The sequence below is a fragment of the Strix uralensis genome, chromosome 13, assembly GCF_047716275.1.
Source record: "Strix uralensis isolate ZFMK-TIS-50842 chromosome 13, bStrUra1, whole genome shotgun sequence".
In the NCBI taxonomy this organism is placed as follows: Eukaryota; Metazoa; Chordata; class Aves; order Strigiformes; family Strigidae; genus Strix; species Strix uralensis.
The window spans coordinates 2,346,044-2,490,222 of NC_133984.1; the positions used below are offsets into that span (position 1 = coordinate 2,346,044).

The window sequence follows — 144,179 nt, forward strand, 5'->3', positions numbered from 1 at the left end:
ATTTCTGCATGTTTTAAGGAATATAAGAGTATCCAAACTTTTTTATAGTTGGGGTAACACGCAACATTTAAAAAAAGAAAGCCCTACACTCGCCATACACATAGTTGTCTGTGCTGAGGGGGAAATAAAATGAATACAGTAGATTTTCACTCCAGGGAAATAACAGCGAACCAGAGCTGTCCCCGGGGAACACTGCCCAAAAACCTCCCATCTGTATGTGCAGCTCATGGCTGCACAAAGCAGAGAGCAGAGGAATTGCCTATATTGGAGGGAACTTGCCCTTTGATATTATTATAAGTCCAGCTAGTTGCCTTTTCATGATAACCTCATTTTTCTTTTTTATATTCTATATAAAATTAAATGTGCATAAACATGGTGCAACGTATGCACAAGCATCAAGCACGCATGCACGTGTTCTGTTTTTTTGTAGGTGTTATTCGGACCCAGGTGCTTGTGAGAAACTCCACTCACAGGGTGTCAGTCATCCAGGAATAGCTCAGATCCATCACATTTCTGCCATTGCCAAAGCAGGAAAATGAAGAGGAGACAGCCACCCGTCCATTAATGAATCACAACCAAATATCTGTAACAGCCAGAGTGTTTCCAAAATCCTGGCTATTTTTGCCAGAAGTAATTTCCTGATATATTGGACCTACTCAGAGCAGCTGCATCTCTGCAGGCAGCAGCCCCATGGATCGCGTCCCTGGAATCAGGAGCTGCCAAAGGGGACGTGACAGCCCTGGGTGCCACCTCTGCAAACCAGGGATAGTTTGGGGGCTGTTTTGTCACTCAGGGGGATATTTGCTGTTTCCCCAATGCCCCAGAGCCCCCATGGTTTAGCTCCCCCACTGCTGCTCTCCAAAGAAGTTTCCTTGCCCAAGTTTTCCAAGCCCCAGCCCACCATCTGTCTTACACCCAGCAGGTAACTAGAGGCAGTTGTTAAGCATAGCCAGGTCTTTCAAGGTATCAAAGCTTTTTCCTGATTTCTTGGGGTTTTTTTCCAGGAAGATAGAAACACCAGAGGATGTTTAGATCTGCTCAAATAAGAGAATCCCAGAGGAAAAAGAAAAGACATCTGGCTGCAGTACCAGCCAGGAGACAACACTGCACCCAAGACACAAACAGGAAAGCACTCATGAAATATATATGATTTTCTTAAAATTGAAGACAAAGAGCTACCCCCAGAGCCCATTACCTAGCAGCTACACCCAGCTGTCCCTCCCGCTCTCCCTCCTCTCCCCCCAGCTCTCTCAAGGCAAACACCAGCCCAGCCTCTCCTTTTATTTACCCAGCACACCTGGTAGCAATTTCTTGCAGAACATAATCAGCTTTTAATTAACAGTCAGGTCATTTGTCACCTGCACTTGTTGAACAACATACTGGGTGCTCAGCTACAGTTCTGGGCATCTTGCCCTCTCTCCTACTCGTACTAGTCAAGGGGCCTTTGCTTGCAGGAGCTGAGGTGATGTTTGATGTAATACCTGGCACTAAAGATTTCTTATAATGATTCTGTAGCATTGGTTGGGTTGTTGCATTTAATTATCTGCCGGTAATGAGATGTGCTGAGGTGAGACCTCTTTCCCCTGACTGTGGGGACTCTCTGTGGAGGCTGTGAGTAGTAAAGTAGGGCTGGCTCTGCTCCGGGTTGTAAAGGAGCAGGTGGGTGAATCTCAGTGACATGAAGAGTGTAGGCAGGAGAGGAAATGTTTGGAGAACTGTGCAGCAACACCGACACCTGCTCTGCTGGTTTGTCTGCTTATTCCAGGTGTGCCCGTGCTGTTTGAGCCGTGCCTTGGTCCATCAAACAATAATTAAAGCAACTTCTCCTGCTCTGACACAGCGTTCAGCCAAGGGGGGGAGTGGAGGACACTCACCTTTAGCTGTTTGTTGGAGGGTTGCCTGGTGCCCGGCAGGATGAGACCAGGGTGCTGAGTGTGTCCTGGGTGTGCAAGTGGTTCTGGGGGCTCTTTTTACCTACCAGCTCCGCTGCCCTGCTTAATTGGGGGCTTAGATGCAAACAGCAGCACGGAGAGGAGCTCAGAGGAAGAATGCTATTTTAAATAAAGCCATTTGTTAATCAGGGTGGAAATTCACTGAGGGGACCTGGGCACAAGCAGCAGTGTTTTCCCAGATTATCTAAATAATGTGGGTTTAAAATACTGCTGAGGAACACACCTGCTCATCTGTCAGGTTCACCCAAAAGCTTTAAAGCTTTTCTCTTGAGTTTCTGTGAGGGGAAAAAAGCTGGCCAAGTGCTTCACTCACTGGTTAAGAAGAGTAAATTTTAGCAGGGAAGGGTTGTATCGCTTTCCTCTGCAATATGCTGCTCTTTTCTGGAGCTCCTGTGGCTGCTGCTAGAGGATGTGTGGGTTCCTTCAACACATGCAGTCTGTCTAGAAGTCAAAAAAACCCCACTAAACTTAGAGGAATACCCCGAAGAACTTTCTGTGTTGATAGCTCTGGGCTACAAAATACTTTCTGACATGTATTGATTCAGCAAAAAGTCTATAATATATAATAATACTACTTTGTCATTTTATATCCAATTATTTCTGCTCCACATCCTTGGGATTTCCCAGCTGAGCGTTATGAAATGGGCAGAGAGCAACATTTACTTTTTTTTGCTTGCTCAAAAAAACCCCCAAACATGCAGCTGACGCTGGAGTAGCTCTGAAATTCTTCAGCGTAGGCTGGGCAAGAAGTTAGCTGCCATGGCCAAAATGTTCTCTGCTCAGATCTGGGGTTCTCCTAAATGTGTCTGCTCCCCTGATTTTTCTGCTCTTTGCTTCTTTCTCCTTATGAGCTAAGCTGGAATGTACCCCAAATTAATCTCCTAAACCCAGTGCTGTAATGTCTGTGGTGAAGATGCACACAGCCCCTTCCAACAGCAAAATGGTAGGGCTGAGGGTACAGTCCTGGCTCAGTAAGGTCAGGAGGGGTCTATCTCACTGGAGATACCATCACAGCCCTGAAATTTAGCTGCTCTAACCCAGAATAGCTGTGGTGACTCCAAAACACTGCCTGTTCCACAAATAATAAGTTTTATAAATGAATCGTTATTGATCCTCGAAACTGCTGCAGAAAGACCTTCCGCTTGTGACCATAGTTCCAATTAAAAAACTTTCTGCTCTTCAAGTCTGAAGTCAGACCAAAAAAAGCCCCAGTGCAGAAGAGAAGACTCGTGCGTGCCACCCGCAGCGCCCGGCGAAGCATCGCTCATGCAGCTGGACTCCACAAACAACATCGAGAGAAGGACCGAGCGTAAAGAACATCTGGAGCCGCTGGGGAAATAGCGTGCGCAGTCCAGTGTCTGCTTTGTACCACCCTTCAAAGAAAAGTCATTTCACGTACCAGCCGCCAAATATCCCGAACGATAATACTTGCAAGCGACAGGTCATCTGCACCTCCATGTTTCCCCTGTCATCCCGCCTTTAGTCATATCACATGCAAAGACAAAAAGCAAAACTATGCCGTGCAAACGAAGTGAACTTTCACATTAGCTTATCTATTTATTTTCCCTTAAATATCGCAATTATTATTTCTATTGCACAATCACTCCTCACTGCTTCGGGTGCGTTATTAATATGCAGGAGCACAGGTTCTTTTACGAGCTGTTAACATTCATTAGCCCTTCGGGTGCGAGCGTGGAGCGAACCTTTCCTCTACTCACTGTCATTCGCCGCGTGACACCGATAGCACCGGGGACGCGGCCAGAAGCCAGCAGCCACGTCGCTGATGGCGAATTCCTATGGTGGGTTCGCTGGGGCTCTGAGCTGACATCAGAGCATGCGTCACCGTGGGCCTTCGCAGTTGTCCCTGGAGACAGAAGGAGTCCGGGGTGATAATTATTTAGATTCCTCTTGAGCTCCAGAGGTTTCTGAAGGATTTTTCTTTTGCTGTCCTGTGCAATCATGTTGTCATGGTGACTGGTGCGGGATGCTGGACACCAGCCTGGCTCCCCTTCTCAGAGGACGGGCTGGACGAATGATGAAGCTGATGGTTTCCAATGGGGTTTTTCCATACCTGAGAAGAGAGAAATTTTTTTTAAAAAAAGGGGAAATAATTTCTAAAACAGACTTGGAATTTTTTGCTTAACCATGATGATGAGAGATTCAGGATTCTGCTTATTATTTTGTAGAGTAAACATAAATGGTAAGAAGCCTAATCATAGGACTGGACTAAAAACTTCCCATGGTCTGGGCGGAGCTGGAGCAAAACTGGTTTGAGCGGTTCTGGAGCAGGCACTGACCAAACCGGAGCTGTGGCTCCTCTGCACTGTTCCCTTGCACAGACTGACCTCCCTACACAGGCAATCATTTACTCCTGTGACTAAAGGTTGTCTCAGCAGGAGGAAGGCTCTACAACATGATCCATAAATTACTGGATGGACTACCTCTAACCAACTATTTGATTACTAATATGTTTCTGTATTGCATTGTGAATTACCGGCCAACAAACTTCCCATAGTCTCCAAGCACAACGCTGACAAACCTGTTGCAATTTAGCAGGGCTTCATTACTGAAAGAGCCACACCAGATACGCACCCTCCCTCCTGCCATCCCTTGGCCGGCGATAGGCGTTCTGTAACCGGAGCAGCTCCAAACAGATTTCAAGATGTCTAGCCAGTTTTGCCGATGGGAATACACGCGGGAAGAGATATTTGCTGTTCTGCCAGAAACTGGCCAAAGTTTTGCTCTGAGGAATGAAAGAAACAATAAAAGGGAACTAGAATTGCTTCAAAGGAAGGCGTGTGCTGCCTGTGCAAGGACATGGCGTTTCGGCACCTCCTGAAAGCCCTGGTACTCCTGAACTGTGTCAGTGGATAGTCAATGCAGGCTGGAAACCATCCAGGCAAACAAAGCCAACTCTGAAATGGTCATTTCCTCAGCACTTGAGCAGAAGCTCTCGGGAGCATCAGTGCTGCGGGTAGGACGCGGCGCTGAGTCAGCAGCATCTGGCGGGGAGCCCGTGGGCAGCGCTGCCACCAGCTCCACTGCCTGGGGCTTGATGTTCATTTTCTTGGCTGCCATTGAGAGGGTGAGGCTTTGTGCTGACTGGGATACAATAGTCTAATGTTTAGTTTTACAGCTAGGGTAATAACATTTTCCAGCTCCTCCACTGGCAAAACAACACAGCTTTCACACCCCTGCAGGTTAATTAGACAAATGCATGGAGATAATTTCTCAACCATGTATGAAACACTGGGAAAGGAGCTGGCACTTGTCACTGAGAAATGTGTTTCCTTCACCTCCATCCCCGCGTGCCTCACTAGCCCACCCATCTCCCCTTGGTGTGGTTTTTTGTGGCCAACTCAAGGTTTTGCACTTGGGTCTGTGCCCAGCAGAGCAGGGGTGGTGATGCTCTGGTCCCCACACAACCATCAGCCACCCACACCAGGGCCACCTCAGCTCTGCTCGCTGCTGGCTTCAGCCCAGTAATGCAGAGCAGGATGACACACCTCCGCTTTGGGGCTTCTCGGCTAATGCCAAAGGCTGTGTTGGTTCACAGAGAGACAAAGGAGCTGTGCAAGGGCAAGAGGGGTTCACCATGGGTGCATGGAAGAGTCCAAAAGGAGGGTATAGCTCGCTCTGTCTGGCTTTGCCATGCAGATCACTTGCCATTTCAGTGTGAAAATATAATTTACCTTCCAAAAAACCGCAGCAAGTTTGTCACATCATAAAAAAAATATTGAAGACCAAACCAAAAAGAAGGGACAGGAATGGGGAGGCAGAGATGGGTGCAAATCCGTGGTTGAGCAGGATGTTAGCATGTGCCAGACAACAGATGGAGATTGTTCCCCTGACCCTCCTGCTTACTCCAACAGCCTCACTATGAAACTGAAACTCTTTTCCCCAAATATTTGAAATACTGTAAACTTACATCAATAATACGGGGCACAGTTTCTTGATGGTATTAACCAGAGTGTGGCTTTTCATGACTCCTTCGTTTTGCCACTGTAACTGCATTAAAATGAAGAACTTTCTGTTGTAATGCAAAGTGTCTTATGGAAGGCAGGTGTCCTGCTGGTCCTTGCTGTCCTGCAAAGAAGGAGAAGTGCTTTCACAGTCACGAAGCAGGTCACGTTTTGCAAACTATTTTTTTCAAAGCAGCTCAGCTGACGTCTTTTGCTGAACACAGTGACCAAAACAACCTGTTTGTGAAGTCCAGTCACTATATCCATTAAATATGAAGAAACTGAAGGAACACAAATTTTACGTTATCTATTTACTCACATCTCCTTGGATGATTGTTTATTTTGGTGGGCTTCCAATGCCCTGGGCAGACAGATCATTTGAGCCACTAATAATATTTCTTTCTCCTCTGCTCAGTCTACAATGACTACCTCCCCCTCCCTCTTTATCTCTCCTTATTTTACCCTCTCTGTAGTAATAAAGATCTTATTCTTCAGTTGTACCTGAGGGTGTCCATCCTACAAGAGATACGCCCAAGGGGGTGAGCTGCCACCAAAGCACTTGACCTAAGCAGGATACATCTCCAGCTGAATTTTAATGGGATGTTGGCAAGTCAACAAGAAACCTGCTTTTTCTTGCTACTCAGATGGAAACTTCCAGGCACAAGGAGATCTTGCACAGTGAAATGGGAAAGCAGGAGTGCTGCTGCATGGGGAAATCCTCTGTGGGCACCAGTCGCTCGTGGGCTTTATGAAGTGAGAGGAGATGGACCACACTGTCAAAGTCTCCCTGGCTCACACTTGCCACAGGGCTGACATTGTCCACATGCAAAGTGTATAGTGTGGCGATCACTGAAAATACCTTTATATTGTCACGTTTTACTGTATTTAGCTGTGTAGTGTGGAACGCATTGAGAATACTTCCCTACTGGCTTGTTTTATCCCACTTTAACTGTGTCACCTTGTCATCAGATACCACTATTCAACCAGCTGTACACTACAATTCTTCAAGAAGCACTTTTTCCTCTCATCCAAAAGTCTCTCCAGCTCTCAGATCTCTGTGTTTGTGCAGGAACATCCTTGGAAAAGCCATCACTTCAGCTCAGCTCCCGTTTTACTCAGCATCCAGTTCTGCGTTTTTTGGGAACTTGCCTTGTTTTGAGGCTGCCAGGTTTGGCTTTTGGTTATCCTGTGCTTTCTGAAATATGTTAAAAGCACCCGCCAAAATGATGATCAGGCCAGAGACACCCTGCGAAGAGGGCACCTTCCTTTTCTGGATCCTGGAGTACCACAGGCTGGCAATTTCAGTAGTGCCAGAGAGCTGAGGGCTTGTGCTTCATCACATTTCAACCCCTGGTGCTCCATAAAAACCCAGGTCTTGTTTGACCTTAAAACTTTGCAGTCAATACTTGATATCTCCTTGGATCTGTATTACACAGACAATAGATAAAATATTACAAAACTCAGAAGGATGTTTATCCTGAAGAAATTAGTGAAGGCCAAGTAGCTACTTTCATCTTTTTCTACTACTAGACAGATGTTAATCCTTAATGAATTACGTTTGCGTGAATCCAGTAGCACCATTTATATTATCTGACCTTTGTTGAGTTGACTTATGAAGTGTTATAAATAACTACTCTTAATATGCAGTCAGTGTACAAGTGGTTTGTATAATGATTCAGGAACAATCACAAACTAATTTCCCACAGATAATTCCTAAGATATTTGAATAAAAAGAAGACTGTATTTGCATATCTCCCCAGAAGGAAGTAATCTCCCTGAAAAATATTCTGGTTTGCAAACTGCATTAGTCAGTGACTTTAGAACAGTCACTTTCGCAAGACATTATGCTAATATATGTGGAAGATTTCACTTTCCTTAAAAAAATGTAAGCGCAGTAAGACACAGAACAGTCTGAACGACTGCAGAGAGATACACTGCCCTGAGTAATTCAAATTATTATCCATTCAAATATATCATGCTTTGTTAGGGAAAAAATTAGACCAGTTAAAATCAGATATAGTTATAGCTTAATCTTCAATAAACAAATAGCATTCAGGATTTAATTAGAATATGCATGCCTTGTGTAACACACAACGTGCACGCATTTAGGACTCGCTGCACCTAGCTACTGTAAAAATAAGCACTTTTGAAATACCCGAGATAGCTGGAATACAACTCAAAATCTCATGTACCATTAAAAATAGCAGCAGAGGAAACAGGCAGTGCTGCTACGCGTGGCTGAGCGGCCAAGGCACACGCCCTGGCTTCAGCTGCGGGGGTGGAGAAGGTACCCACCCCATAGCAGCGCGGGGCCAAGCCATCCCACGTACCCACACAAGCAACGGGGCATGAAAATAATGTGATAACCTCCAGGTCACCCATATCAAAGCACTGTTGGTTTTTTTTTTTTCCTTTATGTGTAAGCATTTCTAGACTACTTAATTTTGTATTCAATGAGGGAGATGTGGAAAAAAGCTGTCCCCTGGGTGGCCGGTGCTGATGACCCATGAGCTGTGCATGGCCCCATCGCAAGGCATCTGGGGTGAGCTGCAGCACTTACATACAGTGTTTACTCCTTAGCAAGCGAGACAAACCCCAGTGCGAGCACAAAGTGTTGAATATTTCAGTAGTGGGCATGTGACGCCTTTGCCAAAATCCCAAGTTCTTAATTGCTTGTTTTGAAAGTCCTATCTGTTTGAATAACACCATCAAGCCATGCTTTAAACCAGCTTTTTAGTCAAAGGAAGATGCAAATATTCTCATGTCCACGAAGCATACCATTAACTAAAAAAAATCATGAGAAAGACTCTTGAATGAAGCCGATGGTCTGGTTTGTGAATCTTTAATATGCATTTCTGCAACTCGGTTCAACACTCAGCAAATTCATATTCCCTTTGACAGAGCAGACATTTTCATGAAGTATTTATAGCAGCCAAGCAAAATAACCATATATCTGGAGATCCTAATTCACAAGCATTTTTTCTAAAGTAATGGCTTTTCAACGGAGGTTTTTGGGTGTCTGTTCCAAAATCCCAATCTTCCTTATTTACACTATAAACAGTAAAGAGATCAAATAATAAAATGGAAGTGCAATTAAACTGTTTTTTCCGGTGGAGAATACCTGAATCTGTAAGAATATGTGTGTAAATTCTGACTGTTCTGTACAACTCAATTATTCATGAGCAAGGAGGATAACTGAGGACCGGGAAGGGCTAAGGCTGCCCAACCCTGCTGAGGCAGGAGGAAAGAGCAAACCCGAACACGCTCTTCGGTCGTTGAAATGCAGCCAATCCTCTGGGCACATCCCCAATGTGGTGAGAATAGCTTGTTCTTCAGAGAAAATGCCTTTAATCCATCAATTGATAAAAATCACTACACGCCACAACTGACAGCCTTCTACTACACAGACATTTTTTCTACAGCTACATTTCTTTCGATAAGCCAGTAATACTTAAGTGAAAGAAAGCACTACAATAAAACACTATTAATCTATATTTTTTTGTTATCATACATTGTTTTCATTTGCTCATAACTCTCTTCACGTTTCCAAATGCAGGTTTCAGAGTGGAAATGGCAACTGAAAATAATGTTCAAAATCCTCTTTGCTGCTATGGTTTCTCTGCCTTGCCTCCACAGACCTTTGCAAGGCAGGTTGATGCTTCATTTCAGCCAAGCACCAGTTCCAGATGCTGGTTCCAAGTGGTCACTTCCCTCCTCATCTTCCACCAAACCCACTTCACCCTGACACAAAAGGCAGGATCAAATATTATTAATTGTCTCTGCACAAACTTCTGCAAATGCCAACACAGAATGGTTTGGGTCATTTGGTTTTTTGTTTTGCGTTGGTTTGTTGGGATTTTTTTCCTCTTTCCTGACCCAAAGGTCTTTTCTAAAAATTTTTTTTTTTGGCCATTTTTGGCTTTATCAGTGATAAAGTCATGGGTGTCACCAGAGTTCCTTGTTTGATAGTCTTTGAACAGGGATGGAGAGATGCTTTTGAAAGAAGATGTTTTGCAATGAGTTATATTCCCTCTTTCCTCTAAAAGGAAAAGACTCCTGTGAAGTTAATGATAGGGCTTATATTCAAGGAAACATTATTTCACAGACTCTAACTTTCAAAAGTCCTTAGAAGGCTTGTTGTAGCACACTGGATGACGCCCCTTCTCCAGCTCTCAAAGGAAAGTCTTTGTCTCCCTGGTAAAGGTGAAATATTTCTCTTTTCTCCAGGATTGGGTGGCAGTGCCAGCCAGGGACACAGCTTCATGAGTCTTCTTTGGAGCCACCCTGCAAAAACAAGTGCTGAGAGCTTCTTCTCTGAGAGACTAACTCACATGCTAATGACTCATTAACACAGGGGGGGCATTTCAGAGCTAGTCCTGTAGCCATGGTGAACATTTTTCATCAGGTCTATGTTACTTTCCACCTCTCGCCGATTGCATTAAGGAAAGTTTAATTGAATACATGCCGATTCAGGTCAGACTTTGCGTTTCAAGCTAGCTGCTGTGCAGCATCCTCAAACGCAATGCCCCTTTGACATTTAGAAGTCAATAACCTCAGCATATATTTTTCTGCTACTCAAAGACTGTTATTCCCACCCCTCAAAAGGATGTCCCAATATAGACAACATAGATCTGTTTTTGTTTCAGATGAGAATTACCATAATGGAGTACTTAAGGTCTGGTCCAGACTGCAGAGGCCACAAGTGAGATACTACAACTGATTTTGGTGGTGTGAATTTTTGCTCTCTTCCTCCCAGCTTAAGCTCCAGGTGAAGACCAGGGTGCAGCTGGTTTGTCTCCAGCACCGATTTCCAACAGCTCCCAAACCCTTCTTTTCTTCCATGGGGGTCTCAAGTTTCAGCTGATCTTCCAGACCAGGGTGTGTTCAGTAATCCTTAAATAATCTGTTTTCATTAGTGGTTTGCTCTTCAACGTCTTTTATCTGAGCATTTCAAAGACCTTTAATTAAGCCTCACAACTCTCTCAAGCTGGTGGCAGTATCCCTGTTTTACACAGGCTTCATTGAGTCACAGGAGATTAAAAGGCTCAAAAAAATAAATAAAAAGACCTGTGAACACATATTGGTTTCTCTATTTACTCTTCCACCAAGGGCATGGAATAGCATCAAGGGAGCAACTGCAAGCTGGGACCAGAGGTACAATTTGGTTTTGTTCAGTTTTCACTGGGATGCCTCATGAAACACCCAGCCCTGAAGCTGCCCCACCTTGGTCTGCTCTCTTGGTGCCCCAATATTGGGAATAATTAGCTTTCTTGTTAGCAGACTCAGAAAAGCAGGGGAGAGACAAGATTCTCCATCTTACAGATGATTTTATTTCCTTTTACTTGATGGAAAAAGTCCTGTTGGTTGGAGGATGAGACCCTTGGAGACGTGTGAAGGAGCAGGGCTGCTCCTCAACCCTTCCTTCTCCAGGGGCTCGGTGGTGACCGAGTCCTATTTTTGTCCTTCATAATACCACAGATATTTCAGGCTTCTGACCGATCGGCTCTGTGTGCTCTAAGCTCATAAGCTGCAGGGATATGATTTTCTGCCATTAAAGTTGTTGGTTTTAACTTTGATTTCAGTGGCAAGAAGATTAAAATCTAACAAATGCAAAAGGCTCTGCCTGAGCATGTGCATTTTATAAGTCACTTGATATTTTTCATTTTAAATTACTCCAATAAATGCGGCTTGCTGGTCAATTTAGCAATATAAGTGCTTCTGATGAGCTCTCAGTGCAAGACAAATAAGCAGGTTTCAGCAATACGACTCTTAATGTTTCATAGAAATTATTAAAAAATCATAAGTGAGTGTTGCTTCCCACTAATTGCCAGTTCACAGTCATGTTCCCATTGCTTCCTTAAGGAGTTTCACCATTCAGACCTTTGAAAAATACACAAGGAACTGAAAGGAGACATTTGTTATGATTGATTGGATGCAGACATCTATTTAAAAAAAATATAGGAAAATACAAGCAATATCTCTGAGTTTCTGTAAGTTTTATGGGCAGCAGAAGACTTGGCTGCTGTTGTTTCTGAAATACACTGCCTGTAGGCGAAGATTTCCATTACCAGCGTATCAGTCACATGGGCAGAGAATGAGATAAAAAATTGGTCCTTTGTACAATGTTCAGCAGAGGTAATTAATTGGGGATCGATTCAGAAGTAATCTAACTCCTTTTAAGTTTACCATGATAAAGTCTTGACGGATGGGATGGAGCAGGAGAAATTCCAGCCTGGCTGGACACAAAATGAGCTCTGTGTGCGGGAGCAGCCAGCCTGCCCAGAGACTTTCCCAAGTATTTCCAAACAGGGGTATTGGCGGTTATAGTAAGTTGTAGTAAGTTGTAGCAGCCAAAATAAACGAGTCAGTGTTCTTCTTTCTTTCTGCAGGGCAGGGGCCATTTATTTTCTTTAAACTCTCTTTTTCTTCTTACAATAATACATACTTATGCTCTCATCCAAGCTCTCACTTCATAATAAGCAAACCAACAACTAGACAGTCATCAAACCTCTCTCCCATCAGACAGTTCCATCAACCTTAGCACAGCCTGGCAGCTTTTTATCTCTCTTCCAAGGCCTGTTTCTCCTCAAAGCCTTTCTCCTTCTCCGGGCCTGCCCAGAGCAGAGCTGGCGCTTCTCCGAGCCAGCGCAGGACAGAGCTGACCTGAGCAGAGCTCTCCGGCCGCTGTCGACTTGGCTCTTAAACTATTGAATCCCCCACAGCTGCGCAGGGCTGACCCTCCCACACCTCCCCCTGCTTTGTTTTACAACTGCACCTGCAAAGGCTTTAGCAATTAAGGTTTAGACCAACTTCAGATAACACAATATATATAAAATAATTACAAAATAAAGAAGATAACTCCTTGAGGGGCTCCTCACTCCAGTCACACAAGCAGTCTCTCAGCAGGTTACACACTTTATTAACATCCATGCATTTGCCACTTCTGCACTTGAATTTGCCAGGTCCAGAGCACTGAACGACACTGTGACAACTGGCTTCATCAGAGCCATCCAGCCAGTCTCTCACACCGCCATCACTGCCAGCACCACTGATGGGGATACACTCACGTGAGCTGCGTGACACCTCCATCACACTGCGGCTACCAGAGTCACCACATGTATTCACCGCCCAGGCCCTCCCCCAGGGGGCGCCGCCATTTTCTGCACCGCCCAGGCAGTCTCATTTACCACAGATCCACAACTGCACGCTCCGCAGCTGGGCTGCGTCTCACACACACAAAACAATCACACAAGCACACAAAGAGACCCCTTACGCTTATTACCCACACAACATAAAATGACAAATACTACAGTCTGCATTATAGACAAACTTCCTTAAGTTTCAGGACTTTTAAACATCAAAACACCATTAAGAATTACAGCAGCAACTTCTGGGGGGTGTCTCAACCACAACTATAGGATCCGTCTGAGACTCGAATCCACTAGGTGAGCTGGCATCGGCTGCGGCTGCCGCAGCAGTCCAATCACTTTTTAACTGTTTCAGGGAATCATTTACCAGTCGCCATGTAGTTAAAGATGATGCAGCAGGGACCCCATTCCTTTTGCACCAAATAAGCAAAGTACATATCACCTTTTCCTCATATCTGAGTCCCATCTTCTCCAGAGTTCTTATCAAAATATATAAAATGGACTTTTTCTCTGCAGAAACTTTCGCCCCCATCTTTAGTCCCCAGCTGCTCACCTTCTCTCCAGGTGCCTTCAGCTACTTGTCCGGACTAGTCGTCTCACCTCCGCTGATTGTAAAGTTCAGCTGGGCTCCGCTACCACCGCTCGGCTTCTGCGGTCCTTGCTCTGTCCCAAATCGAGTTGGGATTCGCATGTCGGGGTCACCAGTTATAGTAAGTTGTAGTGGCCAAAATAAACGAGTCACAGTATTCTTCTTTCTTTCTGCAGGGCAGGGGCCATTTATTTTCTTTAAACTCTCTTTTTCTTCTTACAATAATACATACTTATGCTCTCATCCAAGCTCTCACTTCATAATAAGCAAATCAACAACTAGACAGTCATCAAACCTCTCTCCCATCAGACAGTTCCATCAACCTTAGCACAGCCTGGCAGTGTTTTAATCTCTCTTCCAAGGCCTGCTTCTCCTCAAAGCATTTCTCCTTCTCCAGGCCTGCCCAGAGCAGAGCTGACCTGAGCAGAGCTCTCCAGCTGATGTTGACTTGGCTCTTAAACTATTGAATCTCCCACAGCTGCACAGGACTGACACTTCCACAGGTGGTAATTTTTTGTTTAACTCTCAGTGGGGGCACTTCTCTCTCCATTTCAGCTGTGGAGCCCACTGATGCTCTCACAGCATCGCAGTGAGCAGCGGTGGAGGGCTGAGGCTGCAGCCTCGTGCCTTGTTCTTTTGAGACAAGACTATTTAAAGCATGTAAATCGTAATTATTTATAAACTACCTTTATAAGCCACATCTGGTTTTCCATCTTCACATTTTCCCTGCCTCTGAAAGACAATCCAATTAATGCTGTTATATCACTAGACGGTCCCGTCCCTTCCCATAATACCTATGGAAAAATTGATGCCGTCTACTACTACTTTTTCAGCACAGCATCCCTGACTGCTGTCAACATAAGAATTACTTCAAAGGATTATTGCTGAGTGTCTGCTCTGCAATTTTAGCCTACTCCCTCTCTTTCCTCTTTGCCACACAGCTTTGCCAACCTTGAGATTCCCTTAATTGGGAATTCCCCAATTAACAGTGTCCTCATTTCTTGTCCCAAGCTTCCCAGGGCCATGATTTCACCACCCTGAAATGTTCCCTTTGATATCCACTTTTGATCCAATTATACATCAAGAAACTCATCCAGCAGTGAAGCATCCCCGCGGCTGGTGATAGTCAGAGCAGGCACCAGTGTGGATCTGCACATGCGTTTGAAACCTGGGGATTGAAAGTAGATTAAAACCAGTCAATAAAGTCCCGCTGCAGAATTTAATATTCCCATTGCCAATTTTTGAGGTGTTGCTACAAAACAATAATTTTAAGTTCTGTTATTCCATAACGAAGAAGGCTCAAGCCTGAACAGGGACACGGTGAAGAACCAGACCGGAGTGACAGCCCAGGATCTGAAAGCAGAGCTTGGTTTTTGCATTAGCATGTCCCAGCTTGGCTGCTGAAAGCAGCATATTTCTTATGAGTTCAATAAAAAATAATAATGAAGTTTCTTGACGGCTCCTGGGGGAAATAGTGTTGGAAATAATGCATTCATGTATATTGGTTGTGTGCTGTAAAATAGTAAAGCAGTACTGAAGCAAATGAGATTTTTCAGCACAATAACTCTGCAGCAAACCTTTCCCAAACTTTCCTGTGCAAATTTCTCATTCCTTGAGCCCTCTGGATATCTGTGACAATACTAGCAAAAGTAATCCCGACTCTTGTGTTTTGTCTAACTGATGTTTCTTCTTTATATTCAGATGTTGGTTATAACTTGGTGCATCATCAACTCCCAAAGCCTAGTGGCTCAGAGCACGTACCTTAGGTTTTACCAGGATGCAGGACTGTGATGTATGGATAAAGGAAAATCTTTTAATTTTTTTTTTTTTTCAAGTCTTAAGAAAAACACATTAAGATAAGAGTTCAGCCCCTGCATGACTGTTACAGTGTTGGTGGTGAGGGAGGCGGCTTCTATGCTATGTAAGCAAAAAGAGTCTTTTTCAGTTTTTATGTGTATTTCTGCATTTTGAATTGTACATGAAAATATAGAATATCAACCTATCTTTCAAATAATTACAATACTCCACTGTATGCTACCAAACTAAAATGTAGCCATTTTTGCAAGTGTTTTGCAGCTATAGGTAATAAAAATGCGTCAGAGCTAACTGCCTCTCTCCAGAGACAACGGAGTCATTACAACCCTCTAACTTTATAGATTCTTATTTTCATTATTTTTTTTTATTTAAAGAAAGAATAAAAACCACACACTTCAGTTGTACAGCATGCTCACACATAGTGCAGAAGCAAAGCCCCAGGAAAGTCTATTTTAAATAAGAAATCAATTTAATATTGTGGCACAACTCCCCTCCCCAGTCTTCCCAAAAATCTGCTCAGAATTATGAATTTCAGGCGGGACACTGCAGCTGTGAGCAATGCTGGGCAGAAGATACTATAAGTATAATGCATTATAATCCATATTATAATTATAATGCATTATAATTGATGCCTTATAATCTACAACTGGAGATAGACAGATGGATTACCCACCTAGCAGGTAATCCTTCACCTTCTCCCTGCTGAAGGGATTGGAAGCATCAGTGGTTTCTGTGTTTCCTTTGGGGAGGGTTTGAGCCCTTTTGATGGGGTGGAGTCGTGCCACTGATTTCCTTGACTCTCCTGTGCCGTTCGAGCTCTCCTGGATGCATCCCTGGATGCACTACAGCCCTGCATCCCTCCTGGCAGCCCCCGCTGCTGCCTGGCTTAGTTAATGCCTTTTCTCCTTCCCTGACAGGCATAATACTAATTTTTATTTTTGTTTTCAGGTGGTGCTAGAATATGGGCTTTGCCTTGACACCCTGGCAGTTGTCCATGTGATAATGTCAGCGTAGTGTAAGGGACTTCCCAAACCTTTGCCTGACATAGGCGACCTTAGGACCTGGATTGCTTGGTAAAGGCATGAACAAAATTATTTTCCACTAATATCAAGGCTATTAGTAGCAAGAGGAAACATTTGTGCACTTTGAGTCAGCCTCTAATCTCATTTAATGGGCTGCGATGGGCTCCTTAAGTGGGAAGTAAATAGGAGAGCAGGGTCGAGTCTCTTCTCCTCCTCCTGATGCTCACAATGGGAGATCAGCACTGACTATGTTTCCACACCTATTAGTACTCTCTCAAATAGGAAATAATTACAAATATAACAGGTTGCAGGGAGCTCCTTCCTCTCTGATACCACAGAAGAAAGACAAAAGGTAGTTTTGAAGAAAAAATAAGCTTCATTTGTCCTAATAGTATAAAATTAATGAGAAAGCTTTCACCTATTGATTCAAGGCATGGCATAATGTGTTGCAATGATCCGTTTCCATGCTCTGAGGCTGTATGTTGAATTAAAGAAGCATTCAGCATGCTCACACTGAGTCTCTGAAACTCTCTTTTCTTTCAAACACGTGTTTTCTTTGGCTATTTGTATGAATTGTGTGCATTGTTTCCTTGCTAGCAGACTGTTGGAGCAAAATGCTTTTTAACATGGAAATTGTTTGCCGTTTTATGAATAAAATTATTCTATTGTACCCAGTGACGGATTTCAGAAAAAGGGCATTTACTGCAGTTTTCATCATTCTCAGTTTTGCCTCTCTGAGTGCAGTTTCATGGCTTCTTTCCAGCATTAAGATAAAGGGAAACATTGCATGTGGTGTAAATACCAGCTCAACCTCTGCCCTTCTGCAGAAACAGAAGCACAAGCCCCCATGCTCAGGCTGCCCAGAAACAAACCTACCACAAAAATGCACATTTTTGCCCCTGTTATAAAGCTCCTGTTATGCTCCTGTTATAAAGCTATTTTCCAAAGAACGTGTGTTTAGCTGGGAGGAGCTTGAGCAGTTTTGCTCCTACCATCCTATGCTGAGGTCACACTGCCCACCCCGGCAGCCGCGTTTGGCTGCCCCCAGTTTCTGCTATTAAATGCACCCTGAAAAAACACATGCAGCGAGGACATCGCTGATGCTGAGGTTTGCATTCGCTCACCACCGGCTGCCAAACCGACCACGAGCTTCCCAGGGTGAAGGGGGGGTCAGCAAGCAAGAGATTAGGAAAGACAAGCCCATGGCATCTGCGATTACCAGCCACGATGCTTCTGAAGGGTGTAAAAAAGCACCTACCATCAGCAATATCAAACTTTTTATTTTCCTTTTGCCTTCCTAAAACTTAATGGTTCCTGCATCACTTTAAAGTTTCGAGGGAAAAAATTTCTTCCTAAGCAAAGACTTGGACCATCACAATTCTGAGTAAATCTTTATGACTGAGCTATAAAGTGGTGGTAATGGAAATGCTGATAATCCTTTAGCCACAGTGGTCCCAGCTGGCCCCTCTGATAATAAATGACATGAAATGAGGGGTAAACAGGACTTTCTGATTCACCAGGGCTATGTGCAACAGAGTGGTAAAAACAAGTTGGATTTTCAGCACTGCCACGTGGGGTTTTTTTTCCTCAGCTTCTATTTTGACCCAATGGCTGGAATGCTTTAAATTAATGTTGGGTGTGTGTTAAGATCTTATATTGTGAATATTTCAACATGTATGAATCTTTAATACACCGCTGCTCAGCTTAGCTCAGGAAATTTGAAAATTATCGTGTAGCAACGATACAGTTTTCATAAAAACATTGTTATATGATGTACCAGCAAAATAACAAGCTTAGATTTGTCATAGTACTGGCTGCATGCTTGCAATCAATTTAGCTTTGTACAAATGCAAAAATGTTCCCCTTGGGAATGTACTAGATATCACATTTTTCCAGTGCCTATGGAACACTATAAAAGGATCAAAAGTGACCCAAACCAGCATGCATATGGATGTTTCGCTGCACAGTCTATTAAAATGTTGCCTGTTTAAAATACTTCTGGCCAAACAAGTAAAAACACTGTCATACATTCAGCACAAAATGGAAAAAGATGGGGATCATCCAGCTTCAGAGCAGTGAATTTGCAGGTTACCTGGTAGAGTCCGCCACAGCCAGGCACCGGCGCTCAGCCACAAGCATCTCAGCTGCACAACATATGCTAATGAGTTTCATTACTTAATAATGAACAGCAATGTTTAATTAGTGCAACCATTAGTATGCATAAAATACTTTAATTACACTAAAGAGTGGTGGAAATAAGCCTGTTTGGGGTGAAGTTGAGTGGGAGGCTCAGCTCTCATCTGTGCACGGAAGCGTGGCTGTCAGCAAAGACAGGGACGGGTTTTGCCTTTGGTGCCTTCACTCACAGGTTAATTATACACTGAAATTGCATCAGTTTGGGTTTTAATTGGTAGGGGGGCATTCTCAACATTCTCTTGCTTGCTGTTGGGTGAGAAAGGGCGGCATTGGTGGCTGGATCCAGCCGTGCTCGTGCAAGTGTGCGAGTGCGCAAGCGTGCAAGGTGACGACAGAGGGCCCCTCTCTGTGTGACCACGGGCCCTCTTGGGTGGTGCAGAGAAAACAGAGTTCAAAGATTTTTAGCTCATGAAATGTCGAGACTGACGTTTCACCTATATTTTCAGGATATCACCACACTTTCCAACTATCTCCTGCCTTACTTGAGATTAAACCGCTCAGACAATTAGCAAAAGTGCATGCAAAAAAAGCAAAAGTAGTTGCAGTCGCAGCCATCGTTTTAAAACATGTTGGGTGAAGACAATCCACCACTCCCCATCCTTCAGCTCAGGAGGGGTCTAAGTGAGGGATTTGTAGCTTTCCGGAGCGGTCCGTCTGCCAGGGCTGTTCCAGGAGGAGCACATGTGAATCCACACATAAATAATACCTTGTGTCATCACTGGTGGAGACATTAGTCCCCGGTACCCACGCAGCAGATGGGCTGGAGGAGTCTCATCAGCATCCTCCGTGTTGCCAAGAGGCTAAGTGGCTGCATGTGTTGTCACTACACAGGAGAGTAATTTTGGGACGCTGCATGTTGCCGGCTGAAAAAGCGATGAAGCGGTCAAACTGGAGTGAAATTACAGCTCAGGGTTTATCCTCGGCCAGATAAATTGAGGCAGGATGAGAACCCCAGGATGGAGCCCACCAGAAACCACCACTCAGGTTTTCCTTCATGCCGAAGCCTGTGCTTGTACATCCACCTGCCACAAAATTGGCTGCCCCCAGACCCAGAGGATGTTTTAGTGCACAAGAGTGAATCGTACCCTCCAGCTTTGCTAATGGTACACTTGCTCAGGGATATTTCAAAATTTTTTTATCAGTTAATTGAATATTTTATGGTTAATTTTATTTGTTATATTGCTTTTCTCAAGACAGTATTTTGAAATTGCTGAAAACTTTTATTTTAGCCTTTTCTAAATGAAAAGTAGCCTTTTAAAGAAAAAAATCCCACCCCCAAACCAACCAAAACCACATTTAGCAATAACAGACATATGAAAAAACAAATTACGATGAGAACACTTGAAAGAAATGGAACTTTTTAACTTTCTGATATGGGTCAGGGACATTTCAAGACCTTAAAAATGTTTGCGGAAGGAGAAAACTAGTGTTTGCTCAACTCCCTCATGATGCTGGTGTCTAGAAATGGGGGATATGGTGAGAAATGTCTATGGTAGCCGTGGCCCAACATGTCGGGTCCCAGAGTACCACCTGGCTGCGTGCTGGGCACGGTGCGAGCAGTGAGGTTTGTGTAACACCTCCCACCTACCCGGGAACCCCCAGCTTTGCTGGTAGATGTAAGAAGAGGTTCCACCAGCTCTTCTGGTTCCTGCCTGGATGGAGGCTGGAGAGGAGAGGACATGCATTGCTCATCATACTTTCATACCCATTAATTATGAACAGCTTTTGCCGCCCAGGCTACACATCCTGGCACAAAGACCTGCTGGGCTGAGTGACTTTGTGGAAGTCACCGTGGGCGGCCATGCAGGGAGCAGAGCGACAGTAGTGTCACCTTCTGCTCCTCCAGCCCAGGAGGAGATGTATGGCTGCTAAAACCAGGCTGGCATCCCAGAAAGGGGAATTTGCAGTTCCCAGCTGGCCACACTTGCCCCGTCTGCCCTCTGCTCAGCTGCAGGACCGGATCTGCAGAGCAGAGGAGAACTCAAAATATGAGGCTGTGCCTATGTCCTTTTCACCTTTGAGAAAAGAGCACATGTAGCTTGAATTTCTTCGAAGTCTTCCCTGCTCTCATGGTTGCATTCAGCTGTCCACATCGACTGAGAAGGGGGCATAAATGGCACTGGAAGAAAATCTGTTCTTTCCCTACTGACTCTGTTGTTAGCTGCCACATAAGTCACAAAAACATTAAAATAAATTATAAATGTCTGGTTTGATAACAAATTCATATTTTACAAGTTTGAAAACTTCGGTTTCTTGTGGAACATATTTTCTTCCTGGAACTTTGTGCTTCTGCCTTTATTCATCAGAAATGTTTTAGTCTTAATTTAACATTATTCTGTTGCTGCTTTATGGTTGAGAAACACATTGCTCTCTCCCCTGCTTGCATCTGCCGCGAAAACAAAAAGATGATATTCTGCACCTGTCCCTGCTTCACAACCAGCTGAAACGAAATTCGATTCAACAGTCACTAAACAAAGTGCAAGCAATGACTCAGTATGGAAATAAGACTTATTTCTTTTTAACTCTATTATGTGACAGCACAAGAGAGCGGGCATGATTCCTTGTACGGCAGTATATATATGGTGTGCCTATTTCAAAATCTTCTTCCAATGCTTTCTCAACAACTATGAGACAAAAGGAAAAAATACTGTATTACCCTCCTGCGCATGATACTGATGCACATCTGCTCTATTCGCTATTTACATTTTTTAAACTTTAACTAGGCATGGTTAAAATACAAGAAAATGGAACAAAACCAGAGGAAATGTCTCAAGTCCCAGCCTACAGCCAACCTGCACTTGAATTTTCCCAGTATCCACCAAACTTTTAATAGAAACTTGTTTAAATGACCCCCAGAGTGGCTTCCCCAGAGACAGTGGAGTCTCCATCCCTGAAGGTTGTCAGGACTTGGCTGAGGGAAGTCCCAGCTGACCTGGGCAGTAGCTGGGTGCTCAGTAGGATGCTGGTCTGGATGAGGCCCCAGGTCCCTTCCAATCAACACTGCTATGATTTTGATTTCCTACTGCTGCTATTATTAATAAGGTTGAATCAAAACCATTTCTAAGTGTGTGGATTATAAATACCATGGTCTTTGCATGCTGCTGATGGTTATAATCTACCAAATCCCATCTGCACTGCAGATGTGGCATGCTGAAGTGGCCTAGCCACTTAAGTCTAATTGCAGGTTGGAGCTTTAGGCTTTAGAAAGCCAAGGTTAATTTTCTTATGATGACCAGATGATGGTGTTGCCTGTTATTATGTGTTGTAAGAATATTCCAATGGTCCATTAAAAAGTGGGAGTCTGATGAGATGGGCACCTTCCAGACACACAGAATAAATTTCTGTCTAAGGACACTCACAGGAAAAAGAACCAACCCTGAAACTACTCCTTGTCTTCAAAAACAGAGAAAGAGTGGAAGAAGCTAAAAAGTACATGGATACAGCAAACAGATCAGAGATAGGCATGGTGTAGGGTACTTCGGTGCTTTTGCATCTTCATTTGTCTCTGCTACAGAGTTTTCAGTGGAAAACAGCCTTACTTTAGAAAAGAAAATGTGAGAGAGAGACATTGCTGGAAGAGAAACTGATTGTGAGCAAAGATAAATCAGGGCAGAACTAGGGAAGACAGAAAGGAGAAGAGAGGGAAGGTAAGGAGCATCTACAGGGGGGTGTGCGTTGTGCTGGGGTCCATGGTGTAGGTGGGAGCCTGCAGAAAGAGAGAGTGGATCCCGCTGTTTCTGAGGAAACCCAACTACTGGGGGTGGGTGAAGGCTGAGTCCAGAGGACCACGCAGCTCACCCAGGGCCTGATGAAGAGTAGCAGAGATGCTCAGGGGCCTCCCTGCTCTCTCTGACTCGACATGCTTTGAGGAAGAAGCCGCTGGGAGATCAGCTTGCCACGTGTCTATTCATATGGCTTGTTTGGCCAAAAGAGTCGGGCCCTGGTGCTTTGGCCTTCCCGGGGGACCTTCAGTGACCGAGAGGCAAAGTACCGTGCTGCATTTTCACTTCTGTTCTGATTAACTTCAGCCATATGTCGAGACACACTTAATATCTGCGTTTTGCCTTAACCATTCATATCTTCTTGACCTGAGTCTCGTGGGGGAGCTTTCTCAGGTGCTGTCTGGGAGTCATAAATGCTGTGTTATACCCACTGACTATATATAGTTATAGTAGGGAATGCACCTACATGTACAACACATCCACTACCTGTGAAATGAAGATGAGTGCAACATAGTGAAATAGTACCTCTGGGAACATTTAAACTCTGAGGATGCTGGGACAACAGCTTTGGAAATGAAAAAAATATGGAAATTTCTGTAGCAAACTTATTCATATCTGCTGTCCATCTTAACCAATCTAGTTTCCTTTTTCATTTGGATTTATATATTCACTAACTTTCAACAGAAGTTTGGGTTTCGAGTCTTTTATCTGTTCCCTGTCTTAAACAAAATCCATTTTGTTATAGTGAATAAACCTAATACATTCCCAACCGCAGTAAACACGGCAATTTTTTTTTGACTGCATAATATAGCTATTTAAAAAGTGCTAATTGCTTCTTTTGGAAAAAGTGCCTGAATGTTCTCGCTCCAGCACAGAACAAGCAGCATATGTACGGTGCTATCAAGATTGTTTATCTTCCCTGCTCTTCTATTCTTAATATTCTCCACTTCAGTTATTCTGAAGCCTGGCAGGCTCCGTATAAAAAATTGGGTAAATGATTTAAAAAGTAGTCCTTTCAGAGCTGAGCTGAGTGTAAAATAGCAAGCCAGATAGTCTTTTTACTGTACAGTTATGCCATCCCAGTGTGGAAAGCCACGGAAAACCTTCCCACTTGCTGCCATCGCTGACAGGTCATCTTCACCCCTCAGAGAGGCGCTGACATAATTATTTCTCTTCCCATTTGCACAATGTCAGAATTAAATGCAGAAGTATCCGCCTTCTGAAGAATATAGCTTGGAGGCAAAAAAAAGCAGTGAAGGTCTAAGGACCTGGCTTTGCTGAGGTCTACACGATGTCACCCAAGCGCACACACAAGGAGAAGGAGGATTGCTTTTGGAAACCACTCCTCCAGTTTTGCAACTTCGTGTTTGATTCACATCTCACAAGCTCCAAAATGCCTGTCAAAAATTAAATATAAGTAAAAAGTGTTCTTTGCGGCCCACAGAATTATGGACTTCAATAATCATGCTTTATGATATTGACCGCCCCTGTTTTGTTGTTTTCTGCCCACAATTTCATCTGAAAGCCACCAACAGAAGTTCAATAGCCATCAGCCAGTGCCTTCAAAGCTTTCTACAGGTCTCAGGTTTATTGCTGTCCTAATGTTTTGGAAATAGGATTCTCTATTGAGGAATATAAGGGAAATGATGGCACTTGCCCTAATTTTGTAAAGAATAAAAATTACTGGGACTTTTCTGGGGGACAGAGAGGCCTCTTCCTTTTCCCATAAAATGCAAACGCCACAGGGCACCTCTCAGAGACAGACTCCTCCAGTCCAGACAGCACACTTGAGCTGTAAAATAGCCTCTCATGACAAATGGCTTTGTATCATTACAAATGGGAGGTAAAATTCACTCTAAAGTGTTTTTGTTACAACAAAGTTCAGCTTGACCCATTAGCTTTTTTTGCAGGGAAAAAATTATGCGTATTTCTAAGTCAAAATGAAGACATGGAAATGGACCTGGACTTTTCAATAGAAAAGACCAAGGAAAAGTCTTCAAAGTTTTCCAGTCCAAATTCACAGACACACGGTGTGAAGCAGCCACTGAAGCAAACCAAGGAGTCCCAATGGCAAGCTCTCCCAGATGCGCCTCCCTTGGAGACCCCCTCAGTCCTAAAGACCTTGTATCAGGGTACGTTTCTGTGTGCTGCAAGGAGAGAAACTGCTAAAATAAGAAAACCTGAATTAACAGTTTCCCGTCTTGTGGCCAGGCCATGGACCATGGCGACAGGTCATGGACCCAGACCTCACCGTGGGGGACACAGGCACCAAGAGGAGGCAGCCCCCGCCCCCGGGGAGACCCCACATTCCATCGGTGCCTTTCCTCGTGTGGGGAGAAGGTGAGTTGGATGGGGGGTGGTACAGGGATGCTCTCTGCCCCTGACCAAACTCTAGAGAGGGGCAATAACAAAAGGTGAATTTCTTTTATGTTTTGGGACAAGCATTAAAAGGCAACTCCAGCAGCTACGTCAGCTGTCACCGCAACTCAGTGTTCAGGGCAAAAGCCCGTGTTTCACGGGGATGTGCGCACAGCTGGCGGGCATATCTGCAGACCCCTTGGAAATGCAGATGTTGAGCTCTGCCCGACCCACACGAACACGGTCTGTTGTGCTCAGAGAAGGCAGCAGGGGCTGTGCCCACTGGAGGGAGGACACGCTGCCTCCACCACCGACCGCACTGCTGTTGTGTTCCCTCCCCACAAACAGGACACGCAGGTATGAGTCAGGATGAATCAACTGCTGACAGCAGGGGACAACTCGCTCTGATTCCGACCACGCTGGCAGCTGGCCGAAGGGCCGGCAGGCTGAGGAGCAGGTCTGGCTGGAGGCAGTGCTCCCACATCACGGCTTTCTGTCGCTCGGGCAACACTGCGAGGATAAGCAAAAGCCATGAACAACCCTTGCTGCACGTTTAATCCATAAAAGGGGTGACGGAGTCCCAGAAATTTATATTAGCACCCCTAAGCTACCCCTTCCCTCTTTAGCAGGGCACAAAACTGCACCGAGTCCATGGCTGCCTTTAAACTGTAAGTGAATGTCCAGATTTTTGCCTTCTGAAATAACAATTAAAGTGACAACAAAGATATAGGAAGAGAGAGGAAAAAACCTGATATTTCAAGATGCAGAGGGCTCTCCTAACAGATGTGTTTTGACAATGAATGCTAATGTGCACATCTGTAAAAGCAAAAATAAGACTCCCCTAATAAAAACCCTGCAACATCCTGCTCACATTTGAATGTGCCAGGGATAAAAGAAAGTCCACACAAAAGTCAACCAAATTAATTTTGTTATAGTGGGTTTTAACCATTCTCCGTTTTGAAAAAATATTACAGAGGTGCCCTTGCCACTTCAATGTGGTTTTTAATATCAAGTTAAGTAGCTGGTAATTATTCTGTGCAATGAGACTACCTGCGGCTCAGGCTGAAAACCACATTGAGATGTCAGACTGATGCCGATACCCCCTCAACAACCCATACGTGGCAAGTCTGACAGCTCCCACCCAGTGCCCCTAGCGGAGTCAGGCCCCCGCCAGAAAGGCAATGCACCCGAAAGGATGCATACATCAAGGTATCAAAAAAGCTTGCAGCTGCTCCAGGTGTATTTTCTTTTAGTACACAGCTGTAAGTAGATGTTGGTAGCAAGAATAAATCATTGAAATGGGGCGCAAGTTGAAATGAGGGAGGAAGGCTCTTCCCTGCAGCCGAGGACAGCCTTGAATACGTGATGCTGCGGTACTGATGCATCCCCATCCCTGGGTCACCTGCTGCCTCAGCACAGCCTGAAATACTCACATTTCACACACAGGTACAGCAAATATTGTAGTTTTCTACCACAGCTTAGAGGGCATTTATAGTCGACACTTCTAGGTGGATATTTTTTTAAAATATCATTTGTTATGGCTTTGAAGTCAATGAAGCCTTGTTATTTCACGTTATGTTAGGATCTGAAAATATTACAGGAAAACTTTATTTATTCCTATCTCAACTGTATTTCTTGGGAAATGCATGTATTTAGGCTAATGGTTAGACTGGATGATCTTCAAGGTCTTTTCCAACCTAGACGATTCTGTGATTCTGTGATATTTTAAACAGCAGAGCTAAGTAAAGTAACAATGATAGAAAAAAAACGGCCCAATACCAGGTACTTTTCTCCCACCCCGCTAGCCGGTAACTGTCCTCCTGCCCACCGGACGAAGTGACTCACGCCTTTGCTTGGCCCTATTTTAAGGCACCAGAATATCCAGCTGCTGCCTGAGATGGGGAATGGTTTTCTGTGATGTGGATCTTTTGTACCTGTCAGCTCCAGTCGCTTTCCTGTTTACTCTCACTAATAAAACGCTGACATCAGGAGTGAGTTGTTCTGGTACTTGGATTTCAACATACGCGCTCAATGGGACCTCCTTATTCAGGTTTTTGTCTGTTCCGCGTCTGCTGTACCTTGTTAGCCTCCTCCCTTAAATAAAATCTGCCTTTAAAGCTGCTGGTGATTTTTACAGTGAAAGCCACTGTGGGACTTGATGTTCTCTTTCAGCTTCTGCCAACTGTATTTCCCGTGCCTGTGCTCCTGCGAACCTGTTTTCCCATAAGCTATAGAAATAACTTATTCTGCATTATAAAACTGTGTAGAAAAATACATATTAAATGGACAGAAATCTTTAAGGATGAGCTGCAAGCCATTCCTATATACTTAAGAAAACAGCTCAGACAGAAAGCAGCTTTGATCCTCTGATTAAACCCCAAAAGCAGCTGATGAAATGCAGCTTCCCCAGCAAACATCGTGTGTTCAAGAGGCACGAGGAGCCATGCTGGGCACCAAACCCCCCTCTCCTCACACCGCTCCCGCACACAGCCTATGGTGAATAAACAGGAATTCTTTTCAACACTGTTTTGCAATGTGTTACAATGGCAAATCACTGAGGGGGTTCAGCCGAGAACGGTGGCATTTACTCTGCTTTGTCTGCGCTTGATTTATACCCATCAAAGACAAAAAGCAGGTTGTGTACAAACAGCGATGAGCAAAGCCAAGGAAGGTTTCAAGGAGAAATAAGCAGGGAGCAAAGCACTGAATCTGAATTCTGTTCAGAGCAGGCAAGAAGCCCAGGCAAAAATGGGGAGCTACTTAGAAATGATAATTTCCAGAAGGCTGAAAGGCAACAAGTGCCTGGTACCATAGGAGGGAGCAAAACCACGGCCCCTCGAGCTGGGAGTGTCACGCATGAAGGGAATGTCATGGGCTGAGGCCGTTTTGCGGGTACCAGGGATGCAATTGCACTAACAAGATGATGTTTGCTGTTATTTTGCTCTGGCAAGTGGCATCCGAGTGCTGGGACAGGACACAGGGGCCCCAGGTTACCTCCCCAAACACTTGTGCAATAAATCATCAAATGTCAGGTAATGGGAACACAATTTGCTAAAGGAAATTCATAGTCGATTTTTTCCCTCTCACTGTTAATCCAACCTGAAAAATTATGTATTCAGAGTGAGTGAAAGTTTTATTTAAGACTTCCATTATTAATGGAGATTTTGTAGTGGTTGGCTACCCGGGCTGCATATGGATTGACAAAACTACAAAAACAAAACCCATTTTCAGAGAACCAGACATTAATCCAAATTACAAAGCCCAGAGGGTTTGCTTTGTCGTGAAAAGCCAATGAAAAACTACCTGTGAAGTCAGGCTTGCACCAGAACTTTAATTGAGGGACCACTTAAAGCCCTGGTTAATACTGTGCACTCCGTGGGCAGCAAAGGTGCCTCTGCACCCCATTTCAAAGAAAAGCCACGGCATCGCCATCGTGCGTGCGTCACACCACAGCCACTGTCCTGTCCCCTTGCGTGACTCACTCCCAAGCCTCCAAGTGCTTCATAATGCAGATTGCTGGCGACAATATGAAACTGTCCTCTGGATCTGTCTTGAAGCTTTAGAAATAGCAGTTAAGAACCAAATCATCCCCGGAGAAGCTATTATCTACTTGTCTCATCATCTGATGCTAATGTGAGATCCTGGCAGACCGCGACGCGCATCCGTCGTTTCCATTCAGAAGTGGCGTGATGAGAGAGTTGCGAGTACAATAAATTGTCATGAATCCCTTTTCTCTCTCTCCCATCATGAGTACTTTGCCCTCCCAGCCAAGCAGAGACAGTAAATCAGCCCCACTGTAGAACTTCTTAGGTCTCTGCTCAGAAAAACAAAGAGATTTGTGCAAACGAGGCTTCAAGCTCCGGTAAAGAGGAATTTGCAGCCTGAGCTGCCCATCGTACTGTTTGTGTGATGGTTGGATCCCGCCTGAGCCAAGCAGGGCAGCTCAGGGCTGTGCTGATGCAGGCATCTGGTCTTCCTTGGTTTCCGCCTGTCCCCAGTACCGCATCGCCCCAGCAAAATCCCAGATTTGATTCATTCCCCTGATTTTGCAAAGAAGCAGAAGGATTGGAACAGGCTGTTAACATGCATATTTATGCCTTGCATTACTGCCTGTGGGAGAAAGCTTCTTGTTAACATAGGCAGCACCCTTCTAGATGAAGAAACACAAAACACAAAATTTTAAACATACACATTCCTATGAGAAGTATAGATCAAGTAATTTAAACAGAAGTCACTGCCCTCAGTATTAAAAAAAAAAAAAATAGTCATCCTACTCACTGTTAATACAAGATTTTAGGGTTTTGTCTTACCTTAAACTGAATATAAGTCTTGCTGTAAATTCAAGACTTGTTTTTACTGCTTGAAATTGATCGGCGACACAGCCATTTCAAGACAGTGTAGGAAATTAAGCAAAAAATTTGTGTTCATTAGTGATCAGTTTGAAAGATTTCAGTTCATCATTTATGTCAGTGGAGTTGTGGAGATATTTTTCTCTAAGAATTATAAAAATGTATGTTCTTGACACAGCCTCGCTCAAGAAAATGGTAAAAAACCGTGCTTTGCATGCCAAGATCAACACACAAAATAAAAGAAGATGTTCAACATGGAAGAAAACAAGAATAAAGAAAAATACCCCTATTCTGCTTTCGTAATAGCTAATAAATGGATTTATTGGGGAGCTCAGGAAGCACCAAGTGTCTCCCCGTGGGAACAACTGTATCTGAGCCTTGGAAATGGGCACGTTTGGGAGCACAGGGTGGGCAGGAACCTTAGAAGACCTCCTGAACCTGGGTAGAGGTAGGCTCAGCCCTTGAGTCCCCCATTCCCCACCCCGCATAGGGACCATCTCCTACAGCCAGAGCTCACAGAGTGGGGCAACGCTCCCCTGGTTTTAGGGCTTAATTGCACAAGAGGGACCTGTGAGGACTCTGCTCTCCGCGTGTCTATTTTTTCCCAACCTGGAGAGTGAATTCAGCACACACAAGATGATTATTCCATAACTCCTCTCACAAAAGCTCATTGTGCATCTTTCTCATGCAAAGCTGCTCAGGCTCTGCCAGTGCAATTTTACCGAATGAATGGGAAGAGGTTCGTTGTTAATAAAAAAAAAGCTGAAAAGGCGCTGAATACAAAGAAAATCACAACAAATTACAATTATTTTGGTCTCACTGGGAAGAGGCAGAGGGTTGCTACCAGTCACCAGCATGTACTCCCATCACTACTATCACTGTTAACTCTGTGTGCCCCCAGGGGTGCTCAGGGTCCTGGGCATGTGGTGCTGTCATCTTTCAGGACTCAGAAAGGGCTTTCACCCCCAAACTGGAGAGACAATAAACAACAAGTGGCATCCCTGGGTCCGAGCTTTGCCAAATTCCCCCTCCACTCGCCCCATAACCCCCATTTAAACTTGACCTTTTGTCCAAAACCCCACAGCTGGAATATCGCCATAAGCATTATTGATTGTTGTGTTCTTTCCATTCCCCATTTCCCACTGAGGACATAGTCAGACACCGCCTTGGCAGGAGTTTACTATCTCCCTTTCCTTAAGTCTTTTCAGATTTGCTCTTCTCTGGAAAACTGCTGCTCAGTCAAATTAATTTCGTGCAAGGCCTAGCTTATTCCCTCAAACCTGGGTCTAAAATGCTGATACACACAGTGCTTCCCTCTACACCAGTACGTTGGAGCAACACCTCTGTGAAGACCCACTAGAAGGCAGTGTTGGAGAAAACTTCATAGAAACTTCTCATTCTGAAAGCTGCAGATCAACAAACCATGGACCCCTGTAAAAAATGTGAACTGCTTCGTCCTGAATTATTTCTGGTAGATTTTGCATGAGTTGACTGCAGTAAGAGGCATGGAGATCAAACTTCATCCCTGCCAGGGAAATCCAACAGCAATATTTTAACACTGGAAAACACAATTTATTTCATGCCAGTTAGAGAAACACCCTTAAAAAGGATCTAAAATTGAGATGTGACCACGCAGATCAAGCTGCTGGGACACTGAAGACATCCAGTTGAAATAAGCACCAAATAACACTGAAATGAGCCCAATTTGCCAATAAAAACCGAGAATGGAGTTTCCAACCTGTTGTTAGAAAGACAAGAAGTGGCTCCCCTGAATTTCTTGGCAGTGCTCCCTACTCCTGCAGAAAGGCTTGCGAGCCAGATCTCTGCATTTTTCAAAGACAGGCAGCAGCAGGAGATATTTGATGAGCTCTATGAATAGAGTTGTTGATTCACTGGAAAATACAGGAAAAACTGGGGAAAAACAAATCAAGCCAATTTAAACTGCTGACACATTTTTGTATTGGTGAATGAAATGTAAAAAGTGTTTTGAAGCATCGCAATAACTTGGTAGCCCACACAGAAGAATGAATTTCTGATTTGGCGCTAAATGTACTCAGAATAAAAATACCAAGTGTGATTTGGTATACAAAGCCTTTTTGAAGAAAACCCCCCCACACTTTTCAGAAAATCTCTGGAATTGGAAATATTGGGTGATGGTTTTCAACGGGAGTAGTCTGAGGAAAATGAAAATATAATTCATTAAATCTCTCATCTTGAATTAAAATATATAAATATTTTGAATTAAGAATTTATCCTTGCTCTCCTACCAGGGCCACTGGAGTACAGCACAATGGAATTACAGTCTTAAATACTAATGCAACTTTCCCCTCCAATTTTGCCAATGAACACGTATGTCTAGAGGTCTGGCCAAACAAATGCTGCAAACTGAACCAAATTCAGGGAACTTAGTTCCTATTCAACGTTCAGGAGGCTTTTAAAAAGCTGCATTTATGAGAAATTATTCTGTTTGGGGAGTATTTGTTGTGACATGAAAAATCAGCAGTGTTGAAGGGATAAAAATTCAGTGTTTGAACTGGAATGCACGAGTCCTCCCAGGGTCTCTGAGCAGGAACGACAGACTGTTAAGCTGTAATAATCTACTTTGCCTTAGAAAAAAAGTTCTATAGGGTAATTAAATTGTTCTGGAATTAATTTCTTGTCTAAATGTCAGGAAATGGTTTTATACTCTTCAAAAAAATTCTTTTCAGTGACATTTCTTCAACTGAAAGACTTTGCGAGTGAAAACCAACATGTGCTACCGGCACAGTTATAAAGGCTTTGTACTTTCAAGCCAGCTCCTTTTATCTCATTTTACTAAAGGGTTCCTCTTAATGAATCTCATTCTGAGCATGTCGTTACAGAACAGAGCTAAGGGGTTTGGGTAGCCTCATTTTAACTTAACATGTCTGGCTTTCTCTTAATTTTCCCCTTAAATGTGAACTTCCTAAATTTACGATGCTCATTTGGGAAATAATTAAAACAGCCCTCTCATGTATAATCTTTGAATCATTAAAGCAGGTCCTCCACCTTGGCTTCATCATCTCCAGGGATATCGATAAAGCAAACGTGCTCCAAATGAAGTCCCGACCTTTACTCAGAAGAGGAAGGAAACTTCCCCATCCTGTTGAATGTTCATGACCACATTACAATATTATTCATTACTTTGCTATACAGTAATCAGCCTCCATCTGAGGCCAATATTTAATGAAAGGCAACCAAGCATCAGAAGAAACCCTGATGAATAAACTCACAAAGTCTCATAAACCACTGAAGCCTTCAGTGGAAAGATCTCTGAGGCGCAAAGCTTCTCATCTTTTTCTCCTACTTCTTCAGCTTCTCACGGGTCCTCGTAACACAAATCAGGGCTGTTTTCCTGTTAATTCTGTATGCAAGAAAGAGCCACCAGCTTCTGCTGCCAGCAGAGAAAGCTGCAGCCCCACCAGCAAAGAGCCAGCGCTCGGGGACCATCACTCGGGAGGAGGTTGTGCTCTGGGAATACGCCCTGGCTGAAAGCACTGACGATAACATGGGTTTTTTTTCCTGCGCTTTACGGATAATCATTTACTGAGCAGCTCAACCAGTTCTGCAGGGCCGCTGGCACCGGGTGCTGCCTGGTGACCCAAGCCAGGGCTCAGCCAGGGCTCTCCCGAGGCTGGTGCTCACTCTCCAGAGAGGTTGTTATCCTGCATTTGGCTTTGCCACCTTCCCTCCCTCACTGAGGATTTTTTTTTTTCCCCTTGTCTGTATGTCCTGGGAGTCTGTAAATAGGCTTCAGTGTTTCCCAGGAAGTTGCTTTTGCATCTGCACATAAAACGGGTTTTTTAAAATAAGACGGAGAGAGTGTTTCCCACGGTCTGGCCACAGGTGATGGGAGAGGGCAGGCGGTCCCTGCCCCACGCTGGAGAGGCTGGTTGGGAGCAGGAGCCACCGCGGCACCGCACCGTAACACAGCAAGTGTGAATAAAGCTCGTCCTTCTGCTTCTTGCCTGTATTTGATTTCCACTTTGGGAAACTTCCTCTGGGGTTGTTGGATGAACAGGAGAGAAATGAACCAAGAGAAGGCCACTTCTCCCTGAAGCTTTGTTGACAAGGTTGTTACTCCCATCTTTGTCCCATCATACGACATTTGGGACGCTGAGCTCAAACGCAGTGCTTCGGAAATGGCATAATTAAGGCTGCATTTGCTCCCCTTGTACATTTGCATTTTCATGTCATCTTTAATTACATGATTGCCTCTAGTTTTTAGCAACTAACACAATCTCTGGCCCCCTTCAGTGCCCGTACGGCCCATCCTCACTTCACGAGCAGCTCCGCAGGGTTTTGTTTGCTTCACTTCCTGGGGTTCCCCCTCCTTCCCCACCGCGCAGTGCTCGGAGCGTGCTCCAGGCAGCGTGGATATGGGAGCTCAGCCCCGAGCCAAGCACATCCCCAGCTTCAGCACCAGGAACAAACACCAAAATTATGGTCCAACCACAAAACTCTACAGTTTTGGTGGGTTTCTTAGTGCTGCTTGGGAATGACGTGTTGGGGAAAAGGGGGCGCAGGTCTTGGGGTGCCTGGGCTGTGGAAGCATCCCGGGATGTGGTGATGTCTCAGCTACATCCTTCCATCACCCGTACACGTCCCTCCTGATGCTTGCCCAGCAGCGGTGCTGTTTGACTTGTGCTTTCTACAAATTCCAGAGAAGAAACACAAAATTCAGATGTTTAAACCACATACCTTTGTTGTGCTCACCATCCTGGATTTCCATTGTGGTCAATTTTCTATAGAAAAAAATATAATTTCTTCTCTCAGATAAAAAGTTGTGGGTTTTTTTAAATGAAAATGATATAAAAAGGTAAATTCCATTCATTAAGTGTTGAATGAAAAAGTAATACTCGTTTAGACCTCAAAAAAAACCCAAAAAAGAGAAAACAGGCAGGAGCAGAGACCACTCAGCCTGGCTCCCCAGGGTACCACTGCTCTTGCAAGGATGGACATTCTTGATGCTGGGAGTCTTCCAGGTCAACAGAAAATATCCAGATGGAGAAAAGAGGTGCATTCATAATCCTGAAAATTAAGTTTTCTAGATTCATAAGAATTCAGTCCAATAGATACACCAAGAAGTTGTTCCATTTCTGCTCTTCGTTAGCTTAGGGCTCCCTGCTGCACAGAAATAACTCACCCATTCACACTCAAGAGGTTATTGAGAAATTGTTTTATTAAGGCTCAGTCAGAAAATGAAAATAAACCCAAGGGTGACCAAGACAGGTGGGACCTGACCCCAGAAACTGCCAGGACACAAAGGGACCTTCCATGAAGGGTTCCCAAGAAACTCAACCAGGCCCTGATCTCTAATTTGAGTGACTTTGGGAAATTCTGGTGGTATCGCAGGGACCGGAGAAAAGGGTCACACGAATTTTCCAGCCTACACGTGATACTGGCTGGTTTGGCAACGTGCAAGTTGAAGTAAGGACCCGTCTCCTGCAGCCTCCCCAAAAACTGCATTGACTGCGTGAACCCCCTCCCGGTGTCACAGCACGGGTGAGCCGTGCAGGACGCCCGGCCGCCCAGCCCAAACCTGTGTACAAATCAGCAATGACGAAAATGACGAAAATGCAACGTTAATGCATGTAAAAAATGCCCAAGAAGTAGAAACTGGAGAAAGCAAGGAGAATAAAGATTCAGATGGGCTGGAGGAGCCTTCACGCTGCTCCATGGTAGCACCAAGCCACTGGGTCCCCTCGCATGTAACAAACAAATGTGCCAAAACTTCAACAGGCTTTTTTTTCCCCTTTCTCCTTTAAATTAAAAAAAAATAATAAAATTAAAGTTTTACGTTAGGTTTCATAGTATTAAAAGTGCTTTTCCTTGTTGGGTGCTACAGTGCTGCAGCTGCCTGTCCTGCAGTGCAAGTGTGGTCTCCATGCTGTTACACGAGGCGTGCGTGGTCCCCATGCTGCCGTACAAGGTGCGCGTGGTCTCTGCACCATTGTGTAAAGTGTGTGTGGTCCCTGCACTGTCATGTAAAGTGTGTGTGGTCCCTGCACTGTTGTGTAAAGTGTGTATGGTCCCTGCACCATCATGTAATGTCTTCGTGGTCCCTGCACCGTTGTGTAACTTGTTCGTGGTCCCCACACCATCGTGTAAGGTGTGCGTGGTCCCTGCACTGTCGTGTAAAGTGTGTGCAGTTCCTGCACCATTGTGTAAGGTGTGCGTTGTCCCTGCACCGTTGTGTAATGTGTTCATGGTCCCTGCACCATCGTTCAAGGTGCGTGTGGTCCCTGCACCGCCGTGCAAGAAGTACAAGACAGCAGCAGCCTCTCACGACACCAATTCTTGCACAGACACGGGGGAACGCACGAAAGCTGCTGTAAAAGCCTCCCGGTGCGGGCCGGGCTCATCGCAGGGTCGGGTTGAGGCAGGGCAGGCAGGCGCAGCAGGCGCAGAGGCTGAGCGCGGCCGTCAGCAGGGCCGAGAGCCGTGATGGCCGCTGGTACTTGAAGGCTTTCTTCACCTCGCCACCGGTCTGGGCGACGTAGTCGAGGGTGCGCAGGACGTGGTGCTCCACACTGTCGGCGGCCCCGTGCCGCTCGGCCAGCAGCCCCTCCAGCTGCAGGAAGAGCCCACGCAGCTCCGCCATCTGCGCTTCCAGGTCGAGGAGCTGCCGTTGGCGCACCTGGGCAGCGGCCAGCTGCTGCTTGGCCTTCACCTCCTCCAGCTCCCGGCCCACGATGCGGGGGGCTTCGGGGCTCTCAGCCAGGTGGTCCAGGTCCTCGTCCCCCAGGTCGATGCCTGCCAGCTCCGCCTGCCTCTCGATTTGCTCCTTCAGCCGCTGCCGGTAGCAGCTCTCCCGGGCATAATGGCGGGCGAGGACGGCGCGGTACCGCCGCAGCAGCAGCCACAGTTGGGTCTGGCGGACGCGGAGGCCCGCTCGCCCCGTCCCCCCCTCCAGTGCTGGCGGCAGGGCGGCCAACTGGGGCTGCAGGGTCACGGCCTCCTGGGCGAAGGCAGCTCTGGCGGCGTCGAGCCCCTGCTTCTCGCGGGCGACGCTCTCCCGGGACGTGCAGCACAGCACCGTCTGCTGCGCCCTGTCGATGACCTCGGAGAGCTGCTCCAGCCGGTCCAGCGTCCGCCACAGCTCGGCCGCCTCCCGCAGAGCCTGACCGACAGGGCTGGCGTCATCCCCGACGAACGCCGGGTTGTCGAAGCACAGGGTGTCCTCATGCGGGTCCCCCTCGGCCGCCGCTCGCTGCCGCAGCTCTGCCAGCCGGTCCCTCATGTTCCGCACCGGTTGCCGGCACCATCTGTGGGTCCAGCAGCACATCAGCCCAGGGAGGGGAGGTGCGAGGCTGCAGCTCCCTGCGTCAGCTGGAGCTGTTAAAACCTTCCCTTCCCAGTCCCTGAGCAAATATTGATGGAGGCGGGCAGGTCGGCCTGCGTCAGCTGCCGGGCCAGACCCCAGTGCTGGCGGGAGGGGAAAAGGGTTTCGGTGAGAGGCAGAGCAGGAGGAAGGTGGCCTGGGACGGGAGGGCTGCCAGCACCGCCGGCGTCTGCGTCACCAGAGAGGCTCTCCTGGCTCAGCCGCTGATCCTCCGTGGCGTAAAACAAAGGGCTTTTATTCACCGAGAAACCCCAAAGTTCAGGGGACAGAGGAGGGGGCTGCCCGCCCGGTGCTCCCCCAGCCTCCCCTCCTGCCGCAGGGCCCCGGGGTAGCACCTCTGTCCTGCACCCCAAGAAAGGGCTTCAAAGGAGGGAAGGGCATGGACACACACACACACGCTGCTGTCTGCCTCCGACCTCTTAACTTGCCTCGAACAGCAGCTCCCGACGAGGATAGAACAACTGAAGGGAAGAGTACCCTATTTCAGGGCTTATTTTGAAGTTAAAAGTTGGGATGGAGGCAAAGTTTGGCTCCCCCTGTCCCACCGACAGCACCGGCAGCGCCCTGCACACGTGAAGCAGCTGATGGGTGGATGGAGGAGGGTGATCCCAGGCTGGAAAGGAGCCTTGGGATGACCCAGCCGTCCTGCACATCAGGGCAAGGTAGTATTTAGTCCACACTCTGCTGAAATGCATAAAAATCACAATTTATTTCTGAAACAGTGTGCAAAAGTTATAATTTAAAAATAATACTTCTATAAAATGCATTTCCAAAGCGCATTGGAAGAGTAATTGAATTGTTCTCTACCACATTATCATATACTGAATTATTACATCATATATTGAATTATTATATCATATATCAAATTATTATATCTTATAGAATCATATATTTTATAATATCTATTATCATATATGACCTAAACATATGATGATATGAAGTATGTAACATCTATGATATAATATCTACGGGAGTGACAGCGAAGGGTGGTTTTATGGAGGTAAAGCAGCTCCGAAGAGAGCGTCATTTCTTCTCTCTAATGCCGTTTGATGGATGTACATAGCGGGGGGGCTTCAGCATCTCTGCAATACGAGTTTAATTTTGTTTGCTGTAAGCAACAAGGCCAAGGAAAAAAAAGCTCTTCTGTTCCCTGGGCCTGGAGTACGAGCGTTGCATTAAAAAGAAGATATTCATTCACATCTGAAAGGAATGGCCATTGGGCCTGTTTGAATCAGTGCAGCAAAATGAAACTTCAATTAAATCAGGAGATTAATGAGGGGAAAAGGCAAAATATTGTGAGAGCAATACATGGCGAGATGGGCCCGAGAGTGAGCTGAATGGCAAAGAACAGGTTAACCATGGGGAGGCTTATCCTTACTTGAACACCTTCAATAGCAATTTTTGAGTATTAAAGCCTGACGGGATGCCGGGGCTCTGTGCACCTGGTGACAGTCCCCAGCCCCTCCCCGCTCGTGTTTGGGCCAGCGCCAGGTCAGCCTTATCCACTTCACCGTTGAACCGCTTGCAGGTGACAGTCAGCAGCTGCCTCAGCCAGGCCTGGAGGCCCCTGGGCCCACTGGCCACCCCTCAGCTTGCGCTGGCCACCACGCCAAGGCAGCTCTGAGCCAAAGTCCCGGCTGCGGGTGTTGCTTGCGTAGCTAGAAAAGCCCTGTTTAAAAAATATTATCGCTGCTATTTAACAAGAGGGCAAGAACAACGATGAAAAAGTAGTTTTTTGTTTAGCATTAAATACCCCTTAAAAATAGGTACGACCTCCTCCTCCAGCTGAATGTCACCGCCTGAACCAACCTGGCCCCCGCGCTGGCAGGAGGGACCTCACCCAGAAATCTCCTCCTCCTCCTCACCCACTCTGGTGCTGCTTCGGGAGGCTCTGCACAGACCTATCGCCCCCGACAGCACTTCTCACAGTTTCCCAAGAAAGCATTAGCTGTCCCTCTCCTTTTCCCCAGGAAAATGGTATTTTGGAGCCAGGTCGGACGATAATTTGGGTGGCAGACCCCCAGCGAGTCCTCGCCCTTGGCCAAGGTGAGGGTCTCCAACATCTCCTGCTCAAGATGTGCACAGTTTATAAAAGTTTCTATATCCAGTTTATAAAAGTTTCCTTTTTTTATAAATATAAAATTATCCAGTTGAATCAAAAAGTGATTTTCTTTTTACGTTGAAAACTCAAATTAGCTTTTTTGGTCTTTTTAATGTCTAAACTATTTAGGAAGTAATGCAAAACCAAAGTAAGAGTTTATCTTTTTTTTATTAAGACAATCCCACAGCTGGAAAATGAAACATCCTAGATTACATAAGTGACTTCAAAAAAACTCTAGAAAAAAATCTTTACAAATTTACATTTGTACAATACAAAAACTAACAGCTCATTGCATATAAATATTACATTTGGTCTGCCAACAAGTGGCATCAAAATCCCTGAAGTATTCATTTAAAGGGACCTGAGATAGCGGATGTGAAGATATGGGCATAAATATCACCTGAAAAAAAAAAAAATCAATATAGAAAGTAGACATAATTCTAATAGTTTTGTGCATTTTTGGAGTATTTTAAATCATCCAGAACATGAACTGTAGAGCCTAAATCACGTGAATTTTCTCACTCCAACATCAACTGATATTTCTAAATGAAGTCTGCTATAATGACTCATGGAGGAATAAATAGCCTGTATTAGTATTTCTACAGAAAAACAATCATCAGACTTTGATTTCTGAAGATACCCAAGCAGCCACCACTCTCCGAGGAGGCATTTTTAGGAAGAAAAACGGAGGATTTTGATTTTCTCTGCCCAAGAGCGGTGCAGCCGCGAGGCATGCAGGAACACCAACCCCTCCTGCGAGCACTCGGGCCGCTGGAGCAGCTCCTCTCGCCATCCTGCCTGCTTCTCACAGACCCAGAAATCAGGAAGATATGCAGCGCTTGCCAATTAAAAAAAGCCAAAAACTGAGAAACTGCTCCTAATTGTCCACCGGTTTCAATATTTTTCCAAAGAGTTACACATTTGTCAGTTCCCAAACGTGGCTGCGGTTATCTGCCAGGAGCATTAACTCACAAGTGCAGCACTAAGCTGCTCGGTTTTACTTTAAATTCTCACAAACTCTTATCAGGTACCCACATCCATGCACATAAATGTATTTAAGCACCATTTTCATAATACTAGAGTTAAGGCTGTGACAGCAATTCCACTGGAAATCTAATTTTTCAGGGATTCATAGCACAGTTGTGTAAGTTTGCTGTGGGCTGAACATGACATATTAAAAATGTACAAGCTTCCAACAGGTCTTTGCATTTCTAATACTAAAAAAGACAACTTTTAGACTAAATTTTGCAGGCTGTTACTTACTGTACAGGAGGGGGTTTTTTTTTTTTCAATGTGTAAACCTCTGATATACTAATATTTGAAAATTATCTATCGCACATGCGCAGTAATTTTCTATAATACATACTTGTAAGAACACAATGACAGCTCCCTACAATACTAAATATAGATTTATCCTTGGATTGTTAACTGCTCCTTCAGTCTATCATGTAAATAATTAGCATTTTATAAAACTTTGCATGATGGTTTAAAAAAAATTAAAAAAAAAAAAAATCAAGCAATGTGAACACACAAATACATTTTTAAAACATTGAATTCATGACACAGACCAACAAAAGCGCAGGACACTCCGAGTCAGGGCTGACAAGACATCCTTAAACCTACAGCTATTCAGTTTTCCCTGTCATTCACCGCTCAGATTAAAGATGAAATTTTAATCAAGTTCTTATCAAAAATTAGTGATTTAAACTTATTTTCTCAAGTTAATACTGTGAGATTTTGAACGGTTGTCGAAAACATTCCAGAGACACTCAGGAGCTGCCTTTTCAAATGCTTGACAAGGTTCATCTTGCTGTTTGCAGTCAAGAGAGCCTCCAAACATTGTCAAAAGCAATACATCGTACTTAGTCTTTCCACATCTTTTAAATCACTTGAAAACTCTCTTCACTGTGCACCTGGTGTCAGTTCTTTTCAGTGCTCTATGTACTACACAGTCTTTCCGCTTTTGTGCAGGAGAAGCAGCTGAGGTGGACATTTACGAAAACATTCAGGGAAAATTAAAACACACAACAGGACGCACAATTTTAAGCAGTCAAAAATCCTCCATAAATTATTTCTTCATGATTATATTTAGCTTGTTTATCTGCAGGGTGGGGTTGGATTGGGGTAAGGGGGGTGGCCTCTGCTTAGTTTATGGAGGAAGGAGTGATAGAAAGAGAGAGAGGAGTGATAAAACCGCCCAGATCCATCTAACTTCAAGCACCAACATAAGAGTTTCACGGATTATTTAAAAGACAAGTATCTCGTGAGGCTGGAAGCCGACGATTTCTACAAGCGTTACGTTAGCTGCAATTCACATAGCAAGGGTGGGGGGGGAAGGAGTAATTCAGTAGACACGGAGCCCACATGTTAGGGGATACCGGGTGGAATTAAGTGTTGTTTTATGTAGCTGTGTGTAAAGCAGCGCAACGGCTGCCCCGTCTGACCTGGCAGCATTTCCACTCGGGGTATGGGTGGGCACAGAGCAGCCCAGAAACCAGCCCATAAACTTTCCATCTTCATTAAATCCGCCCCCAGCAATTTGGGAATGCTGCTAGTAAACAAAGTAAGGCAGATATAAAAAAATATGGAAAGTCTTGGGGTAAAAAGAGACATAAAAAGAATTAAATTTTATAGTCTAGCTGAAATACAATTCATCAAGATATCATAAGTTTCCAAAAGCATATCCTAAATAACCTACGGGGGCAATAAAGGGAAGCTAAAGAGAGGTGGAGCATGGCAAAAAGAAAATCGAAAGGTGATAGAGAAAATAAAAAGCAGGTGAAGTTTGGGCTGAACTAAGACAACAGCACATCACTTCTGCCCAATAAGCTTCTCCATTCACACCCTGGCTGGGAGGAAACGGGAGCGGGGCAGAGCGAGATCTGTGGCCAGGAGACAGCTGAGAACAGGCGCACCCGGGACCTTCAGCCCATCTCACAGAGGATGGAGCGCGTGGGGCTAACGCTCTGCTGCCAGTAAAGCCCCTCCGGGCACGGGCACGGTTTTCCAAGGGGTCTCCAAACACCCTCAAGCGCCCCGGTAACTCGGGAGAGGGATCTGCACATCTAGAGAAAACTCGGAAGCACTGATGAAGCCCGAGAATTAATCCTCCAGCAGCAGAGGAACCCCCGGCCTGCCTGCACGCCTTGTTAGCCTTCAGGGATCCGATACATAATCGGACCCTCAAACCCTTTTCTTAAGCAGAGTTCTGGAGTTTTTTGTTAAAAGTGCAAGGAGAGAGACTACGGTCCTGACTCTGCAACCCACCGGGCAGCACGGCCTCGGCAGCTTCAGGAGATGCTGGCTGGGCGCCCAGGGTTTGGATCAGGGAGCGAGACGGTACAAGGTTTAAATCATTTTACTGCTTCTGCTGCACCTGTTGGGTTGATATGAAGTTTTCTGCAGCCGTAAGTGGCTCCTGATACGATCTGGGTTTTGAGAGAAAGTGTCCAAGTTACTACGAAATGATAATTATCCCACAGAACGAGGCTATGAGAAATCAATTGCCTAACTCAGAGAAAGAATCCAGATACAAAACCAAGTAAAAATAACATCTCTAAAACCAAGTTATTTCTTTCATGCTTATAAAAGGTTCTCATGCACAAAAAAGCTGCTTTTTTTTTACAATAAGCAATAATTCTGTTGTTCTAGCACACCCTGCTGTCTAGCTCTTAATCATGTAACACATTTGATTAATACTTACGCCACAGCAAAGTGATGCTTCACTGTTATCTTCACAGTACTTCATTACATAGAAAAGATACATTTAAGAACATATTTAATATTATTCTAATTGCTGCTAAAATACACAAACTTATAAAATGATTTCTCTGGAATCCGCGTGTTTTATCTCTCCCCAACCCCTACACAAAATAAATAAGTAAGTGGATCTTCGGCCAGTCAGAAATATAGGAAAAGCATTTCTTTTGCATTTCAAGATTTTCAGGCTTTAGAACAGAAACCATAGTGTTTACATTAGCTCAACAGGACTGATCTAAAAAGGGTATGATTCTGACTATGAACTGATGCATACATGCTATTTCTGGTTACCATATGTAGAAGGACCAATCAGTCAAAGAAATAATACATTTCTTATAAATATATATGTGTGTATATATATACATATATATGAGAGAGATGATAGGACACGTGTTTATATTTTAAAGCCCAATACAGAACTAGGAGAGCCTCTGCACCCTTTTTTTCCCCCATCAAAACACAACTGAATCAAGTCCAGAAATGGATTATGGCCGATTCAAAACACTCTTTAAAAAATTAAAAGTGTGATTTTGTACTGTACCATAAACTCATATTAATGCTCTGAGCAATTTAGGATATACTCTCCTCCATCACAAAACTAAACCTCTGCATTTTTTCAAGTCATTTTGCATCTAACTAGAATTTTTGGAAAGCGAGATAAAATAGCTAGTGCTTAATATAGAAAGTCAAAAATTAAATTCCTTCTGCATCTGAGAATATACATGGGTCACTCTTTGCTGCCTGAGGTTTTCCAGAATTATTGACCAAGCTGTGCACAGAAGAACTTAAGGATATTGGATGAAAGTTTATAAAAAAAAAAAAAAAGAAATCTTGAAAAACTCCATCAAAATTTTCTAGTCTCTTTTTTTCGTTTGTTCTCTCTGTGTAATCTAACCTGCTCTCTTAACCAAGCTAGAGCTGTCAGGTTCATTTAGACAACGGGAAAAAATTGAAGTCACTACGAAGTAAGAGGCTGCTCACCTCCAGCTCAGCCCACGCCAAACACCCCTTTCTGTTCACCGAGGAGCAAGACTACAAATGTCGTCACGTACTGTACTACCACTACCAAAATGATTTCTGTTTTCAAGTTAGCATTTCTCAGGATAACAAGAGTACAGTGCACCAGGAAATCTCTTCTGGAAGCTGGAGATACAAGAGCCCGTCTGGAGGACGTGAGCGGGAGCTCAGCCGTGCTGCCAGCCACCCGCGGTACCCCAGCTCCGCTCAGCTCCCTCATCACCTTCCAGGGGCAAATTAAACCAAATGCAGATTTGCACCGAGCAAGTGGCAGCAGAAATGTGTGGGAGACAGTCGGCCTATCTGCACAAACCAACCACCATCTGCTGAAAACATTATGCTTCTGAAAACTCTGATGATTACTTAGATTTGTTTTCATCGTGTCAACATAACGAAGAAACCGTTACTCTACACCTTCGCGAGCAATTCCATCCCTCTACGCTCCTTCTTGCCTCTTCTTCAACACGTACTGAATAATAGCATCTATTTTCTTTTAAGTTTCCAGTAGTTGTAAATAGAGGTAGCTGAGCTACAATTAAAAATCATGTTATGCTTTGAAGAGGAGGAACCTTTCAAATGTTGAAGTTACCCCTTAGCTGCACAATCTCTATTAATACTATAAAAATATGAGCGGACAAAAAGAAAATAGATGCAAGTAACTTTTGCATTTGGCACCTTTTGTCTAGATATTCATACTTCTCAAGTATTCTCTTTTTAATAAAGTTAATGCACACATAGGACACACCACATCAAAGGTTTGCTACATATTTACAAGGCACCAACCCTTTGTCACTTTTTACATGAATAAAGAACCGATAGAAAGCACATCAGGACCCCCGTAACTGTAGTATAGACATACTTCAGTTCAGCACAATTCATGAACGTTTGGCCTGGGAAGATTAAAATAATCCAGATCCTTCTTACAATATAGAAACTGTAAACATTTTATAGCTGCCTTTAGGATTGGTGTATTGTGCAAAAGTTATAATTATTACTGTGTATAAGGATTTATGGCAGAAACCACATAAAAACTCTGTAAGAAGGTGCTATTTCTATAATACAAAAACAAAACAAGGGAGAGAAGTCATAATCATGACTCAGAATGTCATGTTCTTATTGAGAAGCTGGAAGCCTCTTTAATGTGATGAACTTGTAGTGTGTGGGGGAGAATTTCTGTAATTTAAGGCCTAATGAATAAGGCTTGTTTTGACCAATGAAGTGTGGCGATCTGAAGTTTTAAAACAAATGCAAACTGACATAATGGAAAAGCACCACTGTGAAACGTGAGTGGAGTCCCCGCACAACTTGCTTGGTAGATTTTCTGGTAAAATCCCTGCAGTAGAAGGCCATTGAAGTTCTTTTAAAATTGTTCCAAAGTTTTTCATCTGTCAATAATTCCATCCCATGAGATGGCTGACCCTGGCTTTTTCTGTCATTTTCCGCACCCTGCCTGACCTGGAAGTACCAAGGTTCAAAGGATCCTCGGTGTGCACAAAATTGTCATTATCAGAATCGTCATTGTACAAGACAGTTCTCCTGCCCTCGTTCCTTGTTTTGATTCGAGGTGGTCTGCTGAATCGCCCTCCAAACACGTTTTCACCAAACTGTCCTCCAAACAGATTTTCGAATTCATCGTCTGTAATTCGGGCACGTTTTGCTCTGGTGGCTCCTCGTGAGGCTCCTCTGCCTCCCCGGCCTCTTCTTCCTCCCCTGCCGCCACCTCTTCCTCTGCCACAGCCTCTTCCGCCTCTACCACCTCTTCCCCCTCTACTCCATCTCCCCCACCTCCCCCATCTACCTCTCCTCCCTGTCCCTCTGCCCTGCCAATTCCGTTTCCCACTGGTGATTTTTCTTTTGAGTTTTCTTTTGGGTTTTTTGGATTGCACAACTTTGCTGTAGTCATGGTCTCCATCAATGTAATCCTGGTCTGTTCTAGATGTTGATTCAGAGTCTGAATCGGAACCACTTCTGCTTTCAGAACTTGAACTGGATCCCGATTCCCCACTTTCTGATGAAGATAAACGAGATTTTTCCTTTAACTCTCTCTTCTTCTTCTCCTCTTCCTCCACCTCCTCCAAATGCTCATCTTCTTCTGATGCACTTATTAACTTCCTCTTGACTCCTGTCCGCGGTTCTCTGCCATCGCCATTTGTAAGTGGTCCATCAGGAGAGTGATCTAAGCAAACACAGAATAACCCTGTTGGTTATCACCATCACACCCGAGCCAAATAGGATACAAAAAGTGGAATTCTCCTCATCTGCCTCTGTGCTCTGGGGATGATCCAGCTCTGAGCTACTCACCACAGATGACCTTTACGTGCTGTGGAGACAAACAAGGTGCTCTAAGGGGAAAACTCATCAGAGAAAGTAAACACAGTTCATCTTATCTGGAGGCAAGGACTGCAAACTCTCTTGACAAAGAGTTCAAGCGAAGATCCAGTCAATAAAAGGAGCCCAGAGTGACTAGGTTAGACACAAACATCTAACATTTCGTCAGGTGAATCCTACCTAGGATGCCAAGGCAGAAAAAACTCTAAAATCCATTTCAAACCCACATACATTAAAACAACACTCTGCAAGCAGTATTTATTTCCCATCAAATGCAAGTTCACAGAAGGCTTAGTCCAGGCAACGCTTGCGGCAAGCACAATTTTGAAACAGTAAATAACACAAAAACCTCACTAGGATTGCTGAACACCTTAACTTAAAAATATATAAAGTATCTGGCTGGCTGGGGACCCAGAATACTACATGTTTTCAGAGTTACAAATCTGACAATGAAGATTAAATATCTTCTTTAACATGGGATACAAAAAGCTCACCTGCCCTGCTACAGCACAGCAGTATGGACTCGACAAAGGCTTCAGGGTTTCAGTTGATGCTCATTCAACGCCCACCTCAGTGGCAAGTCTGGTTACCACATCCCAGATACCACAGTTTTCACACAGTGTTTCCCTTCTAATCACGACAACTTATAGTCTTGATTATGATAAAAATATTTAAATTTTTTAAAACTTTTTTTTCATCTTTGGTTTCAACTTGATTAATAAAAGGACAAGGTTTTGGGGTGGGGATTCTTCTGGTTTGCTTTGCTTTTTGTAACTCCTGAAGGAACTGTAATTCTCAAGGATTTTAAGCACAATCAAGCTTTTCCATCTGGAGAAATTTTGAAGGACCTCACTGAACTGCACATGGCACCACGTGCACACCACACTTCAGACAAGAGACCACAAAACTGTAAGACGTAAGGTAAATTCAGTTCTTTAGTATGGCTTGGGGATATAGCATAATGCTAGACTCAGGCAAGAATATCATAAGCATCAGACAGAAACAACATCTTTCATTTCTAGTGAAACCAGTCATTCAAAGAACAGAATACTTGCTATTTCTCACCTTGTTTCACTGGTGTAGATTTACTCCTGATTGGTCTACTTTTCCCTGGATCAATGGTATTTCCACTTCGGTTCTGTGCATTTGAGCCTGAGGAAGATGGCTGACCCTCCATCTCTTCACCAGTGGCTGAACCCAGAGGTTCTTCTGCTGTATCTGAAACTTTAGACAGGACACCACTAACGTGACAGAGTAATTTTTATCCTTTTGTTTATAATGCAAGGCATTCTGGGGAGGTTTTGTATCACCTGAGTTAACAGCCCAAGTCCGGAGGTTAATCTCACCAAGCTGCCTCTGCAGTCATAAACAGACAGATTCCTCCAGGGTGCAATCCAAAGTAAGCTTAACATATTTGTAATGGCTGTATAAGAGAAGCCTGTAGGAAGTCTGGGCTCTTGCCGTTAGATTAATTCTTAGCAAGGACAACCCCAGGTTCCCTGTTCTCTGACTCTTACCAATAACGTACCAACAGCTGGAGGGCCAAGTTCAACTAACACAACCTACAGACAACAGATTTCCATGACCTTGCTACTTGCCCTTTCAAACAGGTGGGTTTTGCATGTGTCTCATGAATTTAAGCTTTAATCTACATGTACAAGTTGCTGCAAGAGAAAGGATGCAGTTTAGAAAATTTCTCCTCACCATGAGATGAAACTGAAGAACTAGTCCTAGTCAAAGGCAGTGAGGTATTCTGGTTGGGTTTAGGTTGAATCTTCATTTGCTTCTGTTTCCCTTTTGGGCTGAAAACACAAAATATCCCAAAGAGATAAAACTGTTAGTAGCAAAAGATTCAAACACAACACCAATTTCCCCTGAAAAGTGCCTTGTTTTTTGCAACAAATGCATAACACAAGTGATCTCTATTTCCCAGTGCTTGCCCAGGTGTAGTAAAACTAAAAATACTTACAGTATCATTCTGTTTGCTAAAAGCGTTAGGAGTTTGCAAGAACATGATTTTATCTCACCTTTTAAAACAAATACTCAGTTTACTTAGACAAGGTATCACACAGAAGTCAGAGAAAGTGTTATACAACACTTTTTTCAACAGTTACTAAACAAAGGCAGAAGGAAGCTTGGTCTTCCATTTCCTCCAGACAGAATATTTCTAATCGTACAGTCTCTCACTCGCTAGAATTATGCACAAACTACAAACTGAGCACGGCCTTTGAGCTCATGATTTTATCACTCAAAAGAGCAACTGCATCAGGAAATGAGCAGGGCTGCTACTGACTGCTTATTCCGGAAGGCCTGTCTGCCACCGCCATCTCAAACGACACTGATGGTTACGTTACCTAGATGCTCTGCTAGTCGAGGGTGAACTGCTACTGCTTCTTAGCCGTTTTCGGTACCGTGGCCTTTTCCTCTTCTGACATTGCATTGCTGACTTGTACTCAGAGATTATATTTTTCATATGATTTTCAAATAAGGCAGATAGTCTAAGTGTCATGCTGTAAATCTGGAGTGAGAAAGCATGGTCATATTGATTAGAAGTGGAATAACTAGAAGACCAGGGGAAAAAAAAAAAAAATAAAAAAAATCACAAAGATGCCCAGATTGTAGCGCAAAAGAAAAATGCATGGTGACATTCAACTACAAGGTTCTTTATAGATAATTTCCTTCCATGGAATTTCCTTCCATAATTTCCACAGAAAGCTTTTTCATAAAAGGATTTACTTACAGTGCGAAATATTTACAGAGTTAAAGGAAAATGGGTATCTAGATTACTGAAATATAGCCCCCTTTTCTAACCTCCATAAAGCAGGGAAGCACGCCGCAAGACAACCTGAAGTACCAAGGAAAAAACAATTGAATTTTGCTGCCCCCTCACCTTTGTTTTTTGCTTTAATTCCCTAGTGATGAGTCCTTACACCACCCCTACAGAGCTGCACAGAGAAGCCACCTAGAATGTCCTCATTTCTAATTTCTGTAAACCAGATGTTTAAATCTTTAAACCATTTTCCTGTTCTCTTTCTAGGCCTTGCCTCTCCATAGCCTCATCCACAAATTCACTCGTCGTTTCTCCATATTTCAGACTGTATTTACTTCTGTTCACAATTTTACCTTGGATGTGTTTTGAGTTATGACAAATAGTTCAAACTCAGCATAAATAAAACAAAGATCTTGATTCCTTCCTCATACCTATAACCCTTCTGCTGCATCCAGTCTTCTGAAAACTGTGTAAACACCATCAAGATGTTATCATCATCTTATGCTCAGCCTTCTTCCCATTTCTTGCAGTCTGAATATAAAATCTCTTTGATGTAGAGTTTTCTTTACATTCATATAACTTAATTTTTGCCCAGACCCTTACATTTTAGCAACGTCTCCTTCTTTAGCTCTGGTATGTCGTACCCTGCCCTTCTTGCCTCCATTCAGAATGCTGTTGTAAAGATGGGAAAACGGGCTAGAAAACCTCAGCATGTTGGCACACATTTGGCAGCAGACGAACCTGCAGTGGCAGAAGGCCCAGCTGTGTGCTCCAGCCCTCCAGCAAGGATCACCTCACCGAGGCACTTCACAGTATTTAAGCAAATGGATATTGATGGGCCACTCTATTAAAGTAATTTGGGAGTTGACTCACAAGCTGTTCCGTTATTAACACACAGGGAAGTTCCCAGGGAGTGCGCAGCAGTAAATAACTCACCGAGATTACTCTGATGTCAACGTGCATAAAACACCCTCAAATCACTTGTCTTCTAGCAATCCTCTACTGATTTCCCTGCTATTAAAGTGAGCAAAAGTCACTGCTCTTTACCTGCAGAGCCTGCCCGCAGCCCTCCTTTCAGCACCAGCAGTTCAACCCACCTTCAGCGACAGCAACTTTGTGCTTTCTCTCACGCTCACTAACACTGGGCTGGAGTTCCCCTCTCCCACAGTATCATCCTACTTCAAGCTTACTCTCACCATCCTGACTACACAAAACACAGTTATTTCGCTGACGAGCTAAGACTATTACTCTTCAAGTGATGAGGTCACACAACCTCCTGCTTCCTCCCATCCAGCACTGAGAGCTCTCTGCAGCACACTCTGCTCCTCCTCCTCCTTGACAGCGTCTAGCGTAACAAAACCTTGTGTCACACCAAAATTTTACAGGAATATTAAATTCTATGTATTATTGTGCTTTAAGTAATAGTCTCTCAGTCTAGTCCCAAATGGCATGCATTTCTTAGTAATTTATATGTGCTCCTGTTTCTACACAAGAAATATTAGGCAACTTTGTGACCAGCAATCTTATGTGTGCTAAATGACATGTTTCAGAGATGTGATTTTGTCACAACTTAAGCATCTTGTTGAATATACAGCTTTTCTTTATAATAACATTACGATTTAATTTCAGGAAACACAGTCAGAATTCTGTCTGCTTTATATTATGAAGACATCAACCACTCAAATTATATTTTGCATCAACAGTGGTGAAAAATGCGTGTGTGTCGTCGTGCCAACTTGTGATTTTTTGAGCACAAACAATACATCATTAAAACATTTGAAAATTTTAGAATCATTTGATCATTTAGCAGCTTAAGAAAAGTTGACAGGCAATGTACTGCACAGGAACATGTATCAAACATAGCCATGTTTACATGCCAAACATTGCAATACACTTCACTGTCATTTTACCTAGCTCATATAAAATATCTATATTTTAACATTTTGATCCCCCCCTTTCCCTCTTGCCATATCATTCAGGGCTCTAATCCAATACATTTTTTCTGCCTAAGTAGATTCATATTCCTGCACGCAGAAAAAAGCAAGATTAATACCTGAGAAACACAGGCAACACTGCGTGAGTCTTGCCAAGTATACTAAGTACACTAGAAACAGATTAAATATTATAATGCTCTCATCTCCTCCAGTAGTGGAAATATTGCACAATACTTACATTAGCAGTAGATTAAAAAAAGATCCTTTCATATATATATATATATATATGCATGCAGTTATCAGGCTGATAACCTTGTTTCCAGGAATAAATGATTGAAAAAATAAAAGCAACTGGTGATCACTTCTCTGCTACAAATATTCAAAGAAATAGTTGCAAAAGTAATCATACAATTTCTCAGAAGCTTTAAGTTCAGAAAGTTCAGATGAAAATGAAATTCAGAAGTAATCTGCATGAGCAGAACAAAGCAAATTTATAACCACAGATTCCAGAATTGACACGTACTACTTATTTTTATTTCACAATGCAGTGTTTTGCTCTTCAGATACAGACCTTACTTCATGCACTGTATTCATGTAGGGCCAGGGTCTTTGTAAGGAAGGCATTAAAATTTATTACTTACTCGAGACTTTTTATTAGGAGTGTAAGCTTTAGAGTTGCAGAATATTAAACGAATATCCTTGTAGAATTCCAAGGGACTAGTGTAGTTTCCTGCTTCCAAGGTTTCTTTCACAGTGCTGAAGTCCATAGGAGTATCTACAATATCTCGATAATCCTGTAAGAATACACAAGAAAATAATAAAGGCTGTCAAATCCTACAGCAATAAAAACATCTAAGTGTTCATCCACAACACTGGCATTCAAATAATTATTTCTACTTGAGAGTTACTGCAGATAATTCCCTGAAAACATCAGTGCACAGAACATGCTGCATTCCAACTCATAAAGGGAGAGGTTAGAAACAGGCCCAGAGTGGATGTTTTGCCAAAAGATGAACAAGAGGCTTTTTTAATTTTTAATATGGAAGTTGTACTTACAGGATAGGAGAAGAGATCAACTGGCTGTCTAAAAGGCTCAGAGTCCTCTCTTTCATAAATCAGGTTTAACAACTGCTTGCATTGCTCTTTCCAAGCATCAGGACTTGCTTTCATGGGCTGTCTTTTTATTCGTCGTCTTACCTGCAGGGAAACAGATGTATGTATTTCGTAATTTTTCAGAATATTCAAGTTTTTCACTTTAAGTTCCTATTAATTTACCAGTGTCAGAGCAGATTTCCACAATTAAAACCAGAACTGCAGTAAGATTAAAGCATAGCTGATGGCACAACAATATGCAGTATGTGAATTGCAGAAATATGCCTTTTCTGGTAATATATAGACACTCAAACTCATGAGAGCTATGCAATATTTCAGACCCAGCCTTGCTATTTTCATCAGCTTTCACTCAAATTTGACTGAAAATTGAATCTGTTCTAGCTGTCTTTCAGATCAAATGAAAAAAAAGATATCAGCAATTAAGTAAATTTTCCTGCACAATAACTTCCTTAGGCTGCCAACACTTACAGATACATGCAATCGAATTCACACAGTTAGTCCCTTAGACTACTGGCTATGACAATTTAAAGCATTCCAGCCCTAAATGAGTGTTTCAGTACCTGGTCTACCTCCCTTCACAAGCCAGACCAAGCACAAATGTTTACTCACTCGTCTTTTTCCAGAGGAAGTTCCTGGAGCATCTGAATCTACATCTACTTCTGCCACCTAAAGGCAAAGGTAATGATTACACACTTGTACGCACCCTCAGCGATGGAAAAAGGGTTAAAAACCACACAGCCAACAACAACAAACACAACTTTAAAACTACTCAAAAGCAATGAATCGTTCAAGCAAAACAGAAGTTAGTTTCAAACTAGAACTTACATAAATTAAAAATAATCAGGTGGATAAGCTGTTTCATCTCTTTTCCAAATTTGCTTCCATAAAAATTATATATAAACATGTGAGAAATATGAATGGCTTATTTTCAGCTAAGTCCCAGTCTTGCAGAGCTGTACTCCCCTGCCTAAACGCTCATGCCCTGAGCATCTGTAGTGAGTTTATTCAGGTTTCACGTAGTGCCTTCCTTACATCAAGTGTATGTAATATTCTTTTCAGAATCTGGATTGAGAAATTACAACAAAAACTCCTTTGTACACAGCTTTCTACCAGTAATTACAAATAAATAATTTTGAGAGGACTAGAAAGTTCCTACAAAGAATCTGAAAGTAATTTCTTTCTTATTTTAAAACATATTATAAACCAAAACATATTAAAAACCAGCCCTTTGAAAGGCTGGAGAGAAAGGAAGGCGATATAGTAGCAATTCTGGATGCTTCTGAGCACTGCTTGACATGGAACGGATGAGATTCACAACTGACACAAGAAGGTTGATTTGGGAAGGAGGGACTGTTATTTAAGTCATGGAAATCCCTCATTTTCTTCAAAAGTCTATGAAAATAGATGCCGTTATTCTATCTCTAGGGAGGAGGGAAGAAACCTCCTCACTAAATCTTACACTAGCTCATGTATTAGAAAGCAACACTGCAAAAGTGCAACAACCCAAGTGACTTAGGTTCTAACAGGTCACTTCTTTGTAACGGAAACTACAGCACATTTCAAATTGTTTACAAACTGCATTGAAGGGGAGAAGGTGTAAGGAGAGAGAAAAAGTTAAAGGAAGTGATAGCTACGCCGGTTTCTACCTGTCATTTCACTCCGTGGTAGAACTGACAGGAAATGACACAGAATTACGTAAGAAAACCAGCCCTGCTGCCTCACTGACAAGGGGAGAGCTGTTGCCCTTCTGGTTCAGCAGACTGAGTAACAGCTCCAGTTCATACTTCCTCTACTTACTAATACTTCCTCACACAATAAAACATCATGTACTGAGAGAAGATTAAAGACAGGCAGTTCCAAGAATAATTTTTACTTAAGGGAGCTTATTGCCCCAGGTGAGTAACACAAATGGCCTAAATAGGCTCATCTCAAAAACTCAGTGCAAATACCCATAAAATAAAAACTCAACAAAAATCTTCCCAGTGCTGAATTTAAAAAGGCAAGGCAAGAAGTTCTGATGATTGGACTTAACAGTCTTACCTCCTCTTCTTCATCAGTACTGCTGAGGTCTTCTGCTTTCACCTTGTTGTATATTTCTAATATATCAGTACAACTCTGATCCCTGCAGACAGCAACAAAAGCCGAAATACATAATCAAATAGCTCAGAAACTCAAGATGTCGGGCCTACAAAGTAAAAAAACATGCCTACCCAATGAAGCGAAGTAAGACATCTGTTACAATTTTGGCTGCTTTGACTATAGGACTGTCTGGCTCGTTGAAAGTCCTGGCGTTATGTTCAATGTATCGTACCTCCCACATCAGTGCAGAGATTCTCCTAAAAAAAAAAAGAGGGGGGGGGAAGGGATGGGATGGAGAGGAAGGTGTGTATTATTTTCCTTCTGAGTTCAGTAGGATTCCTCAGTAATAAAAGGAATCAGGTAATTCAGATCCAGGAGAAAGACGTTGCTAGAGACCAAGGTAAGTGGTTTCTGTCCCCATACTGCTGGCTGCCCCAAGGTGCCAGGCTGTGTGGAAAAAACATGTCCCTTGTCAAGTCAGCAATGAATGGAATGAAAAGAGGAAACAAACCTACTGAAGAAGACCGCTGACTGCTCCCACTTAGAGATAAAGTGGTCCTCTGATGGAATAAAACAGAGCAGGACACTATTTATCCCCAAGTTAATCAGAAAAACTGAGATTTCCAGTCTGCAGCACTATTTAACCCACTTCTGGCAACTGCAATAGAAGCAAAGCATCTGCTTCAAAGGCAGTGGAGATCCAGATGAAGCAAACATGCTCTGCTCACACTGCATCCAGAGAGTAAAACTGAGTATGTTAAACAAGAAAGACACTCCAGATCCAGCTACACCAGCTTTTGCCTTAATGTGGCCAAAAGAAATTATTATTCAGGAAGACTCACTTTGTCCAAGGCCAAACAGAATCTGATCTTACACTGTTGGCTCATGAAGAAATATATTGAAGTGGCACTATCTAATATTCAGCTAAACATCTTGTCCTCGATGGGGCTATAGTAAATGTAGATTACAGACAAATAAAAATCCAACTAACCTATAAAACCTGTTTTCAAGCCTCCTCCTGATCGTGGTGAGGTCAGTTGGATAAGCAACAACAGTGCAATACATGGGATAGGCACTAAGGTCCACCGGAACAGCAAAGGGATTAGAAATGTCTGAAAGACAGAAGATCAGAATAATTTAGATGCCTCAGAAGATACTAGAAGGGAAGTTACAAGATAACTAGATTCCTTATAACAGTTTCTGGGTTTTCTTTCTAAGAATTCAGCAAAACCAATGCAGATCTACAGCTGGATATGTCATTACCCAAAGGGCAGGATTCTTCCTGTTGTACCATCTGTTAACTACTCTTGAAAAAGCATTTTTTAAGTATTGCATCTGAGATTTGCACGCCAGCAGTCAACCGTACTGCTAAAGAGCAACGTGGCATATCCACTTACAACAGGAATACTCCAACAAGCAACATAAACTAAGAATACAGACATGCCCTGTGTATAAATATAGGATAGAATTTAAATCATAGCATGTTGTTAAACGGCTCCAAACTAGTTACAAGGTATTTGTTGGTGAGGATGTTTGGTGAGGATTTGTTGGTTGTTTTTTGAGGGGTTTAATTCAATGTTTCGTTTGTTCATATTTAGATACGACCCACTGAGAATCCCCATTAACTTGAAAGGAAGCAAGCCAAGCCCCAGAAAAAAGGGACTATAACCAAAAAGGACATCATGTGAAATTTAAAAGCCTCTTTTCAATGATTTAGTTGATCCCATTTCAAATACTCTACACCAACTCCCAACACTCCATCCTATCTGCTCCTCAGTCATGGGCCACCACACTGATATTGTCAATCCTTCCACCTCTTCTCTCCAAACATACCAAGGGAAAGAAGTTGCTCAATCCCCCGGATTACTCGCTCACATTCTTCATCTCTGGAATGGGCCCCCCATTCTCCTTCCTGGGGTTTGTAGAGAAGAGCTGTCAGCTCATCTGGAGTCACAGGAACTCCAGCACCAACCTCCTCTGGATAAGCAGCTAAATATGAAGAATTCAACAGTAAGTACTAGCAGTGGCAAAAAGCTATTTATTTTGTATATAGACATGAATTCAACACACACTTACTTCCTTCTGGAATTGGTTCCATGTCCCATGGACTCATCCTCTCTCTTTCATTATTGTCCCAGCTATTAAAAAAAAAAAAAACAAACATTCAAACACATAAGTTAGAGCTGCATATAACAATACACCTTTTCTCCACCAGACTTAAACCAAAAAGCTCATGCCTATTAGAAACAAGATATGTTACTAGCTACATTCCAACTCCTTATTTTTCTCTTGCATCTCCTATATATTCACTGCACTGCTGTTTACACCAAAAGTGTTGGTTTCTGAATAAGTTAATAATTAAATAAATAAAACCAAAGTGGCTGATTATGTATTTAAATGGAAAAAAGGATCCTAGCTCTTGAGGTACACATTAAAGTTGCATGTAAACGTCTAGAAGACCCAGAGCATGTAAACATGCGTGATACATCACAGCTGTGTAAACACTTACTGCACACAGTAGCACTGGAAGGAGCTATCGGGATATTCTGCCTGGAAAGGCTGCTGACTCTCCACAGTTCCAAACCACCAAGCATCATCTATTATACTGCGAAATCTATCCCCTGTAAGGAAAAAGATTGCATTCAGCAAAAGAACAACATAAATAATTGTTAAATACTTCCTTTTAAAGAACCAACTTCATCTTTCATAAACGCACTACTTCAATTCTTACATTTTGCACTACAGGAATCAAGCTCTTCCCCTAAAGGGAGGACTTTCACATCTCTAGTAATTAGTCACAGCCGCCTCCATGCCTCAAATCACAATATAACAGCAGGTTCTTCTGCTGTCACAGGCCCCATAACAGTTTCTCTCATTTCTCTTTTTTTTTTTTTTTCTGCTACAGGAATTGCAGCAAACGTCAAATAAAGTTTCCAGTGATCGCTATAGTATCATGTGTGGTATAGTCCTTTACACCATGTAACAGAGACACTGTATCACATTAACCAGCTGCAGAAATGTTGCAAAACATACGGAAGTGGAAAAAAAGTAGTCACCTATTTGCCAGTTCCTTTCTTTGGCTTCATTATAAAACTGATGCAGCACAAGGAAGTCAATAACATCTGGCATATCATGGTACCTTAATAGAAATAGAAAAAACATTGCTTCTATTACCCATAAACATAGTTCCACATGTACAACACAGACACAAAACACCAATTTCATGCATTTTGTTTTCAAATTTGGCATAATTAATGCTGTCATCATGCCTTGCAAGAGAAAAAAGAAAGAGGGGGAAGCTTCTAAACTGCAACAAAATCTCCTGAAGAATATCATCAGCATTTCAGTTACTTACTTTATGGAAAATGATTCTCCTGTCATTTTGCCTGTGATTGGATCTAGGAATGCAAGCTTCAAGCAACAGAGTGTAGGAGGCCCAACTTCGTATTTAATTCCTACAGTCTTCACAAATTCTTGTTCCTATTTATCAATAGGTAGTGTTATTTTAATTTTCTAACAATAAAAACATCCATGTTAAAGTACCAAAAATATTAATAAAATCCAAGTATGTTTTCACTATACAGCCCAGGTAATTTCACCCATAAAAGTTTTCTTTTCAAAATACTAAAAATCAATTAAAAAGAAAGAGGAAAAATATATTCCCTTGGTAGATTTGTGAACAGGATACCCACAAATTATTTAACTTTTCTAATAATGTTCTAAGGAACATACTCGCTCTGGTTTTAACCACACTGACGGCACCAAAGGTTATACCTGACCAAACCCAGGCCCTCTCACACTTGCACAGCAACATACAGGGGTAATAAAAGGAAATCCTTCCTCTCAAAGCGGAAATTCAACAATAGCCTTTTACGTTCACGTCCTGTCAAACATCAGCTGGTGGCAAGATCTCTATCCTGAGTGAAATGCTATTTCCTTTTCCTTACATGATGATGCCTTTGAAGATTACAGCTGGAATCACTGAATAATTAGGACTAGTAACTGGATATTTTTCCAGTAAAGCAATTATTTTCATTAATAGAATGACTGGCATACACATATATGAGTATTAGAACATACATGTGCTCTTCTCTTCATATGAAATCTGAGTAAAGCAAAAAAAAATACAGCAACACTGTGGATTAAGTATTAATGGACTCAGTGGTTCAAAGCCAAAGGGTAAGAAAAATCAGTATAACTATGGAAACCTACTATCTACCCCAGCAATCCATAATACTTTTATTTTGTAAAAATATGTTGTAAGATGTTGTCTTGCCCGTCCAAGAACTTAGGCACATACACAACTATATGCTTAGATAGATCCACTGTTTAACAGAGCTTGCACATCCATTTAGGTCTTCACACCATGATGTCCTACTTCTTACCACAGCATTAAAAACAATAAATAGAACCTAGATGTTCAGGTCATTGCAGAGTGTTGAGAGAAATATAAACAGCCTCTGAGTGGGGGGGGGGGTTCTGAATGAATTAGTGTTAAGAAAAAAAACCAACAGAGTCATAGAATAATTGGGGTTGAAAGTGACCCCTGAGAATCATCAAGTCCAAAATCCTGCTTATGGCAGGGCTAACTTAGATCAAGTTACTCAGAGCTTGCCCTGTTGAGCTTTGAGAAGTCTTTGAGGATGGAGATTCCATACCCTCCCTGGGAAACCTGTTCCAGTGCTTAACTACTCTCACTCTGACTTTCTTTTTTATTTATTTAATATTCTACATTTTTTTAATCTATCAGGCAAGAACACCACAGTAAATAAACTTTCACATTCTTCAATATCCTTCTGGCTTCCTATTATCAGGAACTGAACAGATGTAAAGGCTTTGTGTTAATAAAAACACTGATTTTTAATTTACAATTTTAATTTTGACATTAACATTTTAAAGTAATGCTTTCTACATTTTTTTCATACTGGTTTTTAATGTCAATTTAACATTACAGAGACACTCAGCTCTTTGAATTACTTGTTTAACTTACCCTGAGTTCCATTTTGTTCCATGGTTGTTTTTGCATGTTAATAGTGTAAATTTTTGCTTTCCTTACTGCCCGCACATAAGCTTCATGGCCTTGCCTAAAGTATATGATCTTGAAAGAAAATTAAAAAAAAAAAAAGATTATTTTACTGATAGTTCTCTTCCTGTTTAAATTTCTATGAACACATCAGGCATCATCCCTTTAAGAACATACTGTACACTTCTTTATTTCATTATAAAGTACTCTTCTCCTTAAAAATATTTATATCAGCCCCCAAAGTGGCACCTGCTATACTTGGGATCATTAAGTAGTGTGCAGGTTTGTCTGAAGATGCACAATCAATTCTTCCTGCTACTCATAAGTCACGTGTGCGCAAAAGGAGACACAGGACAGCTATGTGAAAACAACTGCCTGAGAATAAAAAAAGTTATCACAACTCAGCCTATTTTGAGCATGATTCACTAAAAATATTGCTAGATATTACAGTCCTGACCAAAACAAGCTCATCAGCCTTGATGGGAATTTCAGAATTGCTACACTCATTACCTCATCTCCCATTTGCGGGACAAAAGGTGAGCGGCGGGGTATAGTATCCAAGATCCACTGCGGGGCAAGCCATTCCTCGCTGGGTTCACCTTCCATCGAAAGCAGTCCACTTGGTTTCTTAAATATATGACATTAAATTTAGAATGCAAGCTGTAATTACTATGGCAGAACACAAGAAAAACTGCATCATACAGTGCTTGCTGAAGATAACTAGATACAAGGGTAAAGCAAATGCTGGAATGTCAACCTTCCAAAAACCTCAACTAAATAGCAGGAAATAAGACATGTTCATTATAAATATAATAGAAGATTAAAATGTTCATAAATAAAGATATTTCTTTAGAAAGATTCTAAAGATCTTCTTTAGAAAATACTAGGAAAAAGAAATCTGACAACGTAGATACAATACAGATGCATTATAATTTTACAACAAAACCACCTTGGAGTAAATCCAGCTGCAATGAAGAGCACAAATCTGAGAGGAAACATGCCATCTGTAATGGAGAACTACCTGCATGTAACACGGAAGTACATCTATGTCACACAGCAGCAAAACAAACAAAAAAATTATAGGTAGCAAAATTAGGGATAGCAATTACTGTGCTTTCTATAGGTTCTTTCTTACTACATACTTATTTGTGAAAAATCTTACTTTCAAATCAACCACTCAAAAAAAATTATATTCATAAAGTAAGAAAGACACTAAAAAATTAAAAATGCTGACCTTTTTTCTAGGCTGTTTAAGTTTCCTTCGTTTTGGCTCCAGTCCTTTTGTTCCCTTCATATTTTCATCTTCAGAACTACTACAGATTTTCCGAGCTGCCTGCCTGGTTTGTCTCTTTGGAGGCTGGAGATTAATTCCAGCATCTGCTGTCCAGTCAGAATATTCACTTGATGAATCACTGTAGATAATAAAAAGTTGTAAGAAAGAAAACAGCACTTCAGTCTTCACACAACGGAGTGAACAGTCCAACCATTCAACCTCATCTTCTGGTGATGTGGAACAGATGTCAGGATTAGCACAAAATTTCATTCTCATGTGAATTTAAAGAAAACCTAAGTGCCCTCTAATTTGTGTATTTCAGCAAATTGTTTTATCAATTGCAATCTCATGGTAAAACTACAGTTATGGCTGATACCTATTTTCATACTAATTATCCCACTGACTCAGAGATGGGTTTCATAAGAACTGACTGCACAAAATGCATGAAAAATTTATAAAACTAGAAAACTCTTCTAAAAATACAGTTCTGACTTCTTTAATATCTGAATAACACACATACAGTATTTGTATAAGCTCATGGCCCTTCCAGCCATAAAAGCATAACATTAAGAGACTGTAGAAATTGTACACAAATACATACTCACAACAGAAAAATTACGAAATACTGATGTATGAAGAGAAGATACGCATGCACTCATATCAGTATTTCTATTGCACATGACTAATTGGCACTGATTTTTCTCAAGCAGTTCTTAAAGATAACATTTTCTTACAAATTCAAAAGTTTTCTTGACTTTAAAAAAAACAACAAAAAACAATAAAAAATGCTTCATGAAGAATTGGAAAAAAGTCAGTCTTCAAAATTAAGAAATTTTCACAGTGGTTTTCTGTTAAATATTGTTATAAAATCTTCTACAATTACTTAGTACTCAAATAGATAAAAGTATTTGTTCACAGACTCCACAAATTTTGTTGGTTACTGCTTTAAACTACTTAAGTGTACCAAACACTTTGCTTCAGTCCATCACAAGGTGTAACGAATCTGTACTGACTTGTAGCCATAGTATCACAATATCAACTGTCTTAAATGATATAATAAACTAATGTTAACAACTAAGAGACCAGTAAAGCTACCTGGAACTGCTTTCACTTTGCCATGCTGCCACAGGATCATCCATAGACGCATCACTTGTGCCTACAGTCTCATCTTCCTGTATTAAAAACAAAAGGTTTCACTTTTGGGCCATGTTTAAAAAGTATCATTTTTGTTTGCAAGCAAGTTATACCAGTTGTCTCACCTGAGGAAAGCTTTGTATTTAAGGGCTGGTTTAGCTTTAAATAAGTCCACAATTCCTTTCTGTATCTTAATTAAATTATACTATATACCTATATAACTTCTATAGAAAGAGATGTGAATTTTAATGGTATTAGAACTATCGAATGAGTTCTTATTTAAATGTTTGATTAATAAATTTTAGTGTCAATTGACCAACTTTATAGCTATTCTGTAGGTCCAATGCATTTACAAAGTGACAATGTTCAGCCTCTTTTTACTTTGCATGCTTCCTTAATGAGAACAAGTTATATTTAATCTGGTATATTTTAAGTTCTTCCCTTGCCAATATCAATGATTAATACCAATACTCAATCTCTTTCAACAGCAGTCTGCAGATGTAGAGGAAATCAAAGTACTGAATATGACCTAGAATATATGTGCTGTATGAAATCCCAAAATAGCAAGTGGTTTAATGCAACCCAGTTAAATTTACTTGAAAATGTTTCAGATTTCTAAAAATACCCAACCTGTTTTAAGCTAGTTTTGAACACTCTACTGGAAATGGTAAACGATCCTTCACTCTCCAGGATCAACATACAACAGTAACACCACAAATCCAAAAGACTCAATGATCGGAGTGTTTCTTCCTACGTGGAGAAACTTGGAGCCTTGATGGTAAGAGTGCTCTCAGCATATCTCTTGTCAAACCACGCTATTTGTGAAGAGGGAACCTAGTGAAAGAACGGCCCGCTGTGCCAGACCTCTGAGGAGCTGTCTGATTCCTCCCGTGCACGTGCATTCTGGCTGGCTCCTGGCTGGCTGTGCTCGATGGTGGAGCGCGTTTGGTAGGCGTGCTGGCGCTTGCGTTGGTTTCTTCTCAAAGACCTTCCACTTCCTGGTTGGTAATCGTTCTTTTATCACAGGGCAGGAGGGACAAGAAGAAAAAGAGCAGAGATTTAATGATGAATTACGCAGTTAAAAGATGCCTCATTACAGTGACTGTATGTTGGATCCCATTTACAAATGACAACTACGGAATTTAGATTTTAAAATGAAAATGTATCTTCTACACACTTGTGGTTTGTTGCAGTGCACATGCAGGAGTGGTTTTTTTAGTTCAGTATCAATTTTACTTTTTAAAGTAACAGTCCTTAGAAAGGAAGTTATGGAGAAATAGATTTTTTTTCTAAAAAATACCTGCAGTCTCTGGATAAGATAAAAGCTAGCCACTTAAAAAAGTGTGGCACCTCCAATATTTCTCCTACTTTCCACCAATCAGACTGAACACCCACTGTGGCTCTGCTCTTTTCCTTTCCCAGCATCTTCCCACTACTGAAGCCTTAGGGATAGAGATTTACTACCACTATTTGCATATCAGAGTATAAAGACAGACAAATTACAGTTACAGAAGGAAGACAGAGAGCCAGAAAAACAATTAGTACTACTGATCTTCTAAGTCGTTTCATAAAATTGGTTTGGGGTTTTGTCTTTTTTTTGCTCAGTGCACAGAACTCCTTCACACCCAGGTTCTCTCTTCTAGTGAATTAACTCACCCGTTGTAAGGTGTGGGATGGCTTTCTCTTCTTTTCAACGGTGTATAAATTAATTTCAATTTCACCTTTGGCAGCTCGACATTCTTCCTGGACCCTAATTATACATAGCAAACATCCCTTTTACTCAATAAATCATCATATAACTTGACAATCTCATTAATATATGCATTCAAATACTTTTGGTTCCCTTGCTATAAGAAATCTGTGCACAAGTCCTCCTAGCAGCATCCACACAAACTTCACTCCTGGAATCACAAGTTAAGGAAGCAAACTTGTTAGTTGAGCATGCATAATTATTTTCAAGCAAACTGAAATGTATTGAAATTATTTTCAGGGGTTTTTTTTAAATAAAGCTTCAGGAAAACGTGGGTTTTGAACTACTGAAGAAAGATTCAATTGTGAATTACTATTCTCAACTCTCCAGCTACCACCTAATACTAATATCTGAAATCCAAAACAAATAAAATAAAAGCCAACACATTTCTGAAAAATCAATTTTTAAAACTTGTAACAGATGTATGGAAGGATCATTAAACACTGCACAATTTAATGTTTTTCCTCTGTCTCACTTAGCATCTTACTTGCTGATGCCTGGAGGAAGCTCATTCACCACTACTCTCCTGCTCCACGCCATCAGGTCTCTCTCGGTGGCCATCTGACTTCGGGGAGCATTGTGATGCATTTGCCGGACCCCTTCAATCTGACCACTTCTCCGGAGACCAACGTTTGGTGGAGATGTAACATCCAAACCCGGACTTCGAAGAGCTAAGGAAGAAAAAGATTTTTCTTCACTTCTGTAAACCATCAATAAAATCTAGAATTTCAAGCCTAAGGACTGCACAGAGATTCTTTTTGGCAATTAACAATATTTATTCTACGTTAAGTGGCTTTGTCTTTTACTTCAGATGAACAGTTTTGTGCATTGGCCTTGGACTACTGGAGATGCATACGCTACTGTAACATCACTGTGGCTTGCTGTATCTTAAGAGATAACTGAGGCAAGAAAAGAATATAACCTACGAGGAGAGTTTTAAAGGCCCTTAAGTGACCTTCAAATCAGTCTTGACAACTGCTTAAAGTCTCTGAAACCACGAATCTTAAATTCTGTGGTGCAAAAAAAGCTGAGGTTGACATCTAAAATAATAGACTGTTGCCAGGTTTAAGGTTTCTGTTGTACCTCCCATTTGTTCTGTACTTGTAACACTTATCTACTGGGCCACAAGCACCACTCCTGCTCTGGGCTCTTCACTGGGTGGCACAACGTGGTGTGACATACCCAGGAGAAAACAGACACTTTGGGTAGCAAAGTGAGGCAAAAAGGCTGATAATATCAGAATCACTGTCATCACTGCCTTAATTTATCTCATCATTTAGAAATGCATCAACACAACTTCCACATGCTTAAATATAGTTAACTGCATGAATAAACTGCATTCATGGTTGTGCAAACCTATATAAAAATATTCAGCTATTTAAATATCAGGTATTTCTATACATACTCTAATTAACTCACACAAATGGACAGTTCCTGTAGCAAAGTCACTGATCAATGCAAGTTCTGTAAGGTAGCTGATTTCTATACCACTCGTATCTGGAAATTCCCTTTCACACAACTACAGGGACATACAAATAAAATTGAGAACCAGGACTGCACAACACACCCAGCTATCATAAGAAGCCCAAAAGATTTCTTGTGATTTGAAGCCAGCTTCTAGGCCACCTTCTTGACAATAGCAATTTAGATCAAAGCAAAAGTGTATTTTCAGCATTCTTCACTAATATTTTTCCTATTCCTTCTTGAATTTAAAAGACAAGCAACTCCAAATCTAGCAACCCTAATGAGCTTTGCCAGGAAATCTAATTCAAACATGTGCAATCAGTCATTTAACCCAGAACTAATTTATTAGCGGATGTAAATTTTTTAAAAGCTCTGGATGACTTGCAGCACAAGTCCACAGCATCTGCTCTCTTACATCAACTGCACTCAGTCAGCTGCTTCACAGTCAGCTGTGCACATCTGATTGAGTTTGTTTTAAAATTTTAATCACTTTGTGTATTAAAAATAAAATCACAATAGCAGAACACTTAGCAGGAGAATAATCTCAGGCTTTCTAAGGAAACACGAAGACAGAGCAGACATGTTTATTTTATAAACACTGATGTTCAGCCTTAGCATTTATGCTGCAACAGGAAGCCATTAGTCTGTCACAACACTGTATTCCACTGACATTCTCTAATTATATGCTGTTATCTTGACATTATGCAGTTACAAAGTATCATCTCTGCAGTGACTGACATCAAGACAATACCAGTGAACTTAATTTTTTTAGGAAAGGTTTATAAGAGGAATAATTACAGTCTAGTAGTCCTAGGTAATCAGATACAGCCCAGTTAGCACTGTGTGCCCTCAGCTGTACCTTAAACTTTTAATTCCTCCACTGGCACCAGAACGTCCAACTGCTCCACGCAGGTTAACAATGTGCATAAGACCAAGAGAGAAAAGCATCCTCAAAGACATGATCTCAGAACTTTTATTAACACATTTTGATTAGTACCTTATTGTGCTTTAGGAAAAGAAATGATGGAAGTGAAGAAGGGACGCTTACCTCCATTAACAGAGTGGGATCTATTGAGTGGAGGGTTTGGAAGAGTTTCTCCTTCATTAATTAGCCTCAGATCCTGTTCCCTCTGTAGCTCTCTGATCATTCCATCAAGGATACTCTCATCCTGGTCATTAGTTTGCTGACCGATGACTTGTTCAACTACTTCACCATCACCTTGACAAGAACAAAGCCACAACTGCTTATAAAATGATTAATTTCTGCTTTACTAACCACCATAGACAATCAAACTTAAAATTGTGCACAGTTTTTTGTCTGCTCTGCAAAACATCTGATCACCAGCTGGCCTTCTGCTCTCATGTAATAAATGGAGGCAAAGTTTAAAAGAGAAGTTACAATAAAAACCTAAAATTACAGACCACACAAAATATAAACACGAACCCTTAGAAACAGCAGAAAAAAATTACGCTTCAGTAGGTAATAATGGAAGACCTCTTCTCAAGATCACCATTTCGCAGAAGTTTATATCTACATGAAAGAAATCTGTTTCAAAAAATAAAAACTATTTTTTCAATGTCTTTCTTACCTTCCTTCTTCCTTACTCACATACATAGTTACACTGAGGTGTATGGGACAATTCTTTAAGCATGCCGTCATATACCTGGTAGAAGCCCACAGATTTTGGAATACCACAGTCTCCTCCTCTTGCCTCCACTCAAGTTGATTCCATACACTTCCTTTATGTCAGAAAGCCACCCCATCTCCTCTTCTACCCCTACACTGAATTTAAACCACTAGTTTCAGAAGACAACTGAAACAAATCCTTATAGTACCATCCTGCTGAGCTGGTGCTCAATACATGTATTATGCACGAGTCTTAGACAGCATACCATTAGCTACATATCCCAGCTGAGGAATAAGTTGTTCATCCTTGCAATTTTCCCTTCCTGGTACCAGCCGCTGGAATCTCGTGGGATGAGGATTTCCATCAACATCCACCAAGAATGGAGGAGGCATAAGATGTGGAGCCTGTTGAGTCTGTTCATCCAAGACATAGTTATTTGCATCACGGATCAGTGGTCGATAATCCGTATGGAAGAACATCTGATCTGGAATCTGCAAGAAAAGCAATTTAGTAAATAAATCAGTGGCCATTTGCAGCTGTCTTGCTGCTTTGGAATGGCTCCCATATGCATAAACCACAAGTCCTACGCTTAGGATCAGCAAAAGAAATGTTATGACAGACAACAGATTCCTACCACAAATGTGTTTTATTACCAAGGCCTGATGCAAAAATTCAGTAGGGAAATATGCCAACAGAGGTGAATAGACAGAAGTTAATGCTTTGTTCCCCTGTCTAGAGATTCTCTTGTCTAAACCTTTTTCATTTAGGTAAACAGCAACTGCTTCATGATCTAATTACTACTTTGTTTGGGGCAGGGTGAGGGAATAAACTGTAACACAGATAATTCTAAGACAAAATCAAGTCAGGCACAGAAGAGTTTAAAATTCATTCAACCCACCTTTTCATAATATTTATTGCATCCAAAACCAAATAGCAGCAGATGTCCGTGAGAGTCTGTGCAGGCAAAATGCTGTCCATCTGGTGAGAACTTGCAATCAAAAACAGCTCCATGGCCTTGGCCCTCAATCTGTACACAAGCACAGAGCATTCCTTTCACAATCATGCATTCTCTGTAAGAGCATTTTTACAAAAATATCACCTGTGCTTAAACAGGTATTTCATCCTAATGCTGTGTAATTTCTCATCTCGCTCAAGACTGATTTACGCTTTTTTTTCCCCCGCTTGATTATTAAAGCTTCACTGAACAACAAAGTAAAACCTTGCATTATCTCTTTGTCCTGGAATTTCAGTACAACTTGTAATGTACGTTCTGAAACAACTAGCTAGAAGTCTACATTTTATGTTAATGGCAGACACAGGGCAAGCCTGCACCAAAGATCTGCCGTGTCTTGGCTCTGTACAAGCCGGTTTCACAGCCCCACGTGCCAGGAGGCTAGCTCGGGTCCTGAAGCAGTACAGCTGCATTTGCTCAGTACTGGAACCACACCAACAAACCCAGCACTGGGCGCACGAAGATAAATGCAGCACAGAGCCAACCATACATTTCCCAGACCACGGCATTGTGCTACAACACACAGGCTTCATTGCTCTACCTTGGAAATCACTATAATCTTTAGCATGGTATAACTGTGCCTATACACATGAATACTACTCAGATGTAACAGATCCCGTGAAGGACTTGCTGCTACACTTACAATATGCAAAAACATCCTTTGGTATTGCTTACTGAAGAGTTTTCTTTTTCATATGTAGAAGTTTTCCCCTAATCCTGTTGTGACATTGGGCACAATAGGTGTATCACGAAATCTGCTTTTGCCTCAAGATCAGTTTTACACAAATGTGAAAAAAAAAAACCAAAACAAAACCAACCCACCTTGCCTGATCATTCTTACCATGTTAAAGTAATTGCGAATTTTTGTTCCTTTGTCTATATCCCAAACAAAAATATTTCCATCGTGACCCGCTGAAAGTACAATCCTTTGGTCAAACGGATGGGCCTCCAGGACAAAAACTTCATCATCGTGACCCTGCAATGAAAGCAGGGTGAAAAAGAAAGTAGTATTTCTCCATGTAATATCTCCAAACATGCTAGCCTTTAGTGTGAGGACATCTCAGTTCAGGTAGTCATCCATGACCTCTACTTAATCAACATTTCTGCCAGAGGCTTGGCATTATCACTGCTCACTTCGTAAGTGCCTCGGCCTGCAGCTCAGCACAGCTGCGAGGGACAGGCATGGGGAGGAAGGAGAAGTCAGCAGCGAGGACAGCTGCAACCCTCTAATCTGGGCACAAATGGTGGCCTTCAAAGGGCTCCCTGCTCAGCCAGCACTCACCAGGGTCTGGCAGCATTTTGGTCCTCAGCTCCTCTCCCCGTGATACATGCCTCTCCCAAAAAGTGTAAGACAGGTGACATACTTCAAGACAAAACACTCCTCATCAGAGGGAATGATGATGCTGATTAGCCTCAAATCACTTTCAGAGTTGAACCGTATCCATTTGGGATTTACCCACTTGAATTTTACTCACAGATAAACTATGAAGAAGCTGCCCTGTGGACGAGTTCCACACTTTGAGAAGGAAATTGTTGACTGCAGTGATGACAGTGGCATCGTATCTATCCCAAGCCACCATAGTAACCTTCAGTTTAGTCACCTTGTCCTCCCCAGATGCTACATTGTTTCTACAGAAATTAATAATTTAAAGAAGAAATAAATCAGTAACTACATACGGAAACATTTAACAGTGCTAATTCAGTATGAAATCAGGGAGAGCACGGCTGCCACCACTGTGGTTATTGGCTAAGGCAGGAGAACGAAGGATGGCTTCTGCAGTGGTAAAAACTGGATACAGGAAATATTCAGTGCCACTAAGATTTACAGAGTTTTATTTCCTTAAAAAGGACAAGTTTCTCTTCTGTTCTTCTTATGCAATCATCCTTGCCTACCCCAATTTCAAACCTTTCTTTCAAGCTATTCAGTTCCATTAAGTTTTTTCCTATGAGGCATTTTTCTTATCAGTCATCAATACGAGTAAACGCTATAATGAGCAAGAACCTGCTAAATAAATCCAAATCATACTTCGACAGCTAACTTATTAAAAATGTAACCATATGAAATATAAAGAATTCTGCAAAGAAAAATGCCTAATGGATTTCTCCATTTCTGCCTTTTGTTATTGCACATACTCAATTACAAGGCCATTTACAGAAGTCACTTGAGGATCCCAAACAGAAAAACTCAAAACCCTAACTGAACCTGAAAATCAAATCACCACATCTCACCTCTTACTTGAAAACTTAAGGAAAAATACAATGTTAAGACACATGCTAGATATATATATTAGCATATCCCTATATGATCAGAGAGGTTCTACTAAAACCTCTTTCCGTGAGAAGAACTCTATCTGACATTCTTACTTCATACATAAAATACTAAATATTCCCCAATCATTAGAGTAAGGAACTATCAGTGTATTAATATTTTCTTTTGGGGGCTAAATAACTGTGTAACTTAACAGAGCATTTTCATTACACAAAAAAAATGCACCAGAATTAACTCAAAACGGAAGTAGATAGTTTACAGTATGACGGAAGACTTTGGTTTGCATGTAAACGTGGCTATGAAGCGTGTGCTGGTTTGGTTTGTTTTACCCTGTCATTTTAGTAGCCATATCCAGGACCACACTCTTCCAATCTTGCTGCTGGTAGTGCCATATTCTTGCTGTTCCATCTCTGCTTCCACTAACAAATCTTAAACTATGGGGAAAAAAAAAAAAAAAAAAAAGAAAAGAAGTCATGAAATTCTGAATAAGCGTACGTCACTGCTGGTTTTGGTCTAATACCCACATGCCCATCTTAGGATCTTGTTTTCTCACTATTCAGTAGCTTCACTATGGAGTTTTCCATCCTCAGCAACGATGTGGGCATGCTAAATCAATCCTGCGGCAAGAATATTTAGGAGCTTGGCAGAGGACTGTCATTCACCTTAGGAAAGGTTGCTACAAGCACTTTTATGTTATTCTACAAGCACACACGCACACAAGCGCATATACACTTGGACGTGTATACTTGTATATATATACTTGTCTTACTCTATATATGCCCACACACAGGCGTGTTTAACAACTCATAAAACATCCATGAACTACTGCCACAGGAAACAGGCAGCTACAAAATGCTGGCAAGCCAAGAGGACACCCATTCGCGCCAGCACAGAAGCTAGAACATATTTAATCTTTTTTCAACACTTCTTCTTTATATTGTTTGTGCATCTCTGATCTAGAGAATGTAATTAAAAGACAGTGAGGTTACAATTTTCATATCAGATATTTGTACGGTACAAAAGAGTTTATATCCCACAACATTAATTACATTTGGCTACAGCTAGCAGATGGCCTTGGAATGACTTCAATGTCGTAATTCATACAAGCTGCACATTCCCTTTTTAATGACATCAGCAAATCTCTTGAGCAGTTCATAGTGGCAGCGAAGAAAAAGAAACTGCATGCCAGGAGTCTAGCATAAATTATAATATATTAACTTGGGGAGAGGGTGAAGATGGGGAAGGGAAATACCCAAGTTGAACACAAACAGGTAGCCCTGCCTGTGAAGTTGAACACGAGTATTCTCATTTTTAAACTCCTCTTTGTTTAAAAAATTCAAGCATCCAGCAAATGCATTTATCTACATCATGCTACTTTGGCTATCATTGTCTCAGAAATAATTTTTGTTGAGAATTTTTCAAAAAGCTCCCCAAGTAATACATTTTCACAGGACAGCCAACACCTTTAAAAGTATATTCCATTTATATATAGAATTACATGTAAAAAGGCAAGCCTATGCAATTTTATTTTAGTAAGTGATTGTTTCACCTTTTCAGTTTCCCTGATCTGAATTTTTTCATCATGATGCTCATGACATTCATTTTATTTTTACTTTTTTGTATTAAAACAGAAAGGAAGCTATCACTCTTCCATTAAAAGCATCACCGTAGCACATAATTTTCAGTGACTGTGTGACCTAATACCCCCAGTGAGACCTGTGCTCTCACTGCTTGGAAGGAACTGTTAGTACAATCATACCAGTACATTCCCACATAATTTTACATGACAAAGATCTCGAGTACAGGTGCAGTTCCACGGGCAAAGCTACAGTTTTGCTTGGAAGGCTCCTGCTCGCACACATCCCTTAAACTTCCTGCCAAGCACAATAAGGAATATGAGCAAAAGCTGGTATAAAACCATTTACACGAAGATGCTGATCGCTAATCAAAGCTTGTCACGCCACTCTCCAACACAGCTGTGCTGCAGAAGTTTGATGCACACACATGCCTACAGGCACCTTTACACGTTTTACCACGACCATCCTGACTTTCATCGCTACAGAAACACCATCCTGACTTAGGACAGTTTTAAAAACTGAAAGCTCTGCAGGTTGGAATGGTTCACTTGATAAATTTTAAGACCGCAAGATTACTGTTATCGTCTAAAGTAATCAGCTGGAAATTCACATATTTGCCAGGTATGTTGTCAGAGATAAGTAAATTATTACGAATAATAAATCAGACCAACTAAATGATCATCAAGACCCAAAGGTTTTAAGACTGTGTCTCTGTAACTGGTTCTGGACAGGCAGCAGCAACCAAGGGCTGCGAGTTCAGAGTGTGTAATGTGCGTGTAGAATAACTGTCCCATATACTCAGTTCCAGCAACCGGTGAAAGTAAGGACTGTAGTTCATCAGTAGTCACATAAATGAACACAGACTCACAGTCTTCACTCCAGGAAATGTAAAGATTAGCCCATTTAGTATCACACTTGGTGATGTTAAGCTATCCAGACGTACTGGTGACTCAGTGAAGACTAAAGATAGCGGGTTGCAAGGAGACACCGCAAAAATATGGTAGGACACTACTGAAGTATTACATAAAACATCCAAATCCTTGTGAAAAACTAAACAGTTGTAATGAGAACATGTGTAAAAGAAAGTTTCAATCTCAAATGCAGACAAATTAAGCAGGCGAGTCTTATCTACTAAGTAGAGTGGATCCAAATTTGGGGTGTGAGGATCAACCACACCTTTACACCCCGCTGAAGAGCTGTTCTTTGCTTACTCCCCCTTGGAAATAAATCAGGGGTTTGAGGGTTGTTTTTTCTCCTGGCAATTTCAGAGTTATAAAAATACAAGATGAGGAATGAGGGCCTGGTTATTCATCAACTCACATTTATCACTCTAGAACCTCACAGAAGTTGAGCTCTTATGAATTTTGAGTGTTTTTATGAAAACAAACACTCCTCCCATATTTTTCAGAACTCTGAGCACCAGAAGAGACAACTTCCTTATTCATTGTGCCCAGAGAGGGACTGGCAGAAGAAATCATTCACCAAGGAATTAAATGAGACAGATAGCAAAGGCTGGATGGCGTTCTGTTTCAGCAACATATCAGCAATGACATATTATTTGGAAAATGTTTTCAAATTATGCTAATCACTGGCTGCTTTCTGATCCCTAGCTGGTATAAATGATACAGATAACATATGCAAGAGAAGTAAATCTTAACAAAAAACCCAACATATAGATAATCTATCAACAACACTCTCAGCTTCAACACAATTCTCACACGGATCATAAATAAGAGCACAGTGAAGTAATGAAAAAAATCAAAACCAAGATAAAAATAGTTCTACAGTTCCTTGTTTTCATTATGCAAGATGCTCGTCATTTAGATGCCATTATTTCCTTGATTTCCTTCCATCTCACTTCTGACCACACACCAAGTCTTATTCCCCCCTTCATGTTTATTTTCTTTTCATAGACAACTGCACTGAGTTTGTACATCGTTTCGGTCAGTGCAGACAGCGTTGCTCAGATGCTGACCTAACATCATCATTCTTTAGAAGTCAGGGTGTTACATTCCCATACTACTTACTACAGAGAGGACAGAGCAAGAGCAGTGGAAAAAAGAAGTGGCCTTCTGATCTGTGCCCTAGTACAGAAACAAGGGAAATATATCTCTTCTGAACGCAACAGCTACCGAAAGTGCTACTGTCATGGGTAGCTTGGCCTCTAACTTGGCCATCAGCTCTGGCTGCAGCTCCAGAAAAAAGGGTGCCTAAAAGTCACTAACTCAAACAAGAGTCACACAGATAACTAAATATGTATATGCGCTTGTTTTCCATCTGGCTCTAACAGGACTGAAATGATAAAGCCGAGCTTTTCCCCGCTCCCCCACATTTAACCTGATATTCTAGTTAAGAAAAAAATAAGAAAAGCGATTGAGAAACCAAATCCCTGATCCCATTATGAACAATGAATATACTCAGATGTTATTGCCACCTTACCAGGTAAAAGCACCTTGCAAGAGAGGCTCCTTTAATGAAGATCAGACCACAGCTTCTTGCAGAACTACTTGTCTGACCATCTGTGTCTGTGTAACAGTTCTAACTTTTGCTTAGAACTACATTTATTACAATGCTCCTACTCCTGCAGTAAGAGCACTCCTGCTGTACTTAACAAGGCTACCTATGAAGCCACTCTTGCACACAAAGGATACAAAATTTGGTTTCCAATTTGCTGTTTAGAAAAATACAAAGCAAAAGCATAGTTCCAGAATATTTTTGTTGTTACAGCAGAGGACAGCAAGTCCAGGCTCAGGGACATAACACACATCTTGTTACATACTTCAAATAATTTCTCTAAGATTAATCAGAGCCCCTGTGCAGTCTCCCTGTTGTATTAAATTTTCTCTGAAATGTTATTTGGAAAATTGAATACCATACTTCTCATGTCAAAACCCTAGGACAGCCACTCACCTGTCTCCATTGTTACAGAACTGGACTGCAACCACTTTGTCCTAAATAGGAGGGAGGAAAAAAATAGTAGTAAGTGCTTTGTAAGCTGAAACACTCATCCAAAAAGATCTTAATGATGAGCTTCTATTTAGCAAATTGCATCTTCCCATGCATCTCCTACAACATGCTATCTTACACATTCAAGTGCAGAAAAGTCACATTTGAAGTTAAAACTTCCCCAGACATATTGTGTTAGACACTGAAATACAAAACTTCAGAGGTGATGGTTTCGTGTTGCTCCAGAAGTAGCTCAGAGACAGAAATGATTTCCAACTCAGCCTCCCTGACACTGAGACGTGCAGGAGGAGGAAGCTGCAGCAGCTCTACTCTTGCCCGAGCAGAGGCTTCCTGCCCAATGCCACGGGACCAAACATCACCCCCTCCTCCGGGTAAGCTCTGCCTGGGAACCCTGCGCCTTTCAGGCTCCACAGAGTTAACAGGAATAAGGGATCCCTGGAGCTCACAAGTCCTGGCAGGTACTGCACTCCGTAAGACCAAATAAATGAGCACAGCAGGTTTGCAATTTTTAGACCTAACATTAAAGCGCATCAAAGTATTTCATCACAAAAATGCAAACCTTGGCCTTATTTCCACTTTTAAACTGTTGAGAAACAAACGTTACGTTTTAGTCGTGATTTTCCCTTTTATTATTTTGCTAAATACTTGTGTTGCCTACATGCACTTGCTATCTTTACTCCCCCTGACATCTCTACCTCCTGATAACCAAGTGTCCAATTTGGGATTTTTTTCAGGGGCGGGCTGACAGCAGTCTGTAGTATTAAGAAAAGCAGACTTAAAAAAAAATTAAAGGAATTAGTTTCTTCCAAACCTGAACTGCTGAATATAGAAAACCTTTTTTCTTTTGTGAGCAAAATACTTGTTAGATTTGTTGGCTTGGAGCTCTGAGACTTAAATGTGAGACCCATGACTCCCACTGAAGTTCAGTGAATCAATTTAGACCTCAGCCTTAATCCATAAAATATTGCTAAGGCGGGCAGCTGGGCTATTAACGTTCAAAGATAAATGCTCCAAACGCCTCACAAGTGACAGCCCTATCAGTGTTGCTATAAGCTTGCCTTTCTGATATATTGTTTACCATGCACATAATAAATAATGAAATCATCACCTGCTCTCGGTAACAACTAAGAAATGAAGAAAAATTTGATACTGTTTTAGTGACGCTTCTTTATGGGATTTCATTGAAACTGAGACATTCAGTGGTTTTAATAAAAGCTATCAAAAATCAAACTTGAAAACTAACATCATTGTACAGATATTTAAAATAGTTTGAATTTTTATGAGAACCCTTCTGCATTACCTGAGAAAGGATGCTTTTAGGCATGCTTTATTTTCTAAATGAAATTACCATGATGATCCAAAGTTTGACTGCACACTCTAAAACCAGAATTACTTTGTTTTTTCTTGTTATGTGGATTTGTGGTCACAACTAAAGTTAAATACTCAACAGTAAATTTATTAAGAAAAATGACACTGTGCATGAAAACTGCTTTAATTCCTCATTCCAACACAGACTTTCTTCAAAAATACGGGAAAATTACCTGATCCCTCAGTTTTCTGGGGGAATGAAACACATAAAGCGTATTTTGCACACATCTCCTGCCTCAGAGGAATTTAAAAATAAACATACCACAAATTTCCAGGCATTTAAATACCACAGTGTTGAGAGGCAGCTAAACTCTAAAGACAGAAAATAAGTCAAATAGGATGTACAAAACCTAAGTTCCTTAAATAAGCTCAAGTGGTGAAAAAAAAAAAAAAAGATTTGCTTTCTGATTTGTCTCTTACCGTATGAGATTCTAATTCAGCCATTTTCTCTGGAGATTCTGAGCCCAAATAATAAATTCTTATCACGTGGTCAGTACTACCTGTTGCAATGAACATGCCACCTAAGAAAGACAGTGTTTTCTGTGAGAAAAGCCATCCTAGGAACAACTTACTTTAATTACTGCTTTATTGTCAAAGCAGCAAACTATGGTTTTAAACAGAAAACTTCAATGTAATCAAAACATATGTCCTGAACAAAGAAGTTAACTCTGAGAGCTTTTACTTTGATCTGTATTTCCTCAAACGGTATCAGCTTTAGCATAACTATGAGCTCTACAATATTTTCCAGCTGCAAACCTTTATGACCAAAGGAAGAGAATACTGCAAGTTACAACACTCATCCAACAAACTACTCTGCCTTCCCCTCAGAAATTACCACAGCACTCTCCATCAGCCTATGTGGAAAATTACATGGGGAATAGTTTCATATTCTCACTGGTAAATATCAGAGAAAATACTTAAGTGCATCTTCAATATCTATTTGACACACATCAGAAATTATTGCTGAATCAGGACTTGGTGATTAGGCTATTTTCTTGTAATGTTTGTTCTGTTTACAATGTTGCACAAAAAGGGCACTATTTTGTAGTTTACTGCACTGAAATGGTTTTAGTTATTTCAGGATTTCTGGTTTTAAAAAAGGAACGTGGGCAAGGCTCACACAGCTCTAGAATAGCTCTCCATTTCAGATAGCAAAAATTCATGAGAAATTACATAATTTTGTTTGCAAAAATCACTATTTTTGAGAATTCAAAGCTACAACAAAGGATGTCAGTTAAGCTGATATTTTCAAACACGTTGAATTGATCCTCCTAGAACTTAGCCAAATTTGGAAGATTAGCAGAAGCGTAACCTTTGAACAGAGACCACCTGTCTGCCAGATTTCAAGAACTTTTCATTCAAAAACTTTACAGGATAAAACCTTAAAAGGATGTTACAAAGAAAAATCTCTGACGTGCAAAACAACAGACTGAAAGCGCAGTCTTCTTGGAAGTGGTCAAGACATTTTAGCTTAAATTAGAGAAAAAAAAAGAGAAAAAGAAGCTTGAGGCAGACGCTTAGTATGGAAAATGTCAAACAATCACAGTTTGACAGTGCTATAATTAACTGAAAAAGAGTTTAATACCATTTGTATCTCAACAGAAGTAACAGCCCTGTCACAAAAGGAATTACAGTCCATAAAATACTTTCAGCTACTTTACAATGCATACATACCCGAACTGAAAGATGAACATGATATCTGAACACCAGGTCTGGACCTCTCTGCAAATTTTACAGGGCGATCCCTATATACAACAACACAACATTTTCACTTTTCATTACTTTATTCCAATGCCATTCACCAAGAACACTGCACTGCAGCTCAGCAGGTTAAGGTCAATATGCCCATCCTAAATTTCTTTATTTGTGAATTCTCACCTAAATTTGCTAGAACTTATTTTACATTTTAGTATTTTTCTTCCTTAGTTTAGTAAGAAAACCACCATTTTCTAAACTGAAAAGACTATTTAACTTATTTATCATGATAACTCACCAATTCAAATCCATTTAAAACAGAACCTGGCACACCATTAGTCTAACAGCATTTACTCCCTATTAAATATGAGTTTGATGCCATCTACATATGTGTGTTCTTCTGATGAAAAGCAAATAAATTCTTCTGCCTGACCATTTTGGACAAGGATTTAGTCCTAAACATAAAAGCTGAAAGTTCTTCCACAACACTGGCTTGCAAAGCACATAATGCAGAACTAATAGCCCTGATCTCTGCCTCCCCTCTGGGTTGTAAGACCACAGACCCCCCCACACACATCAGAAAGCACGCCCTGCCCCACACACTCATGCACAGCCTGTCTACGAGAGAACATATCCCAAGAAACTTGTTTACTGAGGAAGAACACGTCCTTATTTAATTATCTCAGCGTTCCTCTCCACAGTAAAAACTCAAAAACAAATTTGTCCTTTATTTAAGATAATTATCTAAACAGGCTTACTTAAATTTCATGGTGTTAGCGTGCCACTGCCAGAAACAGATTGTTCCGTCAGCACCAGTAGAAGTGAGGTATCGTGTTGTTCCTTTCCTTGCTGGAGAGAACTAAAAATAAAGTTGTTAACAGTTAAACCAGCTAATTTCTTTTTCCCCTTACACGCTGGAAACTTGTAAATGGACGTTGACAAGAAGCTTTTTCACAAGCATATTAGCTTGCTCCCAGGGAGAACAGAGAGCACTATCAAGAATAACCACAGAATAGGGACTTCCATAAAAATAAAGCTAAAGAAATGAAAACCACCTACATTTTGACTAGCAAGTCTTTGTTTCTACCACACAAAAGTTAGTAAATTGGAGAAATGAAACAAGCCTAGACCCTTTTAATGGGGCAACAAGATGAGGAAATACTTCCTTCTAGAACAGAACTGGATCAAACATGGTAACAAAGACAAAAATGATTCCTGCATCCAACCCCAACGAGAACCAGCAGTGCAGTAGGACCCCCACTCCCTCCCTCTTCCTGAACCTCTCCTCTGCCTCTCTAAGGAGTAGGAAGTCTTTTCATTCTAAAGTCTCTTACTTTAATTTCATAACTGCAGCAATCCTTTTAATCCTCTGGCTACCCGGTAATATGATAAAGTAATCAAGCATTGTTTCCTCAAAAAGCCACGACTGATTGTGATTATTCTCTGAATTACCAGAGATTTACAATAAGCTTGTGAGGGATGCATATATACATTAACAAATAATATACAAAACACAAAACCAGGTTGTAAAATACATCTCCAAAACAATCTCCTTTAAGTAACTAACTTAGTTAAACATAGTTAAAATCAGACGAAATTGGAAGTGTAGGCAAGAGGGGGATAAATGAGACCCCCAGGGACTACTGGCATGTTGGAGAAGACTGTGATGAATCAAAGGCAGCGAGGCTCCAGCAGAGAGGGATTCTGAGCCAAACATCCCCACTCATTCTCCCCCCTGCGCATAACCTGCCAGATTGCAGGGATTGTCTTTTTTATCCTGGAATTTTGTTTTGTTGAAGGTTTCTGCCTGGCAGTTATTTTTTTTTTAAAGCAAATAAACTGCAAACTACTAGCCATTATTGACTGTGCCACCACTAGAGAACTGACTGCTGGCAGTTTAGTCTTTTTTTTTTTTTCTTCCCGCTCTGCTATTGCTCACTAGGCACTTGCCACACATCTGAAACTGCACGGGCACAAGCACAGATTGTCTGCAAAGCCTCATCTGTGCTGTACTGTAGCTGCTGCAGCATCTACGTGTGCTACAATATCCAGAACAGCTCCTTACGGCACAGGGTAAGATAACAAGCAAGAAATGTGGATTAAGGAATTTTAGCTGACAGTATTCTTCTGAAAAATAAATATTCTCCATGAACACACGGCTGTTGGGTCAGCTGCTGGGCCAGGACTACCACCAAAGGTGTCAACCTCGTCTGCCTGGCTCAGCTAGTTGATCTGATGCTCTCAGTGCTAGATCTAAGGAAGCAGCAATGGAATCACATAGTTAAAGGCAGCTGGAAGAAGCAGGATCATCCCCTCAGGCAGTGGTTGGCTGCTGCGCAGGAGTGAGTTTGCCAGGAAACAACACTCTTGAGTTGGGGCAAATCTACGCTGCCAAGCAGAGATGGAAAGATAAGTTTTATCCCTGATTGCTAATCCACATCTCCTATTTTAATTCAAGGATTTAGGAGGAAAAAAAAAAAAAAGTCATTCCTTACCTGTATGGAAGTAATGGAAGCTGAATGGCCCTGCAGCACTGCGACTGGGGCGCAGGTTCGGAGACACCATACCCGGACTACTTTATCACAGCTGCCTGCAGCAAGCAGCGTGTTCTCGTAGTTAACAGCCATGTCAGAGATTTCAGCCGAGTGTCCTCGCAATGTTGAGAGCAGGCGCCCATCATCTGTAGCCCAGATTTTGACCAAACAATCATCTGACCCCTAATGCCACACAAAAATTTCCAAAGATTATATAAAATAACATACACGGTTTATGTGCACATAATACACAGGCACACTGTAGAAGAACAAGTATCTAAAGCACCGCTGCACCATGAACCTGCCACAAGAACAACTTCAGTGGGATTTGGGAATCATCTTGGGAATCTCAGAGTTTGGGAATCACCTTGTGGGGTCAGGGATGTAGATATTTATAAAACAGAAGCCACTGTCTTATGTCTCATGCTCAGATATGATTACCGCAGTTAATACAACTCCTCTCAGTTCAGTTCAGTAATAATTAAGGTAAATTTAAACAGATAAAATGTTTCATTACATACTACCATAAGACATATTTATCTGTGTGGGCTGGATCTAGCCAGTAGTCAAATCAAAGCGATCATAAGACTTAAGGTCTAAGGGAAAAGAGCACTTAAGCATCTGCAGGATCTCGGAGCCTCTGCCATGCTCCTGGAGCTGTGAGGCAGCTGCACCACGGGCTTCAATTTCTGATAACAGAAGAAAGCTGGACCACTCAGAGAGAAATCGTGCAGCATCACATGCAACTGAAATACTGTGTCAGTGAGATTTCAGTTCCAGACAGGACACAATTCAAAAGCATATCAACATCGATCACTGTAAAATACTTTTACCTACCGTGGCAGCTATATAATTTCATACTCAATGCCAATATTGCCAAGAATTTTTAGACAGTTCACAGACGTTTCCACTATTGAGATACTACAGAGAATACTAATACTAGTGGCTGGGATTGCCACTATGTATTCAGAAACATAACACAATAAAACTAACCGCAATACCAACATCATTTGACTTCAAATTACGTTTTATTAACTGCAGCTAAATTTGAACACAGATCACTTTCAGTTCTTCATATAGTTGCAGATGAGAAAGATTTCTTTATGGCGTAAACAAAAATGTAAAGGCCCTCACTATGACCCAGAATAATTATCATTAACAACATCTCTATTTGGCCAATTTATAATGAGTGGAGAAGCTAGCAAAAACACAAAGACAACCATTAGCCTGCCAGGTAACCTGTTTCTAAACTCCTATTAGTAAGAGACAAGGGCAAAGACAAGACAGGGATTAACATTAACAGTTAAAAGATGCATTATTATTAGAGAATTCTGTGAATTTTTAAATATGCAAAAACGCAAGGGCAGTATCACAGAAATGTATGTTAATATATTCTAGAGAAAAACTTAAAATAATATTCATATATTCACTGACATACTACAAATTCTAGAAAGAAAATTTAGTAGAGAAGTAAATTGCAGACGAAGTAATGAGGCTTTCTATTTATCATCAAGTTTTTACTGAAATGTAAGGAAAGGATTGCCAGCATTTCCAAGGTTATCAAAAGGTAAAATGTTTTTTTAAAAAAAGTGTTAGGATTTAACCCAGCAAGCAGCATGCAAATTAACTCCAAATCCCAGAATATTGCAGGTGCCATTCAGCAAGGAAGATGATAAATAAAGAAAAATGAGCACGTGTTTCTAGTGAGAGTTGCAAGCTCTGGACCGGAACAACCCTGCTGTAAGGTTCTACATGGGGAAGCAAACAGCTGACTAAGTTTCAGTCTGCTGGAGCCGTGAGCAATTTTAAAATACCAAGTCAAGTGAAAAGTGAAAATTAGCATAGAAAGAGATCGGTTTTCCATACATTTCAGGATTTTTCTTCCCTTCTTTTTCTGGAAGCCACGTCTGCATCTCAATCAGTGACTAAGAGGCTGTTGCAGGACTCAAGAAAGAAAGAAATCAAACCAAGCAAAGCAATCTTCCACGAAAAGTATAATTTTTAAGCTTACTGTAAAAATTCTTCTTCCACTGCGATCAAAGGCTATACAATAAACAGATGATAGATGTCCCAAAATCCTCTTATGCATTTTCATATGTTGGTAGGTGGATGTTGGAAACAAGTGGCTGAAACGTCCACATCCAGTTAATTGCCTGGCAGAAATTATATTTACTGGGAGAGAAAAACAGAAAAGAGGAACACTAAGACATGAATTTTGTCCAGAACTCAAAGTAAATAAATATTAAATCAAATATAATGTATGGTAACAGCTTTATTATAATAATCCATAAATCTGAGCCTCTTCCACCTTATCAGAACATTCTGTACAGTCTTGGAAAAAGAAAGCCCACTCCTGATCAAGCCTTTCAATACCACACACTGCACCTGCTTTCTTACACAAAAATTAAAGCAAAATAAAGAGTTCCCATCGCAACTAGAAGTTACTCCAAGTGTTCAATTCATGAACAGGCAACAGATACACTTATTCCATATGGATTTGGAAAACTCCTTGTTAGTAACATATAATTTCCTTAAAACAATTTCAAGAAATTTATTTTTGGTGTATAATAATAGTTTTTTTTAAGTGCTTTTTTGGTGATAAAAATCTGTCTTTGGAATGGGTTCCAGATCATATGTGAGGGTCAATTGTCTTCCACATGTTCCTCACAAAACCTCTCTCATCATAAGCAGCAGCATCATCGCATTTCTATGCAATGTAGTTGAAGAATAAGAAATATGTAGCACCAGTGGAAAAAGCCCCAGTCAGAAAAATAGCAGGTACAAGAAAAAACTGCAACAACCATGAATTATTTCATATTGCTAAACCTAGGAGCCCTTATAAGAACAGCCTGACATCTAAACACACAAAACCCGCCTTGTTAGCAGTTTTACTGGTGGTAACTATGAATCTTTCCACTAGACAAGAAAAGGAGAAAACAGGCACATACGTGCCTTTGCTGGGACACACCACCAAATGAAGGTCACGGCGGCTGTAGAATACAGAAAGATCCTAATGTTAAATTTTGATTTGACGCATAATTTGAGATCATTTGGGGTATGTAATTTTTACCTATCCTAATTTATACCGCTTGAACTTTCGATTTGAAAGTTTTGAGAGTTTTTTGCAATGGCACTTAAAGATCTGACATTGCTATATTGGTGGGTTTTGTTGAGTCCTTGCGATAGTGGGCTCCCTTATCTCGCCTACTGCACATTGAAGTAGGCAGGGCTTCGCAGGAGCAGCATGAAGCTCTTTAGTGCCTTTCAATCCTTTAGTTTAAACGTATAGTGAACACCTTGACCCATTTTCTTAATTGTATCATCATATCATTGCCTACACACACAAAAAAAGATTACAGAATATGTTTAAAAACTACAAAGAAGCATCATTTCAAAGGGTTACTAACCCATAACACACTTCTATAAATTTATAAGATTCAAGTATTTATACACAAGCAGAGGGATAAATGGACGAGGAAAAGAAATTGTTTCCAGATTTACAGAAAGTATTTTGGTTTCTTATGCTCTGAAATTTGGACTATTTTTAAGCACTCAATGGGACTGAAACATTACATACGAGAAAAAAAAAGTTGCATAAAATGTGTAGATGCTTGCAAAAGTCAGAGGCTCCCACTGTGACCTCACCTTCAGTCAATATTTGTTTTTCATGTAAAAACACATATTCAGCAGTACTAAAAAGCAAAACACACTAAACCAAATTAATTTACCATCTACCTACTATTCAATGGATACTTGATATTATACAGGAACTGTTAAATGAAACTGTCTCCCCTAGCAAAGTAAAAATGAAATCTTTAACCCTTTTTCCCAACCTCTTACAGGGGGGCACAGAGATCCTGTAGGGCTAAATGCTGCACAAAGGTATCGTCAGGTTTGCCTACACACTATTTTATTTACTATTAAAATACACCAGCTTAAAAGCCAAGTTCTTAAAAATATTACACCTCCCTTTCCCCCACACTGTGGACACTGTTATGCCAACACAGAGATGTAGTAATTTAGCGATATGGTAATTCTGCTGTGCTTTTCAAGGCTTAAATCATTTAAATACATAATAACAGTGTATCTGCCTTTAAACAATTTCAAATGGCTTTGAACATTTTTTTTTTAATCACACAAAGAACTGCATGAATCAAAAAGGTATACTCGTAGTTCAAAATATTCCCAACAACCACAATACCTTCTGTGTACTCCAGTGTTCCCATGCAATCCTGCTGAAAATTTACCAGTGCTGTTTGTTGTAAATCACATGAAGGAAACACTAAAAGGTATAAGGAATAGTCAGGCACCTAACTCCCACAGCCTTTCATCTGGCACTTGGCACCTAACTTTTCCGGTCAATTCCCAGACTTGCAATCAGCTCAGCTTCAGAGGATGTGAAAGTAATTTCACTTTTTTCTGTGTCTATTTCCCTCTTTGCACAATGGGGACAAGACTCCTCAATCTCCCATGGCTAATTAAAAAAATAAAAAGCAGCGCTTAGGAAACGCTTCAATCACAAGTTTCAGAGAAATACAGAACTATTGTTGCGCCGTAAGGAGTACCACCTTTATCAAAGCAACAGCATCTTTGAACAAAAAGTAGCAACTATTCAATGTATCTGATCCTCACTATAAAAAGGCTTAGGGTATCCCAGAAACGCGTGCCACACACACAGAGCTATGATTGAGATTTTTGTCTTCCCACACTTTATAAACTATCACTGCCTTCAACGGAAGTGCAAAGTAAAACCCCCCCGCAAGAAACAAAACAAACATCCCGAATTCCAGTTCTCATAGTTTTTGTAGAGCATTAATACACAATACCTAAATAGGGAATTACCCACATATGACAAAAACCCCTGTAAAGTTTGCTTTCTTCAGTGCAATGAAGGCATTGTGCTTGTAAGGCCTAAAAAAATCACAATCCATTCTACTAGAGAGAAGACCACAAACGTAAAAACCCTTGCAAGAAAGCTCACCTAGGAAGGATAGGACCAAACCCCTACATCAATAACCCATCAGTGAAAACAAAATTTCAAAAACAATCAGCAGACATCACAAATTTCAAAGTTACATCACAGCTTTGGAAGGAATTAAAACATTTCAGCGTAGACAAGGTCAGCTATCTGCAGCCAACTTCCAAACTGCTTGAATTCTTCCTCTCCCTATAAACCCTTGCCTCACTCCACTTTTTGCAAGCAAAAGTAGAAAACAGAATACTGGTAGAAACATTTGCTTTTAAAAGAGTTTCTCTAGTATTAAGGGGGATGATTTCACATCATACTATTTTACCCTCTGAAATAAGCACTGTAACTTTGCAATGGGGACAGAACATTTTACACAGCCGGGATGTGTGGTGAGTAAGCTGTGAGCTCATCGCAGGCCCTGGTCATGAAGATGGGTATCACTCACAGTGTGCAGAAGAAACACGAGTCTGGATTTCTTAAGAAAGCTGGGAAACAAACACAGTTGGCTCCCACATGCAAAATATTTTTTCAGAGAGTGGATGTGTGGCCACAAAGACAGCTAGACCCAGTAAAAGCACCAAAAGAACAAAGTGTTCCAGCTTTCATAGCTGCTGACCTCATGGAACTCATTTACAGCAGAGAAACATCATTGATCTCTGAGCTCATCGCAGCCCTGCTGTTTGGCAGGCCTAAGGTAGCTGCATCACCTTGACTGTAAATTTCCATGCTCGTTCACCGAGACTTGGCTACAAACTTTCTGGTTCCAAATTTTGTGCTATTTTCACTAACAGTTACCCACACAAAGATCTTCACGCTCAGGTTAGCTCTAGTAATCAATTAAAGAGGGAAAACAACCTTCTCTCTAATCTGCTTTGTGTTGCCTGCAAAAGAAAAAGAGTCCTGACAAAATCAAAGCAGTTTTGAAAAGCAGGTTTATCATATGTGAATAACTCCCCTTGCTGAGGTACCGTACAACCAATCTTTCAACTTTCTGACTGGAAAAGCACAAAGGGAATCCTAAGCCTACCACTACTGCAAAACCTGCAGAGAAACGGTCTAAAAGACCATCCTCCTCAGTGCATTCACCACGTCAGCCTGCCAGCAGCAAGCTGCGACAGCGTTTTCCCTTCCTCTCCTCCCCCAGCGGATCACCACAGGCCTCCAAGACTCGACACACAAACACCACGGTCCCGAGCACCACGTCCACCGGTCAGCCCTTCCTCGGGGACTCCCCCAGCCACACGATTCCCAGCCTGCACAGACATGCTGGGAGAAGGCAACACTGATTTCTTGCTCCAGTTTCGCTGTGCATGACTTTTTCTTTTGGAGTACAGATCACAAAGTCCCACCCCAGCAAAAGGACAAACCACTGCAGCTACCGACTCCTCCAGCCGGGAGGGCAACCACAAGCAACCCCATTCTCGCAGCAGAAAAACACACTTACAGTGGCAAGCTTAAATCTTTATCACTGGAAGGGCAACGATATAAGAATACTTTTAGATGCTAGTTCTATACCTTATTTACTTGTCTACACAGACAATTACACAATCATTTCATCTCACTCACGGACACACGTTATTATGGGTGTCTATTACTTCGGCCAACTACTTCAGCAAGTAATTCCAGAAAACTCAATCTAAGCCAGCACAGTATGCGAATTCACAATTGTGCCAAAATATTAAAGAGGTTGGGCATACTTCTTCATCCTGTATTTTAAAACAAGACACACAGACACACTGCAGCATCTGTGGCTGTCACTGCTCATCAGAAAAAAAACCACAACATTTTGCACAAATATCCACAGAAGAATTGTGACTTCCACTTCAAGATTAACAATGGGGAATCTCAAAACCAAACTCCTGCCTCCAGTACAGCCAACTTCTTATTTCAATCTTTATACACATTTTCTTCTCTTACTAGGAGGACTGCATTCTTCCAGGAACCAGTACTTATAAAAATGAATTCCTGGCTATAAAGAACCCTTTTCCACATAGCACCTTTGCATTTCTTAAAAAACGATTCACAGGAAAACACCAAAACCAAAATATCATTCTGTTCTCTAAATCACTAAATAGTCACCAAGCAAGCAGCACAGACTTTTGTCATGAAAGCATGACAAATGCTTAAGTCCAATCTGCTAGTATGGTTCATTAATAACACTGCATATTCCAAAAACAGACAGTCTGATTCCCCTCCTATGAAAGAATTGATCCAAGAGTCCTTACAGAAATACAGCTACACAAGTTGAGTGTCTGCAATAAATCTATAATCCAGCCTACCAGCAATCCCTCAGCCCAACTGCTAACAATAAAGTAACTGCAGAACCAGCCTAAAAGAATAAATACACTGATATATGGAGAAGTAACCATACTAATATATGGAAATAGTTTTCTTTTTTTTAGTGTCCACAGTATGACTCATAAATTATCCGACAAAAGCAGGAAAGGTACTAATGCAATAGTTCCCTGTGCACTAGTTCCAGGCAAATAGCCATTTCTTTTCCACACAGAACACCCATAATTAACTTTGCTATTCCGTCACACTGCTGCCACACCACCACAGAGCTTATGCAAAGCGTGCTATCGATTTCAGCCACAAACAGCCCAGGCTTGGTCACTTCCGTGTCTGACAAACATTATTTTTTAGTAATGAGAGAGAAAGTGCAGAAGCATAAATAAAGGAACAGACATGGCAGAACTGAAGACTGCCCTCATCACCCCTACACCTCCAAAGGGATGGGAGAAACATATGTGAATGGATTCCCTAACAAACCAGGAAAAGCCTATCCATTTGCACAAACAAATGGTAAATACAAATGAAATATCCTAATAAGAAACAAATCATGACCGACAGGACTTATATTTATGCCTGCAAGAATCAAATTTGTTTGCTATAAAAGTAGTTAATGAACATTCAGACCATACAAGGAAAATACTTTTCAATTTAAGGAAAACAGAGCAGCTCTTTGACGATATGTAATCTGAATGCCTACATATACCTGAGTTTTATACAAGTTCTTTATCTAACTGTATGGACAACTAAAACTGAAGTAACCCAAATGTTGGGTTTGGTGATTATTTTGTTTTTGGAGAGGGATGTTGCAAGCAGTCTGTTTTCTGTCATAACCGAACTAAAATGAATTCTTGAGTCAAAAAAGTTCCCTGGGAGCTAGGCAGGTGCTTTGTTCTGGCTAAGATTCCTGAATGAAAAGATCGTCTACCCGCTCCTGTCACCATGCTTGTTCAATCTTCTAAGCATACGTACACATTATGTAGGTGTATAATAAAAAAAAAAAAATACTCAAGCACATTGGCCTCCAAACAAGAAGTTGATGTGCAAAGCTTTTCAACGTGGCCACAACTTTTAACGTGTGTACACGTTATGGAAGATCCAAGCCTGAGTAACACAAAAAGGGTTATTTTATTGTCAGTGAGAAACCTTTTTTAGACTAATTCACGGTGAAACGTTAAAAAAGCCATTAATGCAAACCCATAGTAGCATTTCAGTCAGTAAGAGTAACTTTCAGCTGGAACAGTAATAAAAATACAGAGAAATAAAAAAAACATCTTATGTGTATTTCAAAACTCACCCACGTTTGGTGGTTTCCCATAATTTACAGGCAGTTCGGGAGGCCGGCCTCTGTGAAGAGCTGCAAACGCAGATCCTTTCCATAGCGTATGTCTGAAGTCTGTACCGGCAAGATTAACAGCGGATTAGTGAAACAATCAGCCAAACCACGTCCAACTGACCTATTCTTCTGAGAATCAAGAGCATCAAGCACCACTCCCAGCATCCCGAAATAAAAATCTGTCTTTTTGAACAGTTTGTCAGAGATCTAACACTTAAAGGAGATTGCTACTCTGATTTCTAGTTCCTAAGCGATATGACTGTAAATGGTTTCAGCTTGTTTTTGCTTCATTTTGGTGAGCAGGGAGTCTAAATTGGTGGGAAGAAAAAGAGAATGAAAAAAGTGGGTGCACTTCATATTGAGGCAGGACAGAACTTCGGTACGTTTTATCCTTCTGCAATCCCAACACATACAGGACCTCTTCTTATGAACTGTGCATTTGAGAATACACATACGCGCACATTTGCTCCCTGAAAGTGGGAAAAGTGAGAATTTTTTTTTCCAATAAATCTGTTTTCCTGCATTGGTGGCAATATGCCCTCCTTTCAGATCCTCCTCGGCACCCCACCCCCCAAAAATCATTGTTTTTAAAATGAAGACTGTTTTCTTTAAAGACACTCCAGCTATCTGCTGCCAACTGGCCTCAGAGAGCCTTCTCTCCAGAACAATAGTGATTTTTCTGAGGCTGTTCAGAGTGCCTCAGAAATTAGACCTGGACTCCTTCCATTTCTGGCCATCTGGAAGGAGAGAAATGAGCTTCCACGGTGCATAAGTACTGAAACAGAAGGACAGTGCCACAGATTGGTGGATCTGTGTATCACCCTTCAGCTATCTGAGTATGAAGTGCACAAGCTTACGCGACCCAAAGAGACTCCCAAGAGCACCTTCGGATTAAAATTCAAACTGTACCACAGAGTCTTACAATGATACACGTTACAAACAGCACGCATATTTTCTAAAACAGATCAAACCAGCTATAAATACTAATGGTAAATGGAAACTTCATACTGATGCACAACTAGGGGGAGCAGAAATCCAGGTATGTCCACTTTGAAAAAGGCAAGCTGTTTCATATCAGTGAGTGTGGTTTACACACCAAATGGTACAATGTCACAGCACCTTTTTCTGAAGGGGAGAAAAAACGCACCATAGATCTAGTAGAAGTCTCTTGGCAATAAATTTATCACATGGCTTAGGAAGCACTTCATCTTACAGTGATTCATCTAGCCTCTGTCCCCTAATTCACCTAAGAAACTTCTTCGTTTCTTAGCACTAAAATGCTTATTTTCTCTTTCCATTTTGTTGCTGTTTTCTTCTAAGATGCAAACCAAACATGGAATGAAGGAATGTCACTCTGCAGGCCTCCCTGCAAACCTGAAATTCTCCACCCAATTATAGCAAGGCATAGGCAAAACAAGACTCCATCCCAGAACTTCGAGTAAGGGAATGTGTTTGCAAGCAGCACATCCCTCCAGGTGATATACAGTGGATCAGCAGAATGCTATAGTCCTCGTTAGCATCAGAGTGTGACTTCACAGGATGCAGTAAATTAAGTGCTCAACTGCCACTGAAACAGGAAGGTCCTGCTCTCCCATCCCTCTCCCAGAAGGATGCTCCCGCTGCCTGTCACCTCCAGCACTCTGATCCTTCCATGAGCTAATTTAATTCACTACAACCAGCAATAACAAATTTTGCAACATATTAGCTCTCTGAATCAGCACATCACAGGATCAAATAAGTTCTGGCTCCTACAGGGAAGAAGTGGCAGGGACATGGAGTGAGGAGGGAAGGGAGGAACCACTCTCTTCAATAGCAGATGGCTCTCAGATCTGTTTAGTCATAACACAAAACTGTGCTCTCTGGATCATTATTTCAGAGCAGTTTTTCAAAAAGAATAGGACTGGTGCTCTATTCATGAAAGGAATGGGGGCTTTCATTCAAATTAACTTTCAGCAAGGACAAACAGGAATTATCACTGAAGAATCAGTTTCACCTTCTCCCACCCTCTAAATGCTGCCCAAATGCCACCCTGCCCTTCAAGCTGACATCTGCCTGCACGGCCAGGGAATTAAATAATGGTACAAATCAGCCTGAAAAACAGTCCCGCAAAATATATAGACTGCTGGGTTATTTTAGGTACAGGTATGTCTATATGTATATGAAAAAAAAGGGTTATTTTTCAGACAGATCCAATCTCTAATCCAGTTCATCACATCATTTACACAAAGACCCGTCCAGCATGCTGGGGAGGGGAGGTAGAGGAAGCAAGTATCAAGATCAAGCAGCTGTAGGCAAGAGCTGCCTAAAATGGTATTTTCAACCAAAGAAACACATATGGAACAGAGCCAGCCATAACTGCATTTTAGCAAGACTGCAACAAGAAAGCTGACAAGCACAGGAGTTCATGCAAAACACACGTAGATACCACAAGATGAATCAAAACAAAAGGGTTTTGATCATTAAAATAAAATTCAATCACATATAAATTGAGAGTCTTACCTTTTGCTGCTCTTAATAGAGACTGGCGCCCAACACCTAGCAAGGTCTGCACACCTAGGACACTCTGTGGGATTTCCTTGTCTAAAAGGGGTCCAAGTCTCTCACAGATCCTAAGAAGATAATCCGGAGGGATGTGTGCATTGACAGCCACCTAAACAAATAATGCAGACGTTTGAAAATGGCTTTACTCTTGCTTCTATTGGTATTTCTTTCTTCGGTTCATATTCAAGTGTTAAAGTTACTGAAATCAAGTCAAAAACCCCTGAAAACCCCCCCAAAATTAATTATACCAAAGATGTCTTTTAAAGTGACATGGAGTGTTGAAAAAGCCAGACCAGAAATTCCAGGTGGTAGTAGCTACAGTTGTTAATTTAGGGTGTCACTTAACAACAAACAAAAATCCCTGAAACTCAAGAGTTCCCAGTGCAGTGCTCTGATCAAACAAAGCATTGCCTGGGGACTTTTTTTAAGCCTTTTTTACCCTTCAGTTCATTTTTTTTACAGACAGTATTTCTTGCTTAGCTGAAACATGCTTGCCAGACACTCATATTACTGTAAGAAGCACATGTACTAAAGCCTAAAAACCCTAAACGTTATCCTAAAAGCAACACCCAGTCTCTGATTTTTAGCTACTGGGAGTAAGTATCATTAAGACCCACATGTGCAGGCTCCACTCCTAATTTGTCATCTTGAGAAAACATTCTTTTTTTTTCCTCCTTTAGAGACTGTTTTCTGTGGAGAGACAATAGTTTTTCCAACAGTCTATTCAAACAGCAAATAAATTGTGCCTCATTATCCAGAAAGTCCTGCACTTGCCCGACTTCTACTATATTTACTAGCTGGCAGCACAAACTCAACATCAGAGCTTATTTAGCTCCTTCAACACAGGACACACAGCTACACCCATCTCCTTTTTAAAGATCAACAGGTCACTCAGCTCTTACATACCTGCGATTGAAGATGGAAAAAATAATTATATTAGAACTATTTACAACTTTTGTATCTGTTGCAATATTATGGAGAAAGAGATTGCCATAAACCAGGTTTTTTGTTTTACCAAGCCACAAACTAATGCCAAATAATACTAAAGCTGACCTGAAAGGGCCAGAAGAATGCTCATTGTAAAGAAATAATAGCAGGCATGTGCCTGTGCACACTCCTCTCCCCTACATGACCACTTCAAATGCATCCAGTCACAGGCCAATGCCAGTGATATGGCAGTTCCCTCCCGGTGGGGCAGGACAAGTGGTTGTGCAGCTGCAGTGAGCCAGAATGATCCCCCAGTCTGGCTAAAACCACCAGCTCTGGTGCTCACCTACTGCGGAGGGAGCCCTTTCAGCTCCGCTGGCTAGGAATGCTCACCCCACAAAAGAAGGAAAAGGTTTTCTGCCAGGTTTAGCAAAGCTGATTGTGATTCAGAGAAGCAGAGCTGGTGGAAAGCAAGGAGCAGGACCACTTCTTTCAACAGCAGAGCATCATCAGACAGGCCCAGCTCTCCTGCCTAGCCAGACCCCAGGGATATGCCCAGCTCCTGCCCCAGCACACCGGGGGGAGCGGCACGCATCGGGAAGGAGGAAAAGGTAAGCACTTCACTCAGACCTGCTGCCAAAACATTGTTCACTGAACTATGTCATCAAACAGATGATTACTCCATGTCATTGGGAAACTGTTCATTCCAATTGGGCAACAGCAGTGGTGCTATGGGGCTCAGCACAGTGAGTCACTGCTGTAAATCGCCTGCATCACAAGCAGGATCGGCACCATCCCACAAATAAGATTTTAACCAAGAAAAAACAAAACAAGGAAAGGCTTTTCTAATGATATAGACAACTAAACCCAACCAAAAACTCTTCCAATCTGAATGGAAACTCTTATAGAACAGAGACAGGCTTTTCCACACATCCTATCAGTCACGGAACCAGAAGAATCCTACCTCTGCAGGAAAAATAACCCTGATGGCTGCATTGACATGGTCCCATTTCATGACTTTTCACACTATGCGCATCAAGAAATGACCGCACGAATGCTCTCTTGCACTGATGGGGTTCTCCAGCCATTCTAACTTTTTTTTTCCTCCCCCAAATCACAGAATCAACTAGGTTGGAAAGGACCTTGAAGATCATCTAGTCCAACCATTAACCAAACACTGCCGGTTCCCATCTACACCATATCTCTCAGCGCCATGTCGACCCTACTCTTAAACACCTCCAGGGATGGGGACTCCACCACCTCCCTGGGCAATCCATTCCACTGCCTAATAACCCGTTCTGTAAAGAAATACTTCCTGACATCTAGTCTAAACCTTCCCTGGCGCAGCTTGAGGCCATTCCCTCTTGTCCTAAATCATAGAGTTCCAAAATTATATCGGTACCTTCCCAGTTGTAAAGCCAGTGAGGTTTAGTGTATAAGCATGAATTGTCTTCCATTGTAAATTACATGATACAACAGAAGTCAAAATGAGATAAAAGGATTATCTGAACTTTTTTATTTGCCTATTGTTCTTACTCATTCCTGAAATACTATAAATGCGTTAATGCTACAAAATAGTTTATTATCCTGTGCTAGTCTCCCTTCAGTATGAAAGGCATCTGAAAGGATCTGAAACTAAGGCAATTCTAAAGAGAGAATCTGCAATTTAATAAAATCTGAGTATGAAATTCTTTTTTACATCTCTGATAATTAGTAACATGCTTCTCAGTCAACAATTGCCAATTCTAACCACTGATCAAGCTTAAGATTAAAAGATTAGAAAGGAAAAGAGTAAGCAATCCAGAAGCTGTGGAATTTTACATTTTACTTCTAAGGCAGGAAAAAAAAAAATAAACCATACCTCTCTCTCTGGAAATAGAAAATTTCACAGAAAAGTCCAAACCATTCTCCTAGTGTAATGCAGCAAAACGCTTCCCTTTTCACTCAGGAGCTCGCTGTTTTTGAAGTATCGCCACTATTCTATGTCTAGAGAGAGGTGCTGAATTAAGCCTGGCAGCAAATATCCTACTGTGGAGACAGAGCACAAGTTATTCAACAAGCAGCCCCAATTAACTCAGTGCATCTACTCAGCAATGGAAAGGGACTTTGTTGCTTAAAGATCCCCAGATTAAGCCACAGTTTTATAAAGAACAGCCAAGAGAGCGAACATCAACACACGTGCGGACCAGGATGAAAGCTGGATGCGCCGGACTTGCGGAGCATGTGGCAGTTATCTGCACAGGCCTGGCGCTAATTTCCCTGGGACATCCAGACGTTAAGCAGCTCAGGATACCAGACATCTGCTTGATCGCTGCCCAGACCAGAAAAGTTGGCAAATCCATCATGGAGCCAGAGTTAAATCGGCACAACTGAGCTGCTGAAGCATCTAGATTTTAGTGCGCAGTTTTATTAGACTGTAAACTTTTCTAAACAACATTTAACGTGGAGCATATTGCACAGACCGGGCACATATCAAAGTGACCGTTCACTTCATTAACACGTCCTACTCACCAGGTTTGCCACCTGCAATCAGAACCATGCCATACTACAGAAGAAAGGCTGTACCACATTTCTTTCCCTGCACATTTTCATGTTTCTACAAGCCAGAAGAGCCCAAATAAGTGGCCCTTAATCTGAATATTATCACTGCTGCTATTACCAAACAGCTACGTAGCCAGGCAGCAATAGCAGCAAATTCTCCCGGCGATTTTTTTCCATAACAACTTCCAGATAAAATGCTTAAACCGCAGCCCAGAGCAAAACAAGCAATTCTATTTTCAGGTTCCCAACAGAACTTGAAACAAAACCCCTTCCTTTCACCTCTGCGTGAGATAGCTGTAAATGGATTTTAAGTATCTTTCCAAAACATGAAGCTGGAAACATACAGCTGAAAAAAAATAAGTCTCCCAAATCAGATTTTCATTAAACAAAGGATGGAAAAAGGCAACTCTGAGCACCAGTTATAGCCACACCTCTTAGTGTGTGTTAGTCCAAACTCCATACGGCAAAATTAAACAACGGCAAGGATATTATCAACTCCTCAAATATATTAGAAAATATTTTTAGAATATTAGAAAGTATTTTAGAAAATAATAAGAAAATGAGAAAAAAATAGAGATGAGTCATACAGGCCAATAACGTGCTTAACAAGATCTTTTAAAAGAGCATGCTAAAATAACACAGAAGAGCTGAAAACGTGCTAAGTGAGAGCAAGTTCTGCACGCTGGGATAAAAATGTTTTGTTGCCTTAAGATGTGAAAGACCCTATAAAGGTTAAAATGTGAGAGCACAAGAATGCCGCAGTACCACGGAAGAGTTCTCTGACACAATAACCATACTGGTCTTGAGGATCTAAAAACTTTCAAGAATTGGGTGAAATGAATCCGTTCTTGTAAAAAAAAAAAATCTACGTAAACAACCACAGGTGAATGTTAACGCAGTCATGACTGCTTGAACCAGGATGCAAATAAGTGGCTACAGTGATAAGTAGCTGCAAGTAAAGAACTATTAGTGAAGTCACACTGGGGCTGGGAGAAAGTCATAGCCCTAAACCTGGTCATGCTTCTGTTGTTGGATGCATTACCCCGTAATCTCAAAGACTGCAGAGCAAAGGGTCCTCACCGACAGGTAAGAAGACAGGCAAGAAGCTTGTTGATCCCTGAAACAAACAAAATCCCCTGGTGCCGCTGCTGACAGTATTTCCTCCAAGGAAGGCTTCAATAAACAGGAAACAAACAACCAAAAAAAGACTCTTTGTGATTACTACTTATAATAAGATGTCTGTCTTCCCAAGGATGGGAACCAGACAGCTCTGAAACATCTCTTTTGGGAAGCCCAGTGAAACATTGCTGCAAAGCACAGACTAAATTTGACACAAGAGCAAGGCAAGGCAGACCTTGGGAGGCTCCTTCGTACCTGGTCCCTGTGGGCAGGTGGGCAGGCAGTGGTGCATCAGCAGCAGAGTTCTAACCTCGAGGCAGTCGTACAACACTTCTCTCGTTTGCCAAAATAACCATCCGTTAAGAATCAATTGACAACTGTATCAAAAAGCAGGAGAGGAGACCAAGAGGACCAAGGCAGCTGAGCAAGCAGGAAATTACTCAAGACATCAAATATGGAATCTCAGCAAAAGGAAGCTCAGATACTGGACTTGCACAAGATGTCAAGAGTATGCAAATACAGATGAATTTAAAAAGCCATAATCCACTCGCTTTCCCCGGAGAGAACGGGTTGGAACTACCATGCTACCAGATGACATTTTCCTGAGGTGACAAAACCATAACATCTCTCAGCTGCTAATGCTGGGATTGGTGGTATCTATAAATAACAGCACCTCAGACTCATCGCTAGTTTTAAATCAATGCAGATGGACAAGGAAGAAACTCAAAGCCAAATCCCATAAGCTGTTCCATACCAGCACAGCCGCTCACAGATGCAAACTCTCCACTCTCCAGCAATAGCCGATTTCCCATTTTTCCTGGAATTACACATATCTTCAGTACAAAGATCATAACGGACTGAGCCAGAAGAGACAGCCCATCAGAAAGTTCTTGAACACCAGACCACAGCCAGTCATCTTTATCAGGGATAAACAAAGATCATTTCAACCAGCAGTCCACTGGAGACTGTCCTGATAATCTGAAGCGGCTCAGCTTGACTTGTCTGTACAACAGCTGACTCCAAACTGAACTGCTACAGTTAATTTAAAACAGGAGTACTAATTACATGCAAGTTTGACACACTTCAGGCCTTCATAAGGAGAGTGAGGACCCTCCCCTTTACAAACACGTTTCATGTCTCCAGCAGTCAATAACAAAGCAAAAACCACTCTGGAGTACACCTGGACGATTACCTAGACAGGCAGCCACATGTTGCACAGAAAAAGTATTCCAAAGTGGAAATAAGCAGAAAAGACAAAGCGAACACAAATGCATGTAAGCTAGTATTCTCTGCGTGGTTTTGCTCGCTAGGTACAATTCTTATTAGTGGGTCTTAAATTACTCTCCTGCCTTGTGGTACCTGGCATTTAAAGTAAAAGACCAAGTTCAAATAAAAAAAGAATTCTCAACAGAGAGTTTTCAGATCTTGACTAAAAGCTCAAGTGAAGTGGGAGTAAACATTCCCTAGATAAAAGTCACCTAGTAGGCGATTTGGTTGTTACATCTTTATTGTTTCCAAAAGGCCTAAGAGCAATAACAACACACTCAATGGCAAGAGTATCGGCATGTTTTCTGGAAAATACCAATGTTTAACTGAGAATGGAAAACAAAGTTGAAACATCAGCAATTAGAACAAGAAATACCTTAGGTTTGCCAAAGCAGAATATTGGGCAAACACACAAACTAAAAAAAAAAATCAGACTTCTCTGGCTTTGCAAACTCTCATTGGGTTCGATTATCTCAGGCCTGCCTGAGCAGCAGTTGGAACACGGGGCAGAGATCGTAACTGAATTTGGTTTTCTGTCTGCAAGTGTTCAAAAAGGAGAGGCAGGTAGGAAAAACTTTACCTCCAGTTGCTAGCATCTGTAATTTGTTTTTGGTTCATTATGTGACTGAGATAATTAAAATGAAGGTCAGAGTGATTTGTGTTCTTTGCAACCCTGGCTTTGTTCTGAACATAACAATCGGACATCTCGCTAACCCTTGAAGTCGAGTAGTTCAGGTTAATAAACAATCATATGCAACCCAAGGTCCAAATTCCAAATACCACAGACCCCAAGCAATGCGAGGAAAAAAAAGGCCTTTCTTTGACATCCTCAACAGTGAAAGCTTCAGCCTGAGGATTGATAGAGAGAAGCTCCACTCATCCTACCTAGCACCAGCCTCTCCCACTGTAATGATTCATTTATAGTTCTGTTTCTTACTGTAAATCATGATACACAGTTAAGTAATACTAGATAAAAAGGCAATCTAAAAGGACTGATTACTGTTGATTAGTCTGAGCTAGGGGAAAAAAATTTATGCTTAATTTTGATAATTCTATACAGCGAGAAGCAATTTCCCGTTAATTCCAAGCCTCACTTTACACCGGTTTGTTTCCTGTTTCTGAAACGTTAAAGAAAAGGGCATGGTTACAACAGTGCCATCTAATACACAAAAAGAGGGTTTTAAGGCTTTTCTATTCATGCCCCATAGAATGAAAGGAAAAAATGTATGTTAATGTAACTGATTGAGCAAAACCAGTACGTCTGAAATCAGACTTCATCCTGCCACTGTTAATATTCCTCTCGGGTACTGGGTGCAGTCACAAGCTAAACCTGAGACAGCCTATAGCTCAATTTCAGGTTCTCTAGGAAGACTGTACAGCATTAAAATTTATTGAATGCAGTACTTACTCCGTGTCTGTTCACTCAGTACAGAGTCCTGGAATTATCCACAAGAGGTATGATGAATCATAATATTCATCTTAAATTCTTAATACGTTTTGGAAAGGGAAAGCCAGCAGGTACAAACGCCTCATCCCGACGCAAGGAGCTCTCCCATCTGCATCTGCCCTTCTATCTACAGTATTGCTAAAGTGGAAAACGAACTCTTGAGCAAGCTACAAAGTAGTTTGAGCAACAGTCATGTCAAAATCCCACACCACCATTGTGCTGGGTGAGACGGGAAAGGCAAGGACGTACTCTCAATTCCTTCCAGGTGAGGAGACAGCGACGATCACACGGATGCAGTTGATCAATATTATAAAAGCTATTAGTAAAGTTTACAGCACTCCAACTGCGAAGTGCTGTATCAGCACCGCACATTATTACCCAGAGCTCCCAGAAATGAAAACAAGGCCACTTGCACCCTTCGGAAACAAATCACAATGACTTTTGGGTTCTGCTGCTTCCATGCGGAGGCCGGTACGAACACGCGTCCACAGCCCCAGCCCCCCGGCAGCACAGGGGGAGCTGACCTTTCTCAATGACAGATATTCATACGGTTTACATCCAGCAAAAGCAGCCACTCCATGTATTTCATCGGCATTTAACAGTTTCAACACATTTCCTAAAAAAAAAAAATCCCTTTTTTCTTTTTCCCCTATTAAAACAGGCCCGGCCGCCCCGTGCAGAGCAGCGCTGCAGCACCACAGGCCGGGGATCCCTCAACCGGGCCGGCAGCACGTCGACTTGTCTCCCCGCCCGCCCCCCCCCCGACCCCCCGATGCCGGGAACTCGCTACCGACGGCCTCCTCCAGCCCACGGATGCCCGCGGGTCGCTGGGGTTTGGCCACGCTGACGCTTTTCCCCGGTGGTGGGGGTGCGAGGCCCGGTCAGCCCCGCTCGCCGGTAGCCCGGGAAGGGGGGGCGGGGGGGTGAGGGTGTGTGTCAAGCCGCAGCCCCGTGAGGCGGCGGGGGCACGGGGAGCGCAGCCACCGGGATCCCAAAAACCGGCCAAAGCGCCCCAACCTCCCCGGGCGGGGGAGGCCCGACAGGCCGCGGGGGAGCCGCCCCCGCCCCGGCGGAGGAGCGGCGGCCGGGGAAGGGAGCGCAGGGCGGCGGGGGGGGGGGGTTGGGGGACACACACACAGCGTCACCCCGCGCCCCCCGCCCCATCCCGCCCTCCCTGCCAGTTCCTCCGCGGCGCCGCAGCCAATCAGCTGCCGCCTTCCATCGCCCGCCGCCGCTTTCCGGCTTGTAAAACGCGGCGCCATTCGCCGGGCCGGGGCCCCCGGTACGTGCCCTCAGATAACCCTCCCGGCCCCACAATAGCACGTCGCAGTCAGACGGCACCGAACAGCCCCCCCGCCGCACCAGGGGGGTGTGTGTGGGGTGTGTGTGTGTCCCCGGCCCGGCCGAACCTCCGCTTCCCTCCCCTCCGCACCCCCCCGGCCTCGGCGGGGCGCAGCCCCGTGAGGGAGGACGGGGAGGGGAGGGAGGGGAGGGGGGGGACACGCGACGGGGAGCGGCGCCCGGGGAGGGGGGAAGTGGCGGGGGGGGGGAAATTTGTCGGGGAAGTCAGGAGTGAAACTTGGCTCACCAGGTCCTCGAAGCTCCGGCGGTGCTCCCTGCCCTGCCAGTCCAGGCGCCGGGGGATCAGCTGCGGGAGGGAGACGGGGAGGAGGAGGAGGAGGAGGAGGAGGGACGGGGACGGCCGTCAGCCCCGCGCGGAGCGACCCCTCCCCGGGAGGGCGAGGGGAGCCCCCGCCGGTGCCAGCCCGCCCCGGGGAGGAGCCCCCCTCCGCCGCTGCCCCACCGCCCGCAGCGGGGGCACCCGCGCCTCCCGCAGGGTCTCCCACAGCCCCGGGAGGAGCGGGGCTGGGTTAGACGGGATAAGGCAACCCCCGACCCCCCCGACCCCCGTCTCTCCCCGGTTCCCGTCCCCAGGGCTTCCCCCCCGCCCCGTCCCGCCGGGACAGGCGCTTTACCTGGTGCTCCTCCAGCTCCTCCACCAGCACCTGGGGACAGACGGACACACGGACACACACACACACACACAAAGGACGTGAGTCCGGCGGCCGCAGCGCAGCGGCTCCCCCGCCCGCCGCCCTCCTGCCCCGGCCCGGCCCTGGCCCGTCCCCGCCCGCCGCGGAGCCCCCGGCTCCCCGCTCACCTGGGCGGATTTCTTGCAGGGTCCGGACTGCAGGAACCGGGCGATCAGGTAGTAGAGCTCTGCGGAGGGGCGGAAGGGGAACGGGGGGGTGGGGGGAGGAGGAGAAGGGGACACGGTTACAACGCGGAAGGAGTGTGGGGGGGGGGGGTGCCGGCGGGGCGGAGGGCAACCCCCGCCGCCAGCGATACCCACCGGCTTCGAGCTGGGTCGGGGCGGCCGCCGTCGCCATCCTCCTCAGGAGGCCCGAGGGGGAGGGGAGGTGGCGGATCGCGCCCCGGGGAGACGCCGCTCACTACTGCGGCCGAACCCCCATGGAGGAACCCCGCTGCCCGTGCGCGGCGCTGGCCCCGGTCCGGCTCCCGCCCGGGCTCATCGCCTCGCCGGTCGCCCCATAGATATCCCGGCCCGAGAGGCGGCCGCCGAGCGGGGTGCAGCGCGCGCCGCCGGCCGCACGGGGGCGGTGCGCGGCTTCGCGCGAGGGGGGAAGCGGCGGCGACGCCGGGGCGGAAGCGCCCGGCCGGAAAAGGGGGCGGGGCCGCCGGTGACGCACGGCGGGGAGGGGCGGGGCGGGGCTCGCGCGGCAGGAGGCACTTCCGGGCGGCTCGCGCCTGGGCGTTGAGGCCGCCGTGAGGGAAGCGGTCCCATTTCGGCCTCAGACCCCCCCGCTTCGGTCTCAGCGCCCCCTCCTCGGCCTCAGGCCCCCTCCTTCGGTCTCAGGCCCCCCCCCACTTCAGTCTCAGACCCCCTCACTTCGACCTCAGGATCTCCCCCTTCGGCGTCAGCACCCCACCCCTTCGGCCTCAGGAGCCCCCCCCTTAGGCCTCAGAACCCCCCTTTCGACCTCAGGACCCCCCCTTCAGCCTCAGCCTCTCCCCACCCCAGTCTCCACATCGGAGGCGCAAGGCCTTGGGGCAGCTCCCTGGCCTGGTAGCGGTTGGGAAATAGGAGACCTCAGCAGCGGCCCAGAAAATTATTAATTTTGAAAAGAAAGTGCAGGGTTTCGAGCATCTTCAGCCCACGGAGCCCCCGTGTGTTTTGTGGAGGAGGAGGGACACGCAGGGGTGGAAGGCAAAGGCGGAGAGCTGGCAACAACAGAAGGGCCTGGCTGAGGGGAAAGGCCTATGGGGCAGCTCTAGGATGATGTACTGTGGGCACAGAAAAATACATTTATTTGCGTTGTTGCAATTGTTTAATTCACCATAAACAGGTGCTCAAGACAGCGTTGAGATGCAGGTGCCTGGTGTCAGGCAGCTGGAGAGCTGTCGCAATATTTAGAGGAACCTTGTGCAAAGTGGGCTGTTACCCGCGTGTCCGCCTCAGCACGGACAGCGATGCACCCCCAGGGACACAGTTCTGCCAAGGATGCAGAATGGAGGGTGCCGGCTGGCTTCAGCAGACAAATTAAAATTTTTCGCCCCCGCCCGGTGTCCAGGAAATGAAAATATGATTTGATACAGCACCTGTTCTCGTCAACAAGGGTTCAGTATCAGTCACTGTAGATATTCTTAAGGGAAACAAGTGTTTTTTCCATGGGAAGCGTCCTGTCAAAGCTCCAGAAATTGATGTCACTTTACCAGTAAGTTGCTAAAACATATTAAGTGAATTGACAGCATTCTTTAGTGTAAAATTGTGTTTTGCCACCATAAATACCTAACAATTGGTATTAAAACTCCCTGAGCATTGGCAGTGTAACAATCGCTGTCATAACTGGAAAATAAAAAAAGACAACTCATCTTCATGCTTTGAATACCAAGAGCTGAATCATCGTAAATCGATGCTGTTGAAACATTAAGAATAAATTCATTTTAAGCATATATTTATAGCAGCTACTCATGACTCGGCTTTCTGTGAAGTGCTGTTTCAGAGTTCTTCCTGCTGTTACGGTCAGGATGCGGTCCTTCCTGCTGGCAGCCTCTTCTCGGGATGCTTCAAGGTACCCGACAAAGCGCCAGGAGCTCTGGAGAAGGAGTTGAGTACTTGACATTCAGCTGCTCTGCACAGTTCACCTCTATTCACCTACACCAAGGTGTTTATTTTGTGCCAGGAGCTCGGATTAACTGGGCGATGTGTGGACCTCTGTTCTTCATCCTCTAAAGCTCTCAAGCTGCTAACGAGAGTTTAAATATTAAAAAAAATCACTCACCTGGTAGCTCTTGGAATCTTTCTGAAGGCAGGTTTGTTGATCAGCTCATCACTAGCAGAGACATGAGGTGCCACCTTACCAAGATGCAAACCCTGGTTCTAGTGGCTTTTCGATAGTAACAACTCTCCCACCTTTCCAGCCTTAAACTGGAGCCTCTGAAGTTACAGCCTGGCTGCTTCCTGTGAGAGATACAGTGTAAAACTGCAATTCTCAAAATAAATTACCAGCTAGGAGAAGAGCATGCCGATATTCACTATCCTTAGAGGTAATGTTTCTCCCACCTGTCTCCAGAGCTGAGAATTGCAAGCTCATAGTTTTATGCATGACGGGAACACAAAGAAAAAAAATATGGGTGTTTTATAATATGCCCTGAAAATACATCTCAGTGTTTCTGAGCTAAATAGAATTCTACGTCAAGAGAAAACACAGCGTTGCACATGTATAGTGCTACGTCCTGGTGCGTTCCAGTGCTAACAGTCACCTAATATATTTATTTATGCATATGGCGTGTTTCCTTGGCACCTTTTGGTTGGTGCCTTACTGGATCTTTCACAATTTACTTTTATTTGAGCTCGGGGGTGGCAACACGTGAAGCTGCACCACCGCAAAAGGCAGGATTATTCTTTTAGGGCTTATCTAGAGCCCATGGGAATTTCTATGGTCGCTAAAATGGGCTCTCAAATGGGAAGTCTGGGATAGAAAATACTCCCAAAGCAAACTCATCCGTCCCTCGCCTGTGTCCTTCCCACGCCACAGTGCTTAGAAACACCCGACCTCGCAGCCCCAAGCCGGGAGGGCTCCATGTTGCGCCCTTGCCGCAGCTCAGCCACCTTCAGGCATCAACACGACAGGAGGCGTGTTCGTAATCCCCCAGCTATTTGTTCCGCCTGTGTTGCGGTGCGCAGGTACGCAGGCCGCGGCGTCCTGCATTCGGCTCAAGTACAAACAGAGCATTAGTCATGCCCGAAACAGCTGTTGCGTAACTTTTCCCTTGGCCAGGCTCCACCGGCGCGATCTTGGCTCGGCTTTACTGCTCTGCAGTGACTCCCAAGCCTCTTCCCATGCTGCTGGTTCCCTGGCACCTCAGCTTCCTAGTGCTAATGTTCTCCCAGTTGCTTTATTATTCCCCAAGGCTGCTGCGAGGGCTGTGATCGAGACCTCTTCCCTCTTCTCCCGGGTTTTCCTCTCCAGGACTCATCTCTCTGGTGAGTAATGCCCATCCTCGAGCGTAGCTTTCCTTCCCCGGGCGCCCCATGTCCACAGCACGCTGCAGCCACATGCGGATCTTGAAGCTTCCGTGACTCATCTCTTTCTGGATCCTCTGCATCCAAGAAGCAGCGTGCTGGGGGATGATAGTAAATCTCCCAGCGAAAGCAAGATTTTATGGTTGTGCTTATTCATCTTTCTCCAAAGCAGAACTCCATCATGTAAATGCCAACAGAAGCAGTGGCACCGAGTAGTGAAGGATGTACTCGCTGGTGTAATCTTCCCCAATGAACAGCAGAGGTATTCAGAAGCAGAGATGCTTTAAGGAGGAAGCTGGATTGTAACAGTTTCTTTCCATACTGTTCTTTAAAAAATAAATAAAAATGAAAACCGTTAAAGGATCTTCAGGAGTAGAAACTGGTAATACTCAAATACCATCGCTTCCACCGGTTTGGTGTGGTGGAAACCTCTCAGCACTTAGCAATAAGCCATTTTTCAGCTTTTTGCCTCTTTCTGGTTCACTCAGGGCTACACTAGTGCTTGCACTCAGGGCACTTTTCATACCTTGGTCACTGGCAGCCTGTACCTCCTCTGCAAAATGCTCCATCACATCCTATGGCTGTTACTGGGAGGAAGCGCAAGCCAGCAGTTTATCCCTGTTTAATTTGACTACAAAATTAAATGAACTTCCCCACAGTCAGCTTGAAACACCAGGTAAATGCGTCTCTCTCTTATTTATCATTATAGCATCATGATGAGTCAAATTCTGACTTCTGCTTTAACATAGTGTGGAAACATGATTGCAGTTTTTCACAACCAGGCAGAAATTGCAGTTGGGAATTAAAAAAAACAAAGTTTAGAGTGGATTCGTGTAGGTGTGCGGGCTTGTACCTGGGTTGTACCTTCCCTTTTCAGTAAATGTACATGGGAGTGTGTGTCTGAATCTGTTTGGATTTTAACACTAGAGCAAGTTAAGCATTTTCAGCTTTTTTTTTTTTTAATATTTTCCATGCACATTTCCATGTACATCCTGCTCATCTTGGGCCTTTCATATGCAGCTAAATGGTATCCAAGGGTATTAATTGTTGCAGAAGTTAAATCCAAGGTTTAACTGATACCAAAGTAAGTGTTATTTAGAGGGAACCTGGGGAATGGTGCCTTGTACTATGCAGTTCTAAGCAAATATGGATATTGAAAAGTCAAGGTTTACTTTAAGATGATCTCTAAATGCAGCAACCTTGAAATTAAATTTGGTATCATAGATTATTTTTTCTAAAAAAAAATAGGAGGTGCAAAATAACTATCAATAATTACAGTCATGGGTTTTGCTTGAGTGCAGAGGTCCTGTGTGCAAATCAACATCCTGTCTTGTGGGACAAGTCTCCAAATTTCCACTCCTTCGTATGGCTTTCTCCCTGGATAAGAGCTGCTAAAGAATAATTCAGTAGCTGTTAGATATTATACAAGACCTGCTCGAGGATTTTTGCTATTTTTAAAAATTTCATATTTAATTTCCCTGCTGCATCCAATCTTTCCTCTAGATGGTGCCCGATGCCCGAGAGTTGGGTGTAACACTATCCCATATGAAAGGCTGTTGAGAAATAGTCAGGACGCCACTCTCCTTTGTTTCTAAATTCTATCTTCTAATCATCTAAGTTGATAGATTACTTGTTCTGCGTGATGTAAATATGGTGTTTCTTCCTCTTGAGAATCTTAAAATCCCTTCACTAGAGCCTAAAATGCCACCTGCCTGGAACAGTATCATCTGTTACTCCGTGGACTGATCCATATCTCATATTTCTTATGGCAGCCATTAACTGGTGTTAGCTGTTGATCGGCTAGACGGTATGTACAGCACTGCTGCGACTGGGGGAACTTATTGTTTGCTTAGTTTTCAAATTAATTCTCTCTGAATCTTATGGAAACATTTGTCTATGTCTCTATTTTACATCGAAATGCAAAATTTCAGATAAGGATGAAATGTATGTGCAAATGGGCAGCAGTGATCTGTGTACCTGTGTGCTCGTAGCTCTGTAAGGGGAAGGACCAGGTAAATAATGTCAGTATTCCAGTATATATTCAGCATCGCTGAACTTCAGCATTATACCTGAAAGTGCTTGTAACCCTGCGAGTTTCATAAGCAGGAAAATTCCTGTTAGTTGTAAGTAACAAGGTAGTTTTTGTTCTTGTTGGTATTACAATTGCAGTTGGCTACGTCTGTGTCGAAGGGCCTGATTCTGGCTCTGTGTCCCCAGGAGCCCCTTGTCCCCAACATTTCCATCTGCCTGGCACAGCCCTTCTCGTGAAAAGGCCACAGCCGCTGCGTGTCTGCGGAGTCACAGCGCACAAGGGGGCTCTCGCCCCAGAAATACCACCTGGTACTACCTGGTGGGGCTAATTCAGCAACTTCAAATCTTGCTAATTTTTTTTTTTAAATAATCCTTTGATGTTTGGTTTGTGATTTGGGGGTTTTTTAGGGTCCAATCCTCCATTTTTTGATTTCTGGAAGCATCTGGGAGCCTTACAGCCTGGGCACACAGTGTCCGACTGCAACTGGGAATTACCACCTCTCTCCCCGCATAGCTGGACATGCAAATTTTACTAAACTCCCTCAGCTGAGTATGTCATTTAAACAGAATTATATCGCCGTGTATCCCGTGCCCTTTCTCTGTTGTGAGGATTTTTATATGTTTTAATTCTGCTTGTCAGTTTTACAGAAATATTAGCAATTTTTGTGAAGGAGTGCACAGGGTTCACAAGAGTTTTTAAAAGTGCTGCTTTTATTGAAATAAAAAATGTTTTGAGGTATTTTGTATATTTATTGATAACCATAATGTGTAGACACTGTAAATAAACTCATTAATACTCTTTAAATAGTCTTATGAAAAACAGAAATTAAATATGAATTACGAGGTGATGGATTAGAAAACTGTCTTGTGGAAGTTTGCCCACAGGAGTATGAGTTGATAACGAACTTTCTAAGTCGCTAATAAAACTAATGCACCAGTTTGGTGATGAGGAAAATGAAAGGGGCTCTGTGAGTCGTGCAGTAACACCAAGAGGACAAAACTAAAAGCAAATCGAGGAACAGCCATCCCCTTTCACCGGGGTCTTTATGTACCCCTGTCATATTCTCTTTCCAAATAAGAAAGCCCTACTCTATTTAACCCCACAAGGTGATTTTTACAGACCACTACTCCCTCCCCTTGTGTTTTTCCACCTTCTCAGGGTATCCATCCTGCAAAGAGAGGGCTGAAACACGTGGGCCCACCACGGGCTCGCACAGCGCCATAACAACACTCGGTTTTATTTGTTCTCCGTGTCCTCCCCAATAATTCCTCACGGTCCGTTTGCCTCCCGACTGCCTCAGCGCTGTGTGTAGCTCTGTGAAGATGTCAGCGCAGCGATGCCAAGATCTCCTCAGGGTCAGAGCCCGTTCCTGCGTGTTTGTAGTGATTTGCATGAATTTGCATCCATCAAAGTTTAGTTTCATTTGTCGTTCTAGGCCTTAAATCTCAGGTCTGATTTAGACAAGGGGTTTCAAACTAGGGTTAAGTAGTCTGACAATTTCATATTTCAGCACTTTTCTGGAACTGTCAGGATTCCAGATACAGGAATTTTGTTCCCGTTATTTTTATTTATTAATTTTAAAGCCTCCTCTAGTGATCTTCAGTTTGAGATGACTTCTCCATCTTACCCCTCATAAAGAAAGGCTTTAACATAGAAACCTCCACAAATTCCTCTGTAATAAACAGTGACCCACATATTTCATTTAGTCCTCGTACTTCCATCATTTAGTGGACATATACGTTCTCGTGTAGCCTTCCAGCTTCTTATCTTTGGGAAAAGTCTTTCCACTGATATCCTCAGGAATTCAGTTTTCAGAATCTCCCTTTCTTAATTTTTTGGACCTTAACTTATTAGGGCTTGAGATACAGCCCACTAGAATATGTTTCCTCTGTCATCTCCATTTGGAGATGACTTAATTCTTGGAAGGTCCTTTAAAGGTTTTCTTGACAGAAGGACTAATTTAATTTAATCTCTGGTGAAGTGTTTTCCAACACCTGCAAGTACTGCCCTTTTGGCTGTTCCCTTTCATTTCTTTGACACCAATAAAAGAGTTTTCCTTCAGAGTTTGTGAAGTCCTGGAGTTCTGTGTGGCTGAGAGCTGGGCTGGTATCTGATGGAAAACAACACGCAAGGCCGGCAGATATGAGGTGAAGCTCTGAAGGCAAATGGTGGCCATAAAGACAGAATTCTGTTATTGGTCTTTATTTTCCTGAGGTGTTTCATTCTTATCGCTGGATTATAATGAGATAAGCATGGAAGGCAACTGCACAGACTGTAGGGGTGAAAAAAAACCCACCTCCTCTGTAGTCTCCGTGTTCTCCATTAAGTGTAAAGGATCCTGCTGTTTTCCTGTTAAGGATCCTCTTCTCTCTGCGTGTTTTATGATGTCCCTCTGGACTCCTCTCTCTCATCTTTTTCTGTGCCAGTCTAGTTGATCTCAGTCTTAATTTTTTTTCCTTTCTTTGCTCCTTTCTCCTGTCGGGGTGACTTAGTTTGCTACAGGTAACATCTTTCAGACCTTAATCTTTCTTCCAAACCCTCATTCCCAGCTGGACTGTGTTGCTGCTGCCTATCGACTGTACCAGCCCCCCATGCCCTCGTATTTGTGCTTTTTGTCTTTGCTGTGACTCTTCCTGTGATGCTTCTAGAACGGCCGAGGAACGTTTCCTTGGGAGATACAGTGCACCCTGAAATGGAGCATCGAAAAAAATCCCATCGAGAGCAATGCTAACCTCTTGGCACAGGTTTTTATTCACTGCTGGCTGAATGCATCAGGTTCGAGCAAGCATCAGAGAGAAATGCTGGGAGCTGAGCACCAGCGAATGAATTTAAGGAGAACAGAGGCTCAGGAGATGCTTCAATACTCTTTAATGAGTCTTGACTTTCTGATGAGCATGGAGAGAAAAACAGCCCACACTGCAGCACTCCCTCCCTGTCGGGAGGAACAAGCAACAGGACAAAAACTCTTGCTGGAACTTTCCTCCTGCAGCACTTTCATCCCGGCCACCCTGAGGGAGATGGCGGGAGCTGTGGTCGTGTCTGGGGAGTGGGGAGGACCCGTCCTGCTGCAGCAGCTCCGTCCCGGGGGGACGCAGGCATCCCCGAGCTGGGGACTTTGCTTTGTTCCCTGCAGCCCCACCCGCCTCCTCAGTCAAAAATGAGATTTCTCATCAACCGCATAAGTCTCCTGCTCGTGCTTTAATATTCATTTTGGCGATTTGTACCCAGACTCTGAGCTACCTTATCCAGGAAGCAGAACGGCAGCCCTGAGGTCCAGCCCCATCTGGGGTGACAGAATTTGTTTCATTTGACAATATGGATTTAATGAACAGGCTGCCCGGCACTGGGAACCATTTCCCTCCAATAGCTGCAAAATAAATGATGGGACGTTTTCCAGTGTAATGCTGCAACCACCCAAAATACCACTATAAAATTCACAGACACAAACCAGAGTGACTGCATTAAGCAAGGCTTAGGGGGATTATCGCATTAAATTGGTTGCCCCTTCCACCCTTCCCCCAGTCAAAGACATTAGAAATCTGAATACAAAAAAGGGTGTTAAAACAACACAATGGGCTTTGCTAAAACCTATAAAAGCAAAGAAACTCATTGTTAAGGCTGTTGCTTTATTCTGGACGGCTATTGTGTTTAGGCACAGCGTTGTGTTGTGGAGGGTTTTCTATCAGGGAGCGGCAGAGCCATGGGTAATCTTATGAACCACAGAAACTGCAGCGGCTCTAACGCTCCCGGAATGGCTCTGCCTCGGCGATTCCCCCTGCGAAAGAGAAATGCAACAGAACGGCGTAGAGCGCAGCACCGCTGCCGCACGCCGCCGCCACCGAATCCTCCTGCCTGACTTGGGCACTCGGTGTTCGCTGCCCGCTATTCCCGGCTCCGTCCTCCTCCCGGCGACGGCAGTGTCACCAGCGTCCTGCTCCTTTCGGGGAGAGTTTGTGCAGTGAGAGCTTTGCTTTAATCTGTGCTGGATTTATCCAGATGCATCAATCTCTGGAAGGCTCACATGGGTCTTCTACGTGCACGTAGGCTTGGTTTGTTAATCTGGAAATGGTTTATTCAAAATTTAAAAAAAAAAAAAAAGAAACCCTTTCAAACTGCTTTGCTTGAACTGCTTTTGACTGTGCAGTGGAACAAGCGGCCAGGCTCTCAGTCATGTATATGGTCTGGCACCCTTGTAATAGGTTTTAAACTAATATGTGTCACGCTGTGCCTGCCTTAATTAAATGAATTATAGCAAAAAAAGCATTTCCAATTTAAATGTAAATAGCTTAATATCTTAATGATACTATTTCTTTAAATATTTACTATATAAATATATAAAATTAAATATTAATTTCCAATACATTTACAGGACCTGTTTCCCCCGACCAACCACAGTAATATTTCCTTTCCAGGGAATCCCTTTTCTTTGCATCTTGCTTAACGTCACCACAGACCCTCGTATTTAAAGTCTTTATTTTAGTACAGTTCTCTTAGTAATGAAATAAATTCATTAGGCTTGGGGTAAAGAAATGAGACACCTGTGTAGCCACAAATAGGATTTACAGAGATTTTAAGCTCTTTGGGGCAAATATGGGTTTGTTCTTGCCCATGTCAGAGCCTGGAGGAGGACGGCCGCGCACAACAGCACCACAGCCAGATGAGTGGTGTTAATAAGTGCTAATTAGTAAAGCCACCAGGTTATCTTTGACCTTCTCAAAGTCTTATTGCAAGGGCTGGGGAAAAAGGATAAGAAATGAGCAGAGGAATATTTTTTTGGTCCGAGTTTTGCCCCAGCCATCCTCGCCCCACGCGGCTCTCCTGTCTGACTGCTGGGGGTCCTGTGCCTTAGCAGAGAGCAGTGATGCTTCGTCGTGCAGATTGGAGCTGAAGTTTTGAGGTATTTTGCACCACGGTGGGAAGCTGCTGTCCGGGAAGGGCCTTGGGATGCTGACGGTTTGTGACAAGTCTAGCCTGGAAGAAAACCAAAATGGCAGCGGTTCAAAACCTGAATGATATTACTATGGCAACAAAATAACTCACCTTAAAATAAAATGTGCATTGGAAAGCAACCTTAGATGCTCAGGGAAGAGATAAAGAAAGATCCTATGTTTTCCTGTATTTTTTTTACCTTCCTGAACTCTTGACCTATTGCCAGACGCTGATGCAGATATAAAAAAAGAATTCAATTTTTATCAGCAATGAAATGAAGCTGAACACAACCAGATCTCCAGCGCTACAGGAAACTCCCCAAGGGATGCCAGCAGTGTTATAAACCAGGTTAGTTTATAACCCCCCGATGCCTGAGCTGCCCTTTAGCTTTACGATAAGGGGGTGAGGGGGGTCCCACATCGTCTCGGCTCCATCGCAGAGTGGGGCTGGGCATGAGACCCGGGCACCCCCGAAGGAAAAAAGTAGTAGAAAATCCTCGGTTAGATCTTCTAATAACGCACATACGAGGGCGTTTCTGTGGGAGGTGGTTGATGGCCTGAGGTCACCACTGTACAATTAGCAGGAGTAGGTGTTCTGGGCTGAAATAAAGCCAGAACAAGAGCAAACCCGCTAATGAGCTGTGCAGGCCTTTTCCTCCCAGGCTGGGGTAGAAGATCCCCTCGCTGGCTGATGTGGATGATTTTCACAGATGAAATGAAGAAAATCTCTATTTTTTAAAAAATAAATGCATGCAAGAGTGTACCTGAGCACTTCCTTTTTTGTCTTTAATTAAAGTTTCCTTGCATACAGAGAAGGATGATATCTACTTCCCTCTAGCAATGTTGGCCATGGAACTTTCTTCTTGCTCCTTCCTTCATCTGAGGTTTTAAGGAGGTAACGGGGGGGATGACAGTGTCATAGCAGGAGGGGAAGGACTCTCCTGTGCAGGACAGAGAACGGCCTCCGCTCATCTCCTGCGCTGAGCTGAGCCCCAGGGTCCCACCACAGGCGGGAGAGCCACCAGCCTTCCCTGGGTGCACCCTCGTGTCAGTGCTGCGAACCAAACCATAGCCTCCCATGGATAATGTGCAGGAGATGTTTGGAGGATAGACAAAGCAAACTTGTGTTCTCCAATGAACTTTGCCAGTAAGAAAGAAAGCCAAAATCAAATGAAGTTTCTATCATTTCATATTTCATTTCAATGGATTAAATGTAGCATGTGGAAATTCATGGAACAATCTGATTCCCCTTGTTTTCTTGGGTAGAGTTAAAATGTCTCAAAACCTCTCTGGGAAACTCATGTGGTACGAAGGCTCATCAGCACAGATCTTTGTAATGACAGAGAGAGAGTAGGGACAGATGTGCCAATGCAACAGCCATAATTATTGTACCAACCCAAAATATGAGCGTCTGAGCACACTCGGTGAGAGCCACAGTTAGCAAGGAAGATGAGAACAGGAGACAGACATTTGGCACTGCAAGAAATAGCATTTTCCTGTGTTGAGCGGATGCACAAACTCCTGGCCGTACCTCACCACGTGGCCTCGTTACATTATCTTAACTCTGAAGTGAAAAGGGCTATTTCTGAGGGTGAAATCGTGACCCCCCTGATGAAAGACGTGGCCCCACCAGGGAGGTGCTCAGGCAGACGGTGCTGAGAACGCACAGCTGATGGGGGCTAACATCCCCCTCCCCAAAGGCCACTGAGCAGCCCGTGTTGTATTAAATTCAACTCGTATGATAGAGCAGGCCTTGACTGTTTTAAAAATACCAGGTGTAGAGTTTGTATGACAAGGTGTAACTCTTCCAAACCCGAAAGAACTGCACCAAAGTCCCATCCTGGCATCTAGTTCAACCCTAGATTTGTGCTCAGGAATTTTGGTGTTTGACACGTCGTCGCGATTTGGTATCAATCTTACTTGCGTAGAGCATGCGCAAAGCCAACTTGCCAAAGATACCTGATAAGCCAGGGAATACAGAAGTGCAGTTGTAAGGGGGTTTTGTGAGTTTACTGCAAACGCAGAGTTCCCAGCCCGGAGTACAACTGAGAGCTGCGCTTCTCTGCTCTGGGGTCATTTGGGTTGGTTGGATGCCCAGAACAGATATCTTCATCTGCTGGAAACTTTAGCCCAAACGTTCCCCTCCCGAGTCCTGCACGCTGTATTCCACCACCCCAGCATCACCCCAGCGTTACCCCAGCGTCACCGCAATGTCACCCCAGCGTCACCGCAGCGGCTCAGTCCGTGCCCGTTGCGTTTCTTCCCCCTCAGAGGAGCACGTTGCGCAGCCTTCAGTGATTTTCTCCTTCTTGACCTGTCACCTCTATACGCTCTATGTATTTATAAGATATGCCCCGTACATTTATATATAAATATATGCTCTGTCTTTACTTTGCTTATCAGAATGCTGCATAAGATGCTGTCAGAAACTGTTCAAAAGACGCAATTGCTTCTCCCTTCTCTACTGGGCTACTATCTTGTCAAAAAACAAATTAGTTTGCTTTGACAGTATTTGTTCTTGACAAATCCACACTGGCTGCTTTTTTATCACTTTATTGATCTCCAGAATCTCTGTAACTTGACTGTTTAATATTTTTTTCCCACTCCCTTCCCAAGTATCGGAGTTAGGCTGACTGCTCTGTAATTCCCTGCTCCTCGTTTTTGAAGACGGGTGCTGTGTCCAAGCTGAGATTTTAATCTCCCTCGTGGGACTTTTCCCATCCCAGCTTGGGAAGCTTCCCCTGCATTCCTCCTGGAAAGCAGCCGGCACGTGCTTTCCCGGCCACGCTCAGCTCAATTCCAGCCAAACCTGACCTCGGTGTGAGCTGGTCCCGTAGAGAAACCCAATTACTATTTTGTGCCTTTCCTAAAGGAAAGGTGAGTGGCAGAAGCACCGTGTTCAACAAAAAAATTAATATAATTGTTAGGAATTTAGTGGGGAGCTGCCTCTGATCTCTAAACCCAAAAAGGGGATGATTAAGCTAATTGCTCTCCTGGCTTTGCTGATGACAGGAGAGCCAGAAAGGAGTCGTGGGTCCTCCCCGGCCACAGCATCCCCGGCTGCCCCCATGGAAGGTTTTTTCTCTTTAACAGCCATTTCTGTGGCAGGTGCTGCCCGTGTCCGTTGTGGAGCGCACCGGACCTGACTCCAAGGGCAAGGCTGGCAGCTGAGCTCTGCCTCAGTCTTCTGGGTCTTTTCTTACTTGTTTGGATTTTAAAAAAATAACCTTGTGGACGTTACAATTACAGGGCAGGATTTTTCAATGTAAGGAGAGAAAAAAAAAATCAGTGACTTAGACTCCCAATGCATTTTATACCCATTTCTTAATAGCATGATGCTAGCACCATTTTCATGTTTAGCATTAGCCTTAAATTACGCTTGAAATTTGGAGTTAAATCCCCTTTGTATAGTAAATAGGCTTAGTGCGGTGGTGCCAATCACCCTGCCTGCCCCCTCCTTTTTGGGGGGGGGGGGACGACGGGTATTTTTCAGGAAAAGAAAGAGCCCACTCATCTGACATAATTTACTAAGATTCCCTACTCCAGTAACTGAAATAAATCGGGCTATTAAAACCGTCATTAGGAGCAGATGTTGGCTGCTTTGGGGACAGCGAGGAGCTGCCGCTGGCTCCCCCATCTGCCGTGCCACGCTCCACCCCGGCCCGCGGTGCCGCTGCCCCTCAGCTCTGTCTTTATTCTCTTGTATTAAAAAGTCACCAACAGCATTTAAGACAGAAGTTAATATGCATTTGCTAGGGAGCAGGAAGACCCTGTAGTTGCTGATACCTAGAAGTTATTCTGACAGTTGTGAGATCCAGATTATTAGTATCTGAAGCTTAAGGCAATGAGCGGGGACTAATTATAGAGAAATATTTTTTCATGGACATAGTGTTAATCTCTTTCAAACAGTCCCAAACACCGTTTCTGGGTTTGTTCCCTCCAGCCAGGTTTGTTTTGCCATTGTTTCCACATTAAATAGGAGCAACGGGTGGAAATTCAGTGGTTTATCTGGGAATGCCAAACTCTCCCAGTGTCTTTTCATCCCACGAGCAGCCCAGCTGGGTTGGGACCACGGTGGTTTAGCCATAGCTCTGCTGGTGAAATGTTCCCAAGTTTTCTCATAATCCTGGCTGCTTTTTAAACTGAAGCAAATATCTTTGACTGTCTCTATGTCAGGGAAACCTTGGTGGGAAACACGCCGTGGTGCGGGCAAGGCTGCGCACTGTGCCGAGCTGGAGCAGCACCGGCAGCTCCTTCGTGGGTCAAACCCTGGCAACAAGGAGTTTTCCTGTCGGGCTCCTCTTCTGCTTGTCAAAGGCATTTATGGGGTAAAGCGTAAGGCCACGGGAAAGCACAGCACCCCTGTTTCTGCCCTGCAGCAAGCCTTGAGTAATCCAGTACGAAAAAAGAAAGAAAAATTGTCCGGCCTTTTCAGTTAGGAAGCAGAAATCTGGTGACATTTGATTTTCAGATCATCCGGATGATACTCTGCAAGAGGTGGATGTTATTCTGAAAATCACACTTATCCCCGGGGACTTTGATAATGATTCAGATGGAGAAATGTACCTGGTGCTGCAGCGGGTGATGGGAGATCCAGAGCCGGAGCTATTTTAAGCCAAGCAAAAAGGCAGCCGGCGTTCTGCAGAACCCAACCATTCTGTGTGTGTTGGGTACAGAGCAGCTGACTGCGAATGCGTAAATAAGTGCTGAAGGCTCCGCAGAGCCGTGATTTTTCCCATTTGTTTGGCAAAGTTCAGCCCGTTCATAAAAACCGAGGAAACCCCAGCACACCCCGGCAGGAACCGCCGGCAGATGCGGCTGTGTAAGCAAGTCTGGACTTCTGGTTTTTGCAGTGATGAGCTGCTGCAAAAATAAATACATTTAAAATAATAAAGCGCTTCCTCAATGCTTTACTTAGCTCCTCCCAGGGGGCAATAAGGAGACTCCTACCATCACCTCTCCCTCTCCAAAAAGCCATCGCCCTTCCCCACTCTCCTGTCCTGCTCCCAAGGTAAATCCTTTAGCAGAGCTCGCTGTGATCCTTCTCCCTCGTCGCAGCCCCTCCACCGTCCTCCCGTCCCGCCTCTGCAGCTCCCCCTGGCATGAGTGTGGCCGGGCCGGTGCAGGATGTGTCCCATCACCCTGAGCACCCGGGAATTTCCAACCCCACGGCTGCTCCTGGTTTTGGATGCTGGGTGTGAACTACGGGCAGGAGCATCTCCCAGGGCCAGACTGCGATGGTGGGGAAACCAGGACTAACCCAAAGTGGGAAATCGGAGCTTCAGGCTTTTTCCCAGCTGGCGTTTAAGTCTCTCAAACAAGTCCTTCCTTTTTTTTTTTCCCCATCTGTTTGGTTCAGCCCCAAGGCTCGAGGAAGGGCAGCAGGGATGGAGGGGCTGCTGCAGAATTTTGGTGCGTCCAAGGTGGCCACCACAGCAACATGACGAGCCCCCTGAGCAGTGGCCAGGGTCAGTGCCAGCAGCCCCACTGCCATGCCGGGACACCCAGCTTCCCCCACTGTGCTCCAGGTGCTTTAGGAAAGAGATTTTTCCAAATGAACTGGTTTGATTTCTCAGGATTTCTCCCAGCCGGCTTGCCTCAAGTTAGCACTCAGGGCGCAGGGGCTGCAGACAAGCTCTTCTCCTTTGACTCCTATACCACAATTCACACTTTTATTCTAGAATAAAAATGGCTCTATTCCCCAGCACCTACCCCACTTTCAAAGCACAGCAATAATTTCTGTAGAAAAGCCCTTCCCCGCCCCCCCACCCCAGACTGGGGGATGCACAGGCTGCAGTGGTCCCAGCAGGATGTGGCCGCGGAGCACAGCTGGGTCAGGACCTGCCCCTCCACCAGCCCAGCCCAGCGTTCAGAGCCAAAACACCCTCCAATCATGGATTTTAAGCCATGCTTTGGAAGAAAAAAAAAAAAATAGTCAAATTCCTTTTTATCTTTGCTTCCTGAACTTAGGGTGTACGCCATGGTCAGAGTTGCCCCTGAAAACAACTATAATCATGTTTTCTTTTTTAAATGGAACCAGAAATCCTTCAGCAAGAACCTCCCTGAGCTTCAGCAGGTGGTACAGGACCAGGGGTGAGGGAGCTGCCCCCAGGCCCTTTGCAGCATTGATGCCCTGTCCCCAGCTGGGTGCAGCTGCACCCGCATCCCCGCTGCCACCCACCCCAGCCACCCTCGCCCGCGCCATGTCCTCAGGGCTGCATGGAGCCCTTGCTCCATCCAGGGCACAGCCGCTGCAAAAAAAGCCTCTTCCCAAGGATGGCACTGGAGAAAGTACTCTGCTGGGCCTGGCAGGGGACCGTGTCGCTTGTCCACCCTGCTCTGGGGTCACCACGAGCACCCCCCCTCGCTGTGGGATGTGTGCAGTAATGCTCCGGGCTCAGCACCGAGCAAAACGGGGGATGGAACCATCAAACTGTGGGTGGGGGACCCCCAGCCCCTGGCTGGAGCCCCCAGCTTCTGCTTCTCACCGGGAGGGGGTCCTGCTGCCCGTAACTGCATTTTTGGAGGTGAAATCTAAAAGCAGTGGGGATATCCAGCGACATGCAGCTATTGACTTATGGATTTTTCCCCGAGTGCTCTTTTGATTACAGTGAATGAAGAACTTAAATATTTTTTACATAGCACTCTGTGAGCATTTCACTCTATAAATCCCGCTTTGTGAGAGCTTCCCACCCATTTCGACAGCAACAAAAATAATTTACTCCCAACTGCTTCTTTCGTAGCAAACCGAAGAAAGTGGATTAAAAGGAATGAGGTTAGATGGCATAACAAAATACTCCAAAACAACTGAGGAGGAGGAAAGAAAAGGTACGGCTCTGACATTGGGCTAGTTCAAGGAGGTGCATTGAATAATTAGGTGCTAAATAATTGAGTATGTCACGTTTTAATGCCATCAGCACGGAGTCCAGACGCTGCCTCTCTCCTTTCCATCGGTATTTCCTTGCAACGCCACATTTTATTTCATTTTATGCAGCCTGTGGTCATCTGGAGAACAAGAAGGAGTAGCTGGTGTAGTTTCCCTGCTCCCAGGCAGCGCAGGAGGGGCTGAGCCGAGATTAAAATCATTTCCCAGCGTTGATGTGGGGCCAGCCCCAGCTCCGGCCGGCCCCGGGGGCAGCCCTGCTCCCGCACCCCATCCCTGCCCGTCCCTGCCCGCTCTCCCCTGCAAGCGCCCGCCGAGGAAAAGTAATCACTTGCCTTACCTCCGGGTTTAATTACTCTCTGCTCCAGAGCTAATTAGGAGCGCGGTCCGTCCGGAGGTCGGGGACGGAGCCCTCCCTCCCGCTTCGTGCCATCTGCCATTGCCATGACACTGGCTTTGCTTTTCACGCCTGGCTGGGCGCGCTGGATGCGCGGGGTAATGGGGCTATTTCCCCCCCCACCCCCCCAGTCCCCCCCCACCCCAGGTCTTTGGAAAGGCAATAATAAAAAAAAAAATGAATGGTTCAAACTGCTGCGCACTGCCCTTTTCCTTTCCACTTTTTAAGCCTTTTAGCATACAGTTTTCCAGCAATTGGAAGGAAAATTGCCCTGAAAGAAAGAAACAAAAATCTGTCTTATTTTTTAAACAAAACCCCCGCGCCACACAAGCAGCTGCAGAGAATTTCTCTTCCAAATGGATGATGTAATGGGCTTTGTCAGCCAATGCTGTAATGAATAAAAACCTAGACCCTAAAATCATCCAAGCTTTTGATGAAACTCGTAAGGTTCCCGGTGCAAGCGATCACCAAATTGAGCTCGAGACGGTGGTTTTGTCATGCAGATCTTGACCTAAGCGAGACAGAGAGTCGAGGGCTCCAACCAGGCAATAACCAAAACCATCGGGTTTTGCACCCACTGGCCTCACCGAGGAAGAGGGGAGCCGGGGTGGGGGAGATGCCAAGGCTGTGGGGGCACCTGGGGGCACCCACCGAGGGGGTGCAGAGCCCCAGGGGCAACTGGGTGCTGGGACACCAAACAGGGCTTTCAGCATCCACCGTGGAGTCACTCCTGTTTTAAAAAACGTCACCTACAACCACATTTTTTTATATATATGTATATTTAATATATTATATAGATAATATTATATATATTTTACATATAAATAAACCATAAATAAAATATTGTAGCTACCAGCCATTGCTGCTGTACTGATGGGCACCCTGGTGCATCCCGGGACACTGAAGTCAGGAGACGCTGCAGCTCAGCTTGGGTGCCAGCGGGGAAGGGGACGGGTGCCAGCGAGTCCCTGCAGGCCGTTAGGGACAGGCCTGGGAATGACAACCAGGGCCTGGAGCCTGCGTGGCTTTGGGGAGGGTTTGCTGCTCCCGCAGCGCTGATGGGATGAGCCGAGGCCACGCAGGGAACACAGAAACGTGATGCTCTGCAACAAGGAGGGGGAAATGGAAAAGGCAATTTTTTTTCCCCACTAAGAATTCTGCCCTAAATAAATTCGATGGAAAATGGTCAGAGAGTGCTGAAGTCCCAGGCACTGCCCAGGACGATGTGCAGCCCCTGCAAATCCCTGGGAACAGGCACATCCCTCCCGGCCAGCAGCTCCCGACTTCTCCTGTGTCAAAACCAGGGGTGATAGCACTGAATCATGATTATAAAGTAACTTTAAGTTGTGACCGGAGCTTTCTGTGGATAAAAGGCAAAGCACTGCCAATCTACACACCACCAAGGCTCTCCAGGCTGAAGACATGGCTCCATCCCCAGCATAAACCCCGCTGCAAAGCCGCAGCCACTGGAAATGAGGCATATTGCCCCTGTAGATAACCACTGCTCGCTCTAATGAACACGTGCACTAATTGGGGAGCTTCTGCAGCACATATTCCTCCTCGTCTGATGTCCTGCAATGACTCAACGCCAATTCGTGCTGCTGACTGTTGAAACACACGTTTGGATCATTTTTAAGACATGCATAGCCTACCCCACGGCTCGTAAAAGTTATATGGAGAGATTATTATCCACTCCATAAAATATATTTGACTTTAGAAAACGTATTGGTGAGGTACCTTCGCAGACCTGTTTTAATTTATCGATTGGCACCGTGGCCATCGCCAACGTCCCCAGGAGCTGACCATGGCACGGAGAAACTGCCACCGACCTCTACACAAAACGGGGCCCCTTCTGCAAACACCAAACCAGACGTCTCCCAGTCCTCAGCACGCGTCTCCCAACACCGTTAAAACAGTTGTTTCTGCATAATATTTCTACACCTTGTCTGTACAGATGGCAGCGGTGGGTCGGACCTGGCTCATGGCAGCCCAGTGCTGGCAATACACCATCTGCCCCGAATTCACCACCAGGCTTGTAGCCACACACTTGAGAGAGAGTTATGAAAGAAAGATCACAGAATCCCAGAATCATTCAGGTTGGAAAAGACCCTCGGGATCATCGAGTCCAACCCTCAGCCCAACTCTACAAAGTTCTCCCTTACACCACATCCCCCCACAGCTCATCTAAACGACCCTTAAACACACCCAGGGATGGGGACTCCACCCCCTCCCTGGGCAGCCTATTCCACTCTCTGACCACTCTTGCTGGGAAACATTTGTTCCTCATGTCCAGTCTGAACCTCCCCTGTTGCAGTTTAAAGCCGTTCCCTCTTGTTCTGTCACTAATCACCTGTGAGAAGAGACCAGCACCAACCTCTCTACAATGTCCTTTCAGGGAGCTGTAGAGAGTGATGAGGTCTCCCCTCAGCCTTCTCCTCCTCACACTGAACAGTCCCAGCTCCTTCAATCTCTCCTCACAGGATTTATTCTCCAGGCCCTTCACCAGCTTCGTTGCCCTCCTCTGCACTCGCTCCAGCACCTCGAGATCTCTCTCGTATTGAGGTGCCCAAAACTGGACACAATACTCAAGGTATTTTGTTTTGGTTGGTTTTTTTGGTTGTTCGTAGCTAACTGCACCAGGACTCCCAGCACTTACTGCTCTGGGTTTCCTTAGGCTGTTCATGCAGGATCTCATGGTATTTCAGAGCAGATCATTTCCAGCCCAGTTTACGTAAGGTCAGGCTCTTCTTGGTGCAAGAAAACCCATTAATTACAGCTTTGGATGCTCAGATGCCAGACTGCACACCTCCAGTTACGGCGCTGAGTGCCCACATACTCATCCGTGTCCCGACGATTCACTGTGGACATGGAAATAGAGGCTCTTTCTCCAGAAAGCGGGACAAAGTTGACTCCCAAAATCAAAGGACAGCTCGGCAAGTTGGCACCTGCAGTTCATTTAAGGCCAAGATAGGGATCTCTAAAATAAATTTCTAATGAAAGATGAGCTATAATCTCTCCTTTACATGAATCCAACCCTGTTTTCATGTCAGAAGGACAAAGTTCCCATGACACACGAGGCAGCGGGGCTGGACATGCAAGAGCCCTTTCGACAACAGCCTTTATTCTTACATTTTTCTCTCTCAGCTCCTGTACAGTCCCTCTGTTCTATTAAAGAAAGTTTCTTTTACGCAAATCCTAGACGATATACCAAATAAAAATGAATCAGTGAGTGCTATAATGGCTGTGCTATAATGAACTGGTCCATGGCTCTGCAGCCAGAGCCCCGGGGATGGCAGAGGGTATGGTGCTACCAAAGTTTGACCAGCCAGAGCAGGACCAAGTTTTCTGCCTTGACCTCATCGGTTCCAGCTGCCCATTGACTGAAAAGTCCAAGGAAGAAATTAAAAGAAAACACACCTGAGAGCTGGACCATAGGGAGGTGTTAGATTTCCATCCAAAAAGGCAGCTGAGCTGAACTGCCACACCCGGGGCAGAACTGGTAGATCTGGGATGATGCCGTATGCTGCTGCCTGGATTTCAACTTGCAGCAAGTTATAGGTGCTGCATGGAAAACCTCTGCGGAAGAGCAGGTCACCAGGAGGTCTTTGCTAAGCTTTAACTTCCATAGCCTCCATGGATGACCCTGCTGCCCCACTGGTCAGCTGGTCTGGTTCTCCATTACAAATTATAACTATCACCATTTATCCAGCATGTTAAATTTATACCAAGATTTACAGAATGAAATCCTCACCTTAATAAGCCTGATGGAGAAACTTTTGACTGAAACAGAGCGATGACCTCATCTTCGTATCCACTTGGATTTCTTCAAACTGCTGTTTCTTTTCCTCCAAGCTCACATACTTCAGTAAGTAGGACGTGCAGAATGAAACAAGAGTGCTCGCTTGCTTCTTATCCGCTGCAGGACTGGCACAAGCCACCGGGGCAGCAGGAAAGCGTGGGCATCCCACCGGGTACCCGCTAGCCATCCCAGCAGGTTCTGCTGCCGGCCCATTGCCCAGCCTCTGGTCCCTGCCAGTGGGGACCGAGGATGGGGACAGGCAGGCCCCAGGTTTTGACACTGAAGAGGCTGCAGGGCAGGCAGAGAGGACCTGTGGTACATGCTCCTGCTCCCGGTGCTGTCACCCCCCCAACAGCTGATTAACCTCAAACTCTCAGGGTCCTCCTTGATTATCAAGTTACATTTGCGGTGCTCTGAAAATACTCAGACATGACCACCACCTAGAGGCTAGAGCACTAAATGAAGCTGGAAAGATTTATAGTCAAGATGGGCCAAAAAGGGGGTTGGAAATATTTTATGAGCCCAAATCGAGCAACAACGAGAGCGGGGTATCTGGACCACCTTCCTCCAAGGCAGTGGTGGCCCTCACCTCAACTTCAGCCTTTGCAACAGCAGCCAAGGGCAGCACCCTGTGGGAACGCACTGAAGAGCAGAAGAATACGGTGTCCTTTTCCTCCCGTGCTTCCTCCCCTGCATGAGGGAGTTAAGGAGGAGCCCGTGGTTCAGCTCCGATGGAGAACAATTCCTGGGCACGTGCAGAGCAGCAGCTGCGCTCCTCGACTTCGGCTGCGGAGAAACCAAGGTCCGTCAGCGCAGGGCTCGGCAGGGACGCATGCAGCAGCTCACCGGCCTACGGTACCTCGGTTATGTCACCGCTGGGTGTCTGTCCCCACCAGCAGCCAGAGTTTGGCAGTGAGCAAGTTTTTTCTCCTTTTGAGGTGCTGGAGTGTGGCCAGAGGGGCTCAGACCAAAGGTGTGTACAGGCCTGTGTCCCCTTGCCTCTGGCACGAGGTGCGTAAGGAACTGAAAGAAGTAATGCCTCAACCATTCATCGACACAGAAAACCTCAAGGACAAGCTGTGGCCTTTGGATTAGTCTAAGGAATGTCCCGCAAGGAAGCGGGAGTGTATGGAAGTCTGCACCCCCCACTCCCTTGCAGTTGCATTGACAAACTCCTTAGATAAGCCTGGAAGGGGGGAAAATGGACTGAGTGAAACCAGGTGTTTCCCCTCGAGTATCACTGAGATATTTTGTGGCTCTGTTGTGTAAGCCAGACACCATGCTTGCCTTGCTAATGACTTCACACCTTCACCACTGAAGTGGTAACAAGAGCTGGTAAGAGGGGATCACCTCTGGGATGACAGATAAGAAGCATGAAGTCAGCAAAAATCTCTGGGAATGGAGGAAAAACCAAAACTGGGCAGGGTGAGTATGACCACTGACTCAATTGGAACCCCCGCTCCACCTTTTTCCTCGTCTCTCATGGAAATGAGTTCGTGGAATACCTCCCTAGTATGCAAATCAGCTGATAAAATGAACTTAAAGGGTGATAGAAACTTTGCTGGGTGTGCACCCACCACCCAAGATCACCAGACCTGAGACAATGCTGGATCCAGGGGTGGTGACTGGATTACTTTGACTCTCTTTCTCTCCTTTCTTTTTCTTTTCTTTCCTTTCTTTTCTTTCTTACAGATTTATAAGAGACCACATTACTCATTATCCTTTTCCAAGTTTAAATTGTTTTCTCCCGCAAGTAAAACATTTTAACCAGTTGTTTGGCATCGTTTCACCTTAATTCAACCCAAGGGGATCACAGAAATGTTGCGACTCTCTGGGCATCTAGTCCAGGTCGTGACGAGGTGACGGGGAAGGGCAGAGCCAGGGGACAGCTCCAGGTCCCCTCCCAGCCTCCCACAGTTTACAACTTCAGCTTGTCCTGCGCTGGGGACACGTCTTTGTGCTCGCCAGCCCCACTGGGTCGTCTTCCAAGAATTTGTCTAATCGCTTGCTAAACCATTACGGTTTTGGGGATCCATTTGGGCAGTGCGTTCCGCGGCTTAATTACACACTGTGTGAAATATGTTCGTTTTGCATCTGCCACTTGGTAATTTCATTTGGTGCCTCTTTGTTTGCTTTGTCTTCCAACACAAGAGCCATCGACCCCTATTCACTTTCTCCGTGCCACTGCATGAGTCTATACATCTCCCTCCTCCTTTTTTCCCCTGTCTGTCAATTATTTGCAAGACAAAAAGGGTAATTTATTTAATTGTTGCTGATATAATGTGCTAAAACTCTCCTTTACCCTCAAACAGTTAATTACACTTGTTAATTATTTTAATTACTCCCAGGGTAATGCTCCAGGTACAGAGGAGGACCCCACCGGGCTACATAGGCATAAACACAGAGCAGAAAAGTCAGGGTTTACTCCAAAGAGCTATGTTGATAGAGCTGGTCTGCAACAGCATGGGTGGTGAAACCAGAGCGGGGAAAGCTTGGCCTAGATTTGCAAAATTCTGTTTGCAGCATGAAAAGATTTACAGGAGGCAGCCTTAGGGGAAGGCAGATCCTGCTGGATTTCCCTTGGACCGGGCTGTTGAGGCTTGGAGAGGCGACTCCAGCCTTTCCCTCCTCAGCAAAGACGATGCTTCCCGTGTGAAATGGAACAGCGACTTGGCGATGTCGCTGCGGCCGGCACCTCTGTGACGGTAGATAACGAAGGAAGAAATCAAAGCAAGGAAACTTTCCGCCCGGCTGGAAAGCCCGGGCTCAGTCCTACCTCTAATGACAAGGCGTGTGCTTGGGGAATGGCGGCCCCCGTATCAGTGCAACAAAAAAGATCATTTGTGGTCTCGCAGAGCAGCATCTGCCAGCAACCTTGTAGGCAGGATGAAACCCGAGAGTTCCCGCAATCTAAACCTTCTCTGCAGTTACTTTTATCTTACTGGGGGAAAAACAAACAGAAGAGAACCAGAAAGCTTTGTGGCTAAGATGTCTCACATCTGGTTTTAGCTCCAAGAAATGTACTTCCACCCCCTCCCCGAATTGTTAAACAAATAAAACCCCGGCAATTTTTCTAGATTTTGGCTCTCAGATAACTTACAAGCAGCTTTGACCGTGAATTCCACGCTACCCTCCATCCTGAATGGAAGCAGCGCACCTCGCTTGGCGGGAGGGAGCCATTTCCAAAGGACAGGGCAAAAAGCCGTGTCCTGGGGTGCACAGGGACCCACCGGCTGCGCGCTGGGGACGCCGACACCGCGAGGGAGAAACTGTCTTGACCACTCTATTTTTAGGTTTCAATACAGCATTTTTGCCTGTGTTATTTATGCTTCCCCCACCCCTTTTTTAAGAACGTCTGGAAATGTTTAAGATGTGTCCAATTGTATTAACGTGCCTTTGAGAGCTTTATGGTGTCAATTTGATTACTGCTCTTTTAGAAACAGAGCTTTCTAATTTGTGATTTTATTCCTTTTATATCACATAAGCACCTACTTCATTTCACTGCTTTCAGGTGTTACATCAATCTGAAGTTCACGCTAATGCATTGGGACATCACTTACATATTTCCATTTGACGTGTTTCGAGCAATTCCCTCGCTGGTGCCACCGGAGGAAGGCAGCGTTTCATTCCTCCGAGATCCTCTCCCGACAGCCCCCCCGGCCCCTTCCAGCACCGTTGGCAGCTAAATTGGGGCAGAGGAAGGGTGGGGGACTCCTTTCCCCATCCCCTCCTCGAGCCACCCCATGCCCAATCCTCATCACACTCCTTCAAAAGCAGGGGAACAGTGGCCAGATGAGACCCCACCGACTTCTGTCACCCACCTCCACGCTCGGTTGTGACCAGCTCCCCTCTCTTTTGGGCGCTGGGACGGTCTCTGGCCAGAAGCCACGTTAACATTGTTCTCTCAAAATGAGAGAGGCTCCTCGAAAGCCACACAGCGGCGGGGCCCGAGGGGTGTTTTCGGCTCTCTGGAGCCTGTCCAGGGCATCAGGTTTCAGAGCAGGGGCTCCCACGCCAGCTGCATGGGGAAGGAACATCACCACTGGGACAATTAGAAAGAAGAGCCATCCGTTTCTATTCAGGGGATTCAATTTTCTTTCTACTTTATCAGATTAACACCAATGTAACTCCATTAACTACCAGGGAAGTTGATCTGAAAATCAGACTCGTCGGATTTTCTGGCTTTTGCGTGCAGTCACTTCACTCAAAGGAGCGGAGGTGGATGTAGGATGTACCTACAAATGTATGTGGTTTGGCGGGGCGGTTGGTTTTTTCTTCTCTTTCCCTCATTTACCCCTCTTTTTTTAAATCCCAAGGACCTCACTGTGATTTCCACTTTCTGCTGACTGACAGCAGCCATGCCTTTTCCCTCCCATCCTTCCCCCTGTGCTGCTCCAGCTGATGATGGACGTCAGGAAGAAGTCTAGAGGTGCTTCCTCTTACTTCAAACCCCACTTTCCAGGATGGTGAGCAGTGTTTTTCTAAGCCTTTCATTGTTCTGACAAAACAAGAAGCAAATGCTTGCCCAAAATCTGTTGAAGATCCTCTAAAAACAGGCATTATTGCATGGAATGGGATGTTTCAGTACTTTCTCTCACATTTCCTGAAGTTACCTCAGCCCTGTGCTGTGTTAAGAGCCCACACCAAAAGTTACACCATTAGTCCTATCAATGCACCAAGCCTGGCAAGAGTGACAAAACAAAAATCCTAGTGAAGAGCCTTGTTTTGTCCAACGATTGCTACTAAATAAAATCATTATGATGAACATCTGGAGCACAGGTCTGATGGGGAGCGGCTGAGGGAACTGGGGGGGTTTAGTCTGGAGAAGAGGAGGCTGAGGGGAGACCTCATGGCCCTCTACAACTCCCTGAAAGGAGGGTGCAGAGAGGGGGATGAGTCTCTTGAGCCAAGGAACCAGCGCCAGGACAAGAGGGAATGGCCTCAAGCTGTGCCAGGGCAGGGTCAGACTGGCTCTTAGGAAGGATTTCTTTGCAGAAGGGGTTGTTGGGCGTTGGAATGGGCTGCCCAGGGCAGGGGGGGAGTCCCCATCCCTGGAGGGGTTGAAGAGTCGGGTTGACCCAGCGCTGAGGGATCTGGTGGAGTTGAGAACGGTCAGTGTGAGGTTCATGGTTGGACTGGAGGAGCTTCAAGGGCTTTTCCAACCGAGATGATTCTGGGATTCTGTGAACCTCCTTCAGCAGGAAGACGGGGCTGAAGCATTAACACAATCCCTCCCACGCTGCACTAAAATCGGGAGGTTGTTCAGTGTCATCTTCCTGTGTTAACCTTGACACTGTCAGTGTTTCTATTCGGATGGGATCACGTGGCCCCAGGCCCCAATTCCCACCCAAAGCGCTGCTGTCCCCTCCCCACTGTCACATCACCCTCGGGCCTGGCACTGGTCACTCCCATGGCCAACCTTACTGAGCACAGCGGGACATGCCCACAGACCGCGTCACCTTGACACATGCATCTTTTCTACCTGTAAGATCAAACGACTTGCAGGGCTCCTGCTCAGCAGGTAACCCCAGCAGTAGTGCTCGCTGCCTGCTTGTCAAACAGCACGTAAGGTTTGTCAGACTACCTCAAACAACAACAAATATCTACATTATGACCAGCGGTATTGCCTCCTTTCACCAGGTTTCACTGCAAAATCCAAGTCCACAGTTGTATGTGTGTCTTGTCCAGTAACTGATGAGCTATTCAGGCATCTCACCACTGCAAGTTGTTGCCAGCCTCCCTTTAAATCCCTGTCCCTAGTTAAAAATACCATCATGCCACCTCAGAACCATCACTATCTTTAGACTCATGAATCTGTTCGCCACATCACGTCTTCTAAGGCCTGTAATTGTTATGATTAATAATGATAATCAAACTCCCGCAGCCGATTTTGCCTGCCTGGCAATTCTATGAATCTTTCCTAACCAGCAGCAGAATGGGCAAACACGCCCTGCTTGCGCCCCGAGCCCTGCCGACCTGCCAGCCGAGGAGCTCCTTGAAGGTAATTTCTCCACGTAGTCCAACTAAACCTGAAGGCAGGTACACCCAACTGCCTGGGCACTTGAAAGTTTTCTCCCTTCGAAAGCTCTGCTTTTCAGACAACCATAAACAAAGCTTGTGAGCTGACGTGGATATAGCTTTTGGTTCAGCATCTAGACATCAGGACCAAGAGATGAGGAGGATTTGGCAGGAGGCAGGCAATCTATTTAGTTGTGGAACTCGTTCAATACCCCATTGCTCAGAAAAGTTCTGAATTTGAGTGAGGAGGTTTGTCTGAAAAGTTCTTAAGCAATTTTCTGTATTTATTTGAAACAGGAATCTGATTATAACAATAGTTATAGAATTAAGAACAACTCTCACCCTGGCACTAAAAGAGGAAGAAATAAACAAAACCAAACACTCGATTGTATGTTTCTGTAGAACAACCTCCATATTAAAATGGAGAAACATGACTTGACATACAGAATGACCTCAATTAGCGTATGATGGGCTGATTATACCTTGGTCTGTGGATAAGCCCTTTGCTAAGAAGAAAATATCAACCATATTCATATGGCTGCTGTTATTTAAATAACAATACTTGAAACGCTCAGTGACTAGAGGTCAATGCCAAAGAGAAATGCTTTAATGGCACCAAGATTTGGAGAAGGAGCTCACCTTCCTTGCACAACCAGATTTGCTATTTTAAGCCCTTTCAGAGAAACCACTGGGGGCAGGAGGAATATGCAAGTATAAACCATCTCATTCCAATATGCATTTTCTCCCTGAAGCAGTACAGGCCCATTGGTATTCCTCATCCACTTCAAGCAACATTCAGTCAGACCCTAAAAACGATTGCAGCATGTGTCCAAAGCACGCTGCTGAGCCTCTCAGTGGTCTCTTACTATTCAAAAGCAGGCTAAATTCAGTAAATAACGTTTATGTGTAAAAGCGTCAGGATGGTATCTGAACTACTGTTGGATCCTCTTCAACTTGGGACATTCAGAATTTCCCTAGTTTTATTAAGTTACCCTATTTTTTTTCAGGTACTGGTACGTACATCTTGTAGAAAAAAATCCCAGGAGGCAAAAATGCCAACTGAACGTGTGCAACTCAGCCCAGCTGCGCTGTGATACTGCTCTGATCGTATTCATGGCAAAAGCCCACAGAAAGATGTCCAGGACACAGAGAAAAAATCCTGGCAGCATGGAAAACACCCACACCTCAGCACATTCCCACCAGGCAGGGGATCCCAGATACTTTTTCTCTGCAGGAGAGACTAGAGTATGCCTGAATGCCACCCACCCCATCGAGGCTGCGCTGGATTAAGGGAATATACTGCGAAGGACAAGGCTCCAAAACACTCTCACCTTTACTGCTGAGGAAGATCTAGCTCGGTTAACCCTGACGCTTTTATAGAGCAGCTCGACAGAATGAAAGGTGGTGCAGCAGGAATAAAAATCCCCAGTGCTTTAGGCCTCGAAAATTAAATCCACATTAAACATCATCTGGTAGCCAGTACCCTGGGGTACCGATCCTGGGACACACATTTCATACAAGCCACTATGTGTTGAGATGCTGAGCTCGGTTTTGGGTATGAGATAAAATATGCGAGCTCTTGGAATTTCACATTTCTAGGCTGCGAAACGATTTAATGCCAAAGATAAGGTTTCTGCATTGCAGACATTTTTCTTCTTATTAAATATATTATATATTTGATCATCAATGTGAAGAGACTTTATATAAAAGGAGGCTTTAAGAGGAAAATTTGAAGTGTCCTTGAAAAAGTTGCATAGAATAGCTGTAGCAAAATGAGGCCAGGTAAAACTACTGCTAAAGCCCCACTGAACTCCTGTCTAGGCCAGCTGTCATCTCCTGCAGTAACAAAGCTTGCATTATGGAAAGCACTTCTGCACACATACGTGTTGTCATGCGAGGGAGAAGGCGAGTCCAAGAAAACATTTTGTGAGTAATACATGTTTAAAGAAGAAAAGTATACACAGGTTGTGGAAGTATGCACCTTAACCAGGACTAGGAACGTTCCTACATCAACAGAAACCTGGTTTATGCTAGGAAGGGTTTGGTGAGAATGTGGTAGTCACTAAGTTTCTGCAGTATTTCTAAGAGGGAAAAAACCCCGCTCTAAATCGTAATTAATAGGCACATGAAACTAGAGGGTACCCTTCAGAGTTACAACAATGTCTACAGCGCTTAAGGCGTACCGGAGAACACCAAGCATCCCACCTTTGCTCGAGGAAGCGACAGGAGTTGCCCGTTTCCTGGGCACTGCCCTGCTCCCGCGGCGGGTGCGGAGGCTGGGCCGGTCAGGGCGGTGCCGAGGGGGCCCAAGGCCTCGTCACGCTGCGGCCCAACCGCTTCCCAGCTGCGCGGGGTCCCTCAGCCCTGCGCTACCGCAGCTCTCCCGGCCTTCGGCGGCCTTCCAGCACTACATCTGCGGCACAAGCGACAAACCACAATCAGCTTTTGAGGAGTCTTTTTTATTAAGATAAATCCAGCAAAATTCCTAACAGTGGGTACATACAACCAACCTGCCCTTTTAAAAGAAATGTTTGTATTTCATTTAAAAACATGATTACACTTTTTATTTATTTATTTTTTCAAAACTGACAAAATAAAATTACATTTGGGAAACAACAGATTTCCAGCTCTTAGGTTTTTCATGAAAATAGCTCACCTTCTTTATAAAAGCAACCCACAGAACCACTGGAATGTTTAACACGGTTATTTGTTTTGAGACCTCCCCACTTTAAGAAACCATACAACACATACAAGGGAAAAATTAAAATCTGAAGTCTGTAAGCATGACTTACACAAAAAGGGACACACTGACAGAAGTCAAAAGCTACCACCACTTATTCTTTCCATGTACCATACAAACTATTACAATCACAAAATTTAAAAACAATGATTTTTTTTTTTGTTTTGTTTTGTTTGTTAGGGATTTAATTCCCAAGTAACCGAGATGAAGATGTTCCATAATTAAATTCATGCTAAAAAAACCTGCATTTATAAAATAGTTGATAAAAATATTCCTCTCTGTTAACAATACAGCATGGAGGTACGGATACCAAATGATGGAGATATAGGGCAGGGTTAACATTACTCGGACTTGGCTTCCTTATCATCAGATGCTTCAGCAGCTGGTGCCTATAAAAGTGTTTGGGAAGAATAGAAATATTATTCGTAATGCTAATCGGATTCCATTCTAACAAGCATCAAAGAGAGACTAGTTCGTTAGCACACACATGGACAACATTTTGTGTAGATAGACAAGAATGCACAGCTACTACAGGAAATATCAACACGACGTGTCGGCTGAGAACTCTAAAAATTAAAACACAGATGAGTATTAAATAATTATCAAGCTGATTTTGGAATGTAAAGTGCCTCCAAAGAGGCAGAGGTTTAGAACGTGCTTTCAATTAGGATCAATGCCAGGGAAAGTTCAAGTCCTCATCTCCGTAAATCATGGGGAAGTGTGAGAATTACACATAAAGCCATGATACTTGTCTATCGTCCAATCTTTGGGGAAATTGTTTCTCACCTGGTTTCTGTAAAAATATCTGCTATTACTTTTTATATCAACACACCAAAATTGCAAAGCTCCTACCAAAGATCCTGCGAAGTACATTAGCCCCATATTAATTTTTAGCAAAGAAGCTCCTGAATTAAGTTTTAAAAATGGAAGAATAAACAACCCATTAACTGGATAATGATACTCAACACGTGAAGAGAGATCACTGTCAATCAAACGCAAGAGAGAACACAACAGGCTGGTCTGTGCCTACAGGGGCAAAGGGAGCCCGTGGCAAACGTTGCGCTTCTACTATCAGTAAGAAATCTGCTAGGAAAAGGCCATCGGGAGCTGGCTGAAGCTGGCGGCTAGTCCTAGCAAATGGCAGCTCTTAGGGAAGTGGCTGATGCAGTAAGAACCTGTAAGAAAGAGGCTTGCAGATCAAGAGACAAGACCACGTTTATTTTGCAGATCTCTGGTTGAATTGTTCTGAGGCGAAGAATTGTTTTTAAAGAATTGTGTAAAACTGAAAACCAGATTTCTGGCCCAGTCCCAACCCGTGCTGAGCAGAAGAGGCAATCCAGCAGTCCAGAGAGGATATGCAAAGTCAGCTCAGGGTTGGATAGCCATCTTACTGAGCCCTATTGTTCCCCAAATATTCTGCATTGCTCTTGTGCCGACCCCGCCAGGGACCCTACGACAGCACAGACCACCTGCGGAAGGGCTCTATCGCACAGCGGGAGCGGGTCTGAAGGAGAATGCCATGCTTTCAGGCTCTCCCTGGGAGCTGCCCCGTGCAGATACTGCTGCTGGTCGGCAGTGAAACACACCACCTTCTGACAAGGAGGCCAATCCTTAGCTCCTGCAGAGGTAAAACCAACACATCTCTGTTTATTCCCGTGTTTACTGTAGCTAAAGTACCTCATTAGTTTTGGTATCTCCGTTTTCAGAGTGGTTTTCTTCTTTAGCATCCTCTTGTTTAGTTTCATCTTTGCCTTTGGCTCCTTTCTTCCCTTTTGTTGCTGCTTTTTTGTCCTCCTTTTTATCATTTGCCGCCTTTTCTTTCTGTTAAGAAAACAGACCGTGATATGGTAAAGGCCGATTTCCACCTCGTCCATCTGCACAGGCACATTCTCCACTCTAAAACCATCGACACAACCTGCTCCTACACCCTGAACTTCCTATTGACAAAGATGAGATGGAAGTTTCCACGGAGAAATGCTTTTCCTCTATTCTGTCCTGAATGTGCTACTGGGAAATGCATGATATAAAAGCAGCCATGGCCGGGGTTAAAAGAATTCCTATTTTAAATAGGCATTCAATTAAATTAGCTAAAAAATGTTGGAGTTGAACTGGCCTGTATTTCTGCTGTGCCGCTGAAAGGCATACCACAGAACAAAAAGAACATGTACAACTAGTGGAAATACCAGAATACTTCAGATGTGCTATTAATGCCTATTTAGAAAACTGTAACAAAGCTGTAGTCAAGGGACTTTCCCCCTTCCCTGCCAGAAATATTCCTTACTATAATAAACCATTTGTGTGACAGACAAGTTGGGGGCTCAACAGCATCACTTCAATAACAACAAGAACTTTGAATTTATTATTTAAGTGCAGTTTCTTATATGTGGATCAGGCTACATCAAAACAAAACTTGAGGCTACAACTCCTGTAGCAAGTTTTCTATATGGCAAGGTCAGATCCCGACCCCAATACCGTAACAAGCACGACTCTCATTAGTTTCAGTTCTGAGGACCTGCCTCTTGCTGCCAGTAAGTAACTGCACTAAGCAAACTACCTTAGTTCCTCGCTTGATTAACCTAGTTCCAACAAAGGAACCATAAATATCTGCAGAATTACTACTCACAGGGAAGTGAAGATAAACAGATAATTGCTGAAAATATCTATCCACTCAGAAGATGGGAGTTGTCACGGTGACTAGAAGGTACAAAAAGTATACTTTCTTATTTCAACACCTCACTTATTAGCGTACAAAATTAATTCACATTGAAAATGAGCTGCTTGGTAGGGGTAAACTCAGACACAGAGTACGAGGAGCAAAGGCACCTGATTCTTCAGTGATGCTGATGATTACAAACTCACCAAAATTAACACCAACTCCTACAATAATGCAGAAAATTTCAGATGGGAGGTTAGTAGCACTCACATGGGTGAGGGTCTCTTTCCTCTCTAACCTCCCAGTCCCCGGTCTGACCTTGCTGAGGGATTCCAGCCCATGTGGGAAATTCTACTACAACACAGTGGTAGGAGCCCCCTTCTCCCGGGCTGTGCCCACCCTCAGCAAGCCTCTCCTCCTCTCTGGGGACCCACTTCTCAGCGATGGGCAGTGGCTCTTTCCAAGAGACAGAAGAGAGTCACCAGAGGAGCAAGAAGAGTATACCTCCACTCCCTTTTTCCCCTCCGCTGGCTGAACAGTCCTCCAACTTTCAAGAGAGGCAGAAAAAAGAGAGATATCACAGTAATATCAGCACCCAAGTATTCCAGTACTGTCTGGCAGTAAGATTTAGAATTGCAGTGCTGCTGTGGTACTGGTTTGCTCTCACGGACCTCATCAGCCCTTTGAAGCACAGCCCAGTAGTGCACTGTGACAGGTTCCTCCAGCAGCACCAGCGTGCGCCAAACCCACGAGCACGGGCATGTTAAGTCACTCTCTCTTCTAAAGTCAGCCGTAAAGGATTTTTAAAGACTTGGGGTTGTTTGAAGAAGGGTATCTTTTCCTGTCCCATTAAAAAAAGACAACAAAGTATTAACAGAGCTAAAAGTGGAATTCTCTGTAGCCCACTCTTTGCTGGCCAAGCCCCTCTTAAGAAAGCATTTGAGAAGGATCCACAGAAACTGGTTTCCACGGCTGGACTGACTGGGGAGAAAGTGCCTGGCAGCACACAGCCGTGAGTGAGGATCCCCGGATCTCTGCTCTGTTCTGCAAGACCTGTGGCTTCTGGGGACAAGCTGACGGCTCTTCTGTAAGGGATCAAGGCCCCTTCCACAACCCAGTGAGTCCAGGAAAAGAAGTACCCAAGGAGACAATGTTATCTTTCCATTTCCAAGCTTCTTCCCTCCTCTTGGTTAGTTCTGAGCTAATACCATTGTATTAATTTTCCTATACAGATGTCAACATCAATTCAGAGTAAGGTCACGTGTTTTACAAAGTGATAAAACTTTTTTCCCAGGTCTATGTTTTTCAAGATGGCTAAGTTTAAAAGGTGAAATCTATTCTGATGCACAGAAAAACATTCAAAGAACCCAAAAGTTGTGAAGTTAAGCATTTGGGGGGGAACAAAAATGAAAGATGCCTGCACAAGTCTTATTACATCCCGCTTCACACAGATACTGATCCGGTATTAGGAGCTCTAGAGAGCCAAAAATGCAGCTCAAGTATCCCGGGTACAAAGCAGCACCTTAGAAGGGAGAGGATCAATGCTGTCCCAGTCCAACTGGGGGGCAACACGCAGGGCAATGACCGAGGCACCACTCCCAGAACTGAGCTGTACGCAGTCCCAGAAGGAGGCTGCGCCAGTAAGCCAGTAAGGGACCAAACCTAAGTTTTGACAGTCCTCAGCCTAGTTTCACAACTTCTAATGCAGCTTTTGTGTATAAACCCTGAGATGTCTCCATAAAAATGAAAAAGCAAACTTGCAAAAAAAAAAAAACGAACAATGTGCATCATTTGCTACTGCACTGACCTCTGCACGGGTCACCAGCAGAGGCTGAAGCCAGGACTTCTAGATGCCCAAGCCAGCTCCCTGTCACTGGGGCTGAAGAGCAGCCACCAGCAGTAGGCTCTCCTCTTCCTGGGGACCAGCCACTAGACGCAATCCAGTGTGTGCCAGCCGCTTGCGCCACAGGAATGCGGAGCAGCAGGGTCCTTGGGTTCCCCTGCCGCTCCGGAATGGGATCTCGAAATCCGGCCGCACCACCAAGATGCAGATGTGAAAAACTCGCTCTGCCCACCACCGCCATTACAGAGCTGAGACGTGGGGTCCCCGAAACGACAAGCGGGGTTCTCCTCCTTGTCCATTTCTCATGACAGCTCTGCTGCTCCGTGTAGCAGGACTTGAGAGGTAGAACAGTTCTCAACATCTGGAAGTCTGCTGTGCCGTAGGCAGTCACGAGGCCTTTTAAATGTACAGAAAAGAGCTCCTGGTTCCCAGCCCGTCATCCCCTTCTGCAACTAAAGCGTCTCTCGCACCTGCGCTTTGCCCCTACGACCATCCAAAACCACAACGGAAAATGTACGATGGGAACAGGTTAAAAAGAATACAAAAGTTTTGTTGTCTTTCCCCCCCGCCCCAGCTGCAAAATCCTAATACAATCTGAATATTTACAGATAGATCTATAAAAAGCACTGCAACTGTGATCCACTGGGGGATTTTGTGACAGGAAGGGGGTATCAAAAAATACCTCATGGATTGCAGAAGTGTCCCCTTTTAAATTTCAAACTGTTGCAAAGCAAAAAGGAGGTTTAATTAGTTTCTTTTTTAACTATACTGTCAGATATGCCAATATTTTTGCCATTTCAAAAAATATCCAGCTTAAGGAAACCAGTATGTAGAACTTTATCTTCAGTGACTAGAATTTGACAAACTGATAACTAACCGAAAAGGGTGCCTTTGAATGAAACCATAAGAAATGGTAATTAAAAGCATGATTTTCAATGCCTTCTCTAATTGAGTCTCTGATCTCTATTCAAAGCATGGTTTTCCCAACAAGGCATTGTAAGAAGCTTCAGAACAGCCTTGCAAGGCAAGCAGTAAAGCTTCACCACAACTGATTTAAAATCTGTTGAGTTTGCCGCGTTCCTTCACTAGGAGTTGGATAAAACTATCTTTACCTCTTTCACATTCTTTTAACTCCCATCATTCAATCTTAAATCTTTAAAGAAAATGATGAAAACCAAAAATGGTTAGTTGTGGATGTTCCCGCCCCCCTAAACACCTTCAAGAAAGAAAAGTGCAACTTCAGTTGAAGAGATCTCAAAGACTTACCTTAGGTGCTGCCTTTTTGGGCTTTGGCTCCGGTTTAGGTGGAGCAGGTTTCTGTACAAAACATACATAAGAAACAGAGTCAGATGAATGTTATAAATGTTTTAGCAATATGTTGGTAACTTTGAAAACTATTCAAACAAAAAATAGTTTAGAGATGTCTGCTTCATTCCATACTATAAAGGAGAAAAGGTCAGAGACAGATCAGTATGTTTTGTCCAAATCCACGTTTCCTCACGGCGGTTACGGCACAGATGCTGACAGTAGTAGTAAGTGGATCGTTACAGTGTCTGGGTGTTGCTGTCTGCTGTGAAGGCAAGTGTGTGTCAAAAATGAAAGGTATTAACATTTGGACATAACTCTATGTATGAACATACATCTTGGTGTTCACTAAAATTAAGTACTTTCTTTTTTAAATAGCAACTGTTATCCACTTGGCATTTCCAAGATGGCTTTAAAAAGGGCTGGGTGTGCTAAGCGTCTGTAGAAAAGGATGCCAAGAGCCTGTTTAAGGCTGTGACTTTGGGCTGAACCTTACCGCATGACACAGATTTACACCCTCTAGGTCTCAGTTTACCCAACAGTTGGGCCCTCAAAATCAATGGGCAAATTACAAGTATGAGGAGAGAGCAGGTAGTTTGCAGAGCTATAAGCAGGATTCTGTACAGAGAAGACCTACAGAGAACAAATCCATCTTGGAACCAGTATTCCTTGACTCTGGATACTCATGCATCCAGATGGGATGTGAGCTAACACAGGTGTTGCATCTCATGTGAAATGTCTACAAGTAAGTCTGTCATGTGTTGATACTCCGGGACTGAAAACATTGCAATAAATATTGCAATACTCTAACCACGCCTTTCAGAATACCAATGGAAAAAACCAAATAGTTTCTCTATAACTATCCCCTAGAACTTAGCATCCCACGTGACGTCATATTAAGAGAGTAAATAAAGATACTTACAGCGGATAGTCTAGCTGACCTTCTCTTTGGCTGCGTAAAGAAAGACGTGTCAATAAAATTCAGAGAGCACATAAAGCAGCGCTTTCTCACAACTGCAACCCAGAATAACATGGCACGTCCATGAAACCCCATACAAATCCTAGGATTTATGAAATTACGGGCATTATGGCAATGACTTCCGATAGCTCTCACTCTATGCCGCTGCCCTTCTACCCCACTGAGGTGGTGATAAAGTTTCTTTACTTCCAGGAGCTGTGCCATGAAGGCTGTGTCACCGAGCTGTTCGCAAGGCTGAAGGGGACACGTTCCCACTGGAACCGGTGGCCTCTGGCCTCAGCCCGGCGGAGCTGCTGGCAGCAGCCGGGCCGCCCTGCGCCCACCTCAGGCGACAGGCCAACGGATGGGCCTGGGCACCCCAAACTCGAGCCTGCACCCACCCCCGGGAGCCGCAGACCCTCAGGCCTCGTAATTTATGTGGAGCACCACACAAATTCTTGGAGGAGTGGGGACCCGCACCGAAGAAGCAGCTCCTACCTCCTCCTTTGCCTCGCCTTCAGCTGGAGCCTGCAAGGAAAGCGAGAGACTGAGGTGAGAAGGCGGCAGCTCGGCCCTGAGGGGAGCTCTGAGGTGGGAGGGGGGACGACGAACCCCCACACCCCCCGCCGGGGTGACCCCCCCCCCCCCTTCGGGAGCCAGGAGCGTGTGAGGGGGATAAAGAGGCCCCCCTCTCCGCAACCCACCCTCACGGCCTACAACTCCCACAATGCCTCGGGGGCCACCGAGGCGACGTCATCACGCCGAGGCGTCCCCGCGTTTAAAAAGTTCCCGCCAAATTACCTGCCACAACAAGGTCGTCGCCGGTCCCGCGCCAAGGACAATGTCGGCCACTCGGCCCCGCCGCGATCGCGCCCGCCCGCGGGGTTTCAGCCCGGCCCCGCCGCCCCCGGCTCCCGGGGCCGGGGGCGGCGGGGCCGGGCCGAAGCCCCTGCGGGCGGGTGATGGTCCCCGTGTGTGTGGGGGGGGCGGCCCCGGTGCCCGCTGTGGGGGGGTGAGGGGCGGGGGGGTGTCGGGGCGTTGTGGCCCACTGAGCCAAAGTTACTAATTATGGTGGTGAATCCCTTCCCCGTTTTTCCTTCAAGGACAGTTTCAAATTCTGCGCCGCCTAATGGCTCCAAATTACCATTGCACAACCATCTGGTATGACAAGAAGTGGGAGAGGAGAAAAAAAAAAAAAAAAAAAAAAAAAAAAAAAGGAGAACAAAGGCAAACGCAGGAGAAAGAGGCACCGTTTAAACCCAAATCCTCCCGGGGAATGGCCCCGATCCGCACTAAAATGCTCCGGGAGGGCTGGGGCCGTTCGGCCCCGGGGTTTTGGGCGCTGGGCGAGCGGCAGAGCCCTCCGTGCCTGGCGCTGCCTGCCTGTGTTCTCCATAGGGGCAGCAGCAGCACTATGGCTGTTTGTAATCCAGCATGGAGACACTGCTCAGCCTTCTCCTTGCAAACAAAACAGCCCAAAGTGAACTCACAGGCTCCCCTGCCCGCGCCGAGCAGCCCCCCAACACACGCCCTAGCCCTCTCCCTCCGGTCCCAGCTCCACTTTAGGACATCCACAAAAAATTAAAAATGCGAAAACTCCACATAACACACACACGCGCGCGCGCAAGAATCTACGGATAATTTTGCAAACGCCGCTTTAATCTCTCCCCTTCGTTCCCCATCTGTCTCCCCTATTTTTTTTTTTGTACTTACCTTTCTTTTGGGCATAGTTGCACCTTAATAGTTGATTGCAAAATATATAGATATAGATATATATAAAAAATAAATGTAACCACCAAAAAACTGTTTCAACCGTTCTGCAAAATTGCAAAAAAAAAAAAAAAAAAAAAAAAGAAAGATGTATAAGGGACCAAGAGTTAATTGCAGCAGAAACTGAACAAAAAAAAATCCCCCCCTCTTTATTGCAAACAGTAAAATACACCAACACGCAACCAAACTGCATGAATGGGGAGCGCGAGATGGGCCCAGCCGCCGAGTGACGGCCGCGGCGGCCAATGGGAGCGCGGGCAGCGGCCCGGGAGGCGGGGCGGAGGCAGGGAGGCGGGGCGGCGGCCGTAGCGCGAGAGACGCTCGCAGGCGGAGGGACGGCGGCGCTACGCTGTCTGCGCAGCGGGGCCGCCTAAAGCGCGCGGTGAATACGGCGCCGCCGCCGCTGTGGCGGGGAGGGCGCCGCCGGCAGCCCGAGCGGCGGCGGGCGGGCGGGCCGGGAGGCGATGCGGGGCCGGGGCAGCCCCCGGGGCCGCCGCCTCCTCTTCCTCCGAGCGCCTCCGCGCACGCCGCGTCCCTGCCCCGGCGGCCGCAGATTTCGCCCCCCCCCCGCCCCCGCCTCCTCCTCCTCCTTCCCCGCGTTCCCCCCAGAGGCCGGGAAAGAAACTTCCCCGAAAGTTACCACAGGCCGCAGGACGACAACATGGCCGCCTCGGCGGCGGCGGCGCCGGCCCTCCCGCCGCGCCCGGGCTGCGGGGGGCCGCCATGCCGCGGGGCGCTGCGGCCTGGCAGCCGAGGGCGGGCGGCGGCGGAGGCCGGGGCGGCGCGGGCGGGGGGAGCTGGGCCGGCCGGCGGCGGCCGCCACGTCCCGCCTTTGCGGTACCTGTTGGAAAGGGCCGTCAGACCCCCCCCTCCCCACCCCTCGGGTTACCTCAGCCGGCGGAGCGGGCTGCGGCCTTTGTCCGCCCCGGCCCCGCGGGGTGAAAATGTTGTGGCCGTGGGGTGTAACTGCCTCAGGGGCTGGGCGACAGCTGGGCAGGGGGTTTTCGGGACCAGTTGGGGCTCTTAAGTTGCCTTTTGGTCTGTTGCATCTCGGCTGAAGCGTGCGAGATCTTTGCTGGAGCTGGGCCTGTGAGTTTGAGGTAGGCCGTAAGGTGAAGGCTCACCTTCCGCACGGATTAAGGAAAATTTGCCCTTGTTTCCATCATAGCTAACTGCAATTTCTGTCAGGGTTTCAGCCAGCTGTTTTGTGTATTTCTTTGCGGACAGCACAAGGCATGTATTATTACCACCTTTAGGACCAAAGTGCTTTGCAACGAAGACTTAAAAAGCAGGAGCTGCTGCTCTGAGGTGTGACTGTTCCTGCCAAAAGCTCTTTCTAAAAATCTACAATTAAGGAGATTTCTCTAGTCCTCCCAGATAACCACTTTCAGCACTCAGCTGTCCTTAAAACCACAAAGTTTTCCCCAGCATCTAAACTGTTTGTGAATTTAAGTTTCTTTGCTTGGTGTCTAGCAGATAAAAAAAACCAATAAGCATCAATTCACAGTAGCATTTTAGATACCATATCATTTCACATAATACTATCATAGTCTCCCTTAAACTTAATTTTTCTAGACTAAACAAATTCTGGTAGGTCTCATGACCTTGTAGGCCATATTTTCTAAATCTTTTGTCATTCCTAGGCTGCTCCAGACTCTTTTCAGCTTTGCATTCTTCCTTACATCTATATCCAATAATCAGGTTAATGAGGTAACCTATCTCAGTGTGGCATTTGCCGACTTTGCAATAGCATCACCATGTTGGTTCAGATTCTTTTTCTGATCCCCTGTAATCCCAGGATCCCTTTCAGTGCCGCTCTCTGAACAGCTGTTCCCCCTATTCTTGACAAATTCATGGTGATTTTTTGATTTGTCACTTTTTTACATTGCCTCAAAGTGCTTATATGTCAGTAGTTTATTATCTTCCTGGACTTTAGAGTTAAGCTGAGCAGTTTTCCATCCATAATCCACCTTTCTCCTCCTTCCTCCAGTCAGTGTAGAATTATCCAATGCCATGATTTTTTGGTTGATAAACACCCAACTACTCACAAATGTCTATGACTGGCCTCCTAAATGCTGGGGAATGCATTTCCAGGCACTGCCAACCTCAGTGTAGCCACATAACCAAATACAATTTAGTCTGCTCTTTCCTGCTGCTACCTGTTGCTGTCATCTTCTTAAAAAGGCTGTGTTTAGGAACTGGTGGCGATTCACTTTATTTGAAGGCTGAAGCAAAGAAGGCACAGCGCTTTTTTTTTTTGGTGCCTTCCTTTATTTGTTCTCCTTTTCTGTCAGTAATAAGATTTTTGTTTTGCTCTTACTTCCAATGTGTATAAATAGAATGTGTTCCTGTAGCAATGTGTTTCTTTCTCTCTCATTACCTGTTAATCACGCCACCTCCAAGTTTTCCTGTATTAATCAAGATTTTAAATAGTGTTTCCAATAGTTTTCCCCACCTTCTGAACTAAAAATTGTCTGAAACACATTTCAAGAGCTCTTGGTCTTCTTTCAAGAGTCTGTGTCCGATAGCAGAAGTTCTCCATTACCAGCAAGGTTTGTGCTTCAGTTGCTTTTGTCAGTTGCCTTGAAAGGTTTCACCTCTCTCCCTGCAGTTATTGTTTTGCTCTTTCTATATTCTGTGAGAAGTCTTTGTACATTTGTGGAAAAGGAACAGGAATTTGTTTGAAGAGTCTGTCAACATCTCCTGAACAACTCGCATGACAAGCAGTTTCGTTGAAACCTTGGATCAAAACGTGCACTGCAATAAGCACAAATTTAAAATTCACTAGTAATTTTTGATTTCTATTTGCTATGCCTTCTTTTTCACATATTTTTTCGAACATTTTGACTTTTCTAAAAATGTTCCTTAAACTGCAAACTGACCTAAATAATCATTAGTTAAAAGATCACGTCCCTCTGAATAGATAGGATAAACTGCTCCGGGATGCTGTTATGCTGAAACTATAAATGGCTGTTACTGTGCAAACCTGTAGAAAATTACAGACCTGGCTGTAACCTATGGAGATTCTAAACACCCTTCCTTCAGGCCAAGTGGAAGGAGCAATTAAATATTCCTGTATGCAATAATAAGTGGAAAGACTAGGAAGTCACCTGTCAAATCAATGGGGAGGTGGCCACGGCTGGTTGAATTTTCTTCTAAATCACAGAAGTAGCCCTTATGTTTATCTGTGACCAAAACCAAGCAGCTGGTAAAGGAGGTATTGACGTTCATGGCCGTGCAATGAAGACCTTCCGTCCTTGCTGTTCGCCTCCAGTGTTAAAGCAAAGGAGACCATGGTTCCACCGTCGTTAATGTGGCAGCACGAATGTGATCCGGGCAGGGAGCAGGCTCACAGCACCCGGGATGGAGCTTACAGTGGCTTTATGACTGTACAGGAGCTTTACGTTGGGCGTGGAAAGACAAAAAGGATTTGATGACACGTTGGAATGGCACAGACTGATACACCTAATCCGGCACACAGACTGCCGGTACAAAACTAATCAGTTAAACCTTTTTGATAAATTAGGCCTAGGAGAGTTAAGTTTATTCGGGATTGTTACTTTGTACCGTGTGACCTTTTTTGGTATTTTTGCCCAAACTGGCACTTTTTACTCAGTACAAAAAGACCTAAACCTAAATTTATGATATCATGTTGCCGGAATATGTCGAGAGTAAATCAAAGCAACAAACCAGAAATTAATCTTTTTTGTGCTACTGTTTCCACGACAAAACTTCATGCTAAACTTTAAATTCTGCTTCTATAACTAGGTTATTAACTCCAGAGGTAAAACCAACCAGTCTACAAACAGAACAAAACACAACTAACCAACACAGCCAGCGCTCTGAACAGTCGGTCTGAACGGCCCACACTAAACTTGCAGAGCAATGCTCAAATGTTGAGAAAGTTTTAGAAAACTGGGAAACAGCAGACAACTTAAGTGCAAGGAAATGCCTTCAGGCTGAAACTATCACAACTTGGTTTAGGTTTTGCCCTCTAATCTTTGCAAAATAGGGCAAGACTAAGGTCAACTTGATTTTGATCCCCCAGTGGTCTGACTGCCGGTTGCTTGCTCTGGGTCTGTTAACCAGTCGTCTCAGGGATCCACGTCTCTCCAACACCCTCCAAGGTGCTGTTAACCACATCTGGAATGTCGGGTGGTTTTCCAGGTGTTTGCTGGTTCACAATATCTCACATAGATATTCCTGCTGTTGCCCAAGGCAGGACTGTCCTGCAGAGGAGGAAAGCCCATTCCTGATGTCAAGAGTTCTGTAGTACTTGACGGATGTTTTCCTAGATCACCTTCTTGAACTGAAGCAGATCAAGATATTCCTGAATAAAGGCAAAATACACCAAAATCACTCTTGGGTGACTGACTTCTAGCCTTCCCCAAACAGGCGGTTAGATACATGTTGCTTTCTCATTCCTTTGTGCTAAAATCCATGTGAGTTTTCAACATCAGCAGATTCCTTTCCACCACGGGACCTCAGTAGTCTTGCAGCTCTCACTGGGGTCACGCTGTTCAGACCCCAGGCATTTTATTCCTCAATTCATTTGTCTCTAGCACGTAAAGACTTGGTCTTACTGAAGGTACAGTCATTATGTCGTTCTTCAAGACCACTCTCTGGCATCGGAAGGGTGGATGAGACGCGCCCCAGGCGCTGCCAGCGCAGCTGGTGGCATGGCGAGGCTGCCCTCGCTGCGCTGACGTCTGCCCTGGTGACTCTCACTTTAACTGTTGGACTAGATGATCTTCAAGGTCTTTTTCAACTGAGATGATTCTGTGACTCCTCTTAAAACAGGAGCAAGCATGGCACAGGCTCGGGACACACTCTGCCCAGCCTGGTTCATCTAACTGGGCCTTAACCACGAGTCCAGAGGCAAGGGAAATCATGATTCTCTATGTGCCCTAACCATAACTATTGGCACATGTGACAAGTAATATTAACACCTCCATCGTTTTGTGGCAAAATATCACAAAACATGTTTTCATGTTAGGTACTTGGCATTTAAGTGTCCGTTGGCCTTATTTTATTTAACTTTTGGCATGAGTGAATTACCAATCTATAGAAGATGTTTGTGCTTTGTTAATTATATAGTTTGTCCTGGGTAATTTTATGGTTTGTCCTGGGTAAAAATTGATTTATGTGTCAAATTCAGTATCGACTGCGATGAAACATTTAGTACTTATTAATTTCAGAACATGAGGGTGTAACTCTGTTGGTTGGTTTAGGATTCACATTGGGTCTATTTGTTCATTTTTACTTAAGTAAAACCTTTGGCTTAGCTACAGCTTCCTACCTAGTCCCCAGTAGTAAAGGGGATGACTGCAAGCAGCAAAGTAAATGCAGACTTTTATTAAACATGAAATACAGATAAGAAGAAATTTGAATCCATTGCAGTCAGATGAGCTGACTGTCAGCAGCAAGTTTGTCTTTTAGTTCTTTTCTTTCTTCCAGTTTTGGTTCTTTAAAGAAGATGTAATTTGGAAAAGCAGTCAAAACTAAGACTAGGGCTAAAATGAAGCCAGAAAAAGCACAAAAGAAAAATGAGTAGTTTCATCAGCAGATCAGTTGCCAACACTGTCTCTTATTTGCC

At 44.0% G+C, this 144,179-nt stretch overlaps 3 protein-coding genes and 1 long non-coding RNA gene across 6 annotated transcripts; 1 reads left to right on the forward strand and 3 right to left on the reverse strand.

Moving 5' to 3' along the window:
- Positions 1-35,492: 35,492 nt before the first annotated feature.
- LOC141949108 (syntaxin-1B-like) lies at positions 35,493-40,417 on the reverse strand. The gene is made up of 5 exons (XM_074882343.1): positions 40,306-40,417; positions 37,988-38,168; positions 36,901-37,121; positions 36,719-36,818; positions 35,493-36,399 (listed from the first exon to the last, which is right to left on the reverse strand). Exons 1-5 carry the CDS (start codon positions 40,415-40,417, stop codon positions 35,493-35,495), a joined length of 1,521 nt encoding a protein of 506 aa, XP_074738444.1.
- On the reverse strand, positions 38,727-100,326 carry BRWD3 (bromodomain and WD repeat domain containing 3). 3 transcript variants are annotated; one of them, XM_074883048.1, is made up of 40 exons: positions 100,063-100,326; positions 99,871-99,929; positions 99,686-99,715; positions 99,298-99,357; positions 90,368-90,518; positions 87,830-87,928; positions 81,283-81,443; positions 79,233-79,454; positions 77,496-77,596; positions 76,717-76,787; positions 75,463-75,563; positions 73,618-73,658; positions 69,460-69,564; positions 68,337-68,490; positions 67,703-67,837; positions 66,748-66,876; positions 66,115-66,340; positions 65,270-65,440; positions 63,245-63,428; positions 62,664-62,757; positions 61,872-62,021; positions 60,969-61,045; positions 59,835-60,012; positions 59,111-59,227; positions 58,568-58,675; positions 56,933-57,057; positions 56,634-56,716; positions 56,087-56,198; positions 55,654-55,715; positions 55,411-55,566; positions 54,569-54,689; positions 53,709-53,834; positions 53,539-53,620; positions 52,108-52,164; positions 51,442-51,582; positions 51,027-51,179; positions 48,036-48,199; positions 47,386-47,483; positions 46,747-46,905; positions 38,727-45,529 (listed from the first exon to the last, which is right to left on the reverse strand). In XM_074883048.1, exons 1-40 carry the CDS (start codon positions 100,097-100,099, stop codon positions 44,742-44,744), a joined length of 5,388 nt encoding a protein of 1,795 aa, XP_074739149.1. In that variant the 5' UTR covers positions 100,100-100,326; the 3' UTR covers positions 38,727-44,741. The 3 variants fall into 3 exon arrangements, with proteins under 3 accessions (XP_074739149.1, XP_074739150.1, XP_074739151.1); XM_074883049.1 differs by lacking the exon at positions 99,298-99,357; XM_074883050.1 differs by lacking the exons at positions 99,298-99,357; positions 99,686-99,715; positions 99,871-99,929; positions 100,063-100,326 and adding an exon at positions 98,234-98,289.
- Positions 99,846-106,093, forward strand: LOC141949439 (uncharacterized). Its single transcript, XR_012630769.1, has 2 exons — positions 99,846-99,918; positions 101,724-106,093. It is a non-coding gene; the product is annotated as an uncharacterized LOC141949439 (long non-coding RNA).
- Positions 106,094-129,757: 23,664 nt separating this feature from the next.
- On the reverse strand, positions 129,758-139,071 carry HMGN5 (high mobility group nucleosome binding domain 5). Its single transcript, XM_074882773.1, has 6 exons — positions 138,527-139,071; positions 137,312-137,341; positions 136,778-136,807; positions 135,817-135,867; positions 131,732-131,875; positions 129,758-130,443 (listed from the first exon to the last, which is right to left on the reverse strand). Exons 1-6 carry the CDS (start codon positions 138,539-138,541, stop codon positions 130,396-130,398), a joined length of 318 nt encoding a protein of 105 aa, XP_074738874.1. The 5' UTR covers positions 138,542-139,071; the 3' UTR covers positions 129,758-130,395.
- Between the last annotated feature and the right edge of the window lie 5,108 nt (positions 139,072-144,179).

Excerpts from the sequence above, each read along its gene's own strand:
- LOC141949108 (XM_074882343.1), bottom strand. The coding sequence starts at position 40,417 with ATGTTTGGAGGCTCTCTTGACTGCAAACAGCAAGATGAACCTTGTCAA. Across the intron at positions 37,122-37,987 it reads CACCTGCAAGCGGTTCAACG|GACGGCTGGGTCATCCCAAG; the intron begins GTGAAGTGGATA and ends CCTGATGTGCAG. Across the intron at positions 36,819-36,900 it reads GGAGCTGCTGTTCGAGGCAA|GACAGAGGTGCTACCCCGGG; the intron begins GTTAAGAGGTCG and ends CTTGGGGTGCAG.
- BRWD3 (XM_074883048.1), bottom strand. The coding sequence starts at position 100,099 with ATGGCGACGGCGGCCGCCCCGACCCAGCTCGAAGCCG. Across the intron at positions 87,929-90,367 it reads TCTATTAAGAGCAGCAAAAG|ACTTCAGACATACGCTATGG; the intron begins GTAAGACTCTCA and ends TTGCCGGTACAG. Across the intron at positions 53,835-54,568 it reads CTTGAAAACAGGTTTTATAG|GAGAATCTCTGCACTGATGT; the intron begins GTTAGTTGGATT and ends TTTTTTTTTTAG.
- HMGN5 (XM_074882773.1), bottom strand. Across the intron at positions 136,808-137,311 it reads AAGGCGAGGCAAAGGAGGAG|CCAAAGAGAAGGTCAGCTAG; the intron begins GTAGGAGCTGCT and ends TTCTTTACGCAG. Across the intron at positions 130,444-131,731 it reads GAGATACCAAAACTAATGAG|GCACCAGCTGCTGAAGCATC; the intron begins GTACTTTAGCTA and ends ACACTTTTATAG.